General features: G+C 37.7%; 1 protein-coding gene and 1 pseudogene across 1 annotated transcript; one reads left to right on the top strand and one right to left on the bottom strand.

Moving 5' to 3' along the window:
* Positions 1-29,923: 29,923 nt before the first annotated feature.
* LOC143628330 (uncharacterized) lies at positions 29,924-30,933 on the bottom strand. Its single transcript, XM_077097952.1, has one exon. It carries the CDS (start codon positions 30,526-30,528, stop codon positions 30,049-30,051), a length of 480 nt encoding a protein of 159 aa, XP_076954067.1. The 5' UTR covers positions 30,529-30,933; the 3' UTR covers positions 29,924-30,048.
* Positions 30,934-31,753: 820 nt separating this feature from the next.
* Positions 31,754-141,081, top strand: LOC143628327 (serine carboxypeptidase 1-like; annotated as a pseudogene).
* The last annotated feature ends 3,098 nt before the right edge of the window (positions 141,082-144,179 follow it).

The following is a 144,179-nucleotide window of genomic DNA, read 5'->3' as shown; positions in this document are numbered from 1 at the left end:
GTAAACACAGGTGTGCTCATTCAAGCTTTGTCTTGTTTGTACACCATCGGACAGATCACCTATCACGTTCTCTAAAGGGTGATTTTTGTGAATTCTCGTAGTCGGAACCGAACTGACATTTAGATTGTCTTCCAGATTCGAAGATAGCTCATCAATGGGTGATTGTTGTTGAGAGTGAAACGGATTGAAGAATTCCTCTTTTGTAGAGGCAGTAGGGGTATCGACAGCATTTGACGAGGAAGGCTGACATTCATCATACTGCGGTCGTTGCACCAAAGTGTCTTCCTCATCGTATATCATCTTCGTAGCAATTCTTTCATCAACTTCTGCACAATCCAAATAAGGCATGTTAAAAGATTTAAAAAGTCTATCATAGTCGAAAACCCCAGCGGGTCCCGTGCTTGGTTTTGGTGATTTGTAACTTGTGATATCAGTGTTACACACCACCTCAACCTTGCTGGTCGATGTATTAAAGACCCGTCTGTTGGGTGTCCCAACAACGTATCCGACTAAAATTCCTTCGTCGGCTACTTCACCAAATTTAGAATTGGTATTTAATATCGAACACGGGGACCCGAATGGTTCAAGACCACTCAAGTTGGGCTTTCTCCCATGCATAAGTTCATAACATGTTTTATTTAATCTTTTAACAGTTAACACTCTATTAAGGATATAACAGGCTGTTGCAACAGCTTCAGCCCAGAACACCATGGGAAGTTTCGAATCAGCCAGCATGGTTCTGGCTCCTTCAATTAACGTTCTGTTCTTCCTCTCAGCCACTCCATTTTGTTGCGGAGTATACGGAGCGCTGTACTGGTGTTCTATTCCTTTCTGTAAGCAGAAGAGCTCCATCTGATAGTTCTTGAACTCAGTCCCATTGTCACTCCTGATGTATTTAACTCTTTTTCCCATAATATTCTCAACTTTGGTAATCAAATTTATTACCATCTGAACAGTGTCATCCTTTGACTTCAGGAAATATACCCAAGAGTATCGAGAGAAATCATCAGTAATCACCAAGCAGTAAGATGTTCCTCCTAGGCTTTTTGCATTCACAGCACCAAAGAGATCCATGTGAAGTAAGTCTAGGGTACTGACTATTGAATTAACCTTCTTGGTGTGATGGGATTTCTTGTGTTGCTTTCCCTTTTTGCACGATAAGCATTGGTCTTCAAAGTTGAAATTCTTCAAGGGAACACCCAGCACAAGCCCATTCTTGACAATGTAGTTCATTTTCCGAAGATGAATATGCCCCATTCTCCTATGCCATAATTCGGACTCCGATTCAGTTGCTTTTGACAGAAGACACGATTCTTCTGTGGCCATCTCAGTCGACCTCATGTCCATAATATACGTATTCTTTTCTCTTGGAGCCTTCATAACAATCCAATCCTCTGGTATCTTGAAACCAGGATATAGCACGATTGCTTCATTCTTGGTAAAATGCACGGTGTAATCTTTGTCACAGATCTGCGAAACACTCAGCAGATTGTGCTTCAGTTCTTCAACAAAATTTACTTTCTCTAACGTCATCTTTCCGTTAGTCACCGTACCAATTCCTGTGATCCTACCACCGCTCTATCCAGCGAAACTCACTCTTCCTCCCTGAACAGGTTTCCATTCGTGTAACAAGTTCTTGTTACCCGTCATGTGCCGGGAACAGCCGCTATCCACAACCCATAGATTGTTTGCAGCCCTGTTCAACTGTTCCTGCACGATTAAAGCAGATGATTAAAATCTGGGGACCCAAGACCTATTGGTCTTGGGTCGATACATCCCGTACCTTGGCTGTCTAAAGTTAGTATCAGAATAATTTCTGTAAGTCCTGAACGGATACCTTCTTGGAGATTGACTATGAGGCCATCCAAACCTTCGTGAATTAAATGAATTATTACTTATGGTTTGGTTGTTAGCAGTGAAAAACTGAGATCGATTTCTTTGAAAACCTGAATTAGTCCAATTTCTGAACTTTGATGAGTTTTCAGTTTTACCACTATTGTAGTTATTGTTAGTTCTGTTTTCAGTTTTTGAAGGCCTCTCACCTCTGAATCTCTGCTTCAGAAGGCAATCAGCAATTAGGTGTCCTAATTGAATACATCTGAAACAACTCCTGTGTTCAATTTTCTTTTCAATAGTTGTTTTAGATGATGAGGCTGCATTACTGCCCGTTTGTCTCACATATGGTGGGACATCCGGGTTTAGTGGAGATTTCTTTTCAGTTGTTTGATGTTTCTCTCCACTTTTTGGTAACACTACCTTTTCTTTTGTCTCACTCGACTCGGATGACTTGTCCGAGGAACAGAAATCTTCACATTAGACATAGGCTTACTCGTTTCGCCTTTACTAACTTCTGGATCTTTAATAGTTACCTTAACCGGAACTGTCTGACTATAATCAACATCAACAGATTTCTAATTACTAGGATCATAAGTGTAATTATGATTGTAAGGTGGTGGAACTTCATGATAACCAATTCCTCCCCTTTTAACTGGGGAACCTTGATCACTAACGAGGTGATCAAGTATAGCGGTGGAATTTCTGAATTTCTCAAGTTTCCTGTTTAGTTCCACCACTTTCACCTGGTGATCAGCTATCTGTTTATCCCTTTCAGCTATTAGTTTGGTTTTCTCTTCTAACACTTCATAGCTAAGATCAATTACTTGAATTTTCTCAGCTAGATTTGCTTTAAGACTTCTAATATCTTTTTCACTAGCTTTTATTTTTACCTTGTAACTATTTTCTCTAGCTTTAGTGAAATGATGATCTTCTTTTAAGGTTTTAAATTGAGCATCCAAACTAACATACTGATCGGTTATAGTTGTCAATTGTTCAGACAGATTTTCACACTTAGTACAAGGGAGTTTAGTACTTACCTCGGTGAGCTGGTCTTTCACATCTGCCATGTAAGCTTCATTTTGAGCTTCTGCCATGTAAGCTTCACTTTCGCCAGTCACTTTCTCAGTATCTGCAGTTTCGATGTTCGCCAAATTGGCCTGTTCGAACACTTCTTCAACATGCAGATTCCAGTTATACTCCCCGTTTTGTCTGGATATCATGGCTCTATTATCATTACGACCCCCACTCTGTTGTGTAGACTTGTTTTGACTGCGTTCTACACGTTCATTTTTGCACTCCTTCGCAAAGTGGCCATTCTGTTGACAGTTGTAACACCTGACCTTCGACTTATCAAACCCTGGTATTTCACCAACAAACTTCCTACCTGTCTTCTTCATAGACCTCTTAACCCTTCTCACAATCATCGCCATCTGCCACTGCAGATCCATCTCTTCCAGATCATCAGCATCAATCTGATCATAATCTTCATCCAAAGTTGCAGGATCAACAATCTTACCCTGAATGTAATTTTCATACGAAGCAATGAAGGATGCATAGAGAGCAAACTGCTGTTCAGCAGATTTAACACGCATGGGCATCCTTGAGTAGTTGTTGTTCGAAACACTTGGGGTAAAACTACTCTTGGTTGCTTGAGGGTTAGAAGCATTTGATCCTCCAGCTACAAAGCACACATCACCATTCATGTTGAGAGATACATGACCTTCATGTGTTGAGTTAGCGCCCGACTCTCCCTTTGAGTAGTAAGCAGACGAATCAGACTTCGAACTTGAACTTGAGTTAACCTTTGCACCATACATTCCTGGATCTTGAACCTGATCAGTAGGTGTCTCTTTTCGAACCATGTTTAGTTCAAAAGTTCGTAGCTTGTTAACTGCTGTTTCCAAGTCATAGTCGGCAAAGTCTTTGTCTTCTCTCATCAACACAGTGTACATCTCCCATTTCGGTGGGAGAGCATCAAGAAGCTTTTCAACAATTTCATCTTCTTTGTAAGCAATTGAATAATTATTGAGTTCGGTCATCAGATGATAATATCTAGTGATGATATCATCAAGTGATTCATTCTTCAAGTACTTGAACACCGAGAATTGGGTTTTAAGTAGTTTAGTCGTTGAAGCACGAATTCCCACATTACCCTCAAAACGGTTTTCAAGTGCTTCCCAAAGCTCTCTAGCAGTTTTATACTTTCTGAAGGTATGAAGAATCTCTTCTGGAAGAGCCATAGTAATCCCAGCATGAGCTTTACTTTCAGCCTCATACATTTTCTTTTCTTCTTCTTCCATCTTTTTGTATTTCTTAATCTGATCACGACCCTCATACTCAGCAGTTGGTGGAATGTAACCATCTTGTATGCACACCCACATCTTAGCATCTTGGTACTTGACATATTGCTCAAACCTATCATTCCATGCTACATAATCGGTTTTCTTAAGCATCTTTGGTGCCTTTGTAGCTGAACCCGCTTCCACTTCCATTTTTACCAGTTCTGTAATGTTAATTGAAGACATCTTTCACAAAACACAATGAAACCCGAAAAATAAAAATTTTATTTTTCACAGTACTGTAGGCGAAGTTGTGGATAACTTCGCTTAAGTCTGAACTTCGCTGATTCTGAACTTCGCTTCCTTTTTAAATTCGCCTGATTCGGCGAAGTTGTAGATAACTTCACTTAAGGAAGGCGAACTTGTGAAGTCGGCGAAGTTGTGGGTAACTTCGCTTGAGATAAACGAACTTGAGAAGGTAGGCGAAGTTGTGGATAACTTCGCTTAACCTTATATATTCGCCGAAACCCTACGAACAGTGACGGCAACTTCGCCTGATGAACACGAAGTTTTTGCAGATTTGATTTCTGGATTTTACGAGGTTTGTGAAGGTGTTATGGGTTGTTTATGATTGTAGGAGGTGAGTAGGACACAAAAAACTCAGAAAAATCGTCCCGCGAATAGTCGAACGGAACGATTTCTACACCCGCGTGATAATCCCGAACCACACAATCGAGCAAAAGCTCTGATACCAATTGTAGGTTCCCAGCCGGATCTACACGGAATATCTCGTTCTACGTAGGTGCGGAATCCCTACGTAAGACGTTACGAGTGTAGAAGACGATACGAGTTAACACGATCGAACACACGTTACAATAAGCAAAGACACGTTGTATATTGCAACTGGTAACACGTGATCTCAATCACTGATTACAGGACTTGTTACACGTAAACTGAATACTTGTTCACTAACTAAAAACTTATGCCGTAACCTAAGTTTATATAATCACGACAACTTCGCCTGGCAGGCGAAGTTGTCCCTAACTTCGCTTAGTTCACAAGTTCGCATGTATCAGCGAACCTGTGAGCTAACTTCGCTTACATACAAAAATACAAATCTAACAAACTCGATTACAGACACTTGACACTAAACTACTGACATCATATACCAACAAGAAGTAGCTGGTGATGGTGGTCTCTCTGCTGACGAGCTGGTCTCGGTCTTGAATGGAAAAAATCCAGTTTTACAAGTGGTGGTCCTTGCGAACGAAGATGTGGCATAAACCTAAAAACTCAACAGACCAAGTAAGTAGACTAAAAATAAAATTTAAAGCTAAAAACGAGAATAAACAAAAATTAACTTAGACTCCTACGACTCAAACGAAAATAAAACAAATAGCACGTATGTAGCAATTAAGTCCAAATAAAGCAAATAACGCAATCGCTAAGATTCCTTGGCAACGGCGCCAAAAACTTGATGTGCTTGAAGTAGTCAAATAATCATTAACTAAAATTATACTAATTTAGACACTAAGTAGTACTCTAGACCCTTAAACTACTAACCGGCAAGTGAACCGGTCGACTCTAGTATAGCTAAGTAAGTCCGGATATCGAACCCACGAGACTCTTTAAATTACGAAACTATCAAATAAGACTCAACTACAAGACACGACTATTTATTAATAATATTTGAGGGGGATTTTAATACTAATTAATTAAAACTTAATAATAATTAACTAATGATTAGTTTAATTAACTAATAATAAAATACTAAAACCTAACCCTAATTATTATAGTAATAATAAAACATAATCATAACCTTAAACTTAACTAATTAATTAAACTTAAACCTTAACCCTAATTACTCTAAACGAATAAACAATTTAGAAAGCTTTGATTAATTCAGATGATGAAGATAACTACCTAGGCTAGAATCCCCAAAGTTACGGTTATTAATTAAATGGAAAACTCACGTTATGGAACTGGGATCATAAATAGACCCTTGACAGAAAACCCGAACAGGACCCTTGAACTTCAAGAGGACGCCTATTGATTTCTAACAAGTTTTAAGACTCACCAGTTTTATATTAAACTTTCTTACGGTTATTTAATAGTTTATGTCTAAGTATCTTTTATGACGAAAACCTACCTTACAGCGTGGAATTCAAAGATAGCCAAGCTGACAATTAACTTAATAGACTAAGCTGACAATCAAACATAGACGGACTCCTTACGAAGAACTAAATCTAGCAATCCCGACAAGCAAATATCTATTAATAGCCTATCACCTTACAGCTTTTTAGACTAGCAGCTCACTTTTATCTGTTTACTTGATTTTATCGTTTCTATGATCTTATTCGAATTCAATCACAAACTAGTTAAAAATACACAGTAAATGACCTAACAAAACCCTACCCTATGAAACAATCAACAAGGGCAATGTGAAACAATAAATTCAAGTAAACAAAACCAAGCAATCGTACGCATCAATTAAATCAAACTCAACCGTTTACTTAGAAAATAAAATCTATAATAAAACGAAATCCAAATAAAATCAAACCAAACTAAGGTTCATCACAACCTAGGTAGTTTATAGAATTTAGCCTAGCATCTTAAAGTCTAAATCAAACAAAGTAATAAAAATTTATACATGGTGAAATAATAAAGAACGAAAGATTAAAGGCGAAAAAACCCGTATTCTTCGATCTTAAACGTCTAGCTCTTCACCGGATGTTCTCTTGCCTTCAAAATCACCAGAAGAATCGTTAGATAGCTCCAAAAACTCTCCAATTCGGCTGGTGGCTTTCAGGTTATGTTTAGGTTTAAGTTAAAGGTGTTTAAATACCCTAAACAAGGCCCAACTCGAAGCAAAAATGAAATAAAATCCACCCAGCTACCCTTAGGTGCCGCGCGACGGGCCTTGGGCACCCCGGTCGTGCGGCGTGCTCTCTAAAAGGGGCCGGTCACACCGGCCCGGTCTTACCGGCTCTCTGTTCTAGCACCTTCTTGACGCGTTTCGGATCTCCGTTTTGGCTCGTTTTTAGCCCTTTTTAATCACGATCAACTCCCGGAACCTACGACACATAAAAACGTTAGTAGTATACAAATCTTGGCTAAAAACGAATAAAAACAATTAAAATATACACTGGAAACATAAATATTTAGCATTAAATCAAATATCCCCACACTTATTCTTTTTTCGTCCCTGAAAAAGTTTGATGCAGTTGGATCAGAATCGGAAAATTACAATCTAACAAACATATAGGTATATGTTAATTTTCAAAGCTCAGAAAAACGCAAAAACTGCGATCACCGATATTGTTGTCCACTTAAACCCATGCCTTAATCTTTACCGGGACAAATAAGATCTGACAATAATATTACTCAGTGGTTTACACAATTAAGACCCGCTTATTTTCAGCTTTTAACGGACCAGACCACCCGAACTTGACTTAAACCTCAAAATTAGCAGATTTAATACTTATGTTCTTCTCTCTTTTTTTATGAATAGTTAAGACGATCAAGGGTATTGTTTATCCACCTAAGCTTAAGCATAAAGTCTACCAAGCAGCCATTAGACATGATTAAGGTTCAATTAATTTATAGCTAGTGTTCCCCACAACATGACATACCCCCGTTATCAAGCAATACCCCAAATCCATCACCATAGGTGAGCATGCAAAATTTCATCTGTAGGGCTTACATGTAGCGTGTCCCTTGTGGTCCGTTTCTTAATGGTAATGAGACATGAGCAAGGGGACCCCACATGGCTAACAGCGTGGATGATCAAGTCTGTAGTGAATTTGTACTTTTGTACTTTTGTGATCATGTTTATAGACTTATAAGGGTTTGCTCTTTTTGGCTTTGTTTTAAATATCCACAACCCCACTTAGGAATTGTGAATACCCAGATGAATAGATTAGATATAGACCCATGGTCTTCGGACCCGAAGCATCCTATCAATACAAGATTTACGGTTATAAAACCATACGCCGATGAGGTGTAAAACACTAAACTAGCAATTTAAGATTTATATCACAGGCTACATGGCATACTCTAACGTTAAACCTACCCAAGCATCATATGATAACGTATTCAGATTTTTAAAATTTATGACATTTCAACTTTTTCATACCAAAAATTGAGGCTTGAGTATGGCCCGACCTTTCATTACTTATTTTCCACGGACAAAACGCTTTACCCACAAAAGATTTCCGTTTTAACCATTTTATCAAATTTGCCGTTTCATTTTCAAAGCTGAGCCTACCGACACATCCCAAGTTAAGTGCGTTTTCTTTTATTTATCTCATATTATTAGTAGTTTGAAAAAACAATTTCCAATAAAATCATCATCTCTCACTTTAACGCAACAAAAACTAGACTCAAGGGACATTTTTTTAAAACATTTTTCAATTTTTTTTTATTTTTTTTAAATCAAATACAAAAACAAAAACAGAACTAAAATTAGTTGAAACATTTGTGTCCCATCCCCACACTTAAATTTTGCATTGTCCTCAATGTGGGCAAGGGAAACACGACTCGAAAATTTAAAACAAAACTAAAATTATAAAAACAAAAAGCAAAAACCTAAAAAGAAAAACAAAGACATAAAAATAAAAACATAAAAACATAAAACACAAAGTACAATGGAAAAGACTTAGCTGGTAATATGCGAGACTGTTAATGTGCCGGTCTATTTCCATGGGTGCTCTCCTCACCGACCGCCCAACATGAAATGGTAACTCATTCTCTCTTTCCTGAACGGACTCGGCCACTCCTCTCGATAAACCTAAGTAACAACAAAAAATAACATCTAAAAGATAAAGGTTACTTATAAGTTTCAAATTTCGCCAACTTCCAACCCGCCAACCCAACCAAAAAGTCTAAAATAATATCTCAGTACAGACCAAATAAAAACAAAAACATTATAAAAAAATAAAATAAAAACTCCCATGTTAGCTCGTCAACTCAATCCTCGTCTTCTTCCTCCTCTGACTCCTGCTCAAGAATGTGGTATGCTCAACATTATCAAATTCCGGATGACCCGGCTCATAAAAAGGTACTCCATGATCATACCCCGAACCACCCAGGGCACTCGACCCGCTAGGACCCGCAACGTCCGACTGTCGTAAAGAAGCAGGCAACCCAATCCTCAGTGTAGTCATCATATATCTCATGTGCTCATCCAGTCATCCTGTCTTCTATGGTTCGCCACTATCAACCTCTGTTGTTCTTGAATAATCTGCATCAAACCATCCCGCTGCTCCATCATATACCCCCTGATCTAATCAAAACCGGACTCCATCCGGTCATATAACGAATCCAAAGTAATATCCTCGCGCGAGGCTCTTTGACCGGGAACTGAGCACCCGGTCTCTCTGATCTGTGAAGCGGCCTCTGGTGACGTGTCGGTAGTCCGGCTCTCATAGCCGCAGTAGCCGCGGTCCTCGCCGGTGGATGAATCTGTGGGCCCATCTTAACATCCTCCCACGCTAACGGGTCAGACACCTTTAAAATTCCCGCATTTCTCAAATCCTTAACCTCCAAAAGCTCCCTTTCGGGTCCCAATCTCATAATTTCTGGTTTAAACCTATCAAACACACCCAAATATCTAGCAACACGTGTAATGTATGGCCCATATCCAACTTTTACCTACTTTTTGTTCCCCCGCGTCTCTTCCGATGAAACGACCACGCCATAAGACTCGCGTAATTTATCGGGACCTGATCAACCATCGCCAGCAAGCAAAAAATATCCAAGTAGTTTACTTTATTGTCGCCCAAACCGCGACCAATCAAAGTATTAACCAAAACACGGTGAATAAACCAAAGCACGGGATCCCGAATATCCGAAGCCACATTCGATCCTGAAAACGAACAAATAGAAATTTTGTTCCAAAAAGTAGCCAACTCTTCTTGACCGAAACTCACATCGTGCTTATTCATAAACGCACCCCGAATAACCGTCACAAACCCCGGCTCTCTCACCTCCTCATCCGTATAAAAACCGCTTGCTACCGCAAACTGTGCGATGGTCATATTATACAACTGCCTTCCCTGAGAAAACGACACCGCATTTGACTGAGCAAAATTACCATCTTTGTATTTAAACGTGCTCAGAAAATCTAGTGTCAGCTCGTGGCATTGCGGTTCGTTTAAATCTAACATGGCAAAAAATTTCGGGCCCAATAACCTTTCAATCATATCTTTTTGACCAACCGAATCCACTAAATACCAATTAATTGTCTTGAACGTGAGAAGATCCGAATTTATTAACTTGCATAATTGATCATACTCTTGCGAATCAATGTCAAATTTAAGTAATGAACTTTTCTTAAGGGTTGGAGCTCTTTTATACACAATCGGTCTGGGTTGGTACTCAATCACCCGAGCCCTCGGGTCCATGCAAATAACCGGTTCCGGCCCGCCTCGCGGTCGCGCAGCCGGATCTTGTTTCCGCTTCTTTTGACATCTAAACACATTTAAACAAGCAAACAAACATGGGAGTAAGTAAATAAACTAAAAAGAATAAAAACAAATTATTTTTAAATTTTCGGATTTTTTAATTTTTTTTAACTTAAAAATTGAAAATAAAATAAATTTGGAAGTCCGGGTTACAAAATATTTTAAACCGACTCATTTAGATGAAAATCAAGTAAGTGCGAGTGGTTTAATTATTTACTTAAAAGGTAACGGAAAACCAACTTTTAGGACTTTTACTAGCTTATAAATCCGAAAACATTCATACCGACTCAACAAACATCACCTCATCCCGAAACTTTAGTTGACCCGGTTAAAACCAAGTGCCAACAACTAGAAAAATTGAGTCAAAAACGAGCGAAAACCAAACTTTTAGTAAAATATATATTGCTTAAAACTTGTTTTCCGGCTCGTTTTTAACTACAAAAACAACAAAGTTCAACATCTCAAACCAAATTCCAACGCTAGATAAACTCGTTGTAATCCAAAACGACAACACGACCGCAACCAGAAATAAAGTTTCAACATATTCCAACCCAACCAACCGCACCCAAAAACTCAACGAAACTGCCAGCCCATACCAAACCGCACCCAACAACGAACCTAAACAACTAACTTGAACAAATCCTAACAAAAAAGTTAGCAAGTCCTAAGCTAAAACTAAAACTAACACTATAATACACAAAAAATACAAAAAATTACAAGAAATCATACCTTAGTGTAGTATAAATCCGGATGAACCTGCAAAAATTTAAGAAATAAAGTGTGTGCAAGTGAGAGATTTAGTGAGTTTTAGGTTAAAATTGATAGTGGGTTATGGTGTTAGGGTGATATGAAAGTGATTATAAGCTTTAATTTGGTGAATAATGGTGGAAGCTTGAAGATTTTGGTGAAGAGGATGATGGGTTTTCGGGTTAGGGTTCTTGAGGGAAAGAGGGATTATTTTGAAAAAGATGAAGATTAGACATAATATGGTGGATAAAATTGAAAAAAAAATCGGATATGGTGCACAGGGGCGCCGCGCCGCGCCGCGCGGAGGCTCAGCCTCCTTCCGGTCGCGCGACGCCTAAGCGGCGCTGTATGTAATTTTTTTTTGCTTTACTCCGCATCACGCGGCTGCCAATCAAAACCCCCGTCTCGCGCGCGACGGGGTGTTTTAACAGAAAGTTTTGAACGTTTTGTGTCTCTTTTTGCCTTAGAAAAATTTTTTAGAAAATTACCCACTCATTCTTATGCCCATTTTATGTTAATTTTACGTGCAAAACTTACCTGGCATCTTTCGAATCCTCGTAAAACCTCTCGTCTTGTTGATGATGATTTCTTTCAATGACTTGACGACGCAACAAAACTACAAAAACGAAAGTTAGTGACTCAAAGAAACGAAAATAAACTAAAGAAATTTTACAAACTCTACACTTGAATTTTTACTCAAGAACCCCGTGTTGATGATTTAGTTCGATGGATCGAGGGGAGTTTCCTCCACCTCGGTTGAATCCTCCGGCCCTCCAAGATAATGCTTTAGACGATGGCCATTTACTTTCCATGAAGTTCCGTTGTCCGGATTCTCTAACTCCACCGCTCCATACAGGAATACTTCCTTCACCAAATACGGTCCTGTCCACTTGGACCTCAGCTTACCTGCAAATAACTTCAAACGAGAATTATATAACAATACTTTATCACCTTTCTTGAAGTCTTTACCCCCTTTAAACGTCGATCGTGCAACACTTTTGTCTTTTCCTTAATATCCAACGATCAAGAATACGCCGCATAACGAACTCTTCTAACTCATGAATTTGAAAATACCTCTTCCTTGCGGCCTCAGTAAGATCAACATTTACCGTCTTCGACGCCCAACGCTCGATGCTCCAACTCAACGGGAAGATGACATGCTTTACCGTAAACTAACATAAGCGGTGTAGTACCAACGGTGTCTTGTACGCGGTTCTGAATGCCCATAGCGCGTCATCCAACTTTTCTGACCAATCTTCCCGTCTTATCCCAACCGTCTTCTCCAAATTTCTCTTCACCCCTCTATTAGAATTGTCAACTTGAACATTCGTTTGAGGATGGTAAGCGGTAGAGGTGCGATGAGTAACTCCATAACGAGCTAATGCTTTCTCCATGATGGAATTACAAAAATGAGTACCTCGATCACGAATAATCGCCCGTGGAGTTCCGAAAAGAGTAAACAACTTTTTTAAGAACTTCACAACAACTCTAGCATCATTCGTGGCCAAATGCTTGCGCTTCAACCCACTTGGAAACATAATCTATTGCCACCAAAATATACTTGTGACCACGGAAAACGGGAAACGGTCCCATAAAATCGATGACCCAAACATCAAAAATTTCAAGAGTTTGTATGGGTTTTGAGGCATCTCGTCTTTCGATGAAATATTTCCGGTGCGTTGACAAGCATCACACGTTTTAACAAATTCCACCGCATATTTTACAACCGAAGGCCAATAAAAACACAATCAAATACCTTTTGAGCCGTGGTATGCGCTCCATAATGACCGCCCGTTAAACCTTCATGAACATGCTTCAGAATATTCAACCCTTCTTTCGACACACATCTTCTAAGAATTCGGTCATCACCAATCTTGAAAAGAAAAGGATCATCCCAAACATACCGATTAACATCCAGGAAAAATTTATTCTTTTGTTGAGTAGTCGTCCCTTTCAACACAAGGCCTGTAGATAAAAAATTAGCAAAATCGGTGAATTATGGCAAACCTTGCTTTTCGGCCGTAACAAAATCAATCGACTCATGCGGAAATCTATCACCAAATTCTTCTTCGCGAATCTCTTCTCTCTTCGGATCTTCTAAACGGGAAAGATGATCCGTCGCAACATTTTCCGCCCCCTTCTTGTCTTCGGATCTTCTAAAGGGATCCACCGTATGAGACGGGGCTTCGCGTCTTTCTTGTGAAAGAGAAAACGTAAAGCTGCATGATCGGTAAAAACGGTGGTCTTTGAAAGTACGAGATAAGACCGGAACTTTTCAAATGCAAACACAACAGCCAAAAGTTCCTTTTCGGTGGTGGTGTAGTTCTCTTGGGCATCATTTAAAGTCTTGCTCGCATAATAAATAGGGTGAAAATGTTTATCATGCCTTTGCCCCAAAACCGTTCCAACCGCATAATCGCTCGCATCACACATGAGCTCAAAAGGTAAATTCCAATCAGGTGACACAAGAATAGGAGCACTTACAAGTTGATCTTTCAGAAACTTGAACGCCTTCAAACAATCTTCATCGAACACAAAAGGGACATCTTTTTCTAATAATCGGGCATCGGGCGGGTAATTTTTGAAAAGTATTTAATAAACCGCTTGTGGAAACCCGCATGACCAAGAAAACTTCTTATAGCTTTGACATTTGTTGGTAGAGGAAGCCTATTAATCGTGTCAATCTTCGCCCGATCCACCTCTATACCGTCTCTTGAAATTTTATGACCCAAGACTATCCCTTCCGTCACCATAAAGTGACACTTTTCCCAATTCAACATTAACTTCGTTTCAATGCACCTTTTCAACATCCTCTCAAGATTACCCCAAACAGTGATCGAAGGAATTACCGTACACCGAAAAATCATCCACAAAAACCTCCATGGATGTCTCTATCATATCCTGAAAAATTGCCACCATACAACGCTGAAAGGTAGCCGGGGCATTACACAACCCAAACGGCATGCGACGATAAGCATATGTGCTATATGGACACGTAAAAGTCGTCTTCTCTTGGTCTTCCGGTGTGATTGGAATCTGAAAATAACCTGAAAAACATGAAGAAAACAATAAAATTGCTTACCTGCGAGAAGTGGTCTTTGCGAGTAGAATCATTCAACCTCCGGTAGTCAATACAAACCCTCCAACCAGTAACCGTACGCAAAGGGATGAGTTAATTTTTCTAGTTCATGACAACCGTCATCCCCCTTTCTTTGGAACCACTTGAGTCGGAATTACCCAAGGAGAGTCCGAAATCGGATAAATCACCCCGGAATCCAACAACTTAAGCACCTCTTTCTTTACAACCTCTTGCATATTTGGATTCAAACGCCTTTGGGGTTGAACCACCGGTTTATACTCATCTTCCATTAAAATCCGGTGGGTACAATAAGCGGGGCTAATACCTTGAATATCTGAATGTCTCCATGCAATCGCCCCTTTATTCATCTTCAACACCTCTATCAACTTTGACTTTTCTTCCTCACTCAACTTAGACGAAACAATAACGGGCAAATCCGAGCCCTCTTCAAGATACGCATACTCTAAATGTGTGGTGGAAGAACCTTTAATTCCAAGGGAGCCGGTTTCTCCAACTCTTTCTCACAAATAATCTCACTAACCTCCATAATCTCCGCCTAACAAGAAACATCATATACCACGTCTTCCTCATCCTCCTCCATAATTTCCGTCAACTCGTCATCCAACTCCATCCCAACCAAAATTGTTCCACATATATAACCAAGACACTTATCAAAACCCGGAATAAAAGAATTAAGAAAATATACCGAATGGCATGGACCACTAACATCATCACTATCACCCAGGTGCTTCAGCGACTTCGCAATATCATTAGTAACATTCTCATCACCAACGATCTGCCCCTCATACACATTAATAAGTGCCTTAGCCATTCTCAAAAACGGTCGACCGAGAATAATGGGAACCTTCTCGTCGGCCTCCATGTCAAGCACCACAAAATCAACCGGAAATACAAACTTGTCAACTTTCACTAGTAAATTCTCAATAATACCTCGAGGATACTGTTGGTGCATGTTTTGTAACAGATGATCTTTTGTGTTTGTTAGAATTGAGAGCAACGGTCAAAGGGGAGTCTGTTGGTGCATTTTGTGACCGTCGCTATGCAATTCTGTTCAGCGGAAACGAAGTACGAAGTTAGCAACTTCGCCATAGGCGAAGTTGTAACAACTTCTGCCATAGGCGAAGTTAGAACAACTTCGCCTTAGGCGAAGTTATAACAACTTCGCCTACAGGCCCAAACCCAAGCCCGTGAAGTTGTGTATCTATATATAGGTGTGTCTTATTTAGAGTTGGGAATTCAGAAAAGTTAGAGTGTGTTTTGTGTAGTTCAATTGTCTAGAGAGAAACCGAGAGGAAGAGTCGTGTGGGACGGCCCGAGGTAGAGCTCACCTCGGGTCGGCCGTCATTTGTTTTCGTGTTTGGTATGTAATGTGTTTCGGTTATTATATAAAAGATCTGCAGATGTGTTTATCCCATTCGTGTGTTTGTTTGTGTGTTTGTATGTGTGTAATCGTGTTCTTCGTCTTTTACACCATTAAACGAGTCTAGGAGGATTCCGCACTCCTAGACCTCGTGCGGATCTCGTATCGATCAGCGACGCCCCGCGGGAACCTACAAGTGGTATCAGAGCCTTAGGCTCTTATGCTATGGTTCGAGATCTGCGTTTTGGTGTTTCTGGCACGTTTCTGATGCGTTTTTGGCCGAACAGCCGCCGCAGGCGAAGTTATGGGGTTCAGGCGAAGTTGTCGCTTAAATTTTAGGGTTTAGCCGAAGTTATGGACAGGCGAAGTTATGGACAGGCGAAGTTAAGGAGGGGCGAAGTTGACTTTTAAGCGAAGTTGACTTTTAGGCGAAGTTGACTTTTAGGCGAAGTTGACTTTAGGCGAAGTTAAAAAAAAATATTGTTTGGAGTTTTCGTCTCTATGGCCAGGTGTACACAATTATTGTGAGACCGAAGACGTTGTTCCGTGAACGAGTGAAACTTGTTATCTCTTGGTCTTACTTGTAAACAAATACGTGTCAACTCTGGATATGGAGTTGAGGTTGTGAATGGGATATTGATTGAAACTGGATATTGACACATATTTGGGTGTTTGTGGGCAATGAAATAGTTGTTGTTCGAGGTTGACCAACTGAAGAAAGTCAAATTGAACTGAAGGTTTTTGTCATTACTGGATTGCGGTTAGAGCATATTATTTAAGTTATTTTCAAGGCGTTTGAGAATTGGATCCTGAAACGTGATGCTTATTTATTAAAGTGAAAATTCTGGAACAAGTTGGATTTAATCGGGAATTAAAGTGTTTATGTTCTTGATTGTTATCCCTGGTGATTGAAGATGCTTCGGATTAATTAATAGTCATGTGTGTTAGATTCTGTCAAGGTGGTTTTGTGATGAAATTGATCACTTGATGTTGAGTAGTTGAAGTTAAACCTTATCGTATGCCGACGTGTTGGTGAAGTTGTGGAGGGAGCCCAACTTCACGTGTTGGTGAAGTTAGAAGAACTTCACATGTTGGTGAAGTCAGAAGGACTCACGTGATTGGTTGAGATGATCAATTAGGCACGGGGATGCATGCATTTCAAAGACCTCAATCTATGTAGTCGGAGAAGCTTACACTGAAGGGGAGATCTGGTATGGAAGACGCTGGGTGATTGGTAGATTTGTGAAGCTACAAGACAGTTTCAGACACGACTGGTTGAAGAGCAAACAGAAGATCATCAGTTAAGAGGGAGTCTGTTGGTGCATGTTTTGTAACAGATGATCTTTTGTGTTTGTTAGAATTGAGAGCAACGGTCAAAGGGGAGTCTGTTGGTGCATTTTGTGACCGTCGCTATGCAATTCTGTTCAGCGGAAACGAAGTACGAAGTTAGCAACTTCGCCATAGGTGAAGTTGTAACAACTTCTACCATAGGCGAAGTTAGAACAACTTCGCCTTAGGCGAAGTTATAACAACTTCGCCTACAGGCCCAAGCCCTAGCCCGCGAAGTTGTGTATCTATATATAGGTGTGTCTTGTTTAGAGTTGGGAATTCAGAAAAGTTAGAGTGTGTTTTGTGTAGTTCAATTGTCTAGAGAGAAACCGAGAGGGAGAGTCGTGTGGGACGGCCCGAGGTAGAGCTCACCTCGGGTCGGCCGTCATTTGTTTTCGTGTTTGGTATGTAATGTGTTTCGGTTATTATATAAAAGATCTGCAGATGTGTTTATCCCATTCGTGTGTTTGTTCGTGTGTTTGTATGTGTGTAATCGTGTTCTTCGTCTTCTACACCATTAAACGAGTCTAGGAGGATTCCGCACTCCTAGACCTCGTGTGGATCTCGTATCGATCAGCGACGCCCCGCGGGAACCTACAGATACTTAACCGAACGATCCGCCAACGACAACGAAATACGAGTCGGTGTAAGCTCACCCAATTCCAACTTCTCAAACAACGAATACGGCATAAGATTAATACTCGCACCCAAATCCGCCAATGCTTGACTCATCATATCACTTCCGAACGTACATGGGATTGTAAAACCCTCGGATCCGATAACTTTTCTGGGACCCGGTTCAACACTACCGCCGAACAATCCTCGCTAAGTGGAATAGACGAAACCTCTCCCAACCGATCTTTTCTCTTGAGCAAGTCTTTCAAAAATTTCGGATACTTTGGCATGTGTTGGAGAGCTTCAACAAATGGAAGATTAATTTTTAAATGTCGGAACATATCTAGAAAGTGCCCGTATTCCCTCGTGTACTTTTGATTCTTGAGACGAGCGGGATAAGGAACATGGGCGATATTAATTTCGGGTGGTGGCCGGAATTCAACCGGCTTTTTCTCAACTTGCGGTTCAATAATTGGTGTTTTAACTTGTGACTTACCCGGAGCCTCCATCTCAATTTCTTCATCAACCACTTCCTCTTCTTCAACTCCAACCCTTTCTTTTTCAACCTCGGGACCCAGAACCCTTTCTCTTTCAGTTGAGCGGCCGGATTCGTCTGAGTAGAACCCGAAAACTGTCCTTGAGGCCTTTCATCGAGACGACGAGAAATATCACCAACGGTTCTTTGAATATCGAGAATAGAAGATTGTTGGTTCTTGAAGAGCATATCGTGTTCGGCCAACTTTTTCTGTGTAACTTGATCTATCTCCAAGATTTTCTTCATCATCTCCTCTTGACGTCCCATGATCCCATTAGAATCCTGCACACTATTTTGAACATTAGTACCGTTGTTATTATTATTATTATTGTACTGACCTTGTCCTTGATTGTAAGAATTTTGATAGCCGGATGGTGCGCCTGACGGACGCCAGTTTGAGTTGTTCTGATTTGGGTTCTTGTAGATGTTCCAATTCTGATTGTTGTTGAAGTTGTTGTTAGGAAACCTATTCTAACCACCAACAAAATCGACCTGTTGATTCATCACCGGGCACTTCAAAGTGCTATGTCCACCTCTACAAAACTCACACTTGTCCGCCTTAGTCTTAAGTTCCTTCACCTCTCGGGTTAACGATTCCAAAGCAGAAGCCACAGTAATATCCAGATTAACCTGGTGTACACCTCGAGAAGATGAGGATGTACTGCTAACGTGAGTGGAATTCCTGCGTCATGGCCCATTGGCGAGGTCCGATTGAGCGAAGCTTTCAAACATCTCGTTACATTCGGCGACATTTTTCCTTGCCATTAAGTTACCTCTAGCAGCAGTGTCAAAACGAACTTGGGTTTCGTATGTCAGCCCGTTGTAAAACTTTTCAACGAGAGCCCATGGTGTAAGATCATTCTGTGAACAACCGGCAAGCATGGCAATATTGTTCATCTGGCTCCATGTGAAACGAGTGAATCTGATCACGAAGAATAGCCGCTTTAGCCGGTGGAAAGTATCTCTTGATGAATGCAGAACGCGGTGCTTCCCAAGTGGTGAACGTGACAAGCGTCGAGCCAAAGAGCTGCTTTACCTGCAAGTGAAAAAGGAAAAAGATGTAAGAAAATAGCATCTTCGGTAGCACCTTGTAAATTTAAAAGTTTTTAAAATTCGGTAGAGTCGGTTGATGTGTGCTGCATCCTCGTCATCGTTCCCATGAAACTGATTAGTTTGAACGATATTGTTCATGACGTATGACAGAATCTGCCATGAGTTGGGATTGTCAATCGCGGGAACTACAATGCATGATTGGTTTCCGGTTAAGCCATCGAAGGCTTGAGCAGAAATTGTCCTATCGTCAGCCATTTGAACGTCTGGTTGACTTCTCGGACTTTATGGTGGTGAACTGTGCGGTGACGATTTTGGAGAAGAAGTAGCTGGTGACGGTGGTCTCTCTGCTGACGAGCTGGTCTCGGTCTTGAACGGAGAAAAATCCAGTTTTACCAGCGGTGGTCCTTGCGAACAAAGATGTGGCATAAACCTGAAAATGCAACAGACCAACTAAGTAGACTAAAAATAAAATTTAAAGCTAAAAACGAGAATAAACAAAAATTTACTTAGACTCCTACAACTCAAACGAAAATAAAACAAATAGCACGTATGCAGCAATTAAGTCCAAATAAAGCAAATAACGCAATCGCTAAGATTCCTTGGTAGCGGCGCCAAAAACTTGATGTGCTTGAAGTAGTCGAATAATCATTAACTAAAATTATACTAATCTAGACACAAAGTAATACTCCAGACCCTTAAACTTAACTTAAACTACAAACCGGCAAGTGAACCGGTCGACTCTAGTATAGCTAAGTAAGTCCGGATATCGAACCCACGAGACTCTTTAAATTACGAAACTAGCAAAAAAGACTCAACTACAAGACACGACTATTTATTAATAATATTTGAAGGAGATTTTAATACTAATTAATTAAAACTTAATAATAATTAACTAATGATTACTTTACTTAACTAATAATAAAATATTAAAACTTAACCCTAATTATTATAATAATAATAATAAAACATAATCATAACCTTAAACTTAATAAATTAATTAAACTTAAACCTTAACCCTAATTACTCTAAACTAATAAATAATTTAGAAAGCTTTGATTAATTCAGATGATGAAGATAACTACCTAAGCTAGAATCCCCAAAGTTACGGTTATTAATTAAATGGAAAACTCACGTTATGAAACTGGGATCCTAAAATAGACCCTTGACAGAAAACCCGAATAGGACTCTTGAACTTCAAGAAGTCGCCTATGGATTTCTATAAAGTTTTAAGACTCACCAGTTTTACATTAAACTTCCTTATGGTTATTTAATCGCTTATGTCTAAGTATCTTTTATGAAGAAAACCTACCTTACAGAGCGGAATTCAAAGATAGCCAAGCAGACTCAATTAACTTAATAGACTAAGCTGACAATCAAACCTAGACGGACTCCTTACGAAGAACTAAATCTAGCAATCCCGACAAGCAAAGATCTATTAATAGCCTATCACCTTACAACTTTTTAGACTAGTAGCTCACTTTTATCTGTTTACTTGATTTTATTTTTTCTATGATCTTATTCGAATTGAATCACAAAGTAGTCAAGAACACACAGTAAATGACCTAACAAAACCCTATCATATGAAACAATCTACAAGGGCAATGTGAAACAATAAATTCAAGTAAACAAAACCAAGCAATCATACGCATCAATTAAATCAAACTCAACCGTTTACTTAGAACATAAAATCCATAACGAAACGAAATCCAAAAAAAATCAAACCAAACTAAGGTTCATCACGACCTAGGTAGTTTATGGAATTTAGCCTAGCATCTTAAAGTATAAATCAAACAAAGTAATAAAAACTTTATACATGGAGAAATAATAAAGAACGAAAGATTAAAGGCGATAAAACCCGTATTCTTCGATCTTAAACGTCTAGCTCTTCACCGAATGTTCTCTTGCCTTCAAAATCACCACAAGACTCGTAAGATAGCTCCAAAAACACTCCAATTTGGCTGGTGGCTTTCAGGTTATGTTTAGGTTTAAGTTAAAGGTGTTTAAATACCCAAAACAAGGCCCAACACGAAGCAAAAACGAAATAAAATACACCCAGCCACCCCTAGGCGCCGCGCGACAGGCCTTGGGCACCCTGGTCGCGCGGCGCAGAGTGCTCCATAAAAGGGGCCGGTCAGACCGGCCCGGTCTAACCGGTTCTCGGTTCTAGCACCTTCTTGACGCGTTCTGGATCTTTGTTTCGGCTCGTTTTAGCTCGTTTTTGCCCTTTTTAATCACGATCAACTCCCGGAACCTACGACACACAAAAATGTTAGTAGTATACAAATCTTGGCTAAAAACGAACAAAAACAATTAAAATACTAATAAAAATATACATGGGAAACATAAATATTTAGCATTATATCAATAGCCGGTGAGCCCGAGAAACCCTCTCAAGGTGGTGAGAGATGTCGGTTGTGGCCACTCTTGTATGGCCCTTAACTTATTTGGTTTAGCATCGACCCCTTTTGATGAGATCACATGACCCAAGTATGAAATTGAGTCAATACCAAAGGAGCACTTGGTCGCTTTGGCAAATAATTGATTGGTTGCAAATGTTTCGAGGACCATTTGTAAGTGATGATAGTGTTCCAATTTGGAGGCACTATAGACTAAGATGTCATAAAATAAACAAGAACTTACCAAAGAAGAGCACCTTTAAAATGTCATTCATGGTGGCCTAAAAAGTGGATGGTGCGTTGGTGAGGCCGAACGACATTACCAAAAATTCATAGTGACTATTGACGGTTTGAAATGTTGTTTTGTGGGTGTCCGATGGTGAGACACGAATATGGTGGTAGCCCTAAGTAAGATAAATTTTGGAAAAGATAGTTGCACCATGGAGTTCGTCTAAAAACTCATCGACGGTTTGAATCAGAAATCGGTCCTTGATGGTTATAGAGTTGAGGGCTCTATAATCCACACAAAACTGCCACAAACCATCTTTTTTTTAACCAGTGGGGGCTCGTACTTGGTTTGATTATCCCATCTCTAAGCATTTCGTGAATCAGAGAGGTTATAATTTCTTTCTTGTATTGCGGGTAACGGTTAGGCAGACATTAACGAGTTGAGATAAGGGAAGTGTTGGGATATGGTGGTTTTGGGGTCGATTTAGGGGTAGGGTTGTTGGATTGGAGAAGATGTGAGCATAGGTGTGAAGTAGTGTTTGAATGTGAGGGTTAGAGTAGGTGGAAATGGTGGAGGTTGGTGATTTGTCAGAAGGTTGAAAAGTGAAATAATGGGTATGGAGGGAAGCAATGCTGCTTTTGGCTATTAGGGTATGTAGACTGGACATGGAGACTTGGCTGGAAAAGTCTTCACCTTAAGTGTGATAACTTTTGGAGCTTTGTTAAAGGTGATTTGGGGTACTAAAAAATCTGCCAAGATGGCCCGTATATGCAACCAAGCAAGGCTTAAAATTAGGACAGCTCCTTCTACAAGAAAGATGAAGACTGGAAGAGTAAAGTGAGTATCGACTAAATGAAGCTCTAGAGTAGGGCAGACACCTTCACAGCACAAGTTTTCACCATTACCCACCATGACCAAAAATTGTGTGTGTGAATGAAGTCTCAATAAGGAAGTAGTAAAGATTGTCCCACATCGGGTTGGGAACAAAATAATGAGTTGTATATAAGGTGTAGCCTTCACCATTGATTTGAATCTTTATGACATGTTTTACCACAAGTCCTACGCTCGCGCGCAGGGGTGGTGCAAATTTGGGTTTCTGGACTAGAAATTCTTCGAACTCGTGCGTGCCCGCACGTCCCGTGGACAAGAATGCAACTCCGAAAACCCGAGCCCGCGTGAGACAGTTTTTTGAATTCGTTTTTGAAATTCAAATTGGTTTTCTGGTCAATACAATTAATGATCATAATGATTATGATTATTTTTATTCAGTTTCAATTCTACACTAAATGGTCATTAGATGAATATTATTATTATTTAATATTCTTTAATGGTCATAACTCTGAATTGAATATATGTTTATGACTCTTGGTTATAAATACGATGGCCATTCTTTAGTCAACACACCAACTCAAAAACACTTCATCTTCTTCCTAGTTCAAACAGTGTTATTTCCGATTGCATTTCAGGCAAGTGTCCGAGTCCGGCAGAGCACCGATTCTGTTTCGAACCGAAGTACCCTGGGATCAGACCGAGAATCTTTTAAGGGAATTGTGTTAAACACAAGCCCGGTTTACTGTGTCGATTATTTCTTATTTCTTTATTTTCTGGTTATTATTAATACAAGATTTCCAACAAACTTAAACAGATTACTTATTATTATTATTGTATTAACGGTGAACCTTATTTATAAACAGAGTTCGTGAGGTTGTTGCTACAATCTTAAGACCATATTTTTAAGGTTTTTGGGTTCACGAAATGGTTTGAAATAAAAGTATTTAGATATTATAATCTTATAAATATTTTCTTTTTGGAAATTATGTGCGTAGTACAACTTCGTGTGTTTGGATTTTAGAGATCATGATTCAATCTTAAATCCTATACAGTGTTACAAAATGTAATATTTGATCTTGTAAAACCGTTGGGATTTATTAGTTTTGTTTGACGATTTTTGCAATCGTTTGTGTCTAACAATTGCGTTAGAAATGGTTTTGAGTAAACCATTCGTTTCTTGTAAACGTTAAATATCTAACATGTGTGTAAGATACGAATTTATTTATAACGTTTTGTGTAAACGTTAATTTTCTAATGGACATGTTAGAAAATTCAAGCTTTGCTACTTAAGTGTAGTAATTGTAACAAATTGATGTTATTTGAACATATTTGTTCAAGAGTATGGTTTCAAAGTGAAACGAGGATATGAGGATATGTGTGCATGGATTTCTATCTGAGGGAATACTTGTATACATAATATATAACGATATCACTGAGATGATTCATGTCGGATGACGAAGGTGTTGAAGATAATAACACTTGGAGATTTGATGTGTAAATGTCGTCAAAATAATTTCGTATAATAAACAACTTGTGAGTTGTTGCGAAGATTAAAGTCTAAGACGACACATCAAATATATAATCACATCATGAGATGGTAATAGAATAACGAGGTGAATATACTAAGATGTGTAATTCCTTGGAAATTCACTAAGGGTGAATTATAACATATGAATTAATATATGTTAATGACGTATTAAATCCTTGGAAATTCACTAAGTGTGGATAGTAACATATGAATTAATATATGTTAATGATGGATTAACTCCTTGGAAATTCACTAAGTGTGAATTATAACATATGAATTAATATATGGTAATGAGATATTTAAATCCTTGGACATTCATCATTGAAGATTCACCGAACCCTTCGAGATGATTCACACTGATGTGTATAATCTAAAAACAATTCCTACTCGTGGTGCGAACAAGTACTTCATCACGTTCATTGATGATAGTACAATATATTGCTATGTTTACTTACTTAAGAGTAAGGACGAGGCTATTGATAAGTTTATCTTATTTAAAGCCGAAGTTGAGATTCAACTAAATCAGAAAATTAAAAGAGTAAGGAGTGACCGAGGAGGTGAATATGTTTCACCTTTCATTAACTTGTGTGAAAAAGAAGGAATCATACATGAAGTCACACCTCCTTAATCCCCTCAATCAAATGGCTTAGCGGAACGTAAGAACCGAACCTTGAAGGAAATGATGAATGCCATGATGATAAGTTCTAGGGTAAGCCCGGACATGTGGGGGCAAGCAATCTTATCGGCTAATTATGTCTTAAACATGATACCGAATAAGAAGAAAGATCTAACTCCATATGAGTTATGGACGAGAATTAAACCACCATATAAATACTTGTGAGTGTGGGGGTGCCTAGCCAAGGTAGTGGTGACTCCACCAAAACGCCTACTAATAGGACCCAAAACCGTGGATTGTGTATTTATAGGATATACCCTTCCCGACGGTGCATATCGATTTCTTGTGCATGATTCCAAGAATCCAGGAATAAACAATGGCACCATAATAGAAGCAAAGGATGCATCATGGTTTGAATATAAGTTCCCATGTTTACCGAGCTATTCTAGACCGGTTGAGGAAAGTATTCAAAATGAGAGTACCGGAGATGAACCTCGGGAACAATCTGAGACAGAGGAGGTTGAAATCAGAAAAAGTTAACGGCAAAGGACTTAAAAATCCTTCGGCCCTGATTTCCTTACCTACATGGTAGAAGAGGAACCTCAAACGTATCAATAAGCGGTGAATTCCGTTGAAGGACCTCAGTGGAGGGAGGCCATCAAATGTGAGATAAATGCTATCTTACAAAATCATACGTGGGAACTAGTGGTTCTTCCTCAAGGGTGTAAACCACTAGGATATCGATGGATCTTTAAGAAGAAGATGAAACCTGATGGCACCATCGATAAGTATAAGGCAAGGTTGGTGATCAGAGAATATAAACAATGAGAAGGTTTAGATTACTTTGATACATATTCGCCGGTTACGCGAATAACATCTATAAGGTTGGTGCTTGCCACTGCCGCCATTAGAAACTTGGAAGTTCACCAAATGGATGTAAAAACGGCTTTCTTGAATGGAAATCTAGAGGAAGAGATTTACATGGAACAACCCGAAGGCTTCGTAGCCATTGGGCAAGAAAAGAAAGTATGTAAACTTGTGAAATCCTTGTATAGATTGAAACAAGCTCCTAAACAATGGCACCAAAAGTTTGATCATGTCATGCTTGATGTTGGGCTCAAAATCAATGAATGTGACAAATGTGTATACGTGAAGGACACATCCGATGGATATGTCATTTTGTGTCTATACGTAGATGATATGCTCATTGCTGGTAGTGATGACAAAATCATAACGTCCACTAAGAACATGTTAAAAGCAAGATTTGACATGAAGGACATGGGTCTTGCGGATGTGATTTTGGGAGTTAAAATCACACGAACCCAAAATGGACTTGTTTTAAGTCAATCCCATTACGTGAGCAAAATTCTTGAGAAGTTTAATGCGAATGACTCTAATGTATCTAGAACTCCCATTGACACGAGTAAACATCTAGCTAAGAATAGAGGTGAACCCGTTAACCAGTTGGAATACTCAAGAATTATTGGCAGTTTGATGTATCTTATGAGTTGCACTAGACCCGACTTAGCATATGCTATGAGCAAGCTAAGTATACACACAAGCAACCCAAGTTCAAGTTATTGGAACTATGTGATTGGGTTGCTTCGGTACCTAAGATACACTAGAGAATACGGGTTACATTATAACAGATATCCTGCAGTTGTCGAAGGAATTTGTGAGGCAAATTGGATATCTGACACGAATGATTCCAGAGCAACAAGTGGGTATGTATTCACACTTGGAGGTGCTGATATATCGTGGAAATCGTCTAAACAAACGGTTATAGCTAGATCCACGATGCAATCAGAATTCATCGCCCTAGATAAAGCGGGCGAAGAGGCAGAAGGGTTACGTCAATTTGTTGAGGATATACCAAGATGGCCTAAGCCGGCATCGGCCATCTGTATACATTGTGATAGCCAATCGGCAATTGGCAGAGCTCATAGCACAATGTATAACGGTAAGAATATACATATTAGACGTAGACATAATACGGTACGACAACTAATATCTACTGGAATTATCACTGTTGACTATGTGAATTCAAAGGATAATATTGTGGATCCGCTAAAAAAAGGCCTAAGTAGAGAGTTAGTTCATAAGTCGTCTATGGGAATGGGACTGAAGCCCTTGAAAAATTAAAGTTCATGCGAAGGAAACCGAACTCAACAGACTGGAGATCCCAAGAGTTGAGTTCAATAGGAAAACCTAATTGTATGAATTAGTGCGATCACTGTGGGAGGGATAACCCTACAATTTTAAGAGGGAGTTTACCACGTGGCAAGGTAACCTTCCTAGTCCATTCCTAAAAGTGACAAGTGTGAGGCTAACCATATGGCTTTTAATGATTAGACCAAGGTAGTCATACATGGTGAATCACCTATGTGAGAGAGAAATGGGTCGCTTCGAAGGGTGTTGTTGGGCACAACACTTAATAGCTCTTGCAGAACCAGGCGCATTTTCATGACCATAACGAACATAACTATGAGGACTTGACTTTGTCAGGGAGAGTCTTGTGTGAAGTGTATTGTCATCTACATAAACGGCCTCGAGTTCAAAGACATCACGTCTACTCAGAGCCAGTGGGCTAAGTATGCTTCATAAGCAAAGGTTCAAAGGATAACACCTACCTATTGTATGCAAGATTCAACTGCTGAAATCTAATCGGACTAATGTTGTTGTTTCGACCTCCATTCATGTGGGGGATTGTTGGAATTTTAAGTAAAAGTGAGTGTGAATGAAGTCTTAATAAGGAAGTGGTAAAGATTGTCCCACATCGGGTTGGGAACAAAATAATGAGTGGTATATAAGGTGTAGCCTTCACCATTGATTTGAATCTTTATGACATGTTTTACCACAAGTCCTACGCGCGCGCGCAGTGGTGGTGCAAATTTGGGTTTCTGGACTAGAAATTCATCGAAATCGTGTGTGCCCGCACGTCCCGCGGACACGAATGCAACTTCGAAAACCCGAGCCTGCGTGAGACAATTTTTTGAATTCATTTTTGAAATTCAAATTGGTTGTCTGGTCAATACAATTAATGATCATAAGGATTATGATTATTATTATTCAGTTTCAATTCTACACTAAATGGTCATTAGATAAATATTATTATTATTTAATATTCTTTAATGGTCATAACTCTGAATTGAATATATGTTTATGACTCTTGGTTATAAATACGATGGTCATTCTTTAGTCAACAGACCAACTCAAAAACACTTCATCTTCTTCCTAGTTCAAACAGTGTTATTTCCGATTGCATTTCAGGCAAGTGTCCGAGTCCGGCAGAGCACCGATTCTGTTTCGAACCGGAGTACCCTGGGAACAGACCGAGAATCTGTTTAATGGAATTGTGTTAAACACAAGCCCAGTTTAATGTGTCGATTATTTCTTATTTCTTTATTTTCTGGTTATTATTAATACAAGATTTCCAACAAAGAGTTGTGGTGAATTTCAATGGCTACAGGTTCACCCGTTAAATTTGTTATCGTCGACTTCATAGTCCACAACCAATAAGAATTGGGGAGGACTACATTTATTGGCCGGGAAATATTTTTCGGGGCAACGAAAGCACAAGCCTTCACTTTGGCGTTTAGTGAAGGGTGGTGTGGTTTTCGGGGCGGCAGGAGTAGGCGGCAAGGGCATGGTGGGTTTGGGATTTGGTGTCGAGATAGATTTTGGGCTGTTGGTGTATGTGGAGGACGTGAGGTAGGGACGAGGCTGTGGGAAATTTGACTTGGCAGTCTTCAGCCAGTTTGGACAAGCCATAGGCCTGGTGAAGGGAGGTGGGTTTGAATGCGGCTAGTTCAAATTGAATCTCTGGTCTAAGGCTGGAGATATAACAATTGAGGAGGGCTTCTTTAGGCAGCCCTATGACACAATTACTGAGTTTCTCGAACTCAGATTGGTATGTGGTGACGGTAGTGGTTTGGGTAAGCTTAAAGAGTGCGGCTTGATGGTTAGCATAGGTGGACGGTCCAAATCGGAGCTGTAATTCCAGGAAAAAAATCGGTCCACGACGCTAGGAGATCGTTGTTATCTAGATACTTGTACCAACTGAGAGCCTCCCCGGTGAAATAGAACTGTGTCAGTTCAACACATTCTTTTTCTGGTATGTTGTAATACTTAAAGAAGTTGTTTGCTTGAAAGATTCAGTCCAAGGGATTGGAACCGTCAAACATGGGTAAGGTAATTTAGGATGGCGATTGTGGATTATGTCGGATAGGTTTGAGCCAAGCGAACCGAAAAAAAGGGTTTTTGGGATATCTTCTTTATCTTGCATCAGAGTGGTGAGAAGCTTATTGGAAAGCTCCATTTGTTGTTGAAAAGCAGCTTGCAATGACATGAAATTGGGCATCAGCCCTAGTAGTGGTGGTTGAGTTGTGGGACAGGAACTGGTCAAACTTTTCGCAAAGGGTTTGGATGACATCCTTAGATGAGGAGTCTTTTTTAGGAGGCATGGAATAAGAGCAATGAAAGCACCAATTTGGTGGGAGCCTGTAGAGTAAGCCAAACTCCAAGAAGGTTTAAGATAAAGAGACAGGAGATGGGACAATTTTCTTCATTTCTTCTCAAATGCATTACATCAAAATAAATATGTAAACAACCTAGGCCAGTAACCCATTAACAAATACTTGGCATATTTTTTGGAAATAAAGATGCAACTAAATTAAACATGCATAACTAATGAATGATGCTTTTGATTGTTTCTAAATATGGAGCCAACAGACAATCCTATCAACATTGAGTCTGCAACGAGTAACCACTAATTAACATTACATTTCCAGTGAATACGGTATAATAAAAATCTCAAGTAAGTCTGCTTGGGTGTGTTAGCAGAGCTTAGTTATTGCTTTTAAAAACACTGGACGTCCTAATCATGTTTGTACTATTAGATACTGATTTGTTTCAAAGATTTAAAATCTTAGAGGTCCATGGATGGAATTATATTCACAACACAAAAGCATCAAACCTATTGAACCACACATCGATATCATATATTAATGAAATAGGAAACAGATATATAGATCTTCGTACAATCTAACAACGGAAAATCTGGAAATGATGACAATCGTAGTAGTAATGGTGATAAAGTGAAATTATACAAGGGATAACAAAAGCAGTTCTCTATGGATGAGGTACCAAAGGAATAGGAAAGTCCTTAGGCAACTCAGGAATGGTGGGCTTAGGCAGGTCATGGAGTTCTGGAACCTTTGGTACCTCTGGTTTCGCAAGAGTTGGAAGCTCTGGCTTTGGAATCTCTGGAACTGAGGGCTTTGGAATCTCTGGAATAGAAGGTTTAGGAACTTCAGGAATGGCGGGCTTTGGAATCTCAGGAACATCAGGCTTCGGAATCTCAGGCTTTGGGATCTCGGGTAGTGTAGGCTTTGGAATCTCGGGAAGTGTAGGCTTTGGTAACTCTGGAAGTGTAGGCTTTGGAATCTCGGGAAGTGTAGGCTTTGGTAACTCTGGAAGCGTAGGCTTTGGAAGGTCGGGTACCTCCAGAAGGTTGCGTGCTTCCGCAAACCGGTTTCCACCTCTCGCTGATAATACTAAAGTCACGGACAACAGTACCGTGACAAACGAACTCAGGTTGTAAGGTGCCATTGATGCTGTAAAAGAGGAGACAGAGGAATAGGAAGCTACAAAAGTCTTTGAGTTGGCTTGAGAATGTGTATCAATGTGTGTCTTTAAATGGCATAAATAGAGGATGCGGTATGAGGGTAATGGTGATAAGTAGACAGGTTGGTTGAAATAGTTATAGAAATTGGGAATGTTAGCTCAACTTCTCATCTATACTTGTTGAGTTTCCTGATGTAGTTTGAAAAAAATGCATATTGTGTTGTTTATACATATCTGGCTTTTGCACGGTATATTCTAGCACTTCTCTAAGTCAAATCATTGAATAATTTATGTGAGAACTAGAGAAGTTATTTACTTGTTAGCAAAACTGATTCTTATCTACATTGATCGATTGTAAACATTTTGTTGTTATTTTTGGGGTGGATACGGTAAAATAAACTTACCATACTAAATATACAAATAATGAGAGTAATTACAGTTTTAAACTAAAGTAATTATGTTTAAGAAAAAAAATAGTATAGTGTAATAATAATTACTCTAGTTCACAATACATAGAGTAATAATTACACTATTGTTAACATATATACACTAGTTATTTACATTTCTCACGATAAAAAGTCATTTGTATTTTATCTTTTATGGTTAATAGATGTTCTATGATTTATTAAATTAATATCGTTCATCCAGTTTATATCAAAGTGTGTTTGTATGAATGTCACCAATATCGAAGTTTAACATGATTGTGGGATTACCCACTGTGTTCAAACAAGCATATCAATACATGATATCATTTTAATTAATAGGGAATGTATCGACCTAAATACCGGTTTCGAAATCATTGATCACAAACTACGTACCAGATACTTAGGGAGCGTTTGGTTCGTGGAATTCGTCGGAATTGAATTGGAATTGAAATTGGAATTGGATTTTGAATTGGAATTGGAATTGGAATTGGAATTGGAAGGAATCCTTTAAAATCCTATAATGTGTTTGGTTGGTATATTATTTAAGGAATTGGAATTGAGGTTATAAAAAAAGACAAATTTATCCTTTAGGACTAAAAATATGAATAAAAAATCCAAACTTAAATATTTTTTTTTAATTAATTAAAAGGATCCAACTACAATATATAGAAACATAGATATTACATCAATATAGCAGGTATGCGGGCAACAAGCTGCGCCGCCACCCCTTTCTGAATATTAATAAAAAAATTTTAATCACCACAATCCTTGATTTCTACCAAGCAATGGTCGCCTTCGACGGATCTGCACAACTCCGTCACCGGTTCCTCGTATATGTCGGTAACAAAACCGCCAGAACAACCGTCAGTTACAATAACATCGCGAAGAACCGCCTCGTCGGATCTGCACAACTCTATTACTGTTTCCTCTTCACTATGTATACCCGGTTAGCATTACCGCCGGAACAACCGCATGTTATTATAACAACGTGAAGAACTTGACGGAATCGATCGGCATCTTGCAACAGCGGTCGCGTCAAGACGTACGAGGTTGTGGTGGAGGATGTGGAGAGTGCCGTTAGAGACACGTTAGTGGCGGCGTTAATGGTAGACCAATTGAGATCAGATTCCGGCGAGGGTGAGGATGGGGTTTGGATGGAGAACGAAACTTTTTTTTTTACAGGGGTGGGTGATTTGGTAACTTTGGTAGGATTCCATAGCTTCTTAAACTTTCCTTCCTTTCATTGAAGGATTATAAATTCCTTTATGTATAGGATTTGTTGTGACTTAAATGAAATTCTAATTCCTATCATTAACCAACCAAACATGTTAAGGGATGGAATGTAAATTCCAATTCCATTAAAATCCTTTGGATTCCAGCCAACCAAACAGGCCCTTAGGATATATAAAAGCACCTTAACGAAAATGGAAACTACCACTTACTTGGGATGATTAAACTTGTAGCAACACTTTGCCTTTTAGCCTTGTTTGGTTAAGCAGGCGAAAAAAGCTTGTCAAGTCGTTAAAATCAAAGCGTTCCAGAAACTCACATGTTACTAATGCATAGTTGATTTTAGAGGATGCGGTTGATGAGTAATTTCCGGTTTACCTACACCTCAAGACGGTTGCCAAGGCTCGACAAGATACTTGAATTAATTGCAGTTGGTACTCAGGATATATTACAGTCAATCCAAATTCTGTAAGGGCTATTTTTTTTATTTCGTTGAGTCACCTACCGATTCTTCTTCAAAACCATTGGTCTCGTGGCTAAATGGAAGTGATTTTGCAGCTAAAATTTATTTATTTATTGCAATACAACATCAGCTTCTCATCCTTTCTTTCTGTAATAAACTGGTAATCGATGTTCTTATTACTAAAATCAACATGAAATACAAAGAAAAAGATGAAGACGATGAGGGTTTTTAACCCAACAGTTCGTTAACAGGACATAAATCTGGTGTATTCAATTTGCAAAGGGAGTCACTTTGTTGTTCTGTATCTTGCAAAGGGGTGAGGCCTCCGATATATTTAGATAAGGCAAGAACATAGAAGGAAACTCAATCAATCTTGTTTCTTAACCAAAAATAGTTGCACCAAGTTGTAGGGTTAGAGGCGGCACAAAGAAGCTTCAAAAAGGAGATGGGCATAACATATTTATCACATGGAACAAGATGTGTTGTAGGTCCAACATGAATTCAACTCCAACGTGCCATATGAAAGATAAAAAATCAAGATTAGAAAATTGACAATAAAGCTAAAATAAAAGATATAAAAATTAACAACCCCCCTCAATTTGATAATCCAAACATGTCATGCATAGATAACGTATTCATTATGAAATCATGTTGAGACGGAAACAAACCTTTCGTAAAGACATCCGCAATTTGATGGTTAGAGTTCACAGCCATGGTTTAAATCAACCCATTGTGATTTTGTCTCTAAGGAAAAAAGAGATCAACTTCGAAGTGTTTAGTGCGGTCATGGAAGACCGAATTTGCAGCAATTGAGATGGCAGCGTTGTTGTCACGGAATAAGTTTGCGGGAAGGTTGATGGAGACATGTAATTCCTTCGGGACATTTTGAATCCATAAAACATCACCTGCGGCAGCGCACATGGATCTGTATTCTGCTTCTGCAGAAGACCTTGAAAACAGTATCTTGCTTCTTACTTTTCGAAGAAACTAGGGATTGTCATAAGAAGATGCAAAAGCCTGTGATTGATCTTCTTATTTCAAGACATTTAGCCCAATCAGAGTTGGAATAAGCTCGTATATTAAAACTTGAGCCTTTGCTAAATAAAATGCCTTTGCCGGGAGCTTTTTTCAAATACCGAGGCAAACGAAGAGCAAGCTGAAGATGAGAATTAGTAGGTTCATGCATATATTGGCTTAAAAACTGGATAGTGTAACTGATGTCAGGGCGAGTATGAGATAAATAGATTAGTTTCCCAACAAGTTTTTGATAGCCAGTGATATTAGTTAAAACCGACTCGTCTTTTTTGCAAAAGTTCATGACAACATTATGTTGTTCGATCGGGGTGTTGACGGGCTTATAAGCACTAATGTTACACCCCGGTTTAGGTCCTAGGTGTGTGACCACAAGTTGGTACCTGTTTTGTAAATACATCAGAGTTGCGGTTTATTTTAGCGAAACACTTTGGTTATAATAAAATATTAATTTATTTGAAACTTTAATCGGATAATAAATACCCAAGTGTTTGAATTATAAATCTTGTTTATGATATTTTAATAATTTAAAACTGAGCCATCTCTACCTTGGGAGCGTCTATCTTCATGGATGACTATATTCCTTGCTACCTGTGCTATTTCCCTGAAATGTGGGGAAAATACGTCAGCTGTATGCTGGTGAATACGTATGACTCTATATAAAACATTTTGAATGACATTACATTACAAATATAGTTTTCTTGACAAACTCAGCGTAAGTATTTCTGCTTCCGGTATATGTACCACTGCCCTACACATAACGGTATTCTCCGAGCCATGAGGCCATGAACAGAGAACTAGTCATGATCGTTTAGCCTGCGGCTACCTAGCTTTGACTGATTAGGCTTAACAGTTATGTTTGGATTCATACACATTGTTGGTGCATGTTTTGTAACAGATGATCTTTTGTGTTTGTTAGAATTGAGAGCAACGGTCAAAGGGGAGTCTGTTGGTGCATTTTGTGACCGTCGCTATGCAATTCTGTTCAGCGGAAACGAAGTACGAAGTTAGCAACTTCGCCATAGGCGAAGTTGTAACAACTTCTGCCATAGGCGAAGTTAGAACAACTTCGCCTTAGGAGAAGTTATAACAACTTCGCCTACAGGCCCAAGCCCAAGCCCGCGAAGTTGTGTATCTATATATAGGTGTGTCTTGTTTAGAGTTGGGAATTCAGAAAAGTTAGAGTGTGTTTTGTGTAGTTCAATTGTCTAGAGAGAAACCGAGAGGGAGAGTCGTGTGGGACGGCCCGAGGTAGAGCTCACCTCGGGTCGGCCGTCATTTGTTTTCGTGTTTGGTATGTAATGTGTTTCGGTTATTATATAAAAGATCTGCAGATGTGTTTATCCCATTCGTGTGTTTGTATGTGTGTAATCGTGTTCTTCGTCTTCTACACCATTAAACGAGTCTAGGAGGATTCCGCACTCCTAGACCTCGTGCGGATCTCGTATCGATCAGCGACGCCCCGCGGGAACCTACACACATGCATATTTGGTCTGAGTTGATTTTATTCTCTACTTTGTATTATAACATTTTTAGAGATCATGTAATCTCAATAAATCATTGACTGACTCGTTAAGACAAACACCCGTTCATCTTGTTGAGTAAATATGTTTTGATTGATTGAAAAGGTTAACGTATTCACCTGTACCGTCGGTCTGCGTTTGAAACCTTGACTGTGATTGACTGATTGATTGACTGATTGATTGATTGACCAATAATAAAATAGGTATATATAAATATATATAAATATCTGGATCGTCTCTTGATCCAGCTTTAGACCTTTAGTATGGTTTTAATAGTTTCAAACCTTGATTGATCATTTGTTTGATTAAAATATTTAGACCTATAGTCTTTATGTTTATTAACTAATCATACGTTGAGTTTCTTTTTTATGAAGAAACATCTGTAATATGTTTCTTCTACAAGCAGAAACATTCATTGATTTCTACCTTTGTATGTAAAATATCATGTTTCTTAATCATGAAGAAACAATATATTAACTATATTCCTTGTATATAAAATGTTACGTTTCTTAGTCGCGAAGAAACTATATATCCTTATGAATGTAAAATTATGTGTTTCTTAAGTGTAAAGAAACATTACTATAATCCTTTGTATGTTTAAAACTTATGTAAACATAATTATGATCAAGGTTTAGGCTATACCTCAGGCTATGGTCTAAGCCATGTAGTATAATAATATAATGACTTAGGCAGAACTCCTACCTTAAACGGGTATTCAAAGTTATATACCTAAGCTTGTACGAGTAGCACTTCTATTCAATGTTGCATACTCGTGCTAAAATTGTTAGAACTTTTGGGCTTAGCACAAACTTCGAGGTTGGCACACAAAAGGAGGTGACATACGTTAGCCGTAATGACGTGCACGTACTTCGAGATAGAATGTCGGGTTATTTTTGGGTGGCACGCACTTCGAGGAAACTTCGGTTATTTGGCGCGGATTACGAGGTTCAACGCGCCGAATGATGATCGACACGCAAAACGAGGTAGAGAGTAATTCTAGAGAGAGAATGTTTTGGTGTGAGATTAAAAGTGTCGTGACCACTCTCTTTTATAGCTGATTTTGGGTCCCATCGCGGTACACGATGGTCCCACATCCCTAGCCATCGCGTATCGCGGCGCCGTATATTTACGTCGCCATACTACAGGCTGACACGTGTATGCTGACTCATCAAGGTCCATCACGATACGCGATAACCTTTGTGCTGTGCTCATCGCGTATCGCGATAGCTTTCTGAATCTAAGTTTTCACGTTTGGTCCCTCGTCTTTTGGTAGCTTGTCACTTCTGGGTCTAACTCCCATTGTCCAAAAATACTAAGGCAGCTCTCAAGCGGCGATGCGAAGTGCAAAGTGCGTCATCAAAGCACCACATTGCGCCCAACGCCCTCGCCTGTGCCCGTGCGCGTGCACGTTAGGTGCTTCGCACCCTCCGCTAGGACCACTGGGTGCATGCTAGGCATAAAAGAATATTAATATGGAATTTTATCTCTTTATAAAGAGCTTCCAAATATTTACCACTTTCCATGTGGGATGGATTTTAACTTCCTTATTTATACCCATGTGGAATATTTCCACTTTATTACATCTTTCAATGTGTGATGGAATTTTCTTATTCCATATCCTTAACATAAGATAACATCTTTATGAAATACATTTTATTTCCTTATAAAATGATTTAATTTTCTTTATTAATCTCATTACTTATTTTAGAGAATAATTTTGATCCTTCAACTTTACTTAAATTGTCAATTTGTACCAATATTTTCGGGATGTTACAACTAAGACCGAATTCAGCCAATAATTCAACACAATATTTTCTTTGAGACAAACAAATACCTTTTTCAGACCTCAAGACTTCAATTCCATGAAAATCTTTTAATAATCCAAGATCTTTGATAAGAAATTTTGTTTTAAGAGTTTGTTTGACTTTGGTTATCTCGTTCTGATTATTTCCCGTAATAACTATGTCATCAACATAAACTAATAAAACGATAAGAGAGGAGTTCTCACTTTCAACAAATAGGGAGTGGTCGCATTTGCTTTGAACAAAACCATATTCAATAAGAACACTTACCAACTTTTCATTCCACAACCATAAAAGGATTTGTTTAATTTGCAAACTTTAGTTTCATTTGGTGAAAAATAACCCTTTGGTAAACGCATATAGACTTCTTCATTTAAATCACCTTATAGAAAAGCATTATTTATGTCAAGTTGGAAAAGTGGCCAGTTTTGTTCAGCAGCACACATCGAACAATGACCATTTTTACAACTGGGGAAAATGTTTCATCAAAATCCACCCCTTCCTTTTGACTCTAACCTTTGGCAACAAGTCTGGCTTTATACCTTTCAATTTTACCTGCGGATTTGTATATGATTTTGTAAATCCACTTACATCCAATAGGTTTCCTCTATTTAGGAAGATCAGCTAGACTCCATGTGTTATTTATTCAATGCCTCCATCTCTTCGTTCATGGCATTAACCCAATTAAAATCATTTTTTGCTTGAAAGTAATATTTGGTTCACATGATTTATTTAAACCGGTCGCAAAACACATATTTTCAAAAGATAGTTTGGAGTAATTTACTACTTTTTCCATACCATATTTAACATTTCCTTCAATAATGAAGTCATTTAGCTTTTTCGGTATGGATGAATTGCTAGTGGACCTTCGAACAGGGATGGAAGGTTCACTAGTTCCCTCAGAAGAGCCGGAGTGGTCATTGGTAGTTTCAACACCATCAGCCTCGCCGGTACCTGCAGCCATTTCTTGAGGCTGCTGAGGTGCAGCCTCGCCATCTGGATTTTGGTGGTGGGCACCAGAGTTGCTGATTTGTGTTAACTGCCTCATTATGGGCCCTCTCATCATCATTGGGTGTTTCACTATTAGGAATATTTGGTTGACTGAAGTCAAAGCAATCAAAAAAATTCGAAGTATTAAGAAGCATATCATTACTAATTAAGTCTTCATTTAATTGTTTGTTGTCTTTTAGTGAGAAAATTGTTTCATAAAACTTGACGTCCCTAAAAAAAATATTTTCTTTTTTATCTATGCTCCACAATTTGTAGCGTTTTTTAAAAGGGGAATAGCCTAAGAAAATACATTTGTCAGCATGTTCCCCGAATTTGTCTTGATTATTTAAAATAGTGTTGTAGCAAAGGCAGCCAAACACCCTAAGGTGATTAAGAGAGGGTTAAAACCAAAAAGTAATTCAAATGGGGATTTGCCATAAAGAATGGAAGATGGAGCCCTGTTGATTAAATAAGCAGCTATAAGTACGCAGTCTGACCAAAAACAAAGGGGAATACCCCCTTGAAATAAGAGGGTCCTAGCTACATTTAAAAGATGTCTATGTTTTCGCTCGACTATTCCGTTCTGTTGTGGAGAATGTTCACATGTTGTTTGGTGGATGATACCATTGTTTCTTATAAAATTTCCCATTTGACTATTGACAAATTCTGTTCCGTTATCACTACGAAGTGTTTTAATTGTTTTACCAAATTGAGTTTTGATTAAATTGAAAAAACTTTATGTATTGTAAAACACCTCAAATTTTGTTTTTAGAAGAAAGATCCACACACACCTTGAAAAATCATCCAAAACAGTCGGAAAAAACCTGAACCCTTCATAGCGTTGTTTTTTATAGGGACCCAAAACATCCAAGTGAACCAGTTCTCCCACATGCGAAGATTTGTGATCACTTAGGGGAAATGGTTCCCTATGTTGTTTGGCCTTGTGGCAAACATCACAAGGAAAAAGATCACCTACACTTTTAAGACTAAGATCATTGTTTAAAACATTTAAGACTTGATTCGAAGGATGACCAAGTCTAGAGTGATACAACCCATCTATTTGATTACCAGTTACCAGGATTTTCTTTGTGTGCAAATCCTGGAGATAACAAGCATGTTCATCAAATAAGAAATTTAGTTTATTATCACGAGCAAGTGTATACACGGAGTTAAGGTTGACAGAATATTTAGGAATAGCAAAAACATCAGACAAGATGACATCTTTAGTAAGTTTCAAACAACCAATTTTAGTAACTTTACCATTTGTTCCGTTAAGGTGTTTCACTGAGATATTAAAATTAGATACATCAATCTGGTTGATTAACCCTTTGTCAGACATTATCATATGTTGATTTGCCTCAGAGTTAATGATCCAACCAGAAGATGAATTAGAAGAACTAGTTGCAAAGCTATAAAAACATTTACTAAAAACATGAGATGAAAAAGAAGTACCTCCAAAGTTAACATTTAGTGACTTCTCACCGGTTTTTTCTTTTAGTAAGCCCAAAAGTTGAGTAATCTGATCAACAGTCAAGGTGGCTGGGAGTGATAGATGAGTTGTCAACTTTATCATATGTGGAGCAACTTGACAAGTGATTTTTTACCCTACCACCTTCTCTATTCCCGTGACCCATCTTGGGCTTGTAACCTTGAGGATATCCAACAAGTTCATAACATCTTTCCACGTTGTGGCTTAATTTGTGACAATGAGTGCAACTAGGACGAACGTTTGGTCCTTTTGAAAAGTCTTTTTTATTATTAAAAGAGTGATTAGCATTAGTGGTAAAACCCATGTTTTGATTTTTAAAAGAGGTGTTTCCAACTCTATGTGATTATTCCCTAGATATTATAGAGAAAGCATTGTTTTTAGTAGGAAGAGGATCACGAGTTAGAAGATTTGTTTTAACAGGTTGATAAACGTCATCAAGGCCCATTAGAAACTGCATTAGTTTTATTAAATGACTAAAATCATTGAATTGTTTAGATGCCTCGCATGAGCATGAGGGTAGTTGCACCATTGCATCAAATTGTTTCCACATCGTATTTAACCTATGATAATATTCAGAGACAGAACTTCCGTTTTGAGACATAGAATTAGTCTTTTGATATAAGCTAAATACGACCGACCCATCCACCTTATCATATGTTTCTTTCAAATCCTCCCAAACTTCGGAGGCAAGTATGGAATAGACCTGCCCTACATATAATTCTTCACACATAGAATTTAAAATCCATGTAAGAACGACTGAATTACACCTATCTCATTGAGAAGCTAAGATTTCATTATCAGTCGGTTTTTTTGCAAGTACCATTTATAAAACCAATTTTGTTTTTTGCTTGAAGAGCAAGGTTGAAGGCATTGGCCCAAATAGTGTAGTTTTCCATACCTTTTAATTTTATGTTAACAATAGTTAAAGTTACATGAGTCACTAGCATGAAGATAAAGGGGATCACTCGCATCAAGCTTACTAATTAAAGTTTCAAACATTGTAAAAAAAATTAACAAAACTGTAAACAAACAAAGTGTTAAACGAAAAAAACACTAAGTTCCGGCTACTAAACCTCTATAACGAGTAAACTGGCAGTCGCACTAGGTTCCAAATATGAAGGGACCAGCAGCTGCTCTAGATTAAGAGTTGTTTATTAGAGCCTTGAGACTTAGTTGAAATAACCGCACAAGTCTTTTATTAGCTAAAAAGGGTTAACAACCACTGCGTATAAATTTAGAAGATACATCAGCAGTAAAAAAATGCAGCTGGATATAGGATTAAACAGTTCCAACAGTACACGGATTAAGCTACAAACAAAGCTGAACCAGTAATCGTATCAATAACTCAAAATCTAATCCAATACACACGATAAACAAAAAGTAACTCAACGGATATGGAAGACGCCGTCAGTCATCACTCAATCAAATACAAAGCAAATAGGATTGATCGGTAATATTAAAAAACCAATCAATAGATTGTTCTAAAAAAATCAATACCACAAACGATATTAAAGCTGATTGAATACGAAACGTAAATTTCAGAAAGACACAAACGATTTAAGAGTGTTGCTACAACAAAGATAAGACCATTGATAGTGAATGGACTGGTTAGCCTAACGCAGGTCGTGGTGTCCCTATACGTTTGCAAAACGTAGAAGGAGGTTCACTAGTTAGTTGTTTGTTGTTATAGCTCATCGAAGATCAAGAACCGTGATGTTTGGGATCGGTTATGGAATGATGTTCTTGGTGAAGATATGAAGATATTGAAGCAAGAAAGAAATAAGCTAAGAGCATATTTCTCAAAGAAGAAGAGAAGATTAGGGAGATGATGTTATCTGCCCAAATCTGGTGTGTTTTTGTTTAAGGCTAAGTCATCTATTTATAAGAAAGAGATGTAATCCTTTTAGTCCAGTTAACTAAACTAGTTAGCCTCTTGTTTGCATAGAGAGTTGACATTTATGGGCGGGAAGGTTTGGACCGCTGGTCCATAACTAAAATAATAATACTTTTATCTGAGTATGTCCTTTGGTCAGAGGGGACATGGATGTGAACAGTGATGTGACATCGTACTGTAGCACGTTATTGCTTATTTACATAAGTTTAGGCGGGAATTGAAGCTTTTAATCTTTTAACCCTTTTAGCGTTAATATGTTACAGCCATTTTATTATTTCCTTGGGCTACCCCCGTCATCAGCCCCCCAAGTCAGAGGTATTTGAGAAGTATGCTCAAGGGCTTCTGACTTTTGCACACATTTTGTTTACTGCTTAAAGGCTTAAAGGCTTGAAGGCTTCGAAGCTTTGTTCAGTTTTGGTTGTTTTTTGAATTATTGATGTAACAGTTGATGTGATTGTAACTGTCAGAATGCGGTTTCCAAAGAACTGCTTTTCGTTAATAGTTATTAACTAAATAACTATTCATTTTCTTCTACCTTTTTTCTTTAAAACTTTCCATCATAAACACTTACAAGTTTCCTTCAATCTTCCAACAGGTTAGTCTCAATCCTTCATCTTTCTTTCAAAATTATGGTTGCCAAAAAAGATCTTTCGATCAATTTTTCCCGATTAACCCAAGAAGAGGTTGAATCATTCGGTATTGAATGGGGAATAGGGTTAAAGTTCAAACTGGTTGCTCCGCCGGTCGATTGTTCGATTGATCGTTGTCCGGCGGGCTTCATTGCTTTATATTGCCGTCATTTTGAATTTTCCAATCTCCAACACCCGTTTTCAATTTTCGTTTTGAATGTTTTGGAATATTACCGTATATCGTTCGGTCAAATCCATCCTTTAGGGCTTTCTAGGGTATTGCATTTTGAGGTTTTATGTAAAGCCCTCGGTTATGACCCTTCTTTACTGAGTTTTCGCCGTTTCTTTCGCTTAGCGAAAAATGGTGATTGGTACACGTTTGAACACACAAAAGTTGAAACATGTTTAGTTTCCTCTGCGGTTACAACCCTTGGTTCTTGGAAGGACCGTTTTTTCTTTGTTTCTGATTCCATTCTTCCATTTAAACCCGTTTGGAGACAACCCGAGGCTGTTCTAAATGAGCCTGAGCCGGCTTAATCGGATTTGAACGAATTGTTTTTGAAACGTATTAGGGAGTGTCCGTCGCGTCTCCGTCTCCGTCTTTTTCCCGAACACCTTCTTGTGTTATTAGGAATTAGCAAACTTTGGGATAAGCCTAATCGGGATCCTGTGCTTATGAGGGATGATAAGGGTATGCATTTGGTTATCTCGTACTTTCTTTATTTTGTCGATGAGTTTGCTAATGATTTTTCTTTGTATTTTGTAGTTATGTCTGCCTTAGACTTTTTGAAGAGTGATGACACTTCGGATGTTGGGTTCACTGATATTGCGGCTACTGTTGGGGAGGACTCGGTTGTTCGAGGGAAGGAGGGTCGATTTGAGGATGCTGAGTATGCTGAGTATGCTGTGGTTGCAAACGTTAAAGGGTTCACCAAGTCCTCTGTTCCAAAATCTTCTACCCGTAGTTCCACACGACGTTTGCTGAAGTCTGTTGGTACTTCATCTTCTCGTGAACCAGTTGAAGTTACTGATGATATTCAGGTTTCTGAAGACCAAGGTCCGGTTATGGAGGTTGAGAAAGAGCAGGGGTTGGTGATTTTTAAGAAGGGGAAATCGGTTGGGAAGAAAGCTGCAATGTATGTGGTTCAAGGGTTTGATGGCAATGTTGTTTATGTGCCAGAGTGGAATGTCAAGGTTGTGGATAACTTCAAAGATCCCGAAGTGTGTGCTGACGCGTTAGCCAATTTCCCTCCTCCAGGGGTTCGTGATACTATTTCCAAGATGGAGGGTGATTCCCTTTTGTCCAGGTTGATTTTGAATTCTTGTAACGTTTCTGCCCTTTTGGCAGAGGGTGTTACTCTTTTTCGAAAAGGGATGAAAGAGTATGAGGAGTTTATGAAGAAGAAGGAGGGGATGAAAGCTTCCATGATGGATATGAAGAAGGAGATTGAAGGTTTTTCTAGGAAAGAGGAAGGATATGTTGAGAATATTAATGAGTTGTCTCGCGGTCATGAGATTGAGCTGGCAGGGTTGAAGAAAGCCATGGAGGCTGACAGGGCAAAGTTGGATGCTGACCGAGAAGCCTTTGAGGTGCAGAGAAGGGCCTTTGAGATGGATAAGGAAGGCTTAAAGGCTTCGGTCACCCAGACCTTTGATGACAACAAGTGGCTGATTGAACATGGGTTTCAACAGGTTGTGGCTTATTTGCTTCATTCTAGTGAATTCAACTCGGTGTTGGGCGGTGTGTACACCAAGTTGTTGGCCCATGGTAAGCATTTAGGCTTTGTTGCCGGTTGTAGTAATCACGAGTCTGGCCAGCCTATTGAGAAATCTCCCTTTTACTACCGCGATGCTTACAAGCTTTTTATGGAGTCGGTTCATGCCATGGAAAGGCTCACTTACCCTTATGTGGGTGAAGTGTCATCATGCTTTGGTAAGCCTCTTTCTGTGTTGCAGGGTTTGAAGCCAACCGGCCTCGATGAGAAGGCTGTTAAAGAGGTGCTCGAGTCCTTGTCAAAAAAACGCTCCCGTTCAGGTGACAGTGAAGAAACTCTATCTGGAGGCAGCGACGGGTCTCATGTTGCAAGCCTTGAAGGCTCGGCTGTTGCTGATGTTGCCCCACAAGTCAAGAAGTCCAAGAAGGGTAAAAGTGTTAAGGGTGGTCAGGCTAGTACTTCGAAGCCTGTTTCTGATGTTTAAATACTTGATTCGTAGCTTTCTTAGCACCTTAAAACAATGTTATGTAATCTTAAACAATGTAGGTTTGGCATGAAACTCTTAAAGTTTATGCCTTGTGGTTGTGTTTGGCCTTTACGGCCCTTGAACATTTTCTTGGGAATCCTTGTGATTTCCTTGTTTTAGCCTTAATTGGCTTATTATGTATGGATGCTATGGTCTTAGAATGGCCTTGTTTATGAACTTATGATGTTCTATGTATTTGTGTGTTGATTGCTTGTCTTGTTAGTTTGATGTGATTTTAGCTAACTTTCCTTAAGAAATTTTAGTGCTGCAGTCACTTTTAGCTTCAAGACTTCGTTAGGTAAAAAGCACATGTTGGCTATCATTTATATCATTACTTAGTGTATGTTTTTTGTTTTCGTAAACTTTTTTAAATTTTAAGGAACGAATTGGTGTAGGCTGTTCAGACCTGTCTATGAGATTAGTTTTAGTTAAAAATTTTCTAAGTCTCATGGAGTTGGATTGATATAGGTACTCACCCCTTATATAGGTCCATTTAACCCTTGAACCTATTGAGTGATGTGGCCTGGGAGCTCATCCCCTTACATGGCCCTTGCCATGGAGTTTCTTGCTAGGTTCTCAACCTGATTATAGGATATTAAAGACAAGTTATGACAAAAACTTTATCATTCAATCAAGAGGTTGATGTTCACAAAAAGGAGAATTATACATCTCTTGAAATACATCTTAAGACTTTGACTAGGCATGGAACCTTTTAAGGGTTTTGCCGTTCCAGTGTCTTGGAAGCCTTTTGCCTTCTGTGTCGGCCAGCTTGTAGGATCCACCCTTGTGAGCTTCAAGGATTGGGTATGGCCCTTCCCACTTTGGGCCAAGCTTTCCTTGGTTTTCTTTCTTGTTGGCCTCGTTGTTTCGAAGTACTAGGTCTCCGGGCTTGAAACGTTCATGTTTCACTCTTGCAATGTAATAAGCTTCCATTTTCTGCTTGTACTTAGCCTCTTTTATTGCGGCTTGATCACGAACTTCTTCAAGGAGTTGCAAATTCAACATGGTCTCATTGTTGTTTGATTCGAGATCCATATTGAGTGTTCTTTGAGTCACAACTCCAATTTCGGCTGGAATTACAGCTTCTGATCCGAACACTAGGCTGTAAGGTATTCGTTTGTAGCTTGTTTTTTCGGTTGTTCTTATTGCCCATAGAACATTTGGGAGTTCTTTAAGCCAATTGTTGTTGTGCCTTCCCAGCCTTGTTTTGATTCCTTCTACAATGGTTCTGTTTGTTCTTTCAACTTGGCCGTTGGACTGTGGGAAAGCAACCGAGCTGAACACTTAGGTGATTCTGAATTCTTTTCACCATGTGCTAAAAGGCTTCTCGGCAAATTGCTTCCCATTATCCGTGACTAACACTCCTGGCAGCCCATAGCGACAAATAATGGTTTCCCATACGAAGTCGATGACTTGTTTGCACGTTATTTTTGCAAGTGGTTTGACTTCAGGCCACTTGGTAAAGTAGTCAATAGCTACTAGCAAAACTTTTACCCCACCCTTGGCCGGTGGGAATGGACCAACAATATCCATTTCCCATTTGTGGAATGGCCAAGCCGAGGAGATGGGGACTAGATCATGTTTTGTGCTTTTGCGAACCGGTGTATGGATTTGACAGGCTTCACATTTTTGAGTTGTTCCGTTGCATCTTGGTGCATGGTGGGTCAGAAGTATCTGAGGTTCATCAATTTTGCAACCACCGTTCTTGGCCCAAAATGAGCTCCACATATTCCCTCATGAACCTCTTTGATCAGATATTGGCTTTGTTCAGGGCCCACGCATCTTAGTAGCGGTGCAAGGTAAGCCTTCTTATAAAGGGTTTCTCCTTGCAACACATACTGTCGGGACTTGATTCAAACCCTTTCAGCCTCTGTCTGGTCCAAATGTAACTCACCATTTTTGAGGAACTTTTCTATGGGAGTAATCCAACTTGGACCTTCTTCAGTGATTACATCTTGGACCTCCAATTCTTGGATTGAAGAAGTCTTCAACACTTAAACCAAAACTTTCTTGGTGAGGTGTGCAAATGTGAGGGATGCTAGTTTGCTTAGGGCATCAGCTCTCTTGTTTTGTGATCTTGGGACTTGCTTGATAGTGCACTCTTGAAATGTGGTCATCAATCCTTTTGCCTTTTCACGGTACTTCTTCATGTTGGGCTCTTTTGCTATATAGCTATCATTGACTTGACTTGAAACAAGCAACGAGTCTGTGAATACTTGTAGCTTTTGGATCTTCATCTCTTTGGCAATCTTCAAACCAGCGATCAATGCTTCGTATTCAGCTTCGTTGTTGGTGGTCTGAAATTCAAGTCGAAGAGCATATGTAAATTCTAACCCTTCAGGGTTGATTAAAACGAGACGAGATCCTAACCCTTCGATGCTGGAAGCCCCATCAGTAAAAAGCTTCCAGGCTTCTGGGTCAGAAGGTTCAGTGGCAGTTGTGTGTATTTCTGGAATGACTTGCTTCGGGATTTCTACAATGAAGTCCGCCAAGACTTGAGCTTTTATAGCTTTTCTTGGGACATAGGTAATGTTATGTTCACCTAGTTCCACAACCCATTTGGCCAATCGGCCTGAATTTTCAGGTTTTTCAAGCACACTTTTGATAGGTTGGTCAGTGACTACTTGTATAGGGTGTGCTTGAAAGTACCTTCGAAACCTTCTGGCCGTTTGAATTAAGGCCAGAGCAAGTTTCTCCAAAGGAGGATATTTGATCTCTGCCAGTTTTAGTGTTTTACTAAAGAAATAAACGGGTACCAGAACTTTGTCTCGTTCGATGGTTAGAACCGCGCTTAATGCTTCTTCAGCGACTGAGAGATAGACAGAGATCAGTTCTCCCGTTTCAGGGGCTGCAATAGCTGGAAGTGAAGCCAAGTGTTGCTTCATTTGGTTGAAGGCTTCTTCTTCTTCTTCTTCCGTCCATCTGAAGTCTTTCTTGTTTGTGCAACCCTTTAACTTTTTGAAAAAGGGTAGGGATTTCTCAGCAAGCTTGGAGGTTAAACTCTTCAAGGCTGCAAGCCTTCCGTTTTAAGCTTTCCACTTATTTTTTGCTTTGTGGAGATTTAGTTTCAAGAACGGCCCTAACTTTGTTGAGATTTGCTTTTATGCTTTGTTTACCCACAATGTGTCCCAAAAACTTGCCTTCTTCGAACCCAAATGAACATTTCCCGGGGTTAAGCTTCATATTGATCTTCCTCAAGTTTTAGAAGGTTTCTTCTATGTCAACAAGCATTTGACGTTCGGTTTTGCTTTTGATCACCAAATCATCGACATAAGCTTCCAAGTTTCTGCTAATTTGGCTAGCGAATGCTTTGTCTATCAGATGTTGGTAAGTTGCACCGGCATTTCGTAGGCCAAAAGGCATCTTTTGATAACAGAAAATGCCCTTGTCCGTGTGGAATGCGGTTTTTTCTTCATCTTCCATCTTCATGAGGATTTGATGGTAACCCTCATAGGAATCAAGAAAACACTTGAAGGGATGGCCTGTTAAGGAGTCAACCTTGAGGTCCATCTCAGGTAATGGGTAGCAATCATTTGGGCATGCTTTGTTCAAGTCCTTGAAGTCGATGCACATCCTCCAAGACTTGTCAGGATTTCGAACCATGACTAGATTAGCCACCCAAGATTGATATTTAACTTCGCGTAGGATCCCTGCTAGGACAAGCTTTTCAACCTCTTGGCAGGCTGCCAAGCTTCGTTCAGGAGCCAAGCTCCATTTCTTTTGGACAACAGGCTTGACATCAGGTGGTATTTTTAGCTCATGCTCTGCAATGCTTTGAGGGATGTCGGTCATGTCTTCCGGGTACCAAGCAAAGACATCGTTGTAACATATCAACAGTTTCTCAAGGTGTGAGAGAGTTTCTTTATAAAGGCTTGTGTTTACCCGTACCTTTTATTCAGGGTACTTTGGGTTTATGATCAAGCCCTGTTCTTCGTTTTGACTTTTTAAACTCTCCCCTTCAACCGTGTAAACCTCTTGGGAAGGTTTAAGGGTTGCGATTCCCCTGTCAGTTGGGAACTTCACAGCACCTTGACCAACTGAGACAGCCATGTTGAACGCACACTGTCCTGGCCTTCCTATGATCACATCTTAGTTGGAAGGTATGTTGATAACCACAAAAGTGAGTGGTTTGGTTTTCTTCATCCTGCCTTCACTAAAACAGACATCAAGGGTTAGTTGGCCTAAAGGCTTCAAGGGTACATCGGCAATACCTTTTATAGAAGACCCGGAGGGTTGAAGCCTTGAACGTTCTTCTTTGCTTAGCTGATTGAAGAACCTTTCATACATGATCTCTGTGGCCGCCCCTGTGTCGATGTAGGCTTTGCTTGTTTTGAGTGTTCCCACGTTCGCTTCTACCACCAAAGGGTTTGAGAGTAAGTCACCTTGAGGTGGTGGGAAGCAGACACATTGAAGCTCCCAAGCCTCCAAGCGTTGTCGTTTGTGGGAAACACCATTGTCTATATTCACCATATTCACCTCTTTGCTTTTTCTTTCAGCCATTTTGTCTTTGACCTCTTTCACCAAATGAGCCAATTCTCCGGACTTAACGGCTTCCTCAATTCTTCTCTTGAATTGAAAGCAATCGTTGGTGTGGTGACCTTTTTCTTCATGAAAATCACAGAACTGGGTGGAGCTTTTGTTTTTCTTGCTCTTGGGCAAGGGTCGAGGAGGTCGGAAGTTGTGTTTCACCTCTTCGGTGGCAAGGATCTCCTGAGGTGTTTTGGTTAAGGCTGTGAAGTTCACAGTCTTTTCCCTACTTGGAGGGTTCCGACCTTCAGGCCTTCGTTGATCTGAGCTTCGTGAATATTTGTCATATGGGTTGTAGTTCCCTTTATTTCGGTTGGGGCTGTTGCCTCGCTAACTAGGAGCTCTTTTTCTTTGTTCTTTGAAATCAACAGCCACTTCGCCTCGGATATGAGCTTCAGCTCGCTCAAGATCTTCTTCAAGGGTTTTAGGTAGGCACTTGTTAAAGTCCCTTGTGAGGTATTTGGAGGTGATGGCGTTCATGAAGCCTGCCACCCTCATTTTTTCGTCAGCCCCCACATATTGTAACCCTTCTTTTTTGTACCTTTCGATAAAGTCTCGAAGGCTTTCATCATCTTTCTGCTTTATCTGGAAAATGACCGTGGCATCCTTGACATACCTCCTTTGTTATGAAAAGTGGGTCAAGAATCCTTTGCTCAGATCATCGAAGTTTCGAACGCTTTGAGCAGGAAGGTCATTGAACTATATCCTGGCTGATCCAACTAATGTTTGCATGAACATCAAGCAACATTCAGCGTGGGACCATTTTTCAATTCTTGCCACCCTAGTGAAGACCTGGAGGTGGTCTTCGGGATCCTCGGTCCCATCATATGTTTTTATATCGGGTGGCATTTTGATCTTTGTTTGAGAGTCATAATCGTCAATTTGTTGAGAGAAACAAGAAAGGTTGATGGGCTTGTAAGGTTTCGCAAGGTCTTCATCTACCCTTGTATTATGACTCGTTGTTTCTTGGTGAGTACCCAATTCTTGGTTGATGAGCTGGGTCCAAGGGAAGTGTGCCATCATTTGAGACAACATTTGAGGCATAAGGTTGATGCCTTGAAGGCTTTCAGGGGTTGCTACTGCTTGGCTTGTTCCCATGGGAGTGCTCATCGTTGCACTCCTAGCCAAGGGTAAGACCGACATGGCCTGTTCCCATGTGATGGCCGTAGGAGGGGGAACACTTGAAGCTATTGACTGCCATATTTGGTCGAGAGTGGTCTCATGCCCAAGGGGTTGTGAAGTATACAAAGGGAAATCCGTTGGGCTTGGCCTCCCATAGGTATAGAGAGATGAGTCAAAAGGATGACAGGTTACGATTGGACCAGCCTATAAATGAGAAGCAGCAGGTTGTGAGCTGGTTAAAGGGGAAGGTGGACATCCGAGTGACAGTGAGGGTTCATCGTCGTCGTACTTCAGCCTTAATCTTATCCCTTTTTCTCTTTCTTGACTCACGTGGCGGTTAAGAAGATGTCTTAGTTGCAAGAAATGCCTTGACACACCTTCCATCGTCAAGTCGACATGTTCTGGGGTGTTCGTAACTCCTGCATGAGGAGAAGGAACCCAAATCGTGAAGGAGTCGGAGTTCGAAAAGACGAAAACTCGAGGAACAAAGGTTCCGTCGAAGTTCCTCCCGGGGTCGAGAAAATCGAGGTTGTCGTCGGAGTTTCTTGACCGGCACTTGGTGTCGGTTTTCTTAACACTTGGTTAACTTCTTCGGGAGATTCACCTTCTACCATGGTGATGGAGCTACACTATTGGTCTTTATGATAAAGTAAGCGGCGTAGCCCTACGGTGGGCGCCAACTTGTTGCTACAACAATGATAAAACCATTGATAGTGAATGGACTGGTTAGGCTAAAAGGCTTCAAGGGTTCAGGTTAGCCTAACGCAGGTCGTGGTGTCCCTTTACGTTTGCAAAATGTAGAAGGAGATTCACTAGTTAGTTGTTTGTTGTTATAGCTCACCGAAGATCAAGAACCGTGATGTTTGGGATCGGTTTTGGAATGATGTTCTTGGTGAAGCTATGAAGATATTGAAGCAAGAAAGAAATAAGCTAAGAGCATATTTCTTAAAGAAGAAGAGAAGATTAGGGAGATGATGTTATCTGCCCAAATCTGGTGTGTTTTTGTTTAAGGCTAAGTCATCTATTTATATGAAGGAGATGTAAGCCTTTTAGTCCAGTTAACTAAACTAGTTAGCCTCTTGTTTGCATAGAGAGTTGACCTTTATGGGCGGGAAGGTTTGGACCGCTGGTCCATAACTAAAATAATAATACTTTTATCTGAGTATGTCCTTTGGTCAGAGGGGACATGGATGTGAACAGCGATGTGATATCGAACTGTAGCACGTGATTGCTTATTTACATAAGTTTGGGCGGGAATTGAAGTTTTTAACCTTTTAACCCTTTTAGTGTTAATGTGTTACAGACATTTTATTGTTTCCTTGGGCTACCCCCGTCATCAAAGAGCAACCAGGCTTTGATACCATATCATAAACTGGTAATCGATGTTCTTATTATTGAAATCAACATGAAATACAAAGAAAAAGATGAAGACGATGAGGGTTTGTAACCCAACAGTTCGTTAACAGAACATAAATCTGGTGTATCGAATTTGCAAAGGGAGTCACTTTGTTGTTTTGTATCTTGCAGAAGGAGTGTGGCCTCCAATATATTTAGATAAGGCAAGAACATAGAAGGAAACTCAATCAATCTTGTTACTTAACCAAAAATAGTTGCACCAAGTTGTAGGATTAGAGGCGGCACAAAGAAGCTTCAAGAAGGAGATGGGCCATAACATATTTATCACATGGAACAAGATGGGCTGTAGGTCCAATATGAATTCAAATCCAACGTGCCATATGAAAGATAAAAAACCAAGATTAGCAAATTGACAATAAAGCTAAAATATAAGATATAAAAATTAACATTTTTTTTTTGACTTAGCATCTGAACCAACAAACTGATAACCAGATTTAGATTTTCACGTTCAGGTGGGTCACACCAAAATTTGTTTAAGAAATTTGATGTGGGAGCATCTTATTTAAATTTTATAATTTAGTTATTATTTGTTATTTGTTCAAATTTCAAATTCCTAATTTATCTTAGTATAAATAGAGCTATTAGGATTATTGTTTAGTCGGTTGATTATTTTTAATATAAGAATTCCTAAGCTTTAAGCTTGTCTACCGAGTATTGTTAGTGTACGAAATGGTTGTCCGTAGCATTCGAATACGTTATACATAGTCTAGATTGTTTATTTATTGTAAATGGCCCATTCGCTATGGTTTGTATAGCGTATGAGGTCCATTCGTTATATGCTAGGCTAGTTCGTTAAGGTATAAGCTCATTCGTTATGGTAGCATAACGAATGAGAACTGGTTCGTTAAGTGATTAGCCTAAACATAGCAAATTAGGCTTATGTTAACGAATGGGAGTGTGCAACCTATATATAGGATGCTTCCATTCATAATTATGTGAGATCACACATATGAGAGGTGTGAGGTCCTAGATCTAAGTTATATTCTCTCTAAGTTATGTATTTTATCCACCATAATGTATTCTCTCCATTTTTATCAATAAACTATGTATTTAACGTATCTCAGATTCTTATTGTATAATCGATGTATCATAGCGGCTAGATCCGTAACGGGTTCCTACAAGTATTTCGGTTTAGGTTATTTTGATAATGATCAATTGTTCTTGAGCCATTAGAGTAAACCGTAGATCGGTATCAAAATTTCTTGGGTTATCAAATTATAGATTTGAACATGAATAAATTACTTAGTTTGGAGTGGGACAAGTGAAACATTTTATTAATGAGGATATTGAGAAAAAGCAACAATTATTAAAGGAAGGGGATAAAATATTACAAAGAGTAAAAACATGAAGGAAGATTCTAAAGGGGTTTTCTCTATACACGACTCCTGTTTGTGGGGGAAACGGTTTCCCTCACATAGAGGGGTCCCCTCTATATGTGGCGTATTATAGCCTACTTCTGCGAGAGCTCTAGGATTTGCGCCCCACATAAATCCATTTGAAGCGACCCCACTACTCCCTCACATAGATGATTTGATCCTCAAATCATTATGGTTACCATGATCCATATATCATAACCATCACATAGTAAATCATTAAAAGCATAATGGTTATCATGACCATCATATCATTAACTATATGTTATACTTCGCCACCTCTACTGTCTTTGAAATGGACTAGGATGTTTATTTAAACACCCTTTGTAATTTAGGATGATATAGATATTAGCTTATGCGTCAACTTGTACATAAGCTATGCCCCCACGGTGACCACCCTTAGTTCGTGCAGTTAGGTTGTCCTATTGAAGTTTGGTTGTCCTATTGAACCTAGATCATGGGATTTCCAATCTCATAGGTTAGGTTTTCCTTTGCACTCACTTTCTTAATAAGCTTTAGTCTCATTCCACAACTCCATCTTTCATCAACCCTCAGGTTGTTGGATCCAAAATCATTATCTATGACTTCGTCAAGTCAATACTAGATAATTGCGCAGTTAAGATAAGTTGTTATGATGTGTTCTTAACTTCCAAGCCTGTTATCATCTTCTAAGATTATAACCTCAAGATTCACCCCGAATCTTGTTATAACAACTGTCTTTTGAAAAAAAAAATCCTCATTTTAGGAAAACACATCTTCATTATGTCAATATTAGACATCTATCTACATTCTAATTTCAACCAAATGGCACTCGAGTCTAATCACCAAATTAGCTCGTAATGACCATTGTGTACTTCATCGGGTCACATGTTTGTAGTAATCCATATTGCCAAACATTCCAAGTTCAAATGCAAGACCCCCCCACATTCCATATTGAAGTGTTATTGGATAACATCATCCAACTTTCTGATGGTATAAAGAAAATCTCTTTCTTTTTATTACCATGGTAAGCTCTTTCTTTTTTTTATCCAAATTATTAAACCGGATAAAGAAAAGATTTTCCTTTCGACACTGTCATCTCAATTAAAGAAAAGCTTTTGCTTTCGTCCTAGGTTTTAGATAACATCTCACTGGTATCATCCTAATTACCATCCCCCACATTTCTTTCATTTTGACATAGTTTGTTTAAGTTTACTTATGACCATACATTGATACTCATGATTTAAACAATACCACAACATTGTATTAGTGAGTTCATCGATGTTACCAATAAAGCAACGCATGCCTTGTCATAAGTTTCAACCACTTTCTAGTGTCTAAGCCCTAAAAAAACTTAGTCCCATCTAGAAGAACTTGGAAAGTTGAGATCTACTCAAGATCCTCTAGAGTTATATTATTAGCTTATAATAAATGAAATCACTTTTAACTTGTATATACCCATAGTCATTTTTGTGTATGTTATGAGTGTTCAACGTTAATTAGTCGTTGTCAAGAACCAAAATTAACAAGTACTTGTCTAGCATGCTTAGACTACAATACTTAGGCCTATAAACAGAAGATGCATCATTCTGATTCTTCACAGCCTTTACAATGTTCATTTCTTAGCTTAAAAAAGATAATCCTATTTCATTTACCGTTCCTAAACCTCACTTTTAGAACGTCTTACACAACTTAATCTCATTTGCTATAGTTATAAATTGTTTTCCTTTAACCTCTAAGGCCTTAATCATTGACTAGTTCGGGTGGGTTAAACCAAAATTTGTTTGAGAAATTTGATGCGGGAGCATCTTATTTAAGTTTTATAATTTAGTTATCTTTAATTATTTGTTCAAATTTCCAACACCCATTTTATCTTAGTATAAATAGAGCTACTAGGATTATTGTTTAGTCAGTTGATTATTTTTAATATAAGAATTCGTAAGCTTTAAGCTTGTCCACCAAGTATTTTAGTTTGGGTTATTTTGATAATGATCAATTGCTCTTGAGCCATTTGAGTAAAACCGTGGTTCGGTATCAAAATTTCTTGGGTTCTCAAATTATAGATTTGAAAATGAATAAAGTTCTTAGTTTGGAGTGGGACAAGTGAAACATTTAATTAATGAGCATATTGAGAAAAAACAATAATTATTAAAGCAAGATGGATAAAAGATTACAAAGAATAAAAACATAAATGAAGATTGTGAAGGGGCTTTCTCTATACACGACTCATGTTTGTGGGGGAAACCCCTCTATATGCGGCTTATTATATGCCAAAGGTTTTCCCCCAAAGTTTTTTTATTATGTTTTTTTTCTTTGTATTATTCTTTTTTGCATTATTAATTAGTTTTTATTTAAAAAAAAAAACCTTTTTTTACAAAATTCATTTTTTATCATAAAAATGTGGTTATCGCAATACGCTCGATTTTAAAATTACAATGAAACAGGTATAAATCAAAAGATATTTATATACACATATACATATATACGTATATATACACACACAACGAGTTTGTACACATAAAACAAAACTAAAAAAGCTATCTAAACGGCAGAATCAATCATCTACGTCACGTCTAGAGCTCGACATGCTCGTCTCGTGGTCAAAACTTGGTGGTATATCTGTGTATATATATATATATATACACGCGCACACACACAACGAGTTCATATAAATAACGTCATCTTTGTCGTGTCTAGTACCCGACATGCTCGTCTCATGGTCAAAATGTGGTGGTGGTAGTCTGAACTCCTCACCACGTTGTCGAGAGGCCCTACTTAATAATCTAGTTCATCTGATGCCTGAGCACAAACATCCCCTGCTCTAAGCTCCCGATCAGGGCGTCGGTGGCGGTATCTAAACGTATGGCTGATATTTATGATGGATGTGTTACGGATCTGGATGCTGATATCTACATAATAATAAGATGAAGGGTATGTTTGGAAAAACTAGCTGGTATCTAGTAGCTGTAGCTTTTTAAATATTTTTAGGTGTTTGGCATAGTAACATAAGCTTTTAATAAAACTAGCCGGGTACCCGCGTGATGCGGCGGATGGGCACGCAACCTAACAACAACCGCATAATCAGTGTCGGTACATGATACACCTGAGACAGTGCATACATAACCCGATTGTAGACGTGTATTCATGGAAAGGCAGTAAACGTGTAACTGATGTCGAATTTCAAATAGTTAATTTTTTAAATCAACCTATTTTGATCTGAATCTTTTTCTGAACAGGCACTCTTCTAATCTGAAACGTGTTCTGACACAAACCGATCTAATTTAACCATTTTTGTATCGACTCGTTCTGACCCTAATTTGGTCTTACACATGACTCGAGCTCACTTGTCTCGACTTGTTACCGATCCTAACCGATAATTACGTAGTATGTTACCTTTTTAAAGTTAAAGAATTATAACAATATCATACTCAAATTAAAGAGAATAAAACGCTCGTTTTTATGATGTAATTTGTTTAAAAAATTATTAAATGTGAAAAAGTTATAGCCCCTAAAAAAGTCTTGGGTAGTTAGTTTTGAATAAGGGTTAAATGTGTAATTATTATATAAACTAACAAAAGTTGATAGAAGTTCAAGTACCAAACTTGAAAATTTAAAAGTAAAAGCTTGTAGCTAGCTTTTTCTCAAACGCTAGTAATAGTAGCGTTCAAATATGGAGCTAAATCTACCAACCTAAAAACTTGAATCTACCTTAACCAAACAAAGCTTTTTATTGAATATGAGTTTTTTGTTAAAAGCTTGTAGCTAAAAGCTCCTAAAAGCTCTTAAAAGCTCCTTGACAAACATAACCAAAATAACACGAATTTAAAGGATAATAAAGCCTACCTCATGTGGTTGTTCCGATTTTCTTGCTCATCCTCTGGCGTACCGGCCTGTATCCGCATCTAACTGGGCCTCGTTGATCAGCACCTTCGCTACCCCCAATGGCGGAGGCTCGACCAGCAGGGCCGGCCCGTATGTAGAAGAAGCCCAATCTAAGGCTTTGGGCCCCCAAATTTTTTAGCCCCCCATTTGAAAAATATATATATACTGTTACTATAAATAAATACTAAGAATCAGAAATACTATTGGGTTTTTCTAGTGTAGTGGTAAAATCCCTTACTTGTATTAGAGAGGATTTCATATCAAAACCCATCTCCACTGAATTATTTTTTTTCCTTTCTTAGATCTTACCCTTAAATCCCATCACTGAATTTATTTTTCTTTTTCTTTTTCTTTTTTCTTACCCATCGAATCCCATCTCCACTTATTTTTTTTCTTTTTATTTACCCTAAAGATGGATATAGTAGTTCCTATAATCCAAAACTAAAAAGAAATCCAATATTTTCTTAATTCTGATTGAAATTGTTTTTTTCCTTTTTCAAAATAAAGGATTTATTTAATAATATATAACACTTTATGTTGTTTTTAATAACGATTATTTTAATAACTTAAAAATACACATTAGTTTTCAATTGCGATAAAAAATGTTTCGACTCTACAAGACTAAATACAATGTCTATTTCTTTCAAAACTAAGAATATAAATGCGTATGTTGAAAATGTCCAATGTGTATGATGTTGTACGTGCACGTATGCTTTTGAATACCGTCAAATCAAGTTACCTTAATGTCGTGTTTCAATAAATTTATATTTTGGTTGGTTTCTTTTAACAAACAAATCTAAAAAAAATGAAAACGAATCCATTTTTATATGTAACTTATTTATTTTATAAAAACCGAATCCATAATGAATTAAAAAAATGAAAATTATAAACCATTTTTTTTCCTAAAATGCCTCAAATTTTTTGTTCGCTTTGGGCCACCAAAATGGTTGGGCCGCCACTGTCGACCAGTGGCATATGGGACGTAAACGGAAGCCCTCAACAGTTGTACCAAATGGTTGTACAGCTGATATTTACGAGGGAAGGTATCTAAATGCATGGCTGATATTTACGATGGATGTGTTACGACTCTGGAGGTTGATATCCACATAATAATTAGATGAAATATGCATGTCAATGGTGACCTCAAACCTCTGTACAATATACATGCCAATGGCACGAGGACGATCTAGCTCACGCATGAGAAGCGCAGTGATCCGAGGATAAAGTAGCTGCTGAGAGTGACCCAAGGAAATTGCATATTGCGTGATGTAGAGGCCACCGATCAACGAACCCCGTCATTGCCGTTACGAGTACACAACAAAGTAAAGGGCGAAGCCGTAGCGAGGTTGTAGTATCTACCCTTCAATAGGCATCATGATAATAACATGTCAGGTGATTGTAGTGCTCACAGTCCAACCAACGTGTAAGAATAAATATATTTTATATATTTATTTATATGACCATCATTATCATTTATATAATAATAGATCAAAATAATTAATTATACATTATTATATATTAGCTTGGTAATTGTTGATGGGCCATATTACTCTTAATAGCTAATAAAGGGTTTCCCCTTGGGTGTATATATAGAGAGAATAAATTAACATCATAACCTAATCTCACACACATAAGAAAATCATGTGTCTCCTCTCTCTTCTAAACCGGGTTCCTCTCAAGAACCCTAACCATCCTTAGCTATACATCCTAAAGGGGAACTCAATCAAGATGACAAGCTCATACCCTGCTGCAGTTACTACTCTCCATGCTGTAACTGGTTCATAGGTTTAATATTTATCATGTTTTATATTACTTACATGAAAAACTGATCAACATGTGGCATCAGAGTGATGTTGATTAATCAGTTCTTCCTGTTTTCCGTAAATCTGGAATTGAATCAGAAGACATGGACTAAAACTTGATAAACCCTAATTTTTTAGGTTTCTTTTTTTTCATGTTTTATTACGAAAACAATACATGAAACTGTTTAAAATCGCTAAAATTCATATTTAGTAAACTCTAAATTTTTGAAATCTGTTAATTTCATGTTTAAAGATTTCGATTCCAAGTTTTTTTTATGTTTTATTATTAAAATTTTCGATGATGTTCATCGTGTTCATCATTATTATCGAAAATTATACATATGTTAGTTCAAAATCTAGATTAAAATTTGTTAATGATTATTTAGGGAAATATATTTTTCAAATCTTGAATAATTTAGAAATTTTAATATTTTCATAAAAGATTTGAATCCCCTTAAATAGGAAACAAATATAATTGTTAATCATTAAAAATATTTGAATCAAATCTTATTATTATTAATTTAGTTAATAAAGATAATGGGTTAAGGGCTTAAACCAGTTTACGGGTTCACGGGCTATATATAAAAATCATGTATTATGGGCTTAAAATAGTTTATGTGTTATAAGAGTTTATGAGTTTCTAAAATGGTTTGGTGTAAGGCTCCGTTACCGGTAGCCCTACTTTCGTGTTGGATTTACTCATAAACGCAGTTCTAAATATCAGAGTTAATTAAAACATTCGCGGAATATAAAAGCTTTCATAAAACATTTCATAACAAAACACATCTTGTCTTAAAACATCATTTTGTCTTTCAAAATAAACAAACATTAGACTTAAACGTCTTGAGTCTTCGGATGCCAACCTCTTATTCAGTGCCACGTGTCTCCTCAAGCGAGCTGCCTCATCCTACTCACCTGCGTGCATACTAAAATTCAGCTACGCTGAGTGAGTTCTAGTTAATCATACATTATACAATACACATAAACTTATATTCTTTCATTCATAATTTCATACTTTCTTACTTTCCTTTTTTGTATTAACTTGCTTTCATATCTTACGTTATAAAGAGCATTACGCCCTACATTCCTCGAGTATTATTAGGGCTCGGTACCCTCCTTCCTCGAGTATTATTAGGGCTCGGTACCCTCCTTCCTCGAGTATTATTAGGGCTCGGTACCCTCTTTCCTCGAGTATTATTAGGGCTCGGTACCCTCTTTCCTCGAATATTAGTAGGGTTCGGTTCCCTAGTTCTCGAATATTAGTAGGGTTCGATTCCCTCTTCGTTACCATACAACCATACATCATACCTCGAGTATTATTAGGGCTCGGTACCCTTTTCGTAACCATACAACCATACAACCATCATTTTCTTCTTTTATTAACTTTATCACGTTCATACACATAAGCATACATATCATACTTACCTTATACATAGCGTTACAACCTGACAGTACGTGCAATATCCGAAGATCGTTCACGTACCATCAAGCAATCATTCATACATTTCACATTATCCACATAAGGCATACACTTATCTCTTAGGATAAGCGTATTAACAAACATATTGAGTATGCACACAGCCCCGAAAATATAACACATAAATGGGGCTAGAAACTCACCTGAACACGGTTACGTTCACCGTTAATCATAATCCCTTTCTTCAGTTGTGCACGGCTGACTGTATAACCAGTATACGTATCAATTAACTATCACTACTCATATCATCTTTCTAGTCTTAACTACTACCCACAACGAACGGGGGTCCGGGGTCTAAGGGCGGCAGCCCCTAGCAGGGTCCAAGGGGCAGAGCCCCTGGCTGGGGTCGAGCTGTCTTAACACATTTTCCATTAGGTTTTTAATTTATTTTCTAAGCGAACTTAACTTTAGGCGAAGTTAAACCTTAAGCGAACTTAGCTTTAGGCGAAGTTATCAGTTAGGCGAACTTGGCCTTAGGCGAAGTTATCGGTTAGGCGAACTTGGCCTTAGGCGAAGTTATCAGTTAGGCGAACTTGGCCTTAGGCGAAGTTATGCTTTGAAGGCGAAGTTATGCTTTGAAGGCGAAGTTAAGCTTTGAAGGCGAAGTTATGCTTTGAAGGCGAAGTTAAGCTTTTGCAGGCGAAGTTGTTCAGGTCAGCTACAGGTTTGGTTTTTATTAAGCATTTTGGCGATTTTAATACCCTTGCTATGATTCGACATCACCCCCTACGTTCCCAAACCGTTTTCGTTCGTATATATATCCCGTATATACTATAAAGCTTGGACCTTTAAGGTAAAAACGTTCAATACTACGTAAACTTTAAAGGTCAAGAACATACCTTTTATATGTTCGGTGTGGTCGCGGTTTGCTTGGTTATCTCGTATATTGAAGATCTAATAATGGTCGGCTTGATTCTTGGTCTCGGATGTCTCTCTCTCTCTCTCGGCCGAATATGGTGTAGTGTATGTGTGTGTTTTTGAGTGTGTAGAGATTATGATGGAAATGAAATGAGGGTTTAGGGTTTTAGGTTGGTTTAGGGGATATTTATATCCCTTAAAGCCCATGGACCTAAGGCCCATTCTCATTTAACCCATCTTAATTAATCTAAGTCCATGATCCATTCTTTACTCGACATTAATTAATTAATAACGCGAAATCACTAAACGTAACTTTCTTTATTTAACATTATAAATTTTAGGATGTTACATTTGGGGTTATAACCCATAAACCCGAAAACTCATTAATACCGGAATCAACATTTTCCATAAAACTCCATAAAATCATGTAAACACCCAAATACAAAAAAACCCACTAAAAGCCGAAAACTGGCAATTCTCGGGAACCCAAAATTTCCGAGAACTAATTCCACAAAATAAGGTCCTACCGGAAGCTTAAAAATCCTTACTCTAAACATTTTCCGCTATTAACTAATAAAATGTTTTGTAAACCTTAAATATTATAAAATTTTACAAAACATAAAGGCTTAACTTGAATGAACTTTTGATGTAACACTTCTGCCCAAAGGTGATGAGTTACATTTACCCTATCATTCAAGTATAACTGAAAAGCTTTTGTTAGTTTTGCCTAACATGATACACATGTCTCACTTCTGCCCAAAAGTGATTTGTTACATTTTTATTTAGCAAAACTAGCCCGTGCATAATAAAAATAATTATCTCACTTCTGCCCAAAGGTGATGTGTTACAATTGTTTTGCACATATACTTAAATAAATTTTAATTCTGCCCAAAGGTGATTTATTTTTGTTTGAGTAGAACTATTAATGTCTATTAGTTTGATGTTAATAATAGGCATATCACATCTTCAATAAAATATAGTGATCCTCATATTAATGATCCACTACTAGAAAAAACACCTTTAACGACACGCATTGCGTGTCATTAAAGGGTACAGATGACACACAAATGCGAGTCGTTGAAGCTCCAGTCATAAATTAAATATGAGATGCATCTGCGTGTCATATTTTATGACAAGCATTAATGACACACATTTATGACATGCTTTTACGACCTCCATATATGACTTACATTTATGCGTGTCATTGTATTATTATTTTTTAAAAATATATGTTGATTTATTTTTGCATAATTAATAATTTTTACATTAATGACTATAATTAAATTCTCATGGCAAAAAACATAAAATACGGATATAACAAACTATCAATTTCATTTCATAATTTAATATCTTAAGTCAAATAATACAAATATTGCCAGGTGAACAAAATTTTGGTTTAATAGTCAATAAAATACATCACCGGTAAACAAATTGTGTTATATAACTTGACCATTATACTCGACTTCCATCAAAATCCGCCTCCGTGTATTCATTTTTGCCTCCCCCAACCTGAGTAGAAGATTAAACCAAGAAAATGTTCAGAAACTTGGTAGGGCCAAAATGAATTGGGTCAAAACAAGCCAATATAAACATAATCAAACCAGTAAAATACACTTACATTGATAATTTGATATTGATGAGTATTTCAAGTCCTTCACCAATGATCTCCTTAATGAACTTTAATATTGAGTAACCACACTTAGTACTTTTCAACTGAGTTGGACACTTCACAATTAAATTCAATTCAACATGTTCTTATTAATCGGCTCTCAGATTTTGATGGTTTAGGAAAAGCTACAAGTTGGATATTATAAGGGAAGCCTCATAGTATTTAGTATTTACTTACAGAAGTTTGTAACTTCTGCATTATTCAAACAATGTGTTAAGACTAACGCCGGTATGAAATAAATTACAATAGTCAGTAAACAGATAAACAAAACGGAAATTACTTGGTTCAATACCCATTTTAGAAACTCATAAACTGAAAATGGGTAAATTGGGCCAAGAAAAAAGAAAATATATCAGCTAACAAAGGTCATTTTGATCCATATTAGATTTGCCTTTTAATTTTTTTCAAAAAACAATCTCAACATATGGTTTGGTTAACATAAATCCTATATTAAAAATCATAAATTCAAACTGTAACAAAACATTCATTATATCTTGTTATCATTTATAACTTGTGGCCAAACCAGTTTGAAACCGGGTAGCTTATATGCAGATTTGGTTTGGGCTTAAAAGTTATCTGTCAATATTTTTTATACTTGGTTTTTATAATTTAGATCTTCTTTTATACGCACCAGGATTTTTCAAGCTGATTCTTTTGAGCGGGGTTGGATAAAATTTCAAGCATTCAGCACATTGATGGATCCTGTAAATAAAATGCATTTGATAGTCGGTTGTACATGACCAACCACACATAACGATATTGATTAAAAGAAACCAATACTAATAACGATACCTACCTGATGATGAAATCTAAATTGAATCATGTTTGAACTTTAATTTTCACCCGGTTGATTTCTAAAAGTCGAAACCTCACAAAAATCTGAAACTTTTGTGAGCCAACCCTGTTTTAACTCGTCTAAACTCTGTGTTGCCTAACATCACAGCCTGTTTAACATTCAAGATTTAAAATTAATAGGTGTGCAAGTTGAATACATAAAATGTTACTTATATACTACTGTATTATAATACTTTTAAATGTGCTCTTTCATGGAAAACCCGTTTACCCAATAATTGTCTCGATTTACAAGCTGTTGGAATGGGGCGGGAGGCTCTCAAGGTATCTGCTGTTGCAGAGTTATACAATAAGGCTAATGAGATATTAGAGTGAGCCTCAATAGTTTCTTATTTATAATGTTATATTTGTTTAGAGTTTGGGGCAAATGATTATTCTTATTTTCAAATAAATAAATTAACATATAGTTATATTTGCTTTAAGGTTTGATATCTTGGACGTTTGCATTAACGGGTCAAAATAAAAGTTGGATTCCACTATTTTAAGTCAAAGTTTCATATTTCATTTTAGGTAATTATTTAGCTAAACATCCAATATTTCAAATCATAAAAGCAAATCATTTAACTAATAAACAAATAAAAACTTACTTATTGGTATATCTTTAATATGTGCAGCCAGCAATATATAGAACACAAAGTCGTCTTTTTTTTTACTAGAAAATGCACATGTAATGCAGCTCTCTATTCAACTTTCATTGCTATCGGGCCGTTAATCATCTCAATTTTGGCATCTATTGGGTCACCAAAAACAAAATTGGTTTACGAAAACAAGATCCAGATTTAATAATAACATCTCAAATAATAAGTCAGATTTATGCAAACAAGATCCAGATTTAAAATCGAAAAAGTTTGAAATATATAATAGGTTTATATTACTCACATAAAGAACTGATTCACACAACGACCATGTATCATCGAGGTTGTATATAAGCCTGTTCAGATACCTATACAACGGAATGGAAAATTTTAAATAAATATAACAATCAGTTTATATTAAAAACAAAAGAAAATAATGTGTAGGTACCTCACTAACTGGTCTATGATTGTTGAGGCCTTTGCGCTGGTGCGCTTCAGCTCGATGATCCCCTGGCAAACAGGGGCGGATCTACGTAAATGTGTGCGGGTTTACGGGAACCCGCTGAGTTTCGGATTTTATATAGAAACTCTATTTAAAATATGAGAGTGAACCCATGAATAAAGTGAAGTCGTGGTTTAGTGGTTAACAACCTGTTCTTCTAATGTAGCAACATGGGTTCGATTCTCTAAATGTTTTTTTTTGTTTTCAACTAGTTATTTAATTGGTTCTGTAATCTCTGTTGTCTACATTTGCTATTGAATCCCTAACAATTGATACATTGAGCAATCTGATATTCTGATTTTTTATCCTGGTTTCAAGTCTTCTCTTCAACCATGATTATTTATTTTGGCTATTTTTTGCAACTTCAATTCTGTTCTAGCTTTTTGCCTCCTTCGATGATTAATTATGTTGTAATGTTGGTAAATTCACTGATTGATATTCGTGAATTCTGATTAATATTAGATCATCATAGATTTTAGTAATTTTAGTAAAATTACATCTCTATTGCTATTTGAATATTTGCTAATTTAAATGTTATATTCTTACTAATAGTTCAATGTCAAACCGAAACCAAACTTAGAAATTTTGTTATACTTTTACTAGTAATTCAATGTTAAGCCGAACTTGTTATATTTTTACTTGTAATAATTCAATGTGAAACCGAAGGATGTCAATTATATACTTAAAGTTTATTATTGTACGCTAGTTCCAAACCGGATAATGAGAAGGATTCATATAAAAAAAATTGGAAAATTGCCTCAATTTTTTAGTTCGCAAAACATCAAGGCAGCCTATATTATGAATATCAAAAGCTGTTTTCAAAATGAAACATCAAACCTTCAGTTATTTTTCAAGTAGTAAACCCGAAAAGTTCCGGTTGAATATGTAATGCGACACTTTCATAAGATGAAAAACCGTAGAGAACAACTACAAGTAGTTTTTTTTATTCGTAAAGATCATCGTGTGTATTTAAATTATATGTTTTTAATTTCTAATGGTGATGTTTTCTTATCATTGTATTGTATTTTTAATATGTGATGAACTTTACCCGACCCGAACCGTTGAACCGTCCCTGAAATTTTTTTTATGTCCAGTCGACCGGTCCTATGTAAACTGTAGCATATAAACAGTGAACCCACTGAAAAATTTTTCTGGATCCGCCACTGCTCGCAAAGCAATGATCTACCCCTGGATGCATTGCCATCTCCTTTGTGCCCACAAAGGTGGCCTGAAACAATACTGACACGTATTTGTATATTTGTACGTAAATCGAATTTGACAAGTTAATAGAAAAGCAATTTCCTTAAACGAAAAGGCGATTAAAACTCCAACGTGAGCTATCGGTGTGTGGCGTGCCCATGGAAAATAATCTGGTCTATGGGGTATCCTCCCCAACAATATCAATCGGTGACCCTCTGCCTCTCGCCACAATCGTCTATAAAGGCCCAACATATAATCGTGTTGGATTGTGGCTTCATCGGTTGGTGGTCTTCAACCGCCTTACTCTGGAGTTCTCGATATGAAACTGTGTATGGGGTAATCCACCATCGCCCCATCCCCTTCGTTATAGTCCTGTGGCTCCTCCATCTTGTCGAGGTTCTCCATCTTTATAAAAAACAATTATAAATTATATATATTTATAATAATGTTAAACTAAAAAGTATATTTAAAATAGATTAATTATTAATTATATATATTTTATAATAATATTAAAATAAAAAAGTTAATATATAAAAAGATTAATTATTAATTATATATATTTATAACAATAATAAAATAAAAAATTAACATTTTAAAAAGATTAATTGTTAATTGTATATATTTATAATAATTAATGGTTATTTAATATAAAAAAGTAATTTAAATTATATAAAAAATAAGGCCAATGCGCTGCGTTTTGCCCTAAACGCAACGTATTGGGTCAGCCCCTCCAACAGGATTGTGTTGACGACGTTAATTTTGTTCATATGACTGTGTGCGCAATACAGAACGGTTTCAATGTCTACTTCACACCAACTAACTGAATAAAGGGCCACTTGTATATGGTGTTGTACGTCGTGTCAAGCAACAACACATGGGGAAAGCACACCACATTGTATACGACTTAACATGACAGAAAAAATTACCATTCGTCCTGTTGGTGGAAGAATTCTCTTAGGCATGATACACGAACCCATTATTTAAAAAGTTTGAAGTATCTATTTTAGATTTAATAAAGCTATATTAAATATTTATAAACATTCGTTTTATATATTAAAATTTAAAGGGGTTTCAAGTACATGCATGGGTATCGCCATTTTATTGTCATCTTTAATCTTGTTTATGGCGTTGTATAGGTCCTTCCTAATACACTAACTATCGGGAAACTGTTTCCGTACGAGTGTATGAATTCTCTCGGCATGCCCTGTCCGTGTAACGTCGCAACCAGATCATGTTCCTTGTAAGATATTTTCCTAAGATACATGTGCCCCTCCTCAAAGCCAACGGGATCATGATGGTGTGTCTCGTTTACTAAATCATGCTTCTAAAAAATCACCTCGCCAGCCATACCTTGCTTCAAGTTTAAAGAGACATAACTTTTTATACTCCTAGTATGTCTAACCGTGACTTTGAGTTTGGGTTCCCCACCATGATTGCATGCAAGGTCAACATCGTTTTTCCTAGACCATTGGACCACAATAAAACACCCATGATCTCGTCCTCTTGTCTTTGCCCATTCCTCTGACTCCTCTCGAGAACCAATAACCTGAAACAATTATGAGGGCATATTTACAACTTCTTAAAAAAAAACAGCAGCAGCAACAACAACAACAACATATGGTTCCAAACAGTGTGTTTTATACGAAACTATTTCCTCGCATATATAAACATTATCATCATCGTTGTTCCCAGACAAATGTACAAATGTACGGAGGACGCTCTGTATGAGCCGTTAGTATCTTGAAAGGTATCACGAATGTAATCTGGTTCCACCTGTGACCGGTACGACTCTTCTACTGGTAAGTGGTAAGGAGGTTGAGTACTATAATATAGGGATGAGATTGGGGTCGTACACGTACCTATACCCGAAAGTACCCGTACCTAAAATCAGTAAATCTTGGTACCCATAGGCGTACCCGAATTATATGGTACGGTACCGGTACCGGTACGGGTACATGTACTTTAAGTACGATACCCGCTTTAGTACCTCTTTGATCTTTTTTTTTAAATCTCCACTAAAATAGGTATCTGTAAGGTTACGATACCGACAATCAATTATCTATGATACCAAAACTGTAATATCGCAACAAAACACTACATGAAAATTGACCATTGGTCACGCGAAATAAGTGTGGCCGTAGGCCTTTAGCCACACACATTTGGTTTAGGTCATATGTAGCCAAGGTCACGACACCGTGGGATGATATGGCCACACACAGTTTTTAGTGGCCTTATGTGGTAATAAGTGTGGCTAAGGGGTACATGCATTAGTTGCTGGCCATCAAGAAGCCTCTCCAATAAGTGTGGCTAAACGGTAGAAAATGGCCACTTGACTATATACTATGAGTGACCATTGCACGTATAGAGCCACATGATTTAATGTTTCAGCTACATAAATTTTATAATAACGTGGCCAATATGGTTATGAATTAATGTTTCAGCCACATGAATTTTATAATAATGTGGCCAATAGGGTTGTGTTAAGCTTGCATTGTGACCTATACCGTGTGGATATAGCAAAGAAACGGCCACTTAAATTTAATAATAGAGTGGCTAATTATATGATATAGACACTAGATATTACATTAAAAGTGGCTAAATATGCTTACTTGCCACTCAAACACTCCTTTGTAGATTATAGTGTGGCTATTGTCTTACCGTTTGTCACACATAATGCTTATCGTAATTTATAGTGTGGCTATTGTCAAACTTTTCGTCACACATAGTGAGGTACTGCGTGGCTAATCATATCATATAGACACTGGAGGTTATTGTCAATGTGGCTAAAAATGTGAACTTGCTAGTCAAAATCCTCTTTTGTAGTTTGTGGTGTGGCCATTGTCTTACCGTTTGTCACACATAATGCTATTCGTAAAGTGTGGCTATTGTCAAACTTTTCATCACACATAGTGAAGTACTGTGTGGCAAATCATATCTTATAGACACTGGAGGTTATTGTCAATGTGGCTAAGATTGTGAACTTGCTAGTCAAAAACTCTTTTGTAGTTTGTGGTGTGGCCATTGTCTTACCGTTTGTCACACATAATGCTTTTCCTAATTTAAAGTGTGGATAGTGTCAAACTTTTCGTAACACATAGTGATGTATTATGTGGCCAAACATATCATATAGGCACCGGAGGTTATTGTCAATGTGGCTAAAATTGTGAAGTTGCCACTCAAACACTCTTTTGTAGTTTGTGGTGTGGCCATTGTCTTACCGTTTGTCACACATAATGCTTTTGTAATAATTAGGCAATATATAATAATTATTATTTTTTGTGTAGTAATATAAAACAGCTATAAGCAAGCATGACTAAACAAAATTAGAAACAAATTATATTACCAATAATATTCACGCAAGCAAATATGTATATGCAAAATATCTTACAAAATACAAAAATAACGACTACCTATATACTAGCTAAGGCGTCGGTGTTCTTGGCACTGCTCCTTGTCTTCTGTTTGGTCACCCTGTCTATCGTTGTGTACTTTGCCTTTGCCTTCTTGCCAGCTCTGTCTGGTTCTTTTGAGGATAGGAGTGGTGGTAGCTGGAACAACATAATATGAAAAAAAATATGTATAATTAATGTCATATTTTGTATTTGAATAGAACAAAATAGTAGGCCTGCAAACGAACCGAACATTCGTTGAACTGTTCGTGAACCGTTCGGCGGGAAGTTCATTTATGTTTGTTTATTTAATAAAAACGAACGAACACGAACGCAAAATTTGTGTTCGTTTAATTAAACGAACGAACATGAACACATGTTCCGTTCGTTCATTTATGTTCATGAGCGTACGTTCGTTTATGTTCGTTTATCCTTGTTCAATTATGTTAGTTTAGATTATAAACAAACGAACATAAACGAACACAAATGTTCATTTTGTAAAATAAATGAAACTGAACATAGATATTTGTTCGGTTAAGTTTTCGTATAGGTTTAAAGTTAAAGGGAAAAAACCTCCTGGTCACATAAGATCAGGTGTTTTGGCCAAGCAACAAAAGTACCAGTTGCGTTACCAACAGTCATAATTTCACCTGCCTCACAAGGAATAATTGCTTCTTCCTTTATAGCTTCATCAATACTAACTTTATGGCAACCCTCCAGGATTGCTTTTCCATGCAACTGTTGTGGAACCGGTGACCAATGAACTGTACCACGTGCCACCTTGTTACGCTTGTCATGCACACACAAACGACTCTCATACAGCTATAAACAAGCATGTGTAATTAAGATGGCTTAGGTGAAGTCAATATATAAGTACATACCCATGGATATGCCATGTTGGTGGGAAATTAACAATGTTTCGCGCAGTACATACCTTTATTACAGCAGGTGGGGAAGCTTCATCCGTAGATACATCAACTTTTCTTTTACGGCTTCTGTGTTTCACATGTTCTTGTTGAGCGTCGTCTGATTGAGCGTCGTCGTCGTCGTTGGCTTCCTCATCGGAGTATACATGTTCTTGTTCAATTATTTCATCTATAAGATTCATCTTTGATTGTTCTTCTTCGATTGTGTCGTCTGATTAATTTGTGGAGTGGAAAAGTTTTTTAATATTTGGAGTGTTAAATGTAATTTGGAGTTTTTGAATATTTGGAGCCAAAATTTTGGAGCTTTTTGAGTTTTGCCTCCCTTTTAATTAAGAACCAATATATTATTGGCAGAGAACCTGTGGCTGAAAATAGGCACTTTGATAGAAGATGGTTTTTAATATAAATTAAAGGAGATAAGTGTGTTACTAGCGTATTAGGATATTTATATATGTTTTTGTACATTAGTGTGTTACAAGCGTAATAGACTCGTTTGAACAAATATATAGCATATTTTCATAAGCGTATCACAAGCGTTTTTAACAATAGATTAAGAACCAATAGATTATGGGCATAGTTTTTAATTTAAATTAAAGGGGATAAGCGTGTTACTAGCGTATTAGGATATTTATATATGTTTATGTAGATTAGCATGTTACAAGCGTAATAGTGTTTTTTAACAAAGTGTTGTTTGTTTTATTTTTAGATTTAACCAAGTGTTGTTTACGATTTAATAAGCGTATCACAAGCGTTTTTAACAAAGTGTTTTTTTGTTTTTACGATTTATTTTAAGATACTCGATAATTACCATTCATTAAAATTTTCCATACAAAATGCACCATTACAATACATCCCATAAAACAAAATAAGAGTGAATAACAAAATAGATGTTACAAGAAACTATAAAAGTAAAGCATTTAAACACTAACCAATCAACATTCAACACAATAAACTAAAAAGTGTATCAATACAACCATACAAATATTTCCCAAAGTGACCAAATCACAAATGTTCCAAAAATCACCAAACACATCACCAAATCACTAATCAACTTTTGAAACTAACAAAATACCTTCATTGAAGTCATATTTAAATCTGCACTTATCACCAATCTGTAATTCATTTTCCTCCTTGAAATTTTTTTATTTTGGTAAAGAATATCTGAATTTCAGTTCCGACACTTCACCCTGAAGTTTCATTTTTTTACGACTTTCGGGATTAACCAAAGTGATTAGCATTCCATCATAGGCATCAATCTTGGTAGCAATGTGACCCGGAAGACGTTGTGATAAGCAAATTTCAAATATATTATAAAGTTAAAATTTAAACGAATATACTTGTAATAAAAAAGAAATTTAAAAATTCAATTTACCAATTTCTTGGTGACGTTCATGTGGAAGACGATTTTAGAGTCATCATTTTGCTCATCAAGATGAATTGGGTTTTGGAAGGAACTACCTTGATTGTTGTAAGGCCCCGTTACCGGTGCCTCACATTTGGACTTTGGATTTACTCATAAACACAGTTCATAATATCAGAGTTAATAAAAAAATTCGCGGAATATTAAAAACATTCATGACCATTTCATTACATAACCATATTTCTTGTCTTAACGAGCATTCCAAATCATTTAACATAAAACATTGTCTTTAAAATAACATAACATTTTCTTGAGATGCCAGCTTCTTCAAGTCCAGGCCATGTGCCTCCCCTCAAGCGATCTTCCTCGTTCTACTCACCTGCGTGCATACTAAAAGTCAGCTACGCTGAGTGAGTTCTAGTTAATCATACAACATACAATCTGTTCTCATACTTGCACACAAGCCCGAAGGTGTGTACGTTATTCATACATTGCTTTACATACATAACTATCCATACTATTTAAATAGCCTTCCGCCCTATAACATCACATATATTATAAGGGCCTGGTCCCAACATCACAGATATTATTAGGGTCTGGTCCCTACCATCACAGATATTAATAGGGTCTGGTCCTTATCCTCGATATTATTAGGGTCTGGTCCCTATCCTCACATATATTATTAGGGTCTGGTCCCCATCCTCACAGATATTATTGGGGTCTGGTCCCCTTTAATTCATGCTACTATAACATACCTGTCTTTTACATATTTTCCTTGACAATACGTGCAATCTCCGAAGCGCGTTCACGTACCATCAACATATCATACTTACTTCGTACTTATTCATTCATACATCATATATATTCATACATACATCATTCATACATCATATATATCAGTCATAACTTTAACTACCACCTGATGGTACATGCAATATCTGAAGATCGTTCACGCACCGTCAAGCAATCATCATTCATACATCATACTAAGCATACACTTACCACTTAAGGTAAGTGTATTAACTATCACATCGAGTATGCACACAGCCCCGAAAACATAACAAGGAAGTGGAGCTAGAAACTCACCTGAACTCGATTACGTTCACCGTTAATTGTTATTCCATTCCTTAGCTGTGCTTGACTAACTGTATAACAATTACACGTATCAATTAACTATCACAACTCATATCGCGTTTCTAGTCTAGTTACCCTCAACGAAACGGGGTCCGGGGGCAGCGCCCCTGGCTGCAGGGTCTAAGGGGCAGAGCCCCTGGCTGGGTTCGAGCTGTCTTAACACATTTTCCATTAAAATTTTGAATCATTAATTAATTTGCTAACTTAAACGTTCAAGGGTTTATTTGTAATTAAATCATTATTTTTCTAAATCCAGCGACCATTCTGTCATTTTGTCACACTTTTAATTCGTTACTTGGTACTTAACGAACTGGCTTATCTTAGCGAACTGGTTCTTATAACGAATTGAACCCTTTAACGAACTGTTTATTAAACGAATCAGTTCATGTAACGAATCAGTCCATGTAACGAATAGGACCTTCCAATTCGTTATCTCCTTTAACGAATGATCACAGCTAGTCCGTCCTCTTATCCTTAACGAATCGCTTGACGAATTGCTTCTAATTCATTAACTTCCCCGCTAACGAATTACCTCTAATTCGTAAACTTCCCGTTAACGAATTAGGGTCAGGTCAGAGAATGTCAGATGATTCTCTGACATCCTTAACCTCGTATAAACTTTTCCGGCGCCGCCGCCGGGAAAACGATCCAGATTTAACTCGTTTTTCACCGTTTTTTGCCCCGTTCGATCCAGATCTAAGCTAGGGCGATCCCTAAGCTCATCTTAGGCTCGGTTTATACCCGATTCCACCCGGATCTCTTCACTTAAACGGTTGAAAGGTGTCGGCTCGTCATTTCGTGACCATGTCTAACGGGTTAAAGCTCAAACAACATCATACTATCATTACCTTGGATCGGGATCGGTTTTCCTTGGTGATTTCGACTAGAGAGAGAGAGAGTGCAATATGAGAGAGAGAGCTAAGTTTGTGTTTTGGGAGGTGTATGGAATGTGTGTGAAATGAAATTAAATGGGTAATTATGTCTTATATAATTATGGATCATGGGCTTAAGCCCATGGTCTTCTCCTCGTTCTTTCATAACCCAAGTCCATAACCCGTATCCATTTAACCCAACACTAGCCCGACTCATAATAACTCGTACTTTCATTTATTAACCGAAACTAGAAAACGGGATGTTACAATTGCTTAATTAATAGTTGAGAAACAGCTGATTTGGATCAGGATGCATAAATTCTATGCCATCTTCATGAAAGATATTAATATGAAATGTAATATCTGATATGATTTCAAACACAACAAACGAACCACCTTTCAAGTTGGTTGGTTTAAAAACCTCAATACAACCATCCTCTAGCCTACAACCCATTCCATCCCAAAGACATGAAACTTTAAACATAAATCTATCTGGAGCAATAAGCTCGAAAAGCCTACAACCCATTCCGTTCATGTAACTTTCACCAAATTCTTGAATCACGTACCACTCAGGGAAATCCTGTTAAACAAGTTAATTAAAAGACATTTGAATTTGGAAACAATCATTAAAAACATAAATTAAAACTTACCAAGTAATGGACGTGTCGATTTCTGACTGGAATACATATCGTAGTACCGGATTGATCATTTACGTTTCTTTCGAAAGTAAACATATTCAACATAGATGTTGACTTAAGCTCAAAAACAACATATGTTCCAGCTTCTGTACGACATTCTCTAATTAATTCAGTCCAACCGGTACCAAAATAAAAGTTATCAAGTACTTTGATTATAACTACAGAAAACGTTCTACCACTTTGATCATAAATCAAACAACAGCCGGTATTCGATTTCATGTCATCAAACATTGGTTGAACAACTTTAGGAATGAGCTATAAGTAACACAAAAAATAATCTTAGAATGTATATGTTGCAAAACTGTAAAATGTTTCATAAAAAAAAATTAACCAGATAACATTAACATACCATCCTACTCATGGAATCGTTGTCGATGTTTACCAGGAACTTAACTCCATTATTGAGACGTGGCATTTTTATGTCAGACGAGTTTGTATGTTCTTACCAGGATAAGCGATGTCTACGAATTACATTAAATACGAATTACAAATATTCTTACATTAAAGCGAAGTTAAAAGTAGATTTAGGGTTTTGGAAGTAAAGGGGTTTTATCATTGAGATTGGTTTGAATTTTTATTTTATTTTTTTATTTTATTCTACACATTTAATTATATGTTGAAAAAAGTTCGACTATGATATATATATATATTTTTGTTTTTGTTTTATAACTTATTATATTTAACTTTTTAAAAAAATAGTATGAATACATAGTCTTACTTTTAGTTTTTTTTACTAAAATTCCAGTATAAATTTCGTTAAAAGTTGAGTTTGTTTAATAAATCGTATTTTTTAAATAAATTAAAATTTTGTCCATTATTGAACCATTAGTAAGATTTTTTGGATAAGATTTACGACTTCGTAATAGAGAAGCTCATAACATTCTAGTGTTATCATTATCATAATGAATAAGTATGTAATTTTTTATCATTATCGTCTTCTAGGTTATCATCATCACCATATGTGTTATGATGATGATCAATTTCATAAAGTTATCATCAGTATCATGTATTATAGTGGTTATCATCATCATAATCATCGATAACCGTCACCATGAAACGACATCATCATCAGACTTGCGGGTAATCAACTTGGTCATTGTATAGGCTATCGTAGTCGGAGTTGATCTTACGGGTAACATATATCTCGTTATCAGTGTCATCATCATCGTCAACAGCATCATCATCAACCTATTGCCATGTACGGGATGTAGTCAGCATCGTATGGGTTATCGTAAACAAAACACCCAATATTAGCGATCACCGTCGGCACCATCTTATGAATTGTTGTCGTCATCAAACGAAATCATCAGTCGTACAGGCTACCATCAGTATGACCATCGTATACGTTATCATGATCGTCATCGATCATACGGGTTACATGTCATTAAACATCGGTGTCACCATCATCATCAACATATATATATATATGTGTGTGTGTGTGTGTATGCGTCTGTGTGGCGTATTGTCATATAGGTACATATAATTGATCATCATCATATATATGTGTGATCATCATCATAGACATCATGCGAATCGTACGAGCTACACTCGCCATCGTATGGGTAGGCGTATGCAAACCGTACCATATTGGTTAGCAGCATCATTATGATAACCACCACCAACCCAGGTTGTTATATCCATGAATTCATGTGGGTATCATTATATTAGCATCATCGTCGTCATAATTGGGCCAATCATCATGGTCATCATACGGGATAGCACCGTCATCGTCTCATGGATTACATATACGCAATCATACTACACACCACCTAATGCCACCATCCACCGCCCACATTCGCCACAACGACCTCCAGCACCAACCACTAACCACACACCACAACCACCCACCACCACCACCACCACCATCGACCTCCGCCACTACCACCCACTACCCACCACCACCACCACCCACTAATATTATATATATATATGTATACATATATTATGCCCACCCACCACCACCCACTACCCACCACCACAACCACCGACCTCCGCCACCACCATCACCCACCACCACGAACCACCATACCTCCGCCACCGTCCACCACCATCATGACCACCTGAACCCACCACCACCCACTAATATTATATATATATATATATATATATATATATACCGTACGATTAAAATTTAAAAGCAAGCGCCTTCTTTTAAAAGGGTCAAATAATTAAAACCGTCACCACTACCCACTAACTCATCTACTTCCCAAAATTCAACCTCGTAAGTCAATATTCCTTAAAACCATTGACGATTCGTTTCTACTGTGAAGCACAAGCACAACTGTGACATTCGTCAATTTCGGGTCTCGATTCGTATTTGTTTTGTAAACTTTATTGATGTAAACCGACCCGTTTTGTAAACCGAAACCTTTGATATAATAAAAATGATGGATTTTATGTTACAATATTTTTCTACACTTGCTGGGTCTTGAAAACATTCAATTCGGTCTTTAAAACGCTTAAAAAATCACTTAAAACGAACTTCGGGGGCCAAAACTGCAATTTTTGAAAAGTTGGAAAATCATGAAATATACCCTGTCGCGCCCCGCGACGGGGGACACCCTATCCGGTCACGTAGCGCGAAGGCACACCTGCACAGCTGCACGTTTTTGGCTTCTTTTTATGTAAACATGTGACCAAAACACCCCATTTTAATGCAAGACCCTTTATGCTTTACCATATCAACTTACCCTATATATACACCACCCTTTCCATCCATTAATCTCTGCTACAACTCCAAATTTCTCTCTCAAATTCAAAGATCTTAAGGTTATTTTCATTGTGTTCTTGAAGGTTTGACTTCTAAAAGTCAAACTGAGTTTTATCTTTAATTCTAACTTGTTCATCTAACATTACTAACTCTTGAATATGGTGGTACAACATATATATAATGCACACCCCTTGTTAACTTTGTTAATTACTTCACCGACTTCGGTTGGTTAAGTTTCGAACGTCATAAGGCAAGGCTTCATGGAGGACTTCCAGTTCTTGATATATATATACACACACATAACTTATTTATTCATATTATTTATACCTAACTTCTGCTCATTTTAGTTTGTTAGTCACATTTACATGTCTTGGGTATGTGGAGACCATCTATGAACTTTTTGTGAGATGGAAACCGAACCAAACCGAACTTATATTAAAAAGACTTGTTGTTGACTTGGTAGTTGTAGAACTTAAATATTTTCATTTGTACATTATTATACAAGATATATGATATATAGGTATGTGGAATCCATCTATGAACTTCTTGTGAGATGAAAACCGAACCGATTCGATTTTTACTCGCTTAAGACAAACAAGTGTGTTTTTAGCTATCAAGACTTGTATATTTCTTTAAAAATAGATTACAAACTGATTTTAATCATTTTCTTAAGTACTCGGAAATGTTGGATCCAACTTGGTCTCATAACATAGTTGGACCGACAAAACCGAACACTCGCTTAACGTACGTTGTTAGTTCTAAAACAATAGATCCACATACTTGGTTAAGTGTTTTCATGTTTTAATGAGTTATCTCATAATAAATAATATTTTGGAAAGTTGACTTTGGGTTTGACCATTCGTCAAGACCCGAACCGACAACCCGAATACTCGTTAAAAACCCGTTTTAGTATCTTTGTCCCAATGGAACTTGCATATTAGCATTTTTTCCACCTTATTACTTAACATTGGTTAACTAAATATTAAGGTTAGATACTTTAACCCGGTTTTGAGCAAACTCACATTTTTAAAGGGTTATTATTATAAATTCTTAAATAGTTACATTTTAAACCTCGAACTTTAAATTGTTTACTTTTTCCAACAATTATTTTATTTAAAGATCTCCAAGGCAACCTTTCTAAATCCAAGACTTCTTTTATTTTAGGCTTCATACGTTAACTCGTCGTTCCGGAAAATCTCCAAATAATCAAACTTTCAAGTTTATTACTTGAACGTGAGTAACTTCATACCCCGTTTCTATCTTTTGTTTTGGGTGACATTTCATACTTATTCAAATCAAATGCTTTATACTTGAGTCTTAAACCACAAACTTTATTGTATACTTTACTTAAATAAATGCTCGATTTGGTGTTCTATGCTTACATGATTATATGCTTATGCGTTTACCGCTTTTGGAAGGTTGATTCATAAATCCGTGAGCTATCTGGTATTCTCTTATAGCACGGTGCCGTTAATGTATTCTTATTAACGACTTCATAAAATCCGAATCTATTTGGTATTCTCTTATAGACGGTGCCGCTAATGTATTCTTATTAGCGACCTCATATTATCCAAATTATTGTTATTTATTTGTGGTTTTGTATACAAGATTGTGGTGTTTCTTACTATATACATATTGTTCAAACTTATGAATTTCTCACCAACATTTGTGTTGACAAACTTTATTTTATGAAATGTTACAGGTTTGCATATAGGTTGATTATGGAGTTCGGTGAAGGAAACGTCACAAATACCGTTTGGATATTAGCAAAAAAATGAACAATATTGGATTTGCTATATTTTGTTATATTTTGTCGTATTTGACTTATGAATATTTGGTTATGTGACATTTTCGATGTTGTGAAATGAAATGAGTTTGTTAAATATTGTCGCTTTAAATAGTGTCGTGCGCTTATGAGCAATCGTTACACCCCGGCATGTTCCTCCGCCTTTGGTCGGGGTGTGACAACAACCACAAGACCGAGTGGTTTAATTATTCTGGAACGGAACCAAAATGAAGAACCCTAACTCATCTACTTCTGGAATGGAACCAAGGACGAAGCACAAGCACGATAGGTCTCAGAATAAAGATGGAACATGTGTTAATTTATGATTTTTTTAGCGTTTTAGGTTTTTAATCATAAAATGTAAGCATTTGTTTAAATCTTCTTATGTATTAAAGCGTTTTATAAGCGTGTTGTTGTTGTAATACATATCTTTGTTTTTTTAAAATCTATGTATAATATTAAAGCATGTTATAAGTGTATGCTAAGCGTGTTATGGCTTTGGTATAAGAATTATCAATGTGATGTTTGATAAGAGTTTTCTGTTTTCTTGTTATTCTTGTTGTTATCCCCCACCCCATGTTTTATTGTATCTGCGTGATTCAGTTGTCGAAAAAAACGAGAAGAGAGATAAAAGGAAGACTAAAAAAGTTGCTCCGGTGGTGAAAAAGGTGAAAACAAAACATGTTGTGTTAGCAGACTCTAATTCAAACCTTGACAAAAAAATCGACAGGTTGTTGTCAAAGCGGAAAGAGGTGGAACACAGCACCTCTGGCCCGGAGTTTCAGCGTCCGAAAAAGAAAGCCATTAAAGAAAAGAAGCCAGCCGAGAGGGGAAAACCTTTTTTTGAATTTGTAGAAAAAAAATTGAAGAACAGGTGTGCACCTATTAATATTGTTGATGCAGTGAAGGCAATGACCACTGCCCAAAAACTTGTGTAGAAGAAATGGGTTTCGGGTCAATGTTAAGACTTCAAGTAACCCAAACTCCAACAACTTTGGGTTATTGGTTGCTCATGAACTATAATAATCGTTTAAATGAATTCAACATTGGGAGCGATAACACCACAAAAAGTACATGAAGTATTGGGGATATCAATGGGTAAGATTTCTATTTTAGATGAGAGTAGACCAAGATTGGGGGAAGATATTACTACATATTTGTTCAAAAATCAATTCTAGACAAATTCAAGAATAAGTATAAAGCATGTGAAAGACAAACTGGCCGCGGATCAAGGAGTTATTGAACTGTTTAAGATTAATTTCCTTGTGTTGTTCAACACCTGTATAGGATTTGTGACAAAATTAACAATAGTCAATCAACGATCCATCGCCACAATATAGCTATGTTATTGAAAACTTGAAAATGACAAAGGAAGAATGGAGAGATATCAACAGTCAATACAACGGTCCGATCACATTCCTTGTGATGCTTTACACGCATGAATACCAGAAAAAATATAGTCCATTTGGGACTCCCGTCACAACGCCTGTAGTCAACTATATAACAACAACTACTCTTAATAAGACGGAAAAATACCTAGAGAATAACCGTCCTCCCTTAAAAGAAGATGCTACTGAGGTTGCTGCTGCTGCTGTGACATTTAGTGTTGACGGGAAGGGGATTGATGCGGCTGCTGATGATCCTGTTGCTGTGATCGTTAGTGCTGCCGGGAAGGGACTTGATGAGACTGCTGATGCTGTTGTTGCTGATACTGCTGCTGTGACAGTCAGTGCTGCCAGGAAGGGACTTGATGAGACTGCTGCTGCTGTGACAGTTAGTGCTGCCGGTAAGACTGGAGTTGAAGAAAACACTGCACCTGGGGAGAAACAATAACATGGTGAAAAACTTGTTATTTTCTTCTAAAAAACTCTCATGTCTCTTATCTCTATATGCATTTTATGTAATGAAACGTTTAAATAACAACATTATATGAAATTAAAAACAGATGGTCAAAGTGCATCTGAAACAAATAATGTCGATCAAACAGCTGAACAAGATTTGGATGATTATGTACGCGATTATTCACCTTTAAGTTTGCAAATGCCTATCGTGCTTGTTGACTATTATTTAACTCCATTACAACCGGCTGGGATAAATTGAAAATGTTTTTGAATTAACAATAACTATATTTTCTTTTTACAGTCTTGGAATAAGGCAGTGAATAAAAAGTTGAAGAAATTTGATAAAATTTGCTCAGAGATCAAAGTATTGGTCCGTCAAGGAAAGGATAGACATCCTTCAAATCACAATATCTTTGCTAGATGTTGTGAATGGGAAAACATATTCACTAATAATGTGGTCCCTAAAACACAAGATTCAGATGTTGGTGGTGGTCCAGTGGCTGCTCTAAAAGGTATTTGGGCTAAATTAATTATAATTATAACTAAAACACTCATAAAACGCTTATGTTGTTATTTTAAACTTATTACATATGTGTGATGCAGTTGATTCAGATGTTGGTATTTGTGGTCCAGTGGCTGCTCAAAAAGATATATGGGCTAAATTAATTATAAGTATAATTAAAACGCCTATACTGTTATTTTAAACTTATTACATCTTTGTGATGCAGTTGATTTAGATGTTGGTGTTGGTGATCCAGTGGCTGCTCAAAAAGGTATTTTGACTAAATTAATTATAAGTATAATTAAAACGCTCATAAAACACTTATGATGTTATTTTAAACTTATTACATCTGTGTAATGCAGTTGATTCAGATGTTGGTGTTGGTGATCCAGTGGATATTCAAAAAGGTATATGTACCAGCTTAATTATAATCACAACTAAAACGCTCATAAAACGCTTAGGCTGTTATTTCAATGTTAGTACATCTTTGGCTGTCGTAAAAAATGATGCAGGTGATGCAGGTCAAGAAAGCAATGTCTCATGCGCAGATATTGATAAAGTTGTTAATACGATGGTTGAGTGGGCTAAAGAGGGTATTTAATTATTGTTAATACTGTGATTAAGTAAAATGATGTTTTGTGTAAACAACTTGTGTGTCAAGTTGTTATATTAGGATAACTTTAAAGAATGGAGGTTAGCATATCTAGGAAGATAAGGTTGTAACTTGCAACTAGTTATGCAAGTTGTTTTAAGATTATGCAGATTTTATGTTGTAATGTTTTAGTATAAATAGGTGGCTAAAGTGTCTTGTATAAGTGTGGTGTTTTAATCCCTTTAATACAAAAGCAGTTTTGTGGCTTTGATTGCCAACAATTACAAATAAAAAACAAAAGGGGTTGAAGATATTTAATTATAGTTACAATTATTTTCAGTCAAATTTAAAATGAGTTGTTTTATTTTTAACAGTTGACACCGGATTGTCAACAAGTGATAACCTCATTACACTGAAATCTCCATATCTTCTGAGAGAGGTTGACGTATCCACTAGTGTCATAGACGATGAAGAAATAATTTCAGAGTATATATTTTTTTGTCTTGAAGACATTTGGGAGGAGGTCTACAAGTCCACTCACACAGAGTCGTTCAAGGTGATCTTTGAAAGCTACTGTCCTGGCATTTATATAACCATCAATGCAATGGATGCATTCATTGAACTAATGAACTATGAAGAAAAGAAAAAATCTGCAGCATCACCGTTCGATTTATTTGCTTCAAGCACTGTGCTGGTACAAATTAATCTACTTTCTTTGTACTATTATAAAACGCTCAATAAACGCTTTAATCATCGGCATTTTAATTATTATACAAACAAGTAACCATTATGTTAAGTCAAGGGGTTACACAGACAAACAAAGACTAGATGTGTTTTCAGACAACATCGAAAAACAAATGTAATGTTTGGAATCATATCACTCAATGAGGTTGCTATAATGCTCGTGCCAATTCTACAACACGATCATTTCTTTGTGGTTACCTTCAATCTTCAAACAGGAGTGATAGAATTACTTGACAACAGTGCAAATCAAGAAATACCAGCTGATGAAAACTTTAAAAGCTTAGAAGACAGATCAAAAGCAATTAGAGAGAATTTTGAAGAAAGATACGGAAAGACTCCTGATATACTGGTAAACATATAAACCTGTTATAAAAATTGTCAAAATAGTTAAATTGTCAAAATACTTAAATTACTTTCTATTTTGTTTAGAGAAACATCTTTTGCATGTATCTTAAGACAATCAAACACCCCATTACTCCGCAAATCCAAATAGCAACAATCAATAGAGTGAAGATGGGATGGAGAACAAAAATAATGGAATAGATTTTGGTATTTTTGCTATGAGACACATGGAGAAATATGATCGGAAGAGACCGTGGGTGTGTAATTTTTTCAAGGAAGGCCCTAAACAACAAAAGCAGCTAAAAAGGTTGAGGTCAAAGTATTTGTGAAAAATCCTCCTCTCGGATGTAAACCAACACAGAAATACTCTTAGAAAGAAAGCACAGGTATTCCATGAAAATAACAACTCTGTTTTAACCGGAGAAGAGTTGATTGCTTAACTTAAGAAAAGGCAACAACAAATTTGAATGAACTGACAGCTATGTACTTTAATATACTTGTTAGATGTTATGATATAGACTTATGGAGATCTCTAGTATTATGTTACCACTTTGTAATGTAAGTTAATAGTTTACATGTTGAATCCATGTTTTAACACAAACATACAAATTTTATTATTACCAAAACACACATAAAAACACACCATCACTACATCATAAACACTCATGAAACACCATCACATACTAATCTCTGAGTGACATAAGAAACTTCAACTTCAATTCATTGAGAAATTCAGTTCAAGAATTGCATTGCCCAAAAGTTTTAACTAGTCAAGCTCTCTCTGTCCTACATCAACCATAAACAAAACAGCAAGATCTCGGATAGTACTAGCGGGCATTCGAGTAAGAACTTTTACAATGACATCCCTGGCATCCAAGTTGTTGCTATTCTTTACAAATTCTTCAGTTAGAGTTTCCCGACAAGCTTTATCTGCCTTGATTTGATCCTCAATTTTCCTCCTGAGTACATCCTTGTAAGCTGTGGATGTTGACGAGCAATCCATTATTAACTAAAAAATAATAAAAATTATGTAGGTATATGAGTTTCACAAATGTGGTGTTGGTATATATAACCAAAAGGCTCAAAGACAAAACAAAAGGGTGTCCCAAGCTTGGGAAACGCTCACGGACGAATAGTAACTCTGTAATAAAAAAACAAAAGGGTGTCCCACGCTTGGGAAACGTACAAACTTGTCTCATGTGTTTTTGTTTAAACTAGAGATTACTTGCATATATATCACATGTCAGAATTAATTTGTGAAATTGATCACAATGATACTCACCTGTCAAAAATCTTGGAAAAATATTTTTGGTAATGATAGCCTACATTAAAGTTAAGTTATATCTTACTATATCTTACTACAAATCAAACTTAACTACATTAAATTACTGGCTTAACTGCTGAAAATTTAATTTTAGGTCTATATATTTGTTATTCAATCACACTAACAATTTCAAAAGGATAATAAAAATGTATTGTTCTGACAAAACCGTGAAGAACATGGTGAAAGCAAAGATGAATCTTGAGAAAGAGAAAGACGACACTTTGTTGAAGACAGTCGAAGAGATTAAGGCTAGACTCACATTTGAAAAATCAAAGACCCTCGACTCATGTAAACTCATGTTGATGGAACCAGACACTGAGTTAAAGGAAAAGGCTGTTGATTATCTGAAACAACAGCCTGCATGCTACGACTCAGTGTATGGGATACGGTGTCAACCAACATGAGTTTAAATGAGCTAGGGAAGGAAATTGTGGATAGGGCGGAGTGATGGTGATGTTAGCTTCTCTCTTTTTGGTTTGTTTGTGATGTATTGTAATTAATGGTACTTTTTGTATGGCATCTTTTGTTGAATGGTAAATATGGATTATCTTAAAATGCTTTCTTAACATGTTTTATGGATCATCTAATGGCTATCTCTTTCTTCGTTAAAAACCTTGTGATACGCTTATTAAATCGTAAACAACACTTTGTTAAATCTAAAAATAAAACAAAAAACACTTTGTAATAGATTAGGTTAAAATATGTTATACATTTGTTCAAACGAGTCTATTACGCTTGTAACACGCTGATGTACAAAGACATATAAACATCTTAATACGCTAGTAACAAGCTTGTGTAAAACAACTCCTTTCTAAACCCTCATATATATATACATATATATCTAGTTTTGTTTTCAATAAAAACCTTTTTCACACCCATAAACACTAAAATAAAACACTTAAAAAACTGCTACATCCATGGAAGAACTCTCTTCGCGGACCATAACATCTAGTAACAATCGATCTTAGGTTTATTGTTTTTGTGGTTAAGAAGCCATTCTAAGAACATCAAGGACCACCAAAAATCCAGGTCGGAGGTTCTACAATTGTGCATCTCAGGTTAGTGAAATTGCAAATAAAGTTGGAATTCATCTACAATTGTTGACCCTAAACTATATATATTTTAACTTAGGGAAAAAATGTGATTTCTTTACATGGTCTGATTGTGTTTCGTCCACAAGCTCTTATGTGTTCACAAGATGTACAGACATAATTTCTATCTTGATAAGGGAAAATAAGTTATTAGAGGATCAACTTGCAAGGAGTGTAGCTTCACTGATTGAATCGGAAAAAAAAAAATGAAGATATTGTATTTTATTTGCTTCTTGTTGTTTTTAGGGTTTTTAATTAGTTTTGTAATTAAAAGCTAAGAAACTTTGTTATGATTTTAGACCAGCTATTATGATGTATTTTTATGTTTCTGAACGGATTTAAAGGCCTTTTAATTATTTTTAGTTTGAGTGTTTTCAAAATCATCGTGTATTTATTTCATTAGAAAGAGGTTATTATAATAAATTAATAAAAATATGTTCCCTCCTGAGTATCGAACCCGCGATATTTGTAATCTATGTTTAATCACAAGCGCCTCAACCATTTGAGCTACACCCCAAGAACATAATAGAACATGTTCTAATATTTATATAACGAAATTTTGATGTTTAAAATTTTCATTTTTACCCGCTAATTAATCGGCTTATCTTCTGGAAGACTCTCAAGTCAATTAGTATTGACCAAATAAAATCTCACAATCTCACCAAACCCTAATAAATGATCTGTTAGTGTATTAATTCCTACCAAACAGCTTCATTAATCTCAGGTGAGTACCAAATATTTTTGCTTTTAGTGTCATACATAATAAAATGTCAGTTACATTTATTGACGTTAATTAGTATATATATATATATCGTTGAAGACACGGTTAATAAAAAAATTCTTGGAAGATTGATAAGTATTGGATATCAGTAGGCGACAGGTGCAGTAAAGCATATAAAGTTGGTGTTAAGGCATTTCTAGATTTTGCAGTTCGTAATTGGAAGGAGACATCACCACCAATTTCTATTTCATGTCCATGTGTTTGGTGTGTGAACCACGTATCTCTTAATGTAGACGATGTAGAACATCACTTGTACAGGTTTGGAATTGATAAGAATTATACTACTTGGATAAAACATGGAGAATCTGACACCAACATTCCAACTAATTATGTTAATAATACTGGGTTTGCCTGCACCTGCATTCCAACTAATTATGATAATAATACTGGGCTTGCTGACACCAACATTCCGACATATGCCTGTGAAACAGTAGAAATGGTAAATGCTACAAAAGACAATTTCAAAGGCGACAAGAAGTATCAACAGTTTCTACAACTACTTGTTGACGCTGAGAAGCCCCTGTATAAAGGATGTCTTGACTTCACCAAGTTGTCTGAATTAGTACAACTACTCAACTTGAATAGCAAGCATGGGGTATCTCGTAAGTTCGTTGATGAACTTGAATAGCAGCCTATCTTATCCTTAAAACAAATAATCAAATAATTTCCTATACTTGGATCGAAGTTTGGGTATTGTTTTATGATACCCAATTCGCTAAGATTGATGCCTCTGATACCAAACCTGTCACACCCCCATCTAGGGCCTAGGAGTGCGACCCATAAGTTGGTATCGTGTTTGTAAGTAAATCAGAGTTGCGTTATGTTGCGGAAGACTTATAAAACTTTAAGGATCGAAAATGTAATTTATATATATATATACAATCAAAAGAGGGAAATTATAAAATACCCGTTTAAAGTTGTTATCAAAAGATTACTTGTTTTATGTTTACAAAACCACCATATTAAACTTATACAAAAATGAATCCGAGCCATCGGATATTAGTACTTCGCCATTTCCAAGCTCTAACTTTGTTCATCTGCAAAATGTAAGAAAATACGTCAGCAACGAATGCTGGTGAACACGCTGACGCAAAAATACTTTTTTTACTTTATTACCCCTCGAGACTACGCCTGCCTCGGCCCAACGTGGCTTCGGAATAACAAAGTCAAATAACACATTATAAATATGAGCCTCTACTCTAGGTCACCTCAGTAAACATCGCAGCGTTCGACTTAGTTAAGTACTCGTAAATATACACTACGGTCGTACTCCCTGCAGGAGAGCGTCCTACGACCAAGAGTGGTGCGATCATGCCCATACATCGCATAGTACCACCTATGTAAGGATCCAGACATACGTATACCACAGCCTGAGGGCTAGGTTAATACCCTTTATTTATAACGGTTTTAGGAACACATAGTTTCTTGTAAACAATTTCAAATAACAAGTTTGACTCATTTAAAATAAGTAAAAGTTTGGGGGCGTATTCACCTTGTTTCTTTAAGATCGGCTTCACTCACCGTCCAAGGGTATTTCCCTTTCTTTATCTCGTACCTATAGTACGAGTATAAATATTTGTTAGTCGGATACACGATCCGGCTTAAGACCTTTAGTCATATATCTCAATCCTCGATTGAACCTTTAGTTCAATTCTTATTTACTTGAAAACCTTTAGTTTAAAAGTAAATTATAAACCTTTAGTTTATATTCAAAACCCGACGTTTATTCTTTTCCAAGAAACGTAATCTTTTCTTTTATTATTTAAGAATACTCATTATTCATTAAATAATACTTCATAACAAAGAATATTTACATATATATTTACACACATATATACGTATTCAACAATATTCATAATCATACTTTCATTCGTTTCTTTGTTATGTTTTCTTTTTCTATTCTTTTCTTTTATCGAGGTAGCGAGTATATCCTTAACATAAGGCTTAAGCCTTTAATATAATATTGAATTATATTGAATTCGATATTACGCCTAACCTTAAGTGGCGTATAGAAACTCTAGGGACTCGAGCAGCACTCCAACGCCGCTTGAACTCTTTGGTCGTCAATTGATAACGCCAAACTTCAATTCTCGACAACACGCTTATCGAGATTCATTGCCATTATAATAACGCCTTCTTGGTTGAGTGTGGGTGGAGGGTGGTATAAACTTCAAGGAAACGTCGGTACACAAAAAAGATTCGAGGCACGCTTATCGAGGAAAACGTTTATATAAACTCGGAATTCTAGTGAGAGGCTAGAGAGAAGTGAGAGAGTAGGTTTGGATGTGTAAAATGAACACCCCATGGCTGCTATTTATAGACGAAAAATTGGCTCCCATCGCGCTACGCGATGGGTTCCTCAGCAGACCTATCGCGTATCCCGATATAGGTCTGCTGACTCACAGCGTAGACCTGCCACCTGTCGACACGTGGCAGGCACCGCTCCATGTGGCAGCAGTGTTGCCACGTTGTGACACGTGGCGATAACCAGTGCCACGTGGCACACGTTTCACGCATTTTCAGACACCCAATCGCGATACGCAATGGGAGTCTCTTCTGACTCATCGCGTAGCGAGATGGGTCAGGAAAACCATTTTTTCATTTTTAACCCTCAAGTTTGGAATTTGGCAATTTTAGTCCTTAGACTTTGGAAAGTTGATACTTTGAACTTGAAATTTTCATGTTGTTACATTCCATCACAAAGCTGAAATAAGCAGCAGTCGTGTACCCAAGCAACCTAACCAATCGGTTAAGTTGTTGGTACGTGAAGGTTTGAGGGTGGATATAGTCCACAAACCTCACCCTTTGATTCTTCCGGGCGGCGCCGGCAGAAAAGTGGAAAACAATTGTGAAAAAGGTGGGGTCGTAGTAGATGGGGGCATTAGTACCCGGTTTACGTACGATCCAAGTTGAAGCCATTTTCGGAAATTAATCGGAAGAAGGTGATTGTGGATTGTGATTGTGATTTGCTAGATTGTGATTGTGATTGTGACTGGTATTTAAACACCATCGGACCCCGGCGGTACATCTCCCTGACAATTTGAAATTGGCGGCACAAGAAACTGAAAAGACAATGATGACATAGCCACTCGTCAAATCAACGTGTAGCCATTAATTACGTTTGGACACACTTAAAAATATTTTAGTGTGACCATTTATCACTTATAGCCACACATAATAAGTGTATCCGTGACAATAAAAAACTTAGAAAAAATAAAACTAAGATACTCTTTAGTCACACAACCTCGTATAAGTGGTCATTAATTACATTTGGACACACTTAAAAATATTTAAGTGTGACCATTTATCACTTATAGCCACACATAATAAGTGTATCCGTGACAATAAAAAACTTAGGAAAAATAAAAGTAAACTACTCTTTGGTCACACAACCTCGTATAAGTGGCGATATATTTTAAGTGTTTTAGCCACATTACTAATAAATACAATGGTTGTTCGTCATATTTCGCCACGTTATTAAAAATGTGGCTAACAAATGTGACATTAGGTCACACAACGTAATATAAGTGACTATATATTTTACCTTTTAGACACATCTCTTATCAATAAAGTAGTCGTTCGTCACATTTGGCCACACTATTAAAACATGTGGCTAGTTAAATGTCACAGTTTGTGGCTAATGCATGTGTTTTTGGTCACATGTATCAAAGATCAAACAAACTATGAATGTAGGTCACATTTCGCCACACGTTTTTATAATGTGGCTAGTTTTTGTCACTGTTTTTTTCAATGTGTGGCGAAAAGTACCTGAGTAGGTATAGAATGGTCACATGAAGAATAACATGTGTGGCCAAAACATTCTGGAAGGTTTTCAAACATGGTCAAAGACCTTTTAGCCACACATTTAAGCTGAAGTGTGGCAAATCGCCCTGACCACATGTGTGGCTAAAAGGCGATATTCACGTAGTGAAAAAATAATACCAAAATTAAAAATGAAACAAATCAGCCATAATATAAAAATCCATTTCCTTTCCTTAGTTTATTGTTCCTCAATTTCTATAGAAAAACAAGAGAGAAAGTTAATACATGTTATTTAATTATATACACATTTAAACACACATGAAATTAAAATATATGAATACACAATATATGAATATATACATATAAATTGAGAATGAACTTATTCAACTAATATATATTATGTTTTGAAAATCTCGCTTGAAAACTAAGTCATAAGTTTTGTAAACCTAATAAAAGCCCCTACATATTCTAAACGGGTACTAGTACCCTTAACACCCGTACTTGTACTCGTACCTGTACCCGAAAGTACCCGTACCTATAATCAGTAAATTCGTGTACACATACCCGTACCCAATAGACACGCACATGTATAGGTACGGGTACTGAACCGGTACGCGTACGGGTATTTAGGAAAAAAAGCTCATCCCTACTATAATACGCCTCTTCTAGGGGAAACTGGTATGAAGGTTGAAGACTGTAATATATAGAGTTTCTAGTAACCGGTATTAGGGCTAACCAGTAAGGCTGTTCTGTCTATGATCATATGGCGGTTGACTCTCGTATGCATTCAATGTGCGGTTTCCCTCTACCCAAGAAGGGTGGCTACCTTATACGAAATACTCATAACAAACGCAATGGTGACATATCTTATTTAAAAACTAACTAATGACTTTTAAATAAAATAAAGATACAATGATACCTCCATGAAATTTGGCAAGGCCGACTACTCGTTGTGATCTGCAAACTCCGACTCCTCATTCAAGTCTGGAATTTTCTACTCTCTTTCAAACCTAGAAACACATAGTCCCACCACAAATTTTTTTTTCTATAGTGAAAGTTGTACGTGAAAATGAGGTGTTTTTTTTGCTCCTACTCTCTCTAGTTTATTTCGTTTGTGTGTAGTATGTAGTGTGTGTGATATGGAAAAGAAACTAGGTACTTAAAAATCAAATATGACTCTATACACCGACAACCTGCGAGTGTCAAATCCATTTACAGTCAATACCAACTCATCGCGTATAGCCCAACACACAACGTATAAGGTACAAGCAAGAAAAGACAAAACTCTCAATATGTGGCACATAGGACTATACTCAGTGTATTAAAGGTTGCACCCTAATTTTAGGGCAGTGTCTATTGCAAGGCCCTTTATAAATTTTAAGTGGGTGTAAGTCCCAAGGTAGAAACTTGGGACCTAGGATAATTAGTAGAATAGTATCTACCAACTTATAAATGTAGTTTAGTAGTGAACTTTTGTTATTTGGGAGACTTGAACCCAATATTAACAGAAGCTGGTATCGTAATCATCGTCAGCATCATTATTGAATTGGTGTTCATCATGTTTGAATGTGTGTCACTACAAGAAAATGTGTTTTTAGGGCGACGCCTGTCGCCCCTAAAACCCTGAAATGTCGTCCCTAATATTTTTAAGGGCGACAGGTCGCACCAAAATGGGCGCCCCTATTAACTCGTCACTAATAACCCTTCCGTCGTCCCTAAAAGTGCTATAGTTGCCCCTAAAAGCCATCGTCGGAGACTTTGCCGGAAAAAATATAGGAGAAGAGTATCCAGATCTTGTGCACATCAAAATGACCTTAAAAGTAAATTAATCAAAACAAACTCTAAAATCAACAACACAAGATTAATATCTCATTAAAATTGGTCTAACATTAAATAATTTCTACAACAAAACACTGCATAATCTCTCCTATATTTACAAGATATAGAAACAATGCCGGAGATTGACAGTGGTGTGAAGAATACGGGGTGTGGTTGATGTGGTCGGAGCTTGCAAATACGGTGGAGGAGCTTGCCGGTGGCGGAGCTTAAGCTTGATGGTGACGTATCATGACGGTGGATGGAGCTTGAAAACATGGTGGAAGAGATTGCCGATGAAAGAGCTTGAGCTTGGCGATGACAGAGCTTGACGGTAGTGAATTTTAAATCACGGTGGTTTAACGGTGGCGTGAGTGGTGTTGAAGAAGATGGTGTGGTGGGTGTGTTAAAGAACACGATGGGTCTACTAGTACAAAAATAATGAGCATATATTGCGTTTTTGAATCAAATATGGCAGTTTACTTACCGTCATAAAAGGTATCGTTATATTTTATATGCACCGCCTTATATGAACATATGAACCCTCTTCTTTGAGCAAACAAAAGACCGCCTTATATATTAAACAATGACCGCCTTTTTTGAACAAAACAAAACGGCCTTATTTAACATACACCTTATCTAACATACACCGCATTATTTGAACCAATTTCAACACATTCTCATATTTAATTCATGTATTAATTAATTTACAATTTTACCTTTTTTTTGAAACTTCACTATATTAACAACAGCGAACAACGCCCGGAGGCTACAAAGACCAAAGAGACATTACACCAAATTGAACGAACACCAATCTGACCACAAGACTGGTTTTAACCAAGGCCTATTTCTATACCAAAAGAACCCCAAAGCCTTAATGTCACTAACAATATCTACAATCCTTACCGGAATATTAGAGAACACAAGATCGTTTCTAGCTTTCCACAGCCTCCAACAAATCGTTATCACCAAACCTTGAACAGCCTCCTCTTTACCTTGGAAAAACCTGCCGTCAAATGCAATCTAGAGAGATCGAACACACTGTTGCAAGCCCCCGAAGAAACCGAGGTCCATGATTCGAACCAACTCTAAACTTGACCCGCCACTTCACAGCTAGAAAAAAGATGATCTGCAGTTTCGAGAGCTAACCCGCAAAGACTGCAAGAGCAAGAACTAACTTGTATACCTCTCTTCAACAATTCGGTTCTTGTAGGGATCCTATTCAACACCGCACGCGACAAAAACACAAGGCACTTCTTCGGAATCCATTTGACCCAACCTATGATACTCCCCGAGTTCGGCTCAATATCTTTACCGATAATTCTTCTAGCATCCGCCACAGAGAACTCGTCACCTTTAACACCTCTCCAAATCCACTTATCCGGACCATTGGATCCGAGAGTCGGACTAAACAGCCCAAACATCTTCTCCCATTCCGACACCTCTTCGACACTTCTCGGCTCCCTTCTCCAATTCCATCTCCATTCAATCCAATTCCCCACCTTTCTAACCCTTTTAAAAACCATACAATGTTTCTTTTTCTCAAGGTAAAAAAGAAGCGGGAAAAGCAATTTTAACAGGCCACACTCGTTCCACGTATCAAGCCAAAACTTTATACTTTTACCATCTCCAATCTTACCAACAAAACATTTATCTAAACTCTCACCATTGATCCTTATATCTTTGATGGCTGAAGCAATATTTTTCCAGGTCCCCGTTACTTTCTTATTAATCGGCACTAACCCCCAATCGTTACTAGAACCATGAATACCTTCGATGACCTTTTTCCATAAACTGTTATGCTCTATTTTCCACCTCCAAGCCCATTTCAAAAAAAGGGCTTGGTTCATGATTTTCAACCCCGTTATCCCTAAACCTCCTTTCTCAATCGGTAAGGCTACAATATCCCAAGCAACCCAATGGATTTTTCTCTTTTCTTCTGATCCTCCCCATAAAAACCTTCTAATATTCCCTTCTAAAGTATTAATGACGTCGGTTGGAGCTTTGAATATGGACATGTAGTAGATAGGGAGGCTTTCCAAGATCGACTTTATAAGAACCACCCTACCACCAATCGATAGGGATGACGCTTTTCACTTAGAAAGTCTCTTATCGAACACCTAGAAAATCGGAGCCCAATTATTGATTCTATTCATGTTCGCGCCAACCTTGAGACCCAAATATATGAAGGGAATCAAGCCTGCCGCGCACCCCATTAAACTAGCCATTCTTGATATCTCATTGCTATCCACACCAACACCGAACAACCTTGATTTTTTCAAATTTATCTTCAAACCCGAACATAAATGGAAACACCTAAGGAGACGAACAATACATCTAGCGTTCTCAACATTCCATTCCCCAATAATTAACGAATCGTCCGCAAACAAGAGATGAGACACAAACTGGCCATCTCTCGAAATTTTCACTCCTTTAAAACACGCATCCACAGTAGCTTTAGTTATAAGACCCGATAAGGCTTCCATAACAAGTAAGAATAAGAAGGGGATAACGGATCCCCTTGTCTCATTCCTTTGGAGCATTTAAATTCCCAAGTAGGAGACCCGTTAACCAAAACAGCCGACGAAGTTGCCGAAAGAACACCTCTGACCCATCCTCTCCATTTATCGGAGAACCCCATTTGAGCTAACACCGAATCCACGAAGTCCCAATTAACGTTATCATAGGCCTTTTTGAAATCGATTTTAAAGAAAAAAATCTTCTAATTGTTAAAATTGGCCCAAGAAATCAATTCGTGTTAACTATAAGAGGACCATCAAGGATTAATCTACTCTTAATGAAGGCAGATTGCGACTCAGTAATAACCGATCGGACCACTTCCTTGAATCGGTTAGCTAAAACTTTGGAAATAATCTTAGTAATAGCACCGATCAAGTTTATCAGTCTATAGTCCAAGACCTGCCAGATTCGCCACCTTAGGAATCAGAGTAATAAATGAAGACCCGCATCCCTTACTAATCCTTTCACTCCTGTAAAAAGCCTCCAAAATAGCATAGAAATCTTCTTCGAACCAACTCCAATACTTTCTAAAAAAATTGAAATTAAAACCATCCAGGCCGGGAGCTTTATCAGGCCTGCACCCCAACACCGCTCTCGACACCTCATCCTTATAAAACGGAATCTCTAAACTCTTCATGTCGTCTTCGGAAATTTTCTTGAAAGCCATATTCTCTAAACTCGGCCTTGAGGGAAGGGATTCCTGGAAACGACTTTTGAAAAAGAGAAAAACTTCTTTTTTAACCTTTTTCAGCTTATTAAGCCATTTACCATTGACTTCAACCCCCGAGATAAAATTAGTCACCTTTCTATTGTTAATACAAGCATGAAAAAATGAAGAATTCTCGTCTCCTTCCACCGCCCACTTTAGTCTAGATCTTTCCCTTAAATCTTTTTTCCGAAAATCCTCGATTCCAAAAGTCTTCTTTTACCTTCATATAAAATCCAAAACTCTTCCTCTGATAGCTCTCTAAAGTCAAGAAAACTTTCCGATTCTGCTATCTCCTTAATCTCAATGAATTCGGCTTCCTCTTCACCCTTTTTAATCTTCCAACAAACAGAAATCTCATCGCTGATGGCCTTTAATTTCTTTAATAACACTTCGTCCGGGTTACCTACTCCTTTGAAATTATCAATAACCTTCTTGACAACACCTTCAAAATCCGATCTATCTAACCAAGAGTTGAACAACCTAAAGGGCTTCGGACCAAAACTACCTTTGCGGCAGACAAAGGAGATCGGATTGTGATTCGAAAAAACCCCACATGAGTCCAGACCTCCGCTTCAGGCTAAGACGAAACAAACCCTTGACAAGCAAGGAATCTATCAATCTTACTCAACTTATTACCCCTTTTAAAAGTGAATATTAACCCTTTCATAACATATTCATTTAACCCCGAATCGGAAATAAAATCATTAAAGTCTTTGGTATCCACGACATCAACCCGAGTGTTTCTTCTTTCTGTGTGATCTCTGACCGCATTGAAATCCCCCATAAACATCCACACCCCTTGATTAACCTCTTTAATATTACCAAGTTTGCTCCATAAAAGTCTCTTATCATTATTACTTTGGGGAGCATAAACATTGACCAGGTTGTACAACCGATCAGAACCTTTAATTCTGCCTTGGATACACAGAAAGTTTGAGTCTTTGATTGTCCTTTCCACTTGAAACAAACCAGGGTCCCACAAGCACAAGAGACCTCCAGACCTACCATCCGCTTGGACCCAATCCAAACCAAAATTGTTATTTCCCCATATACTTTCTCCTTTAAATCCTTCCATATCCTTCAAAAAAAAGTTTCCTGAATCGCAAGAAACGAGAACCCAACCTCCTTCTTCAAACTTTTAAGCCAATTCGATTTTTGATAGAACCCTTTCGGGCCAGACCTCTAATATTCAAAGAAAGACAATTCATGGTATAACCAAGTCAATACCTCCATCCCTGATGGTCTTCTCTACCTCACAGTCATAACCGGTAACGTTCACCCCAATCCGCATTCCCAAATCCTTTGTGGCTTTTAATTCCACTTCTAAATTTGATCCTCTGCTTATCTCCCTGTTGATAGCACTAATTGGCTCCGAATCTTTCACCTCAGTCACCGAGTTCCGCTCAATTGTTTCATCTTCTGAGGAAACAAAAGTCATTCCTCTATTAATACCCGAAGAGTTATCCGAATGAACCATTCACATTAATTTAAACCATATAAACATAAATAAAATTAATATACTAGTGAGTCATTTTATAAATATATTAAAGAGCTACAAGTCCAAAACACTAAAAAATATACAAAAATATCCAGACATTCACAACAACCCTATATAAACAGCCTTTTAAAAACGTATTTCGACTTCGTGCAACCTCCTTTATCCACCACAAGCTACAATCTCTTTGTCAATGACCAATACACAAAAAAAAAGTATTAGCTACCATTATAGAACAAAATCAACGAGGAAATATAAATGCATTAGTTAATACAAAGCCCTTTGGGCTCCTAGGAACCCCTAACATTGTATGTGATCTATGTTGTCACAAACCCTTTAGCGCGCAAAGGCGTTTGGGTCAAATGGATAGATGCCGAGTCAAAGTGAACAAACGGGTCAAAGTTAATTAGCCATCCGTGTAAATAACCTAAAAAACGAAGAAAATGAAAAAAAATAATAATATTTATAAAAGAGAGAACATACCTTCATTTATCTTCCACATCTTCAAGGTCACCAAGTAATGATATAAACACCTTTAAAGTACGCTCTACAAATTCGTTAATTTCATCTCGGCGAACCCTTCTTTATTTTATTTACCAACTACAACATAAAGAAAGATACAAGTCATATTACATTTTAATATACATTGTAGTTAAACATATATAAATAGGAGTGTATAAAATAACCTTCCAGCCTTCATTATCAACAGCTTTAACAAAAGATTCCAAAGGTTCTTGTTAAGATAATCGTAATCTTTAAAAGGATCTTTATCTTCATCTTCTTCTTTGTCTTCATCTTTATCATTATCGGGAGATTCATCCTTATAAACATAAGTTTTTCTAAGTTTGTGGTGAAAGTTCCTCATTAAAGCCTTCCCCTTTGTTATAGTAACTTTTTTTCCGACGTCGTTCAGAATCTTCCATGTTTCCTACATACAATAAGTAACAATTAGACAGCATAGAATTCAACCTCTTTTGCCAATTAATTAAACAAAAAATTAACAAATATAGTTTTTCAAATTAAAAGGAAAAAGAAGAAAAATAGAACAATACCTTAGCGAATTCTCAAATATCGTCGAACTCTTTAGGGTTTACTTCAATCGCGGTTTTATTATAGGGGATCCTTTTTCCAAATTCTACACCAACCCAAGACATAAACGGCCCAACATTCACACCAATTGCTCTACCATTTGCATCAAAGTCCACTTTACATTTATCGGGATTCAAGAGAATCTTTTTACATTTGGAAACTCCTCTAGTTTTCCTTTTGTTTTTCTTGTTGGGCATTTTCAGACTTGATTTCTAAAAAAACACAATATGAAAAGTGATGCACTATGTAGCAAAGAGACAAGCACATGCGGAAAACATGTGATGTGTTTGTGTGTAACAAAGAGACAAGCAGAGGTGTGAAGTTTTAGACATTATTATAACATGTTTCCTATTTTCTTTACCTTTCTAAAATGCGCAATTTAACAAATAGATTCCAATAAAAACAGCTACCTGTTTGAAAATTAGCAACGAAAGTAGAACTGAATACAGATACACCATTTAGAATGCAAAAAGTAAATAATGAATATTCAAACAGAAATTAATATATTCAAACAGAGGAGTGTGTGAAGCCTGTCCAATACCCACTTCAAATTAAGCATCAGCATCTGCATCACCATTTAACATTTGACCAAATGGTCAAATCTTCTCGAAACTCCATCAAATCTATTATTTCCTTAATTACCCTTTAGCCCTATTATGTCCATTGTCTTTAACTGCACAAAATATGAGCTAATTGTCATTTAATAATACAAATCTAAATGTGTTCCACGTATCTGAAGCATCCCATATACTGAAAATTGGAAACTAAATTTATTACCTAACACATTATTTTGTCAAAAGAACTTCATTATGGTTGTTTCACATATTGCTGTACCACCTATGTTATTTACTTGTCAATAGCATGTAAAAATTGGGGCATTCACATGTATTTAATAATTGAATAATCGACAAGCTAGGGACCACATTATAACATATACAAAGCTTCAATGGTTCCAAAACATTACCATTCCATGTAATTTGAAGTAAAACAGAAGATAAACCAAGTTAGGGCTTGTCGAATGGAGTAAGAAGCTTCAAATTGACGAATTAAGTGCGCCGTTAAGGGTTTGGATCGGAGAATAAATTGGGCGCTAACTTCTCTTTGTGTGAATTGGGAGTTTGAGTTTGAATAGGGTTTAGTGGATAAAATAGAGAAGAGCGCGTACAGGTGAAAATTTGGGCGCCTAATTTGCACAGAATGAGTTTAGTTATGAAATTCAATTATATGTTGCACCTTTTTTATGTGTTTAATTGATATAGTTATGAAGAAAAAAAGTATAATAACTTTAAATACATAAAAAAAATTAGAGAAAATTATAAATTTTGTTCTTTTGAATATTTAGAATATGTTTCACTTTTTATCCTTTATTTGGATATTTGTCTTGGTTTTAGTCCTTTACACTAACAAATGTTAAGTTTTTCAGTTAAATCACCTCGCACATGAGGGTATTTTAGTCTTTTAGTAATTTGAGGACTATTTGTGTAATAACTTAAAATATTTGGTTCTCCTATGCATTTAATAAATATTTTGTTATTTTAAAACTATAATACAAATATTTTGTTCTTTAGTTTTCATCACAAGTTTGTTAGATTCAAAATGTAAAAGTTAGATGAAGAAACGTGGATCGACTCACTGGTAGACGATCTACTTTCCTCGGGTGTGATTATGCTATTTCACCGATGGTTTCTCTTGGATCTGGGTTCTTCCACCTACAAAATGAACAGCACCGTAAACTTACCCCTCAGAAAGGGACAGAGGGGTCCTCTTTGGGGTAACCCTCCGGTGTGAGAATAAGTGTTTGTAGGAGAAGATAATAATATAAGAGTAAGGAATTTGGAGTGTATTGCTTAATAGCTGAATACTCTGTAAATGTATGTAATTGGATGTGACTGTATGTTATGATGATCCTCTCCTTATGGAGTTGATGTGGTATTTATAGTGCTAGGGTTTCCCATGATTGGGCTCAGACCCAATTAGGGCTTTGTTGGCCTCTTCCAATTACTTTGCGCCACGTGTCCTTTGGGACACCTGGTGCTTTTTCATTGGTTATGATCACGTGGTAGCACATGGGTTTTGCTGAGTTGTCCACCTTTCATTGGCAGCTGTCAACATCAGCATATTCTTATTCCTTAAAAAGATACCTTCTGGAAGGTTGTCTGACGTGCACAATCAAGGTTGCCCTAATCCTGATTTGGATAGGGAAGAGGTTGATTATGTGCATGTGTGATACGCGCCTATCCTGAGGATGCGCGAGGTCTTCTCTTTATTCTCACGCGCAGATGTTTCATGCGCAGATGTGATATGCACAAGCATGTGATATGCGCCACGCGCGGATGCGCCACGCGCATATGTGATATGCGTGAGCATATGTGATGCGTGAGCATATGTGATGCCTGAGCATCTGTGGTGCCTGAGCATATGATGCCTGAGCATGTGATGCATGAGCATATGTGATGCCTGAGCATCTGTGGTGCCTGAGCATATGATGCCTGAGCATGTGATGCATGAGCATATGTGATATGCGTGAGCATATGTGATATGCGCCATGCGCGTAGGTTTTGGCTTTGTGCCTTCGTAATGTCTTGATTTCAAGCCTCTTGTCCATATCTTGTGGGTTGACCCGCCTCGCTCGGTGTTAAGGCGGGTACATACCTCTTCAAGCCCCCCCAGTCTAATGTGTGTCTTGTCTCGCGCGAGCGAGGTAAGATAGATATTAGACTAAATAGTTAGCTCTTTTAGTAGTTGTTTGTCTTTTTCTTCTTATTATTCATCGCTGCGCGAAATTCTATCCTTTTTGTTGAAAACGAATCGTCCCTGTACGTGGTTGGTTGTTGCTGACATGCGTCAGTGATGGAGACGTGTCAGACCTTTCGTGTGCTCGAGGTACTACAGTTGCCTTTCGTGTCCCCTCACATGCTGTCAGGGACACGTGTCGCGCTCGCGTTGGTCCGTTCCTGCGAGTGGTGGCGCGTGAACTCTGGCAGCAGCTGTAAAGTTTCTTTTCGTGTCTCCTCACACAGTGTCAGGGACACGTGTCGCGCTCGCGTTGGCTTACACCTGCGAGTGGGGGCGCGTGAAGTCCGATCAGCACCAATATTTCTCTCTCCTAGGCCTATAAAAGCCAGCCCTTAGAGTTTTTTATCCTTCATCTTCTTGTTTATTATTCAGAGCTTTCCTTTCTTTCCTTGTATTCCGATTACCTTTGTTCTGCTTCCAGATATATGTTCTTTAGAAGCCTCCCCTGTTCGATTTTACAGTTATATGTCTGATAGCTCAGACAACACAATCTCCCCCATCCATTGCCGTGTGAAATAATTAGTGATGTCTACATTGAAGAAGACCGGCAAGGGGAAGAGGGCTACTGAGGCCTCATCGGAGGAGGTAGGGAGGACCAAGGCCGTGAAGAAGTGGAATGAGATCCCCTGCAAACTGAGGCAGGCCGATCTTGACAGCCTTATCGCCTCTCAGGGTTTTCTCCCTGAGTTTGGCTGCATGTTGCCTGGGGCCGGGCAAACGGCGGCGGACCCGCCCACCGGCTTTATATCCTTGTATTGCCATTTTTTCACCCACTGCAACCTTCGTCTCCCGATGACAAGGTTTGTGGGTGCGCTGCTTAGGTTCTATGGGATTCATATATCCCAAATCCATCCGTTTGGACTTGTGCGCATGACTCATTTTGAGTTCATGTGCAAATCTCAGCGCGAGGAGCCCACCCCTCGGCGCTTTCAATTTTTTTATAAGCCCAAGATCCAAGATTCTTGGTTCTCATTTATTCCTCGCAGTCAGAAGGTCAAGTGCTCCACTGTTTCATTCAAGAGCCTTCATGACTGGTCTGAGAGGTTTTTTTACATCAGGGCTGGTGTGATCCCCATCCGCATGACCATGCGCGCGATCTCTTCTGCGCCTGCGGATGTGGGTGTCGTCAAGAACCTAACTGGCGCCTGGGTTAAAAAGTTGACCGCCGAACCATCCCCCGCCAAGAAAATTTGCGAGGAGGCGCTGGTGGGGGTTGGTATGAGCAGGAGGTGGGCTGACAGCGCGACTGAGCCCGTGATCCAAGTTGACGGCTTGTGTAAGTTAATTTCATTGCCTTACTTCTGCGCGAATATGATTCTTTTTGCTGATATCATTTGACTTGTTTTGTGCAGTCGTCAAGGAGTATGTCCACGCCGCCTATGATGAGCATATGGAGGGTGGCTCCGTCGCGCTGGGCGCTGGGGAGGTTGGCTTCCCCGATCGCTTTGATGACATGTTCATCCCTGTTGATCTGGGATTTGTCTTTGACAGCGATGCGCCTGGTAAGCCTTTGTACTTATGCATTTTCCTTTATAATACCAAATTTGGCTAACATTTCTGTTGCACGTATTGTAGATGCGCTTGAAAACTACGAGCTGGAGCTCGCGGAAGAGGAGGAGGAGGAGGAGGAGGCGCCCCAACTGAAGCGTAAAGCTAAGGGGAAAACTGGCGCAGGGGCCAGTAAGAAACAGAAGAAAGATGTTGCCCCTGTTGCTCAGGATCCTCCTATTCAGGCGGGGGGATTTGAGAAAACCCAGGAATTTCCCCCCAAGTTTTCCTTGTCTTCCCTGCCTCAAAAAGTGGGCAGACCTCCTGTCCACACGAGGTATGGTGCTACTACCTCCTCCCTTCGCGCGGTGGAAAAGGGAAGCGGCGTTGCGCCTTCGACAGGTATACTTTGCTTATCCTTTGCTTATCTTTTATGGTTCTATGAGCGCGATTCTGATATAATTACTAATGAATCTTTGCTCACTCAAATGTTTGTAGAGCCGGCGACAGCGCAACAAGATGCCGAGGCTGCGCCGAAGGTCGCTTCGAAGTCCCCTGTTTTACCCTCGAAAAAGGGTAGAATGGACTTCATGGCGATGTTTGCCTCGCGAACGGAGTTGCGCCAAGGTACGTATTGTGCTTTTATTTTCTGACTTTTTTCTTTTAGGCCAAGTCATGAACCATTTCTTTTTGTTGATTTTTTCATAGGAGTCGTAGCTGGCGTACAAGCTGCTGGCGGCAATCCTGGCGCTGGTGCCAGCGCCGTTGGCTCTGCTCCTGCTCCTGCAAGCGATGAATCTCCCCTCATCGGGATTACTAAGGAGCAGGAGGCCGTTTTACGCGCCGATCTGGCGGCGTCGAGACCTCCCTCACCTCCTCCTGCGCACAGCCCTCCTAGGGAGACTGTTTTTGATTCTAGGTCGCAGGAGAAAAGGCCTATTTCAGAGGAGGATGAGGAGGTTCATGCTGAAGACTCCGACGGCGGCCGCGCCAGCCCTGCAGCGCCGCGAGGTTTCGCGTCGCCGTCTTTTCGTGGGCCTGCCGCTGACTTTTCTGCTTCGTCCCCGCAGGTATAAGTTTGTTTTTTCTCCGCTGCGCGTACTTTCATATTAGTGTTTTGATGACTTAGATCATTACTTTGTGTTTGCAGGAAGCCGATCACATCTACCGCCCGAGATGGAACATTACTGAGGACAGCTCATTTCAGTCCATGGGTGTGTGTGAGGACTTCTGGGCTCATTCTGTGCCTCCAGCTGAAAGGAGGTTTCAGGAGGCCCGCGCTCGCGATGACTTGCAGAAAGACCATCTGTTTGTTGGGTCGGCTTTCTTTGCTGCCTCCCAAGAGCTTCGCTATGATTACGTAAAGGTACGTGATGCTCTTGCGGAGGCCAAGCAAGAGGCTAAAGTATCTGCTTGGCATCTTTCTGATGCTCGAGAGAGAGCTGAGAAGCTCCAAGCAGAGCTCAGTGAGAACAGGGCAAGTGCCAACACCGCGTTTGTGAAGCGCGGGCATGAGCTCCAGGCTGCGCGGGAGAAGCTGCAGGCGGCCGAGGCGGACGCGGCCAAGTACGCGCGCCAAGTGCGCGACTTGGAGCTGGACGCGGAGGCGCGTGACCAAGCTCTTGTCCAGTCTATAACTGACAAATCATCGCTGGAGAGTGAGGTTGCGCGCCTGAAGAGGTAGCTGGCGGCCGCGCAGGCCGAAAAAGACGAAGCCTTGGCGACGGCAGCGTCTAGCCAGGAAGCACTCGACCTTGCGCGAGCGGAAAAAGAAGAAACCTTGGCGGCATCAGCGTCCGACAAAGAGGAGCTGAAACAGACTAAGGAAACTGTTGAGTTATTAAACTCTCAGGTTCCTGCCCTCGAGACGTCTGTTGCTTCCCTCGCGCAGGATCGCCAATGGCTAATCTCACAGGGCATGACTCGTTGCGCTTACGCGATGAAATACTCAGACGAGTTTCAGGCCCTTGTGATGGACTGCAACGCTGCCGCGCGCTTGGTGGGTCGAGCTGAAGGGTTTACGGATGGCTATGAATATGGCATGTTGAAGAAGAACCCATCCGAGTACCCTTATCAGAGCGACGTTGCCTGCGCGGACATGGCCGCGATGGGGGAGAAGTATATGAATACTCCCATTCCCATCCTTGCACAGGTATTTTAACCTTAATGAGATTACCTTGACTTATTTTCCAAGTCTTTTTGTACTCATATTTTTCCTTATGATTTGCAGATATCCGCGCTTGCTGACCAGCCCGATCTCGGCGCGCTAAAGAAATTACTTGACGAGTGCGAAGGGGCTGGTGGCGGTGATGATGGCGCGGGGAATGCTGGCGTTGCTAGCGGCTCTGGCGTGGCCAAAGGATCCGCTCCTGACACTGTCGTGATAGAAGACTCCATTCAGGACGAAGAACTTGACTATGGTCAGTTTGGAGATGACGAGGAGCGGGCTGCGCCAGATGCTGAGGGCGGTGATGAGGACTATGAAGAGGCTGACGTCGACGTGGAGACTTGAGAAGCCCTTCATGTTTTTTGTATTTTTATTTGTAGTTTGTATCTCATCATCTTGTAAACTTGTAAAAATTTCAATGCTTTGGAATGAAATTATGTTTTTCCCTTCTTCGCATCTTGCGCATTCCCCATTCATCTCTTTATATTGCATGTTTGCTTGTTGAATATAAGATATGCTTGCACGTTGAAATAAGAACAAGGTTGTAAGGGAATTATTATACTTAATCCTTGTCATATTGTAAGTGATTTTGCCATATCTTGATTATGTTGACACGTGCCTAGGCGTTTTCATTATTCCTCTTTTGCGCGACGTTATCGCGCATTTATTATATGGAATTATGATTTTTTTAGCCTTTACGTATCAATATGTGTTGCTCAGATATCCATTACAATTGCATGCGCGACCTCGACCTGAGACCTTAACAACTATGTTTTGGCATTTGTTTTGCCTTAGTTGTGTTTAGGTATTTTTATGGTCAGGTTGCGCAGTATGTAGGATGGATGTTGTGAGTGATTTGAGCTAAGGCTCACATTATTGGGCTAAGGCCCTGACGTTTTAGAGTTAAGACTCGTTAACGCGTTTGAGCTTGAAGCTCGCGCATGTATGTTTTACTTCGTTTTATTTCGTTTTGATGTCAATACAATGTTGTCATATTGCTCAAAATTAATAAAGGGAAGTGTGAAACATGTATGCATAAGGTAATAGAATTGGGCTAAGGCCCTGACGTTTTAGAGTTAAGACTCGTTAACGCGTTTGAGCTTGAAGCTCGCGCATGTATGTTTTACTTCGTTTTTATTTCGTTTTGATGTCAATACAATGTTGTCATATTGCTCAAAATTAATAAAGGGAAGTGTGAAACATGTATGCAAAAGGTAATAGAATCCACATTTAGAGAAGATAGCGCGTATCATTATTCATAATGGCTTAAAAAGCCTTGATTACAAACTTGACATTCTTTACATGAAACATTTTCTAAGCTGTGCCGTGTTCCATGCGCGCGGGATCTTCTTTCCATTCAAATCTTTTAAAGCGTATGCGCCTTTTCCCAATTCTTCCGAGACTTGATAAGGTCCCTCCCAATTGGGGGACATTTTTCCCGGGGGTATTGCGCGGCTAGCTTCATTGTTTCGAAGAACAAAATCATTTTTCTTGAAGTGGCATTCTTTCACACGCTGGTTGTAATATTTTTCCAGTTTTTTCTTGTACTTGGCTTCACTGATGATAGCCGCCTCTCTGCGCCCTTCTAGTAAGTTGAGATCCAACCTCCTTTCGCGCTCGTTATCAATCTTGTTCATCATGAGCACTCTATGGGATGGGCATCCAATTTCTGCTGGAATCATTGCCTCAGTTCCATAAGTTAGGCTGAACGGGGATTCGCCATTGCTGGTTTTGCTTAATGTCCTGTGTGCCCACAGGACATTAGGTAGCTCTTCGACCCAAGAATGGGATTCTCCCTCCAACCTTTTCTTCAGCCCATTTAACAAGCTTTGATTCGCGCGCTCCACTTGGCCATTCCCCTGAGGGTGGTATACCGAAGTGAAGATTTGGTTGATGCGCAATTCCTTGAGCCAGCTGGATATCTTCTTGTCAGTGAATTGTTTGCCATTATCACTCACAATTTCCATGGGCAAGCCAAAACGGCATATGATGTGGCTCCAGATAAACTGCTTCATCGCTTCTGCTGTGATTTTTGCTTGTGGCTTGGCTTCAACCCATTTTGTAAAATAGTCTACTGCCACTACCAAAAATTTTACTCGCCCTTGCGCTTGCGGTAGGGGACCCACAATATCGATTGCCCATTTGTGGAAAGGCCATGCGGAGGTCACCGGAATCAAGTTGTTCTTTGGCCGCATGGTGTTTGGCGCGTAGCTCTGACATGCTTTGCATTTTTGGATTTCTTTTAAAGCGTCCAAGTACATGCCTGGCCAATAGTAACCTGCGCTCATTGCCTTGGCAACCACCATGCGCGGGCCAGCATGTATTCCACAAATTCCTTCGTGTATCTCTCTGATCACATAGCTTGCTTCCACAGCATCTAGGCATTTCATGAGCGGTCCAAGATAAGAGCGTCGATATAATGTACCATCAAGCAGTTCATAGTTCTGCGACTTGTGTCTTATCTTCCTCGCCTGTGCGCAATCGTCCGGTACTTTTCCCTCCTTCAAGAATTCCATCACTGGAGTTATCCATGATGAAGGGGTTGTATGAGTTACAAGGACAGACTTCGCTCCCACCGACGGGTTGCTCATTACTTCTACTCTGACATCTTTGCCAAAGTGATCGAAGCTGGTTGATGCCATCTTGCTCAGTGCGTCGGCAGATTTGTTTCCACTGCGCGGAATATGAATGATTCTAAAGCAGTCAAATTGCTCGATGAGCTTTTTCGCCTGCTCTAGATACAGAGGCATGGTGTTCTCCTTGGCATCATAATGGCCATTGACCTGTGCTGCTACCAAGTATGAATCAACATGGGCCTCTAGCTTTTTAACTCCGAATTTGTGCGCGATGCGCAGGCCAGCCAGCAGGGCTTCATACTCAGCTTCATTGTTGGTGCTCTTGAAGTCCAACCTGATGGCGTAAGTATATTCCTGATTCTCTGGATCTATCAGCTTGAGGCCTGCGCCGGATCCTTCGTTGTTTGAAGCTCCGTCGGTGAATAATCTCCACACATTTTCTTCATCATTGGCTCGCGGAGGGTCTACCTCGCGCTGAGCCTCTTCAATTTTTCCTTCGGGGACTTCGGCAACGAAATCAGCCAAGAATTGTCCCTTTATTGCTGGACGGGGCTTATAGGCGATCGTGTGCTCTCCTAATTCCAGCGCCCACTTTGTCAGCCTTCCCAAGAGCGCGGGGCGCCGCAAGACTTGCTGGATGTTGTAACCAGTCAGAACTTCAATGGGATGACCATTGAAATATCTATGAAGCTTGCGCGACGCGTGTGTTAGTGACAAAACTAACTTTTCCATGATGGAGTAGCGCGTCTCAGGATCTGTCAGCACCCGACTCACATAGTATATTGGCGTTTGGATTCCCTTGCGATCCACCAACAATACTGCGCCGATGGCGCGCTCTCCTGCTGATAAGTACAATGTCAAAGTTTCACCAGGAAGTGGAGCTGTGAGCGCGGGCAAATTTATCAAACATTCTTTTATCTCACTGAAAGCTTGCTCGGCCTCAGGAGTCCATTTGAATTGGCTTTTCTTTAAGCAATTCCTCAATGTGTTGACAAATGGGGTAGATTTGCTTGCATGGTTCGCTAGGAACCTGTTGATTGAAACCAATCTACCATTCAGCTTCTGGACTTCTTTCATGGTGGATGGCGAGGGCATGTCAAGGATGGCCTCCACCTTCTCAGGGTTCACCTTGAAACCATCCTTGGTGACCATTACACCTAGAAATTTTCCCTCTAGTACGCCGAAAGTGCATTTGCTCGGATTGAGCTTCATGTTAACTTCCTTTAGGCGCCCAAGGGTTTCTTCGATGTCTTTAAGCATTTGTTTTTCCTCCCTGCTTTTGATCACCAAATCATCCACATAGACTTCTAGGTTTCTTCCAATCTGCTCGCTGAAAACAGCATCCATAAGTCTTTGGTAGGTGGCTCCCGCATTCTTCAAACCAAAGGGCATTTTTGTGTAACAAAAAACACCCTTGTCGGTTCTGAAGGCGGTCTTGTCCTCGTCTTGTGGTGCCATTTGAATCTGGTGATAGCCCTTGTAGGCATCCAGAAAACATTTGAGCTTGAATGGCGCCACGGAGTCCACCTTTGCGTCGATGTTTGGGAGGGGGTAACAATCTTTTGGGCACGCTTTGTTGAGGTCCTTGAAGTCAATGCACATCCTCCATGACCCGTTACCTTTCTTTACCATCACAGGATTGGCTACCCATGTCTGGTATCGTATCGGGCGGATGATGTTTGCGCGCAATAGATCCTCAACCTGCTCATTCATGGCCCTCGCCTTCTCATCCCCCATGACTCTCTTCTTTTGAGCAATTGGCTCTACAGACTTGAACGTGTTGAGAGAATGTTGTGCCAGGTCTCGCGGAACCCCAGTCATATCAGAGTGTTGCCACGCGAAGACCGACATATATGCTGCAAGCAATCTTTTCATTCTCAACCTCGTGTTGTCTGAAATCGTAGCGCCAATTGTGACTGTTTGCTCCGGGAATTTTGGGTTGAGAATCCATTCCTCTGGCGCGTTGTTTGCCATTGGAAGTTTCATTCTCCCTTCCCGCGGAGTACTTGTCACTGCACACAGATGATCTCGGTATACAAAAGTTACACCTGTTGGTGTTGGGAACCCCAATGCGCCGTGCGCTGGCGACGGTATGGCGTTGAATTGGGCAATCGTTCCCCTACCCAAGATCATATTGTGGCAAGAAGTGGTGGGCAAGACCAAGAAGTTGACAACTTCGGCTCGCTTGTGTTTCTCATCCCCCATGGTTAGTTCAAATTGTATTTGACCTAGGGGATGAATGATTTCATTTGAAACACCAGAGATCGGTGCATTCACAATCTCAAGCCTTGCTTGGTCTGCCGGATCCAGTTTCCTAAAACATTGCTCATACATGATGTCTGACTCGCTGCAAGTGTCCACCCGGACTTTTGACACTTCATAATGAGCAATGTGTGTAGTGATGACAAGAGGACTGCTGATGGAAGGGCCTCCCCTGATTCTTGGGAAGATTACTTGTTGCTCGCGCCAATCTCCTTGGATTTGCGCGCTTCTCTTTCTTGATATTTGCTCTTGCCTTCCTCCCTCAGCTACACAGATTCTTTTGTACTTTTTGCTGGCTGAGGCTCCTGATTGTTCATTTTCTGGTCTTGAGTTTTTTACCAGGTGAGCCAGCTTGCCTGATTTCACATCTTTTTCAATTGCATCCTTCAAGTGGTGGCATGCATCAGTGTTGTGCCCTGTGGACTTGTGAAACTCACAGTACTTGCCACTGTCTGATGGTCCCTTGTAGTGTAGTGGCTTGGGGCTTTTGAATTGGACATTCTCAGTGCTTAACACCTGTGAAGGCGTTTTAGTGAGGGGAGTCCATATTCTTGGCAGAGGTCTGTTAGGATCTCTGCCGCCTTCCCTCTTGTCACCCTCCCCGCGATTACGAACGTCTTTTTGGGGCTGGGGTGAGCTTGGTTGCGCCTGCTTTTCTGCGGAAGAAAAACTGGTTGGTTGCAACCTGGACCATACAGAGTTCTGTTTGCCCCTTTTTTCGTTGCTGCGCGGTGTCTCAGCTTGATGCGCTCTTTCTCTTGCCCTATCCTGGGCAATTTGTTTTTCATTTCTCGCGAAGACTCGCGATGCTTCCATTAGTTTTGCCCAAGTGGTTGGCATGCCATCTCTGCTTACGAGAGCTCGGCGGAGTTGATCACTGCGCGCGCCTTGTATAAAGGCCACGCGCAAAAGTTGCTCAGTGATACCTCCGATTGCCAGAGACTCCTGATTGAAACGAGTTATGTAGTCTTCAATCGTTTCATCATTCCTGCGCACGCAGTGCATGATGTCATCAGGGTCGCGCGTGTGTCTGCGCTGCTGTACGAAGTGGGCTTGGAACTTTTCCAATAGTTCCTCGAACCCATCGATCTGCCCAGTCGGCAAGCTCTCGAACCAGACTCGCGCCGCGCCCGTGAGGCAGCGAGCAAACATGTGACACCATGTTGGCATCGTCCAGCTTTCTAGGTTTCCAGTGTTGTAAAACCCTTGTAAGAAATCGTCTGGATCTGTTGTGCCGTCATATTTGCCCAAACCACTTGGCATCTTGGTTTTGTGCTGAATGGGGGCCTTCGCGATGCGCTCAGTGAACTTTGAATGTTTCACCAAGATGGCTGGTCTGTACGGTGTGGTTACGTCCACTTGCCCTCTTACTGGTGGGCTGTATGGCGCGTGCAGATCCAGATCGGCTCTGGCTCCAGGCGCCATGTTCACATGCGCGCGGAGCTGTGAGCCTCCTGCATGAGTATCTCGCGTCTTCCTCATGCTGTGCACTTCTTCATCACTAAACTCAGTGTGTGCCGTGTGAACGGAATGACCATCTTCCGGCGCGCGCGCCCTTTTTGTTCCATGAACGTTTTGCTTGTCAAACGCTAGCCGTTGCGTTAAGTCGGCTGTCTTTTTGTGTTTGACCATCTCATTGTACTTGTCCATTAGACGTCGTTGCTCGTTTATGAGCCATTCTTTGGGGTCACTGGTTTCATCTTCTGGACCCATTGGTCCTTTTTGTTTTGCGCCGGCAAGATTTTGTAACGTGAGATCGTCTGGAGGAGTTTCAGTCTGGCCATGAAGAGTTGTGATGAAGGGACGGTTACTGGTGGCGCGCGTAGAATCACGCGGCACCCTCAGAAACTGTTGTCCCTCATTAACATCCTCACGTTCAATATCCTCCAGAACTTGATCAACGTTACGAACGCCAGAAACCATGGGGAAAATTTTTTTTTATAGAGATCTGAGTAGATCTTGTTGCCGTTGTAACAGTGGATGGCGCCAATGAAGAAACGTGGATCGACTCACTGGTAGACGATCTACTTTCCTCGGGTGTGATTATGCTATTTCACCGATGGTTTCTCTTGGATCTGGGTTCTTCCACCTACCAAATGAACAGCACCGTAAACTTACCCCTCAGAAAGGGACAGAGGGGTCCTCTTTGGGGTAACCCTCCGGTGTGAGAATAAGTGTTTGTAGGAGAAGATAATAATATAAGAGTAAGGAATTTGGAGTGTATTGCTTAATGGCTGAATACTCTGTAAATGTATGTAATTGGATGTGACTGTATGTTATGATGATCCTCTCCTTATGGAGTTGATGTGGTATTTATAGTGCTAGGGTTTCCCATGATTGGGCTCAGACCCAATTAGGGCTTTGTTGGCCTCTTCCAATTACTTTGCGCCACGTGTCCTTTGGGACACCTTGTGCTTTTTCATTGGTTATGATCACGTGGTAGCACATGGGTTTTGCTGAGTTGTCCACCTTTCATTGGCAGCTGTCAACATCAGCATATTCTTATTCCTTAAAAAGATACCTTCTGTAAGGTTGTCTGACGTGCACAATCAAGGTTGCCCTAATCCTGATTTGGATAGGGACGAGGTTGATTATGTGCATGTGTGATACGCGCCTATCCTGAGGATGCGCGAGGTCTTCTCTTTATTCTCACGCGCAGATGTTTCATGCGCAGATGTGATATGCACAAGCATGTGATATGCGCCACGCGCGGATGCGCCACGCGCATATGTGATATGCGTGAGCATATGTGATGCCTGAGCATCTGTGGTGCCTGAGCATATGATGCCTGAGCATGTGATGCATGAGCATATGTGATGCCTGAGCATCTGTGGTGCCTGAGCATATGATGCCTGAGCATGTGATGCATGAGCATGTGATATGCGTGAGCATATGTGATATGCGCCATGCGCGTAGGTTTTGGCTTTGTGCCTTCGTAATGTCTTGATTTCAAGCCTCTTGTCCATATCTTGTGGGTTGACCCGCCTCGCTCGATGTTGAGGCGGGTACATACCTCTTCATTAGACATTATAAAAAGAAGAGGTTAGTTATTACCCTCCGATCGTAAAACATTGTTTGTCACTAAATCGGGCGACCTTATATTGGAGCAATTGAATTTGTTTATATTCTTTTATTTTTTTACGATTCAAACATTCTCTAAAACACTAATAGTTCAATGTCCTATTTGGATGTATTAATTAAAGTTTCGTAATTTATTATAGTTATTTGAAAGGAGTAATCATGCCAAAATCCATTTACAAATTAGAAACTTCATCATTGAAATTTTCAGTTATGACTTTCCAAGATTTCTTATTTGTTTAGCAAAAATAATAAAACTTTTCATCTACCTATATAATAAAAGAGTAGAATTTTCACAAAATTCTTCATTTAGTTTTCATAATAATTCTTTAAATTGCCATATGGCATTTTCTAACTTTCTTTTTCATAATTATTTTAAAAAATCATACTTTAACAAAAACATTCATTCTCTTTAACAAGCATTATTAGAAAAGCCTAAAGGGCATTTTGGGTAAGTTTTGTTTACAAAATAAAATATAAACTTAAAGATGATTCTTAATGATTTTTTTATTATATCCCATGATATTATAATTAGCTAACACTAAACATAACATAACGTACATAATTCCCCGATTTATGTAACATATCGAGATTTATGGTGTCTTATAATTCAAACGTAACTAATGTCATGTGTATTGATTATACCCATATTACAGGTATATCAAAATGAAGTCACTCTAATATTTATTTACCATAACATAGTTACAACAATTAAGGATTTAAAATTCGGTTCCTATTTTTAAAATCCTTTCCATTATATTTGAATATGAATTTATAGCTACATAAATTAAAGATTTAAGCTTTCTTGCATACGTATTGTATTTTATGTTGTCATTATTTTTTGTTGTTTATTGTGTGCGGACATGCTTCTTGGATTGTTGCAAGGGCAACAAAATATGTAAAAAACTTATACATCTTCTTTCATCTTTATGACAGACGATGAGTTATATTTTGGCCAATGCGCACTGTATTTTGATTGTATCTTATTAATTTTGGTTGCATCATGAGTGGTGATATGGGCTATGACCTTTATTTTGCTTAATCATATTAAGGTGTAAAATGATAGTATGTTTGCTTCTTTTTTCATAATTCTTTGTTCGTGTTTTTTTTTAGATTTTTGGATGTTTGAATGTTGAATTTGAGCTGATAATCATGTCTTTTATTAACAAAGATTATCATTTAGGAGTTTTATGCAATTTTGATCCCTACAGCAATTGTTTTATAGTTTTTAAATATATTTTTTTCTAACTATTTCAGTTGGCAATTAACATTTAGAAAACTTTTTAGAATGTGTGCATTTTGGCAATTAACTTAAAAATATGACGTCTTTTTATATGATCTTTTATTGATTTCGTTTTCTATTATATGATTTTGTTGAACTGGGTCTTTTTTACATGATTTTTGTTGGTGTTTTCAGATTAAAAAAAAAGTTTTGTAAAAACGTTTGTTAACTACTAAAATATCTGATGTTTAATTTTATAAAATTAATACTAACGTTGAAATTTATTAATACACAAGGTTGATTGGTTAAAAGTCAAAATTTAGAATTAGACAAGTTGTTAATAAAAAACTTTCCAAATTTGGATAATAAAAGAGTCTTTGCCTCAATTTAAAATGGTTAAATAAAGAGTTAAAATGCATTCAAAAATTCAATTGCAACAAAAAAGAAGAAAAACAAGAAGATTTATTTCCAAATTTTGATAATAAAAGACTTTGCATCAGTTTAGAATGATTAAATTAAGGGTTAAAATGCATCCACAATTTCAATTGCAACAAATAAGAAGAAAAAAAGAAGTTAAGTGACTTGTGAATAGTATTTTTTTCATGTTTCACATTTTGAAATTATTTATACTATTCTTTTTTGTTATTTTATTTTGTTACAAACTCGTATATTACACGGGTTCTAACCTAGTACTTATAATAATGGTAATAAATATCTTTTTAGCAATAATAATATTTTATAAGATCTGAATTGATTGTCAAATATTCTATGTTTAAACCCAAAAAAATTTACCCTCTCTCTCTATACTGTACAAGTCCCTCTCCATTTCACCATTACAACTCAAGGTTTTCTTTCACCATAGCCTAAGAAGAATTCAGGTAAGCACCAACTATACCCCAATTCTATGAAATATATTACAACATGTTAGATTTATAGATATAGAAACCTGAAAGATTTTTGGATTCCGGTGGATCAAGAGTATCATGACGCCGGCTTGTACGTCCATACCTGCAAAATGTGTCAGCAAGAGAAGACATACAAGGGTTAGAGTTTATGTATCGGAAGCGCAAAAATGGCAGATTTGTGTGTAGATAGATACATATCGGTGAAGTAAAGTCAATTTTTCGGCGAGGTCAGTTTCAGATCTGTGAAATCGTTTTCAGATTCGGGGTTGTTGCAGGCTAAGACACGGATTCATGAAGACAAATAAAGGTTGGCGATGGTGCGCCGCCGACAAGAATGGTGAACGGTAATGATGGCAGTTGTGATTGTTGTTCAGAGTGTTCGAAGACGATAACTGGCGGTGGTTTCGTCAATGTAACGGGCACCGCCGACATGAGGACTGTCCGAACCTCGTGGTTTCATCAATGTAACTGGCGGTGGCAATCGAAGACGGTAAGTAGGGAGGGTTAAAAGATAATGGTGGGGTGGGGTGGTGTACGTAGTGGATGGTGATGTGGTTGGGTGTATTTTAGGGTTTGGTAGAGAAAGTGATGAAGTGCATATGTTTAAATAGATGAACCAAATCTTTCAATTTATCACACAAATAGTCCTCACATGGCTAAAAGACTTAAATGCCCTCATGCGCAGGGCACTTGGGGTGATTTAACCAAAAAACTTAACATCCGTTAGTGTAAAGGACTAAGACCGATACAAATATCCAAATAAAGGATAAAAAGTGAAACTAATTTTCACAAAGGACCCAATCCATAATTATGAATATTCAAAAGGACAAAATATTTATTTTTTTCAAAAAATTAATTAATAAATAGTAAACGAGCCGAGCTTTAGCTTAAAAAACAACTTACGAGCCGAACTCGAGCTTTAAAAATACAGACGGATTCGAGCTGATCACAAGCTTAAGCTCTGTGTAATTCGTCAAACTGGTCGTATTCATCCTCATCGTCAAACTGGTCGTATTCTTCCACCTTCTTCAACCATTCTGAAAAAGATTGCCTATGTTGTTTGATATACCAAGTGTCTGACTTGTGCAAATGTGTCGATCGTAATATTTCCTTGTGTTCATTAACATATGAATCAATACATGTCATATGTTGTAGATAAGTAAAATTAGCCATTTGTAGCTCATCAAATGGCGGACTAATTAATTTCTTACCAACTCCTCCCTTGGCCGAATGACGTGATTTAGGAACACCAATACTTTTGACCCCTTCCATGTAACCTGTATATAAATCAAGCATTACAATTATATTTATAATTAACAAAACCCATTATATTATAAATGTTGTGATATCAATACATGTGCAGAATTCGGTCGCCTCTTCGGAAGTATACCCTTGAACAATGCTACCCTATGGTCGATTACAGTTTCTCACATAACTTTTTAGCACACCCATGTATCTTTCAAAGGGATACATGTATCATAGGAATACTGGACCACAAGACTTTATCTCTTTTACGATATGAGATACTAAATGGACCATTATATCAAAAAAATAATGGTGGAAAGTACATCTCTAGTTCACAAAGAGTAATATAAATACCCTTCTCCAACTTATCTAAGTTCAGTGATTTTATGTCGGACTTCCTTAGGTAGCAATCCACGAATAGCAATAGGAATCATGTGTGTCATCAAAACATGACAATCATAAGATTTCATACCAAGCAACTTACGATCTTTCACCGACACCAGCCTTTTAATGGGTGCCGAATAACTGGTTGGAACTTTAATATCGTGCAAACATTGACAAAAACTTTATTTTCTCTTCTTTTGATATCGTATGGCATGCTGGTAGAAGATAGATACTATGGGCTCTCTCATCTGGGGCAAGCTATAGACGTATTCCCATTTTTTCAATGTCTTTACGAAATTTAATCCCATCTTTGGTTTTTCCAGGAATGTCTAACAATAAACCCAACAAACTTTCACATGCATTTTTCTCGATATGCTTAACATCCAGACAATGTCGAACTTTCAAATGCATCAAAATCTTTCCTAGCTCTTTCAAGCTCAACATATTTGTCAAATTCTTTTAAAAGTGTTCGATAAAGGTGATTTCGAGGAAGAAATCGTCAGTGTCTCATATACACAGTTTTTTTTTGCAATATTTTAATCTTACAGAGTTGTTTTGTATTCACATAAAAGACAAGCTTGTTTCCCTTATCCTGACAAATTGACATATGCTGGGATATCACTTATAGTGCAAAAAATCATGGTTCGCAACTTAAAGTTTGCCTTTTCATAAGAATTATACACGTCTACACCTTGGCTTCATAGGGTTTTAAGGTTATCAATCAAAGGAGATAAATAAACATCAATGTCATTACCATGTTGTTTAGGACCTGAATTAATAATGACATCATTATGTGTTTTCTTTTCATGCATAACCATGGAGGAAGGTTATAGATCGATTAAAGAATCGGCCAAGTACTTTGATGACTACTAATGTCTCTGAAAGGATTGGTACCATCTAAACTAAGACCAAATCGTATATTTCTAACCTCGTTACCAAAATTTGGATAATCATAATCAAAGTGTCTCCACTGAGGTGAATCCGCCACATGCCTCAACTTGCCATCATATTTATGCTCATCAGAATGCCAACGCAACAATTTTGACTCTTTAGGATTTGCAAATAGACGCTTTAGTCTCGGTATAATAGGGAAATACCACAATACTTTAGTCGGTGGTCCGTTTTTTTGTCACATCATCATCATATTGATCATTTTCATTTTTACGCTTGTACCTCGATTCATCACATATAAAGCACGTATGAGCTTTTGCAAAATGATATCTATATAACATATAGTCATTCGGACATACGTGTATTTTTTCAACATCTAATAAGATAAATGTGTACTTTTTAAATTTTAAATTATCCATGTCCAATTATCGTTTAAATTTAAAATTCTAAAAAGGATATATGTTACTCTTAATTCTTTGTTATTATTTAAATATGTTATGTATTTAGTTATTATATTATATAGAAAGAATATACATATAGTGTCAAGTTATTCTATAAAGGGTAACAAAAATGAGAAGTGTGAGAAGTCATAAATAAATGACATGCGTCAAGTAGGGACCAAAAGAAAAAAGGTATGAAGGTAATTTTACCCATTTTCTCTCTCCACATGTAAGGCACATGTTAATACTCTCATCATTTTAGAACGTTTATAATTTTTTCGTATGATATTTAAAAAAAAAAAAAAATCATCATAATAACAAGCGTTTTTTTTTTCTTTAATATGAGTATGATTTTTGTTATATAAAATTTACAAACAAAAATCACGTCATTGTATCATTTCGCACACCATTGTGTCTTTTTCGCACACCATTGTCTTTTTCGCTTATCATTGTGTTTTTTTCGTCATTGTGTCTTTTCGCACACCATTGTGTCTTTTCGCTTATAATTGTGTCTTTTTTCGCACACCATTGTGTCTTTCCGCACACCAATGTGTTTTTTCGCTTATCATCTTTTCACACACCATTGTGTCTTTTCGCTTATCATTGTGTCTTTTTTCGTCATTGTGTCTTTTCGCTTATCATTGTGTCTTTTTTCGTCATTGTGTCTTTTCGCTTATAATTGTGTCTTTTTCCGCACACCATTGCGTTTTTTCGCTTATCATTGTATCTTTTTTCGTCATTGTGTCTTTTCGCACACCATTGTGTATTTTCACTTATAATTGTGTCTTTTTTCGTCATTGTGTCTTTTCGCTTATAATTGTGTCTTTTTTCGTCATTGTGTCTTTTCCCACATTATTGTGTCTCTTCGCACACAATTGTGTCTTTTCGCTTATCATTGTGTCTTTTTTCGTCACTGTGCCTTTTTTCTTCATTGTGTCTTTTCGCACACTATTGTGTCTTTTCGCTTATCGTTTTGTCTTTTTTCGTCATTGTGTCTTTTTTTTTCATTGTGTCTTTTCGCACACCATTATGTCTTTTCGCTTATCATTGTGTCTTTTTTCGTCATTGTGTCTTTTCGTACACCATTGTGTCTTTTCGCACACCATTGTGTATTTTTTCTCCATTAATACATGTTACACAATAACTTGAAACGTAAAACACAATGGTGAATACGTATAACACAATGGCCTATAACGTAACACACAATGGTGAATATATATAACACAATGACTTGAAATATAAAACACAATGGAAACAACATATTACACAATGACACAATGAACAACAAAAAAACACAATTAAAAAACCCATTAATTTTTTTTTTATTTTTATATAACAATATGATACTCATATTAAAGAAAAAAAATACGCTTATTATTATGGTGATTTTTTTAAAAATAATGTCGTATGAAAAAGTTATGGACATTTTAAAATGATGGGAGAATTGACATGCGCCTTGCATGCAGAGAGAGAAAGTCAACAAGTATGGGTTATTACCTTAATGCCCTTTTCATCAATTTTTATCTATTAAATTAATCTCAACCATTCAAATCTAAAATCAATGAACTGTATTCATTCTCACCCTTCCCATTTTTGTTATCATTTGTATTTTAACTTTACCCTATACATATATGTCAATTTAGTACATTTTTTTAGTCAACGAAAAAAACAAACTTAATATGGTAGTTTTACCGATCAAATATGGCGGTAACAAATTAATTCAATCTCAAAGTTGTTAAAAAAGGCGGTCACAAATAAATTAAATCTCTAGCTATTAAAAATGGCGGTTCAGCAAAATTAATTAAATTGAAAAGTCACACGTTAAATATCAAATATGACGGTATTTTTTCAAACCGTTATAATTGTTTACGGCGGTTTTTCTCCAAACCGCCTTAAGTTCATTTTTGGACCGCCTTATATGATGATTTCTGTACTAGTTTGTGGGTTGGATTGGTTGGATATATTTCTTTGAGAAGAAGATTTGCTTTTGAATAGATATGATTCCAACCATTAGATAAGAATTTAATCATTGATCAGGAGCTGTTTTCACATGGAGCACACGGATCAACCCATTTAGCAACTGACACCTTTAGCGGGGACACCGACTATTAGCGATGACATTCTTAGTGTCGCCGCTAATGGCCAGAGTCGCCGCTAAAGGCGTCGCCGTTATTGCTCGATTTTCTTGTAGTGTGTGTGTTTTTGTAAAATCAGTATGCAGGAAATGATATACTGAAAGTGGATATTATTCAATAATAATATCTTTATAGTTATAAAGTTTTACATGAATGAATTCAATATATAGACCTATAGATGAAGGGTTGTGTTTGTTGTCTAAAACCATTACAACGGTTGGCTGGAGCAAGTAACTGTCAAATGACAATTAATATCCCCCATCCTACTTTAGCTTAAATAAAATAATACAAATTGTCACATAATTGTAAGTTTAATTTAACACACAAGAACTTCCAAACTTTTAATGTTTTAAAAGTTTTATCGTAGTCAATGAATTACCTACTCATAACTATCACTAACTCATCTATATTTATGCTTTGATATATTTGTGTGGATACTTTATAGTTGACATAAATCTTTCGCAATATAAAAGTAACAAAAGTATATATTTTTATTTGTATTTAACCTTTCTTTTGCTTTCTCTATTTATATTCAAGTTAATTTTTATATAATTTCTTTATACATCTTTTGTTATTTAATTTATTATTACGTCACCTGATTCTTTAGACTGAGGGGTGTGGGGGCTTCAAAGGGGGCGCTAGAGCCCCTCCGCTCGCGCCCTCAGGCACTAATACCACACCAAATGGGCGCTAGAGGGGGCGCTACCGAGGCGCAAACACCACACGTGAGCATGGTAGCGGGAGAAGAGAGAGAGGATGTGGGGCTTTAATATGGGCGCTAGAGGGGCGCTACCCACACCAGGGGCCAGGGGCTCCACCAGGGACTCCAACACCCCCTTATTCAGTTTCTCTCTCTGTCACACGTCATAATATTATTGGTTCTTGGCTCTGCTGGAGCCCCCACTAGAGCCCCCACACCCCTTAGACTTAGAGCAATTCAACCAATCTGACCTGTAAGTCAGTAGTTATTAGCTATGTCCATGAGGTCGAATGAAGAATGAACTTTTCATTATATTGTCATGGATTTATCATTGTTGTTGTTTAGCAAGACCAGGTTGTTCTTCAATGATTGGAGCCATGTCCGAATTAGGTCCATTCAGAATCAATAGTGATGGAAAAAAATCTTTTCATGAATGATTACGCATGGAGCAATGATTAGATTTAATTGAACGATATATGGATTTAATTGTATAATTAATTGAATAATATTGAATAATACATCCTTAATATATATAATAGATATTATACTTGAATACCATCTAATATAGTTATTTAATATATTGTCTAACGTTCTCCTGCAATTTGAGGGTGGGAGACCACCTGCAACTTGAACCTCAAGTGTAGAAACTATTGTGACGATAGTGGTTTTGTAAAGACATCTGCAATCTGATCATCTGTAGATATGAATTGAACTTCTAACTTTCCACGAGAAACTTTTTCTCTAACATAGTGAAAATCCAATTCTGTAACATTTGCTATTTTTCGAACCTAAAGTTTGACTCGTTTAAAACTTTGGCTCTCATTTTTATATTTTATGTTGGTTTATGTTAAGATTTATTTACTTATGATTAAAACCTAAGTACAAACTCCATTTCATGCGTTTTAGTGCTTAAAATTTCATTTAATCAAAGTCTGGGTAAAAATGACAAAGATCCAGTTTATGTGAAACCCTTTATGCAACAGACATATTCGTGCTCCATGCCTCAAATCCTAATCATTTCCATAAATACCTCCTCAATCTCAGCCATTTCACCCACTCGTCTTCCCTTCTTCTCCCATATTGTTGGAACTTGTAAGTTGTTCTAGCTAGTTTTACTTCAGTTTGACTTTAAAAGTCAACGGAACCAAATTTTGCCTTTTCTTCGGGTAAATGTTTTCCATATTTTCAGTTGTTCTAAGTTATTTTATTTTAAGAAAACTGTTTCCATCTTAAAAAAAGTTTTTGGACACTCAAACACATATTCATGCATTTTAGACCCGTATGGTCGTTTTCGCGAAAGTTTAATTGTTTAACCTTCTATTTGAGTTTGGATCTAGAAATTTTACTTTATTTTAGTTCTATGGTTTTGAAAATGTGGTAACCATCCTCGGTCTCACACCAAGTCAAGGACCGAACCAAAACTTAACGCATGTTTAAGAACTTTAATTAACGTTGAGCAACCGAGTTGCATGAAACACTTTAGATCCGAGTTTTTCTTTGTATTTTAGTTCTTATATGGTTGATATGGAAGTTTAAGAACAAATACTGGCTTGAACCAAGTTTCGAATTAAAACCAAGTAAAATCGAACACTCATTTGAACGAGTTAGTCAATGTTTAAAACCACCAAAAGTTCAACCTATCTTTTTAGGTATGTGTTACTTTGTATTACTCATATTACTTAGTTGTATGGAATACATATCTTGGCTTGAACCAAGTTTCATATAAAAACCGAGTAAAATTGAACCTTTTGTTTTAACGAGCTAGTCACCGTTCAAACCACCAAAAATCATCCTAACTTCTTAGTTTATGTTTCATTTTGTATTATTTATATTTCTAATGGTTATGGTGTGTTGGAACCAAACTTGGTCTTATACCAAGATCTGGCAGATTTACACCAAACACTCGCTTAAGCCTGAGTTTGGAACTTTAATTGATAAAAATTCTCAAACTTGTTTAAGTTACTGATATTATTAAAACAATTCATATATTTTTATCTTATGGTAAGTTGGATTTGAATTTGGTACTTTATCAAGTCCCGAACCAACTAAACCGAGCAAACCGTTAAAAATCGAATCTTGATGCTTACATTAGCGATCTCGTGCACGCTTGCATTGAAACAACTCCTCTATGTAATACATAACAAAGTTTGAGTAAAACTAAACATCAAAGACCCTGTTTCATGTAAATCTCATTTCATTTTACCCTTACTTTATTTAACCGCATTTTGTAAAATACAACTTAAAATCCCGAAAACCCAAGCCTTGTTTATGAACTATTATACCATTTATATTCCATCCTCGAGGAATCAATATTAACTCAAGGTCTTTCAATCTTGGACACGCACATTAAACTGAACCATCGGGCTCGTATATTAGAGGATTTATTCTAACTTTTTCTTCATTAAAGTAGCCTTTTCCAAGTGAGTAATTTCATCCCCGTTTTCTCATCTATAATTTGGGAGTTACTTTCATACTTACTCAAACAAAAGCGATTTAAGACTTAGATCCTCAAACCACAAACTCTAGGTTATGTGTTGCTCAGAATAATTTCCCGATTGTGTGTTATATGCCTCATTTGATTAACTGTTAAATGTTTATTGCTTTTGTTGGTTGACCTAATCCTCATCCTCAATAATTATAACCATACGCTCCTCCTTGTAATTTGGTAATTTTACCGACCAGAAACGAGCGCCTCATACTTATGATTTATATACCTCAATTATTGGTTTTATTACGGTTTCACATATAAGTTGTGGAATTTCACCTCATATTATGTATATAAAATCGTTGATTTCTCACCAACATACATATTGACAAAATATATTTATGCAATATTACAGGTTTGATAATTTGTTAATTGAAGATTTAAAGAGTGATCTTATTTTGGACCATTTATGTAATTAGTTAAATTAACTATATATTTCCTTGTACTTTGTTTTATTTGCATGAACAGGTTGTGTTGTAATTTGATGTTGAATGAAATGAATAATTTGTTTAAATATTTTCATTTTAATAGTGTCGTGTGCATTGAGCAATCATAGCCGCGCCCCTACATGTTCTGCTGTTTTGGTCAGATTTATCACACCAATCAAAGAGTGGGAAATGCCTTTTCTAATAATACTGAGTTCATTCAAGATATCCTCCAACCATTTAAGTTTTGCAACCGTGTCTGCGAGTGCTTTGTACTCTAATTCTATGGAAGAACGAGACACCCTTTGTAGTTTTCGGTAGTGCTAGAAAAAAAAGATTGGAGCCCAAATAGACATCGAATCCCCATTGATCGGCGATCATATGGATAGTCAGGATAATTTTCATCTGAGTATGAGGCTAATCTGCATCTGAGTATGCTTTTTAATTTTCTTTTCTAGTGTGCATCAACAAAATCATGAAGGTTAGAACATGGCCTGTGCCGAATAAAGAGACCAAAACATAACATCCCTTTAAGGTAGCGTAAAATTCGTTTTACTAATGATTTTCAGTGGGAGCGTGCATGAACTAACATACCTTGTTCACGTCGAACGCAATAGCTGGTTGTGATAAAGAAACATATTGCAGTGCACCGGTTGGCAATAGGTGGTGGGATCAGCAAGCGGAGCACTCTCACATAGAAAAAGGTTTTGGGAGGTGCTAATCAGTGAAGAGATAGAGTTGTAATCTGACAAACCTGCACGTGTAATCAATTTTGAGATGTACTTATGTTGGGACAAAGTTATGTTTTTTCCTTGAGGACCAATTTGATACACAAGAAATAATGCAGATCTCCCAAATCTTTAACAGCAAACGAGACACTCAAGAATTTAATAACACCATCGATTGCATTAGCATGTTACTAGTGATAATGATGCAATTAACGTAAACGAGCACATAAATTAGAGTACCTTGGAACTTTAGAATGAATAAATTTGGGTCTGTGTTAGATCCATAAAAACCGATTTGGTGCAAGTTAGTAGATAACCAATTGAACTAGACCCTTGGAGCTTGTTTAAACTTGTATAAAGATTTATGAAGAATACACACATTATTCGACCACTCTTGATCAACAAAACCTGGTGGTTGATGAAGATAAACCGTTGCTTCCAGATTCCCATGAAGGAATGAATTTTGAAAATCCAATTGTCTTAACGGACATTAATTTGTGGCATCAAGAGATAGTACTAACCAAATTATAGTAGCTTTAATAATAGGTATAAAAGTCTCTTGATAATCTATTCCCTATGCAACAAGGGGAGCTTTACAGCAAGCTATTCTTCCTTTGATCTCGTTTTAACCTGTAGACCCGCTTAGGGTCAATCACATTAGTTATTTTAACATAAGGAACAAGAGACCCTGTCCCGTTTTCAAGAAGAGCAACAAACTTTCCACACATGGCACGACCACACTCTGGTGATTGTTTAGAGACTGTATAGGAAGTTGGTTCAAGAATAAGTATAGGATATATGTATGTGTGATTTGAAGGAGAGTGCCATGTAGATGTTGGATTAGGTCAAAGAACTGTGGGTCTGGTGCGAGTCGGTGGCTAGTTTTGGGTAGGTTGTTGAGTTTGAGTGGGTGATGTATATAAAAATATACATCTTTTTAGCATCAAATAATCTCTAAAAAGTGCAACTTCAATCGTATAACATAGTTAAAATAACTACTTATCATGTTAAAATATATTTTCATGTTAATCCAAGCCTCAAACGAAAAACAAATGAAAAGACACAGAAAAATCAAAGAAAACAGCAAAACACACCCCATGCTTCATGAAACATGGGGTTGTGCTTCAGAGAACATGGGTCATGCTTCTGAAAACATGGGGCCGTGCTTCAGAAAACATGGTTCGTGCTACAGAGAACATGGGGCCGTGCTTCAAAGAACATGGGGTCGTGCTTCAGAGAAGACGGGTCGTGCTCACCTTTCAGAAAAGACAAAAATCTACAAGAAAGGACAAAATACTGGACAGCTAGACACGTGACCGTGCTTCAGAGAACACGTGATCATGTTCACCTTTCAGAAAAGACAAAAGAAGATATAACAGGCACCCAAAAACACGGGGCCGTGCCTCAAGAAGCACACCCCTGTGGTGAGTCATCATGTATGATCTATGCATGATCTGACATAGCATTTAACGTGACTGGACAGCTGGACACGGGGGCGTGCTTCCTTTTACACGGGTTCGTGCCTGATCACCTAGACAGACTATAAATAGAGGAGCATGTTGCACTTATTTGGTGAGCTTGAAGAAAACTTCTATACGAGTTTCTCTTATAAAAACACCCATTTTACACTCATAATGAAGGTTTTGTGGAGAGTTTGAAGGCTTGGAGGTTATCATCATCATCATCCACCATCATCATCATCCATCATCATTGAAGAAGGAAGACTCATCACATTTGCTTAGATTGTTCTAGTTTGATCATGTGTTTGTTATCTTCATCTCTTTTAATGTTCATAACCATGCCCATTATGATCTAAACACCATTTACCATCTAGTTTCTATGAAGAAGCTTTGTTTTACTTAATGATTATGTTGAATATGTGATTTAATTTGGTAAAGTATATGGTTAGTTTGCAATTATCATTTGATGAAAAATGTTTTATCACTTTAACTCAATACATCAAGGTTGATGATTAACAATCATTAATGATTCACTCATGTTCTTAGAGACTAGAAATGGTAAAAAGAATACCTTGATAATTTATTCAAGAAAAACATGGATTCTTATATTGTACTTAGAAAAGATAAGATATAAGCTATGATCTATTTCTCTAGTTTTGATAATTCTGAAATAACATTCTTAACACGATTTCTTAGGTTATCATGCTAGTTAAAGAAATCATATATTAATGGAATGTCTAATTATAACCTAATTAAATCAACCAAGGGGAGGTTGTGTGAGTCGACTACAATCACCCGAAGTTGTTAGAATTGGTATTTGAGAATTGAGAAATCGAAGTCAATCACAATTTTTATACTTTACTAAACTACTTGCCTACTTAAATTGACATTAAGTGGTAGTATGAGATCAAGAAAGTATGGACTTGAAAATATGCATGCTACTTTCTTTTATGTCATATAATATGTTCACTTAGAAATGAGGGACTATTCAATCATATATTATTAAGACAAGTTTATCACATGCTTACTTATTAATCACTAAGGAAGAATGGAGTGGATTCTTAATATTAGATGGAAACCTTCATAAGTTCATATAATTGATTTACTCATTTAGAATTTCTCTTCTTGTCACCTATATATTATATATAAGGATTTTTATGAATGTTTGAAAATCAATCCCAAAATGATTAAACTCTCCGATTGAAGTAAAACAAAGATTTATTATTAGAAACATTTGTGTCCACTGATCGATACTTGGCTCTTACCAATACTATTCTACATATACGATAGGTACACTTGCCTATTTTGTGTGTGTTTAGTTTTAGTAGAAATCACTTTTAGAAATTTAAAACATGATCTTGTGAGAAAGCTAAAATCCAACCCCTTACACTTTTAAGCACTCAAACGCATCACAACAGTGGGAGTGGGTGTAAGACTGTAAGTGGAATCAAAGGATCAGTGGATTAGGGAATGGGCTGGTCCATTGTGGTTTGTGGTGATATAGATTCAGTAAGAGAGGGATCGGGAGTAGGGTTGATAATATGTTGTGGTTCAGAAATAGAAGAATCGAGATGGGCGTGTGTTGATGGGAAAGAGGTTGAGTTGCTGTTGGTAAATTGTAATATATGGTTTAGGACTTTCATATTGACCTGAGGGGGTATTTGAAAGGGAAGAAGATGCTCGTTAAAGCGAACATGGTGAACAACATAGATACGATTAGAGGTTAAGTCGAGACTCTGATAACTATGATGGATAGGGCTATATTCAAGAAAGACACACGGTGTTGATCAAAAATCCATCTTGTGGTGACTATGCCGCCATAAAAACGGGATGCATTGACACCCGAAAGCTCGTAGACATGAATAGTCAGAACGTCGGTTAAATAGATGTTTGAAATTATTTGAATTGATTAGATATGACATTCGGTTGATTAAGTAGACAACCGTTTCAAAGGCATGCAAAGTATTAAAAACGGGAAGGTTTTTGAGGTTGGGAAAGAAAAGGAGAGCAAGAACCGTTTCAACGACATAACGATGGCGTCATTCAACAATGCCATATTGTTCGCTTGTATGCGGGCACGAACACGAACGACGATGAATAATACCAAGCGAATTAAGAAAGGGTGCTAAATAGCGAACTTTACCCCTGTCGGATTGTATAGATTTTGATTTTGTGTAAATTTGTTGTTCGACCATGGTAATAAAAGATTTAAACATGGGATAGGCTTATGATTTTTGTGCTAATGGTTAAAACCACATGTATCTATAATAATGATCAACACACGATAAAAAAAATTATCAATGCCCGCCAAATGAAAGTGAAGAAGCAGGGCCCAATCACAATAAACCAAATCCAAAACATTTGTACTACGAAACTTCGAATAATTGAAAGACAATCTGGAAGATTTTCACAATGGACAAGATTCACATAAAGAAGATGATATTTTTAGAAATTGGTAAGTAACAATTATAAATAATACAACGAAAATAACTAGCATGAGCATGACCAACTCGGTGATGCCAAAAAGTTGATGGCGCTTTAGTTGTGGTGAAGACACATGTGGGAGAGACTTTAACTACGGAAGATAAAGGGAGTACAATTCACCATTACTTGGACTGTGAGTAGTGTGGCACGTGTAGACTTGTCATTCACATGAAAGAAAACAAGTGAAATTCAAAGAAAACATGATTATCAATGCGAAATAGTTGAACGAAAAACAAATTCTTTTTTATTTGGGTAGGTGAAGAATATTACCAAGAGTAAAAGTTTGATGTGGAGAGTAATGTTTTGTAGAAACAACATGAAGAATAGGTAGAGGATTAACTTCACTAACATGGAGTGAATCGTTACCATAGTATGCTTATAAGTTGTCCAAACTTGTTAAATCTAGGGTAACATGATTGTTGGATCTTGTGTCGGGGAGCCACGGGGCACCTGTTTGAGAGCCTTTCTCTGAAACTGAGTGTAATTGACTGAGGTGTTGGACGTGTCATGGAGGAACCGCGCTGGATAGGACACAAATATGAAATATGTCTTATTCCACATTTCCACATCGGTTACAAAGACCATATACGATGTTTTGGGTGGATACCCACCTGAACTTTTGTAACTTGTTCTGGTTACCTTCCCCGAGTATCATCCTTATTACAGTTAGAATAGCCGCAGTAGTTGCCATGCGAATTACCACGCCTATTTCCCTAATAGTTCATGAGGGTTGGTTTTGGGTGTAAAAGGCTTGTTGTTGTGGAGTTTGAGAGGTAATAAGATTAGGTTGGTATGCAAGTTGGGTGTGTTGAGTGTGAAGCCACTCTTGTGGTTTGTCAAAAAGCAGTAGCAGAAAAATAGGTGTGAACCTGCAACCATGTTTGCAGGCTGTCAAAAGAAGGACACTGTGTGTTATCTGCAACATTAATTTCTTTGTTTGACAAATTCATATGTAATCTCTATATAAGATATTGATCTTGTAACAGTTTGATTGTACCATCACCAAGTAATAAAACCTCCTAGTTACCGAGAGTGGACGTAGGTCAGAGCCGGACCGAACCACTATAAATCTTTTTGTTGTTCTTGATTGTGAGTTGAGTGGTGTGAGTTGTGTTCGTGTGTGACCCGTTTGATCCTAACAACTGGCATCAGAGCTCAGGATCGATTGAATCACACGAACCAGGTTAGAGGTGAGGAAGATACTGACCTGTGAAGCCAGAAATAAAGTTCCGATCAGCCACAGCCGACCAGAACCGCCACCTGTGAAGCCAGAAACAAGTTAACTCACGAAAAAGATAAATTTCTTGTTTCAGTTATTTCTTCGCTCGTATAAATTACCACTTAACAGTACGAACCTGTTTGGTTAGTAATAATTTGGTAATTTTTTAAAAATGGCCGAAGACGGTAAAATCAAGATTGATAAATTTGATGGAACCAGTTATGGATGTTGGAAGACAAATTGAAGATTTATTATATCAGAAAAGTTTGCATTTGCCTCTGTTAGGCATACAGCCAGATGACATGTACGATGAAGATTGAAAGTTGTTGGATTGACAAGCCTTGGGTGTAGTTAGGTTTTCATTGGCAAAGAGTGTTGCGTATAACATTGTCAATGAAACAACTACTTATGGAGTATTTAAGGCTTTATCCAACATGTACGAGAAGCCGTCCGCTTCCAACAAAGTGTTCCTCATCAAACAATTGGTTAACACCAAGATGAAGGAAGGCATGTCAGTTACCGCTCACATAAACGAGTTTAACTCGATTATCTCTCATTTAGCCTCAGTTGCAATAAAGTTTGAAGACGAAGTACAAGCGCTCCTCCTTTTATCATCTTTGCCCGACAGTTGGTCAGGCACAATCACAGCTGTTAGTAGTGCATCTGGCACTATCAAGCTCACTTTCGAGAGTATTCGTGACTTGATTGTGAATGAAGATATCAGGTGGAGAAGCAACGTGAGACTTCTAATTCTAGTTCTCTATTTCATACAGAAAGTAGAGGAAGAAGAAACGAAAGAGGACATAGTCAAGGCAGATCAAAGTCAAGAAGAAGGAGTCAGTCAAAGTACAGAAAAGATAGAAAAGACATTGAATGTTGGAATTGCAAAGAAAAAGGTCACTTTAGAAGCCAATGTACAAACCCAGCTGCAAAGAAAGAAGTAAACAGTGTATCCTCAGAAGAATTAGGTGATGCTCTCATCTTTTCTGTTGAAGATTCAGTTGAATCTTGGATTATGGATTCGGGTGCTTCTTTCCATGCTATCTCATGCCCAGATCTGGTCAAGAATCTACGAACAGGTAACTTTGGTAAAGTTCGTTTAGCAGATGATCAGATGCTTGATATTACAGGTATTGGAGATGTAGACTTTAAGACCTCATTAGGAACTATATGGACATTGAAAAATATAAGGGTTATTCCTAACTTGAGGAGAAAGTTGATTTTAGTTAGTAAACTTGATGATGAAGGGTTTAATGTTCACTTTGGGGGTGGACAATGGAAAGTGATCAAAGGTTACTTGGTAACTGCCAAAGGAAAGAAGAAAGGCACTCTATACATGACAGAAGTTTCTGCTGAAGGTGTTCACACAATGACCACTGGTCCGAGTCCATCAAATTTATGGCATAACCTACTCGGACACATGAGCGAGAAGGGATTGAAGATGTTGGCTCAGAGAGGAAAGATTCTAGACTTGAAGAAAGTGGAAACTGAATTTTGTGAACCTTGTGTTCTTGGAAAACAAAAGAGGGTGACTTTTGTGAAGACAGGGAGGACACCGAAAGCTCAGAAGTTGGAGCTTGTTCACTCGGATGTATATGGACCAACTTCAGTTTCATCTCTAGGAGGATCGAGATACTATGTTACCTTCATCGATGATTCAACACGCAAGCTAAAGTGCTTAAAGTCAGACAATGGTGGTGAATACATAAGCAAGCAGTTCACTGACTATTGTGCCAAGGAAGGGATAAAGATGATAAGGACAGTTCCCGAAACTCCTCAGCAGAATGGTGTAGCTGAGAGAATGAACAGAACATTGAATGAAAGGGCTAGAAGCATGAGGCTGAATGCCGGGATGCCCAAGACATTCTGGGCCGATGCAGTTAACACTGCAACCTACTTGATCAACCGTTCCTTAGATTTCAAAGTGCCAGAAGAAATGTGGCAAGGAAAGGAGGTAAGTCTCGAACACTTACGAGTCTTTGGTTGTAGTGCTTATGATTTGTTAGAAGGTGATGAAAGAGACAAGTTAGACTCAAAGTCCAAGAAGTGCACATTCATTGGTTATGGTTCAGAAGAAATGGGTTACATGCTTTGGGATAATGAAGGCAGAAAAGTAATCAGAAGCAAGAATGTCGTTTTTAATGAAAATGAATTATACAAAGACAGAAACACCAAGAGGCAAGAAGTTCAGAAAGAAAGTGTTGAGTTTGAAAGTGAAAAAAGAAAATAAGCTACAGTCGACATTCCAGAAAATGGGAATGAGTCAAGCAACAGTGAAAGCTCAGGGGATAACGCCAGTAATAATTCTGAGGAAGAAGAAGTAGAAGAAGTTGCTCCTCAAATTCCAGAAACACCTCAAAATCAACCAAGAAGATCGTCTAGAGCCACTAGACCGCCAAACCGGTACTCACCATCAGTCAACTACATTCTTTTGACTGAAAATGGTGAACCTCAGTGTTACTCTGAAGCTATGGGGTTGAAAGATTCATTGCAGTGGGAGATAGCAATGAAAGATGAAATGAAGTCGCTTGAGAAGAACAAGACCTGGCACTTAACAAAGCTTCCAGCTGGGAAGAAGGCTCTTCAAAACAAATGGGTTTTCAGGGTCAAGGATGAACATGATGGTACCAAACGGTAAAAAGCAAGATTAGTAGTCAAGGGTTTTTAGCAGAAAGAGGGAATCGATTTCAATGAGATATTCTCTCCAGTAGTGAAGATGACCACTATCAGACTTGTTCTCAGTATTGTAGCCGCAGAAGGCTTGCATCTAGAGAAACTAGATGTCAAAACAGCTTTTCTACACGGTGACCTAGAAGAAGAAATCTACATGACACAACCAGAAGGTTTTCAGGTTAAAGGTAAAGAAAACTTGGTGTGTAAATTGAAGAAGAATTTGTATGGTCTGAAGCAAGCGCCCAGACAATGGTACTTGAAGTTTGATAACTTCATGGGAAGAGTTGGTTACCAGAGATGTGACAATGACCATTGTTGTTACATAAAGAAGTTCAAGGGTTCTTATATCATTCTACTACTCTATGTAGATGATATGTTGATTGCACGTTCAGACATGACATAAATCAAGAAGTTAAAGAAGCAAATGTCTGAAGAGTTCGAAATGAAAGACTTAGGAGCTGCAAACCAAATACTCGGGATGAGTATTTTCAGAAAAAAAAAGAAGATGGTTCTTTGACACTTTCTCAAGAGAAGTACATTGAGAAAGTGTTAGAGAAATTCAGCCTTAAAGATGCCAAGATTAGAAGCACACCCTTGGGAAGTCACTTTAAGCTTTCCAAAGATCAGTCACCTAAATCAGAAGAAGACAAAGCAGAAATGGCTAAAGTTCCGTATCCATCTGTAGTTGGTAGCCTCATGTATGCAATGGTATGCACGAGACCAGATATTGCTCATGCAGTGGGAGTTGTTAGTCGGTTTATGTTTAATCCAGGTAGAGAACATTGGGAAGCAGTTAAGTGGTTTCTAAGATATTTGAAGGGGACTTCAAAAGTAGCATTGCATTTTAAGGGGAAAGATGTTATTTTGAAAGGCTTTGCAGATGCAGACCTTGGTGGTTGCAAAGAATCATTCAAAAGCACTACCGGGTATGTCTTTACAGTGGGAGGCACTGCGGTAAGTTGGATGTCTAAACTACAGAAAAGTGTTGCTCTTTCAACCACTGAAGCAGAGTATATGGCAGTTGCTGAAGCAAGCAAAGAGCTTATATGGTTGAAGAATTTTCTGAACGAACTTGGCAAGGAACAAGATGATTGTGTACTATTTTGTGATAATCAAAGTGTAATTCATCTTGCAAAGAATCCTGTCTTCCATTCGAAGACGAAACACATACAGCTGAGATATCACTTCATCAGAGACAAAGTTAGTGATGGTACTCTGAAGTTGAAGAAGATCAAAGGAACTGAAAATCCAGCTGATATGTTGACTAAGGTTGTCACCTTAGAGAAGTTGAAGCTTTGCATAGCTTCAACTGGCCTTCAGGATAATTGAAGAGAAGGGCGGGTAACTAGGAAGATACTAAGATCAGAAGTTCTTGCAGAAATACAGATACACAGTTGAAGCGCAGGTGAAGATTGTTCCGTGGCTTCAAGTGGGAGATTGTTGAGTGTGAAGCCACTCTTGTGATTTGTCAAAAAGCAGCAGCAGAAAAATAGGTGTGAACCTGCAACCATGTTTGCAGGCTATCAAAAGAAAGACACTGTGTGTTATCTGCAACATTAATTTCTTTGTTTGACAAATTCATATGTAATCTCTATATAAGAGATTGATCTTGTAACAGTTTGATTGTACCATCACCAAGTAATAAAACCTCCTAGTTACCGAGAGTGGACGTAGGTCAGAGCCGGACCGAACCACTATAAATCTTTTTGTCTTGATTGTGAGTTGAGTGGTGTGAGTTGTGTTCGTGTGTGACCCGTTTGATCCTAACAGGGTGGCTAACTGTTGTAAGGTATTTAGTTGGGATTTTTGGAGCATGTTGGGTTTCAACAATGAATAAACAATGGTGTTTTGAAAAGCTTGGGGTACGGGATGAACATAACGGCTAATCATAAAATCATGGTCGCTAGTGTAACTCAGTTGGTTAAGGGGGCGCAAGACTTGGAACAATAACCTAGAGGTCGTGGGTTCGAAACCGATCCTAATTAAGCAATTGCCTTGCCATTGAGTGAGGCTGATTTACCTTTCACGTGATGGGCTTGGGGCGGTCTGGCGTGGGCCGATGGTAGTCGTTTTCGGATTAGGACATTGTACGGTGTCATCGATGTAGCCAATAAGATTTTTGGTAATCAAGAAGGGTTTAATCATTGATTTCCAATACCCGTAGTTGGTGGGTGATAAGGTGAAAGCGAAATTTGTGAGAGTTAAGAGAGGTTTTTGCCTTATTTGTGAAAGATGTAACCATGGCCATTATTATTACAACGCTGATAAGAAAAAAAAAACGAAAACGAATAGTGCAAGTTTGTATCGGCGGCGACAGGTGGTCCTTGGGTTGGCTCTGACACCTAATTGAATGATAGATTTAGTTGTATTATTAATTGAATAATGATTACAATACATCCTCAAAATAGGCAACGGTTATTCACACACCCTTTTTAGATATTCACACACCCTCTTAACACACATATTATCTCTACATACACCATATAAAGGGTGTATGAATAACACATCCCTCAAAATATAGAATAGATATTACACTTAAGTATCATCTAATTTGGTTATTTAATATAGTCTAATAGATTTCATTCCATCTTGTATCTTCCCATGCTGATTAGACAATGATCATAAACCAAAAAATATGTGCAATTGCAAATATGCTATTTCTTGAGTCTCTTCCTGGAGTGGGATTATCGTATTCTAACACAACTTCTGATTATGATCATTCTGGTGACAAGAAAACTGTGGATGATGCTTACATTTGTCTCGTTAACTGGTTCGAGAGTTTCCTTCATTACAAAAACTCATGAGTTTTACATCACATGAGAAAGTTACACCGGACATTACGTGCCACAACTTGTGTACACCATCGTTCTTAAAAAAAAAAAAACACACCAACCCGTCATCAATATCAAAGGGAACATTGTATGTTCACGTCATGAATATGGTATACAAAATCAACTTTGCTATTTAGAAGGAAAATCTCCAAAATAGTCGGGTTGAACAAATTTCTTCTCAAAATATGCAATGACTATTTTTGTTTTTTTAGAAATAATCAAATCCATAAAGACCCAACCGCAGGTTGACAACTAAGCTTGTTCGACGAAGAAGGCATGCCCATGTAGCGGGCACAAAATAAAAATGTTGCATCAAAAAGAGAAAATACACAACCTCGCTTAGCCAAAAGTTGTCCGTAGCTGGCCAGATGCTTGTCGGCTATCTTGTAGCCGAATATCCACATATAAGGTATTTGTTGGGTATTGTGTGATTTGTGTTGACTACAGGATGCCGCCTCCGTGGATTAAGCTTAATTGTCAACCTCCAATTTTTTTTACTTATTATTATTATTATTATTATTATTATTTGGGGGGGGGGGGGGGGATTTGATTGATATTTCTGAAAATTAGAGGTCATGAATATACACTGAGAAAAAAGATTTGATTGATATTTCTGAAAATTAGAGGTCATGAATATACACTGAGAAAAAAAAATTGGTCAGCTTGACTATTTTGAAGATACTCATGTAATAATCTTGGTTTAAACCCTGCATATAGGAAATGTGGTGATTAATGAAGTAACACATTTTAAAGGTAATTTGATCAATGGTGAACTCATGCTATTAATTCTGACACGACACATGATGCCATCAAGAAATATTGTTATGTACGGTGCTGTAGGTGCAAGTGAGTTTTCATTGGCAGAGTATACCAATATTACAGACAAAACATGGAGTCAAATTGGAGATATTGAGGTATACAACATCTATGCACCTATATGCTTGATGATAGGGACCGATTCGAGATGGTTAATCTCCCAATAAACCCGTAGAGTAGGTTAGGCTCCAAGAACAAAAGAGATGAAGGGAAACCAAAGTTGAAACAGTTTTCTTATTATTTTTCTTATTCTTTTTCTCAAACAAAGATTACAATATATATGAAAACAAAAGACATGATAACAGAAAAAAAAATAAACAATAAGGAAACCTAATTATAATACAATAAGGAAACTAAGTAAAATATTAACTTAATTAATATATTAAACTTAATTAATATTCATGATCGTATCAATTTCCCGCCCTTTCAAAACATTCTTGTCCTCAAGAACGAAAATCGTTTTCCATGGTGGTCGCCATATAAGTTGAACTACCTCAAGCGGGGAGGTCTCGATCGCACGCCACGGCGGCCACCACTTGTGTCTTCCGGTTGTGTCTGCTAACGGATTCATTAGTTTTTCTATGGATATCGATTTCATGAGTTGATTCAAACCGGATGGAACCACGTGTTGTGTTGTTTTTGGCACCGGATCGGGTGCGTTTGTTATTGTCCGTTTTGGAACCGGTTTAAGGATGGGTGTAGAAGCTGATTGTGTGGGTGTTTGGGATGATTTTGAATTAGGTGATGGTTTGAATGGAGCTGCTAAGGTTACTTTTATTGGTGATTTTTGAAACAACAATTGTTTTGGGGTCGGATGGTGGTTAGTAGATAGGCTATGTGGTTATAAGGCACTGATCTAGCTTTGAGGATGATACAGAATCTGAAGCGGTTACGGGCAGTGATGGCGGTTCTAGGATTAGGGGTGTAACAGTTGGTTATAGGTCAATTATCGCTGAGGAGGTGTCGGAAATTTTGGCGAGGGCGGAAATAAGGTTAGCGGTGATTTGGTTCATGGTGGTAGTGAGGGAGTCAAACTTCAACTTAGCTAAGGCGGCTTGTTGGGCGGCGATTATTTTTGCTGAATCAATAACCGATCAATTTTGACCATCGCCATAATGAGGTCTTCACGCGATGAAGGAGGCATGATGACGATGAATGAAAGCACCAGATTGATAAATACCGATTCGAAATGGACAATCTCTCAATAGATCCGTGAAGTGGGTTAGGCTCTAAGAACAAAAGAAAAGAAGGGAAACCAAAGTTGGAATAATTTTCTTATTATTTTTCTTATACACTTTCTCAAACAAATATTACAATTTATAGGAACCCATAGAAAGGGTTAGGTAAAAATACAAAGTAAACAAAAAATGAGAAGTGTGAGAAGTAATCTAGTGCATTGATCTTATATTTGAATGATTGTGATTAATTTGAGAATAAAAAATGATGGAAATTGCATATTTGGAATTGTCCATATTGTTGTCTCTCCACATGCAATGCACATGTCTATTACCCTATCATTTTAAACGTTCATAACTTTTTCATATAACATTTTTTTAAATCACCATAATAACAAGCCGTTTTTTATCTTTAATATGAATACCATATAAATGTATAAAAATTAAAAAAAAAATAGTGGTTTTTATACATTGTGTTACTGGTTTGTCATTGTGTTTTTTGTCAATTGAGTTTTCTACATCATGTTATAGGTTATGGTCATTGTGTTTTTCAAGCTTTACACGTATTAAAGATAAAATTTAAACAAAACATACGTGATTATGTCTTTTGTTCGTCATTGTAACTTTATGGTCATTATTTTGTCTTTTATTCGTCATTGTGCATGTCTACTCATCATTTTGTTTTTGTCATTATGTATTTTGTTCATTGTGTATTATGTTCGGATCATTGTGTATTATGTACTTACGATTGTGTTTTACGTTTCAGATCATGTACTCACCATTGTGTTTTATGTTTTATGTTATTGTGTAATATGAATTAATCAATGTGTTTTATACTTTTATGTTTTAGATATAGTTGTTATTTATCATTATATTTACCTAATAGAATTACACAATAGTGTTACTTCACTATTACAATTCTCAGATTTCATCACTTTTGAAAATAAAAAAACAATGATAAATAGAAAGACACAATGAACATAAGACACAGTGACAAATAGAAAGACACAATGCCATAATTTTTTTTTATTTTTATAAAACACGGTCATGCTCATATGGAATATAAAAAACATTTGTTATTATGGTGAACTTTTTTTTTTTAAAACGTCGGACAAAAAAGTTATATATGTTTTAAAATGATGAAGGATTTGACATGTCACTTACATGTGACTAAAGAAAATATGTTTTTTTCCTTTTATATCATTCCTTCTTTGGTCTCCACTTGGCACATGACAATATATATTATGATTTTTTTATCCTTCTCATTTTTATTACACTTTGTAGAATAACTCAAACCTATATAGGAAAACCAAAGACATAATAATAAAGAAATAAACAATAAGGAAACCTAATTATAATATAAAAAAAAAACTAAATAAAAGATAAACTTAATTAATATTCATTATCATATCACTTAGGATATGTGTAATGGAGTGGCTACAAATTGGGCAAATTCCAGCACGTGACGCCCAGTAAGCAAATGGTAGGAATTTGTTTTTGGCGTGTAATAGTGTTGTAGTCCCCTTCAGTGCCAGGTTACCATTTTTTATTATTTTCTTTTAATAATTAAACTAAATAAATAAAAACCCATTAAATTAAATAATTAAATAAATATACATTAAAATTAAAAAAGAAACATTAAAAAAATACATAAAAAAAAACTAATATCCATAATATTCGTGCATTTTTTGAACTCGTTGTTGCAATAATGCGGCCTATTCGTGTAGCCTGTTCCCTTTGAGTGATTCGTAGTCTTTTTTCATTTGTCGTAGTTGAAGCGTCTGAGCTAGCATTCCGTTATATTCGTTGGTTGATTTCATGTTGTTTCCCATATTCATGGCATGTGTTTAGAAACAACCGAACACCTCATTAGATGTTCGACTTCTTCACTGGTCCTGGGGTTGAATCGTGACGAAGACTAACCATCCCCTTTATTTGTATTATTTTTTCTTGCTTTGCCGCGGGGTCGAGCCAACTCAGGTACTTGATCGTCTTCGTCGTCTAAATTAACTGCGTCGTGTTCGTTAACGAGGTTAAAGTTACGAGCATCGCAGGGTGTGTTTGGTGTGTTCGGATTTGTTGAGGACGATGTCCTCGACTTTTTTGAAGGCCGGGATGATGAGTCGGCTCGTCGAGCCGACCGGGACGGTGGGTGTCCCGTTCCATTTCGCGCATAGACTTAGTTTTTCCCAAAATTTTGGTTGCTTGAACGCTTTCCCGAGCCGCCTTTTGGTGTGCCCTTGAGATCGAAAGTCGCTTAACGCTTGAGATTGGATGTCGGCATCGTTTTGGCCGCTACCCAAACCGGACCGGCGCAAGCGGTTGTATATTCCGGCAAACTTTTGGCAATCCGAATTAAGGCCCTTCCAGTGGGCTTGAAACGCTTCTTTACCCCGATAGTCTTCGGTTTTACCCGTAAGCGAAAGCCAAGCTTCAAAAACTTTCCTCCAAATAACCTGGCGGCTTAAAAGTTAGCTATAAATTAAAATTATTTGTCACAATTAGTACACATTTTTAATAAACACTGAATAAAGTTATATAAATATTTAATATATAAAAAACTTACCGACATCGGGATCCTCCGAAACGACGATCCAAGCCCTTGCGAGAGCTACTTCCTCCTCTTCGATCCATTGCTTGTATAGATCACGTTGCGCCATCGGCTCACCCGATTGTTTTTTTTTGTGATTACGGGCTGGCTTTTGGCTTGAACCGGAGGCCCGTGCCCTCTGAGTCTTCGGCTCCGGTTAGGTAGACCCGACCGCCGACATGAGGTAGTTGGCATACATTTTAGGTTCGGGTCGGCAAAACCAAACGGAAAACTTTGGTTCGGTTGTGTTTGGGTTTCATTGCATGCTTACGTTCGGTTGGTTTTGCGAACCGTGGACTTGACCGAAAGGAGGGAATGGGTGTTTCGGTTGTTTCTAGGATTCAATTTTGTTGTATTTTTGAAGAATTTGGTTATGTGTAGTGTATGAAATAGATATTGATTTAGAGAAGAAGGGTATATTTATATACGAGTTTGAGGCCCGTGTATTACACGGGTAATTGTTGAAAATTTTAAACTTTGACCATTAATTGAAATACAATCAACAAATTGATCATATATTGTTAATACAATTAAAATTAAACTAAAATTACAGAAAATTACATAACTAAGATTACACAAATATGTTACAAATAGGTAAAAACTTCCTTTTACACTACATTTGTTATTGTATTAGCAGATATACATGTTTATCAAAAATCAAAATTTTTAGTCCATGTCTGCCTGTAACTCTTAATAAAATAACATATAGACCTGCTTATAACTCTTGATATAGCTATATATAGTTGTGCGTGTGACAAATATGGTTCTCCAAGTACATACAAACTCTAGATAAATGATAATATATATCTATGATACTAATAAAAGAAAAATTCATACAAATACAATGTCATAGCTTTTAATCAATTAATATGATGTCATTTGAGAACATCTCCTCAGTTTATAAAAAAAACCTTGATTATCCCAAAAACCATATACCTAAACTTTGATGATATAATTATCCTTAGAATATTTACAAATTTTTAATTAACTTTATATTTTATAATAAAAAATTGTATAATTAAGCAAAATAAAAACCAAAAATTTAAATATAACAAAATGATTTGTTTATTTCATATGAATTTAATTGCCAGGAAAATAAAAAATACATAACGACATTAAAACCATATTCAAATAATAGTGATTATTCTGAGTTAAAAGAATATTAGAATATTTAAAGTTGCATAAAATGAATGTAGTGATTCTTATTTATAATAATTGAAAGTAGGGATGCCACTGTTACCCGTAACATAAAACCCAACCCAAGAAAACCCGTACCTGAACCCAAACTAACCTGACCCGATAATCTCAAACCCAAGAAAGTACTAACCTGAACCTGAACCGAAGTAATTCGGGTTGGTTCTTTGGGTCCGAATTCTAGGTTTCGGGTCAACCCGAAAACTTTTTATTTAAAATCATATGTATTTTTAGGTATTAAAGGCTAAGCCTAAGCCGCTGACGTTATCATAATTTAGTCTAAGTCGATTTTTCTCATTCCACATATTATGAATCGAATGTTTATTATTTTAATATAAACCATAATAAACACTTTAATTAACACTTTAAAATTCACTAATCGTATATTGTCAATCCATATGGAGAATACTTATTATATGTAGTAATAGATTTAGTTGAAATAAACATATAATTTTAATGTCATATAATGAAATGACTTAAAAGATAAGGACCATATATGAAAATTGATTGAAAAAAAGGTGAGGAGGGCTATGGTGTTGACGAGTGGCAAAATTAGTAGGCTTTTATTATAATAGATAGATATATATTGTATTAATTAAATTTGATATTTTTTTCATTTGACCGTTCCCAACCATATTATGATTAAATTATTATTTTCACACAACACATGAGCGACAAATACCTTGCCCCCACCTCCCACCCCCTATCGCCCCACAATTCCGGAGGGGGGGGGGGGTTCTCTCCGGAATTCGCCCAAAGTCCACGGCCACTAAGGGTGGCCTTAAACCCTCATGAAAGAAACACTTCGGCAAATCCTGGTTATGTGAGGCCTCTATACGGACACCATTGATCGCCTATTAGGTTATGAAAACAACTCCTTCATTGTTTTAATTTCATTTTTCAGATTAACGATTTTAATACTTTCTGGCAATATATCCATGAATTTTATCTCAATGGCTCCATGGTGCAAAAAGCAATGCATGTGAAACCTACATCATGGTGTCAAATTTTTGAAATTACACCATATCTCATATATACTTAAATTTAGGACATAAATAAACATGTAAATTAAGTCAACCAGTGATATATGCGTTTTAGAATAAACATGATCCGGCTCGTCGAGAACTTTCAATCCACTAGTCTCACTAGCTACTTATGGGCTCATAAGTCCACTCGTATCCAAGTTATGCTCTTTATAACTTTCGGCGCGTTTTCTTTGTTTTCCTTGGTCTAGCTGGTTAAGTAAAAGTCTCTCATTTGTTAGCTCAACTCCATAACACAAATAATTTATAAAAATATTTACGGTGATGTTATCACGAGCTGGAATGACATGCAATGCGGTCACCTTCTTGCCAATAATCAAGTATCTAATTGCAAACAGGCAGCGGATTTAGGTTTTCAGGCAACCATTATAAATGGACACATGAAATGATTACATATATGTTCCATTTTTGGAGAGACAAATGACCGAGTTTGTGTATTTTAACTATGCAGCGGGGATGTAGATGCGCAGGTTCTGACTACTTCTTCAAGGTACCTCAACAAGGAGGTAATCACTGAACTCTCCAGATAATAAGGTTTTTTTGTGTCTTCTAAAATGGAATTATGCCAAGAGGTTGAGGGGTATTTGGAAGCTTACAAAGGGCTGCTTCTACTAACGGTTAGGGGCGCAAGCCATACCGTTCCAAGCTACCAGCTACAACACGCATTAGCCTTCTTCACATATCTTTGGTAGGATACCCCTCCTTCCTCGTAAGCATGCGACTGCTATTAAGGTTACAATAATTCTTGATGAAACTATGATGTACGACAGCTAAAGATGTCTGATACTTGTTGTCTACAGTTGATGTATAACAAATTGTTCATTTAACTTTTATAAATATAAAAAAAAAGTATTTTGTTATGATAATAAGTTGGCTATGAAAATACAAATGCTTTTGGGATATATTGTTCAAAAGAGTGTGTAGTTTTCATATGTTTTAAAAAACAAGCAATGCCGATGGTTTTAGTGAACCAAACTGATAGCACCCCAAACAAATTCTTCCTGCAATAATGTTTTTCCTTAATCAAAAAGAGCCATTGGTCATGTGGTATCACGATGTTGAATAAGCCGTTGCATTTTCAAGTGGTGATGGTTAAAAGCTCATTGATAACAAAAATAAAATACAAGACGTTAAAAACGTTAAGTTTTATATAAACGCAATGACCAATTAACAAGTTGGTCAAAAATTAAGGTTGCGTCTCTTGCGTTCTACAGCTAACATGTTTTCTTGTATTCTTAATCTATACTAATTAATAAATAAAAGTTTCCTTAAGCAACATGTCGTCTTTTTAGCCCATCATTCCTCTCAAATTCCCGCCTCCCACCACATTCCTTTTACAAACCCTGTTCATATCCTTACCCGAACCAATTAACGTACTACTTATAACCCGAACAAGCACATTCGTGATTTTCCAGAAATCATGTTTCTTCCCTTTCCAAACTGTATTCTTGACTGTGTAACAAATATGAAATTATGTTTATGATATTTTTTAACTTTTTAAAAAAAATGTCTATAAGCTATAAATCTTCTTTTCTTTTGGCCTAATATTTTTTTTCTTCTCAAAAGACCTTGATTGCAAATGTTAAGTTATGATATACTTAGTTTGTTGTCGAAAATTAAATAAAATGTTCTTTCTCAATTTTGTATACGATAAAATTTTTGATGCAAACACATTTATGGATTTTGAATAATAAAGAAACGTTATTCAAATATATATTAAAAATTTAAACTTTAGATTGCTTAAATTTTGGATTAGTATTTTCACATACCAAAATTATTTTTCGGACTTTGTTTTAGCGGTGACTCTTTTTTTGTGTTTAGGCCACTGCACTATTCAATTTGAAGAACCCCCTTCCCCACTTCTCCCAAACTATGTTTTAACCGGGTTCACACTGATTTCAGAGTTTGGCTTGAGCGTTTGCTGTGAAACCATACCACCAGATGCCACTTGACATTCATTGCGCCGGCATAAGAGCAGAACTCTCTAGCGTAATACATGATGAGAAGAAAACCCGAGTGGGCTCGGGATACGAACTGACAACCTCGCAAGGCCTACCACAAATCATTCATTGCCAATATTCATCCAAAGTTACACAAGTAAGGATCGAACTTGAGTCTCCACTGAAGAACTCGAACCTTCTTATCACTAGACCACATGTGATGGATTATATATTCCAATTTAGATCCATGAAAAAAGAATATTTATAATTAAATACGATTTACATTTTATTAATTACAATTTCAAATTTAGATAACCTAAATAATATACATATTCTGTTTAACTAGACAAACTGAATTATAAGTTTACGTATTTTTTCTTTATCTTAACTCATGAAATGAAAATTTTGTATTATATATATTATGTTCGATAATATAATATTTTACATGTCTTATGATCAATGACTTATGATCAGTGTATTAGTAAAAAAGTTATATTATGTAACAATAATGTATGTTTCTACTTTTTATATTTAATACCAAAATTTCTTATCCTGACTTGTTATTATTGATATTTCGAATAATCGAACTTATAAAATTAAATTTATTAAACTCGTGTTGTATACGGATAACTAACCTAGTTTTTTCAATAAATATATCAATGATCATATAAAAAAACAAAATATAACCATTTAATACATCAATCATAAAAATATACACTCATACAATATGCCCATTTATTAAATTACAAAAACATTAGAAATACACATTATATAGCATATGCAAGAAATAAAATTGATAACACTGCCACAGGCTTCAAATAACTTACAACATGATCCACTCACTCTCTACCTTATTATTTTCCATTAAATTTCTACATTCCAACAACAATTCATTCACTAGGCACACCCTCTTCCCCTTCATCATCAATCTTCCTCATTGCTACAACTGTAACCGATTCGAATTGTCTAAGATACACAATCTTATAATTCGACTGCTTCAAGAATTCGTATCCCGGATCATTACTGTTCCCTAACGAAAAAATCACAATACCATCAATCTTCACCACCCTATTAATAAACTTAACATTGTCAAAACTCGACAGAAACACGAAATCAAACACTTCATCCGGGACCACCATTCGTTCATCAGGATCCAAATCGGTTACAACATCAATTCCCTCGTAATTCAAGAAGGAAAACCCATCAAACAAGTCACCAATTCCGGACCTCAAAACGAGCCCCTTCTGACCAAATTTCAGAAGACCTTCCGTCGCTAAATCCTCAAACACCGTTGACAGAAGCCTAAACCCGTCAGGGTTTGTGAAGCTGCTTCCTTTAGAAGCATTGTTTACATATGACCCGATTGAAGGCAGTGCTAGGATGAATATAGCTAAAAACAATGATTTCGAAATGACACCCAAAATTCGTGAATCGGGTAGCTTGATTATTAAAACCGAGTGTGTATTTGGTCGTCGCATCTTCTTGAGACGAGCCAAATTCATGATCGATCACAAAAATAAACTCGGATTAATGGAGAGCCCGAAGTTCTAACTAATACTACCAATGAATGAAAATGGGAGTTTAATTAGCGGGTGCAAAACCGGGCTGCGGTGTGATTTACGCCCACCAAAGCGAGGCAAGTGGATTGTTTAGAGCAATAAAAAGAAAGATTGATTTTTATCTTGTAAATTTTTGTATGAAACTAAAGTGATGTGGAGTCGAATGCAAAGAGCATTGGACTGGACGCTTTCATGGGAGTAAAGGAAACGATGATTAAGTGAAGAACTCATCATATGGTTTGGTGTGTGTATGTGTATGTGTAAGTGTATGTATGTATAATATTATTGTAA

Source organism: Bidens hawaiensis, unplaced genomic scaffold (assembly GCF_021521415.1).
Source record: "Bidens hawaiensis isolate Kalapana, Puna unplaced genomic scaffold, B.hawaiensis_p1.1 tig00004868_1, whole genome shotgun sequence".
NCBI classification, from domain to species: Eukaryota; Viridiplantae; Streptophyta; class Magnoliopsida; order Asterales; family Asteraceae; genus Bidens; species Bidens hawaiensis.
The sequence above is the reverse complement of the archived record's forward strand: the minus strand, read 5'-3'. Positions and strand labels throughout refer to the sequence as shown.

Excerpts from the sequence above, each read along its gene's own strand:
- LOC143628330 (XM_077097952.1), bottom strand. The coding sequence starts at position 30,528 with ATGGCACCTTACAACCTGAGTTCGTTTGTCACGGTACTGTTGTCCGTG.